This window comes from Ranitomeya imitator, chromosome 2 (genome assembly GCF_032444005.1).
Source record: "Ranitomeya imitator isolate aRanImi1 chromosome 2, aRanImi1.pri, whole genome shotgun sequence".
Taxonomy (NCBI): Eukaryota; Metazoa; Chordata; class Amphibia; order Anura; family Dendrobatidae; genus Ranitomeya; species Ranitomeya imitator.
Genome location: NC_091283.1, coordinates 91,208,502 through 91,352,680, shown reverse-complemented (window position 1 = coordinate 91,352,680; position 144,179 = coordinate 91,208,502).

Here is a 144,179-nt window from a genome sequence, read left to right as displayed (position 1 = left end):
CTGGTGGTACCAGCCTTGCACGATGCCCCAGCAGAACACTGCTGCACCACACACACACACACACTGTATACGCTGTATGCACCACAGACACACACAAACTGTATATGCTATACACAGCCTCTTGTGCTGTACAACTAGAGGAACATTATTGCAAACATGCCATCGCAGGGATCAGCCGAATGATTTGCTGACCACCGCCATATTTGTACAGGAGGAGCGCATGAGCAGTTTTAATGTGACTGCCGCTATCTGACAGCACAACGATGGCAGCAGTCTGATTTACTGCGCCTGCACGGAATTTGCACAGGTGCAGTAAATCAGACTGCTGCCATCTTTGTGCAGACAGATAGTGGCAGTCACATTAAAATTGCTCATGCGCTCCTCCTGTACAAAATAGGCAATAGTCAGCAAATCATTCGGCTGATGCCAGTGGCAGATGCACGACGTGACTACAGGCAGAGGAAGCCGGTCACATTAAAGGGGTTTTACCATGAATGAAATTTCATTTTAAAATTTGTCTGTGTCTGACCATGTACGGAGCATACCACATCTCCTGGGCAGGGTAGGAAGCAAAGCAATACTGACATTACAGCAGGGGATAACAGAGGATTTATTTTGTCAGGTAAAATATTTCACTGACTGTTTTGAAACAATATTTAACCTCACAAAATATATCCTCTGTGTTTTCCTGCTGTAATGTCAGTATTGTCTTTGAGGGGAGAACGCAGCACAGGAAGGAGAGAGACAGCAAAAAAGGGGGATAGCACATGAGGTACACAGGTCAAAGAAGAGAGCACAGATGATGGGAGAAGTCAGCACATGGAGAAAGAGAGAGTGGATAGATGAGTGAGCACATAGGGGAGAGATTCTCAATGCTGCAAAGCTTGCCCCCATCGTGACATTACTGTCCTCCCGATGTGATACTATTGGTCCTCCATCTTGTCTAATAATATTGTAGAGCAAGCGATTTTAGTAATCTTTCAAATATACCTTGTAAATTAAATCAGAATGTTTATGAAAGGCTTTCTTTCTGATTTCAATTATAAAGTATATTTGAAGGATGATTAATCCTTTCCAAATATGCGCTGCATATACTGTATATATATATATATGTATACCTTATTTTTCGGCTTATAAGACACTCAGGATTATAAGATGTACCCCAAATTTTGAGGAGAAAAATAGGAAAAAAACTGTTTTTAATTAAATGGTGGTGCTTCTTATAATCCATGCATCTTATTGCTTACCAGGGGTGGTGGCTGCTTTAAGCGGGGTCTTAGGGTTGCTGATGGAGGAGGCAAGAGTAGAGCATTGCTGCAGGCCGCAGGCTGGGATGAGGGAGTGTTCAGATGTGCGCATTGCTGCAGGTGTCCGGTGCTGCAGGTAGTGTCCGGTGCTGCAGGTGGTATCCGCTGCTGGGGGGGGCTCTGCCAACATTTTGTGAAAGTCCACAGCCCTTGCAGTTCCATAGTTTCCTATGTGGTGGACTCCAGGAAAATGGTTGCCGGGGTGGCGCATGCGCAGATAGATATCTCATTTCCTGAGATCTTGATGCCGAGATCTCCATCTGCTCATGTGCAGCCCCAGCAGCCATTTTCCCTGAGTCAGAAACCATGGAACTGCGGGGGGCTCTGGCATTTCTATCAGCAGAGCCCCCACAGGACGGGACACAACCCGCAGCACCGGACACCCGCAGTGGCTCGCCTCTCATCTGAACACCCCCTGGGGCCTGCAGCAATGCTCCACTCTTTCCACCTGATGCCGTGACCCTGGGACCCTGCTGTACCGTGGCCATTAAGGTATATCTGCATTATAAGATGCACCCTCATTTTCCCCCCAAATTTGGGGGAAAAAGTACATCTTATAATCTGAAAAATATGGTATACTAGATGGCAGCCCGATTCTAAAGAATCGGGAGTCTAGAATCCATATATACTTTATTTATTCAAATGTAAGAATAATACAATTAATAAATAATAGTAAGAAAGAACAAAAATAATAGGCAGTATATGGAGAAAACACCAAACAAAAGTTCAAAATTGGTGTGAAAATGTCACTGAACCACTTCACAACTAAATATATATAGTTTTGGTAAATGGTATTATCATTTTTTTGACGAAATTCGGCAGGAGCTTGAAGAGCAACGTCACTGGGCCCGCCTCCACGCAGTAGAAACTTGCTGTGAGGTAAAAATTCAAAAATCACACCAAAATGGCGGGCGGAGTGTGTCACAGTACGGCACGTTTCTGATTGGTCGCTCGCAGCAGGCGGCAACCAATCAGACACTGGACACTGTTGACGTCACTTATCTCCGGACATTAGCTCCGGACATTAGCTCCGGACATTAGCTCCGGACATTATCTCCGCACATTAGCTCCGGACATTAGCTCCGGACAAAGCCACGGAAGTTGGCACAAATTGCAGGAAGTAGTATTCTAGGCAATTAATCTCCGGACATTAGCTCCGGACATTAGCTCCGGACATTAGCTCCGGACATTAGCTCCGGACAAAGCCACGGAAGTTGGCACAAATTGCAGGAAGTAGTATTCTAGGCAATTATATATTAGATATGGCGCTGCGGGAGCTGCATTCCCACAAATCACATTATATATACAGCGTGATGATCGTGCTGGCTCATGCCTGGCGCTGCCGTGATCAAATGCGGATGTCAGCTCTATATGAGAGCTGACACCCTGCAGCGATGCCCATAATTAATGCTAGCACCGATCGGGGGCATTTAACCCCTCAAATGCCACTGTCAATGGTGACCGAGTTGTGCCGATCGTCTGCACGGTGACCCTGGGCAGAAAAATGGCCACGAGGTCATGCAATGATGGTGGCCTGTAAAAACAAAAAATATTAATCCTATGAATACACTTATTTATGTAAAAGTAAGAATATACAAAAAAGTACACATATTTGGCATCACCGCAACCAAAATGACCAGACTTATAAAACTGCCCCACTAGTTAACCCCCTTCAGTGAACACTGTTAAAAAATAAATAAAAAACAAGGCAAAAAACATGGTTTATCATCGAACCAAGAAACAAAAAGTGGAATAAAATACGATCAGAAAAATAAATAAAAATAAAAAAGGTATCTCTAAAAACACCATATTGTCTAGTAAAATACAAGCCATCATAAAGCTGTCAGTGGAAAAATATTTTTTTTTAGCTATAAAAAAAATTTTTTTCTATAAAATAGTTTTTATTGCATAAAAGCCAAAACATAAAAAATATATAAATTAGATATTGCTGTAATCATACTGACTCAAAAAATAAATCCGTCTCATTAATTTTACCACACGCAGAACGGCATAGAAAAAGAATCTGTCTACAGAAAAGAATGCTGTTTTTTGTTCAATCTGTCTCCCAAAATTGAAATAGAAAGTGATAAAAAAATGTAATGTGCCCAAAAATGGTATTAATAAACATGTTAACTTGTTCCACAAAAACAAGCCCTCACATGATTCTGTCAGTCGAAATATGGAAAAATTATGGCTATCTAAATATGGGGATGCAAAAACTTGTTTTTGCAATAAAGACATCTTTTAGTATGTGACAGCAGCAAAACACAAAAAAATATAAATCTGGTATAGCTGTAATAATCGCACCAGCCAAAAGAATAAAGTCGTCTAATCACTTATACCGCAAGAGGAACAGTGTGAAAAATAAATAAAAACATTTTTTACCTGCTGATGATTTTTTTCATTCTTCCTCCCAAAAATTACACTAAGGTTCAGCTCACATTTATTGCGCTCTACACTAAGCACTTACAATTGGATTTCCATGTAAAACTCTGAAATATGTGATTCAGATGGAACCTTTGGCGGAAGATTCCCTAACATGACGCAGATGGAAGTACTGTGGACATCATCTGATTTGTGATTTAATGGTGTGCATCTTTTTAGGTGTGCATAAAAGGGCGGTATGCCACTGTTTTGTGCACTTCTGAAAATAAGGTTAACACTGAACAGAGGCCAAATGGAGTCCAGAGTAACTCTGCTGCCTCATTACTGTGAATGGCTATGTCTGGAGTTTCATCTGATTATCATTACTCAAAGATTTAGATGGAAAATCCGATGTAAGTGCTCAACAAAGGGCGCTGGATAGACTCAATCCCAAATGTTATGTAAAATGTTCCCAACAAAATGTTTAATTCAATCCACAAAAAAAGCAAGACCCGGCTTAGGTAATCTTCCATGGAAATAATATAGGAGCTTCCACGTTGCCGTTAGTATAAAGGCTCTGTAAAAGCACTGGAGCTCCTCGCCCTCCCAAACGAAATTCACCAAATTCTATACTCCCAAATCCAAATGCCCCCTTACTACTGAGCCCCACAGTGTGCCTAAGCCATATTTAGAGTCCACATGTTTGGCATTTCTGTAGTGATGGACACTCTGTCTAATTTACAGATGTATGTCTCCAGAAGCATGAGCTGGGCATCTCAACGTACTGAGCTCTCTAACGTACTGGAGACTCACTCAGGTACATCCACTACTGCTTATTTATAAAAAAAAAGACCCATGAAGTCAAAATCGTCACAGCACCTGTAGATAAACTCCCAAAGGGGTGTAATTTTCAAAGTTGAGTAACTTGAGGTAGGATTTTCCTCTTCTAGCACTTAGTGGCTTTGTATGTGAAGTCCGCAAACTATTCTAGTAAAATCTGTGCTCCAGGAGGCAAATAGCGCTCCGTGTCTCCTGAGTCTTGCCGTGTGGCTAACCAGTACTGTACAGCCAGATATAGAGTATTTATACGTTAAGTAGAAATTGTGGGACACATTTTGGTGCTATTTTTGCTAATTTCCCAGAGTGAAATAGTAAAATCTGGGGTTAAAATAAAATTTAGTGGTAAAAATGTACTTATTTTTTCTTTACTGCCCAGTTGTATAAAATTGTGTGAAACACCTGTGCTGTCAATATGATCACTGGAGCCCTAGATTAATTAATTTAGAGGTGTAGTTTGTTAAATAGGGTCACTTATGGTGGGTTCTTTTGTTTTGGCACTTCAGGGGCTCTAGCAATGTGACATGGCACCTTCAAACAGTTCAGCAAAATCTAAACGACATCTAAATATGTCACTTCTTCACTTCTTAACTTTGCACTGTGCCTCAAAAGTAGTTTTTGACCACATATGGGGTATTGGTGTAGTTAGGAGAAATTGCACAACAATTTTGGGGGTAAATTTTGTCTTGTCCTTGTGAAAATAGAAAAAAATGGGACTAAAAGAACATTTTGTGGGGAATTTTTTTTGTTTTTCACTGCTTCAACATTAGAAACTTCTGTGAAGACACTAGGGGTTCACAGTGCTCACCACACATCTAGATAAATTCCTTGAGGGGTTTTGTTTCAAAAATTATGTCACTTGTGGGGGTTTCTGCTGTTAAGGAACATCAGGGGTTCACCAAACATGACAGCAGACCTGCAGAACATTAATAAAAATCTGACCTCCAAAACATCTAAGGTCTAAGTCTGCCAGACGACATAGGAGCTACGCGGTAAAACACAACTACACCTCTTCAGCATCTCTACGGCCAAACATGCCAGGGAGAAGGGAAAAACTCTGAGCTCTGTAGTCGTACATTTCCTGGAAGCTCAGAAGAACCGTCCATTAGAATAGAATCTAAATGGCTAGGAATAAGTATGAACAAACATCAGAGGAGGGGACATCGACATCAAGCTACTCGGATGTGAATCCAAATGGATCCACAACCTGCATGTTTAGCACCGCATGGACTTAATGAGGAGATACTATTTACTGGATTTTCGGTCATGATCTGCATAGTTTGTGGGATTAGGCAGTTCAGAGGTTAATCTGGACGGCCTCACTATGGGATTCTGGGAGGCTTCTTATAGCCTCATTGTTTGCTCATTCCTCGTCGCTTATACTCTGACCCTTGGCCGAGTGTGCGTGACCCTGTTGTGCCTGTGTCTGTGCTTTGTGCCTGTGCTTTGTGCCTGTGCTACTGTATACTTTTCTGGTTCTGATCTGGTTCTGTCCCTGTTTAGAGTTCTGCCTGTCCCTCTTGTGCTGCGCTGAAATCTCCGTGTATGACTCCTTGCTTACGTTCTGACTATTCTCTGCTCGCCCCTTCTGTACTGCGCTGCCCTCTCCGTGTATGACCCCTGCCTGTCTGACCTGAGTTCCCCTCTCCTCTACTTCAGGTTCCCTGTAGAATCCTGCACTCATCTCCAGCAGCAGGACGCTAAGCTCCGCCCCCTGTGGTCACATGATTGTAGGTCCTTCTGTTCTCTGTCATACTCAGCACACTGCTCAGGTCCCGTCTGCCTGTGCTTTCCCTGCGGCATCTGACCCCGGGCTCTCCCGCAGTGTGGGTCAGTCACCCTGTTCAGCCATGGCAGTGCGACGTTGCTGACAGGATTTTGATATTATAAGCGACCATACATTTTTTAGGGTTGGGGAAAGTTGTTTGTGTTTTGTTTTTCCCTGTGCAAATTAGCAGCATGGATCCCCTGCAGGCTTTGGCTGATCAGGTCAAGCATTTAGCCCAAATATTCCAAAAGCTCAATATGGAACAGCACACGATGGCCCATACCCAACAGCAGTTGGTGGACACTGTGCAGGAGGCCGTTGCGGCAGGGTCTCCTGGTTCCGGGAGTAGCGATGTATCTGTGGTATCCCCTGAATTTCCGGTCAAATTACCTGATTTCTTTTCAGGGGATAAAAAGGAGTTTAGGTCCTTCAGGGAGGGATGTAAGCTGTTTTTTTCTTTACGGCCCCGTTTCTCTGGGGACGAGTTTCAGAGGGTGGGGGTCGTTATTTCTTTACTGCGGGGTGCCCCCCAAGCCTGGGCTTTTTCTCTGTCTCCCACTGCCCCTGAGAGAATGACTGTCGATGTCTTCTTTGAAGCCTTGGGCCGCATATATGATGAGCCTGACAGAGTACGTATGGCTGAAGATATGGTCATGAGTGTGCATCAGGGTAAACACTTGGCTGAGTGGATTTGTGCAGAGTTTCAATGCTGGGCAGCAGAGGTCTTATGGAATGATGCCACCCTTCGGTGCTTATTCCATAGTGGCCTGTCCGAACACCTCCAAGATGCTCTGGCCCTTCATCCACCACTTGACACCTTGGAGGATGCTATTACTCAGGCAGTGCGCATGGACCGCAGGCTTCGGGCTAGGGGTGTCATGCAGTCTGAGACATCCCTATTTTCCAGCAGCAAAGAGACTTGTGTCTCTCCTGAACCCATGGAGATTGGCGCCACTTCGGTCAAGGAGATGGAGAGGAGATGCCACCAGGAGAAGCAGCTCTGTTTTTATTGCGGGGAGTCTGTTCATTGGAAAAAGGATTGCACCTCATGCCCATCATCCTCCAAAGCGACAGGAAACTACTAGATTTGGGTAGTGTTCAAGGAGGCTGCCTGGACCTGCAGGTACTTTCTTCCTCATGTCTTTAAGTTGACCTAAGGGTTGAACTGCTGGTAAACAATGTCCGTTTTTTCTCTACAGCACTGGTGGACAGTGGTTCATCTCTCAACCTGGTCAGCTCTGATCTCATTTCCCAATACCAGATAGGGACAGTCAGGCTTCCTACACCACTTAAAGTCGTGGCTATCGACTCATCTCCTATTACCCGAACTGGGATTATTTCTGTTTCTGAAAAATTTGTGTTGAAAATTGTTTCTTCCCATGCGGAAGAGATTGAATGTTTTGTCATGGACAAATTACCAGCAGGGCTGGTGCTGGGCATGCTGTGGCTTCGGTGCCATAACCCAGTGATTGACTGGGAATCTGGGGAGATTGTTAAGTGGGGGTCCAAGTGTGCTGACTGTTACCATAAATCAGTTTGTTGTGTGAAAATCGCTAAACCTGTTTCTGTGTCTTCTAATAGTCTGGAGGGTATTCCGGAGTACCTGAGAGACTTTGAGGACGTGTTTTCTAAGAGTGAGGCTGAGGTGTTAGCCCCTCGTAGGCCATTTAATTGTGCCATCGATCTGATTCCTGAAGCTAAATTGACCAAAGCTCGCCTGTTCAATCTGTCAGGCCCCGAGCACCTTGCTATGAAACATTATATTTCTGAAAGTCTCCGTAAGGGGCACATTAGACCCTCAGTTTCCCAGGTAGGAGCAGGGTTTTTCTTTGTAAAGAAAAAAGATGGCCTCGACTTTCTAGAACTAAATAAAATTACTGTCAAGAACACATATCCCCTACAGTTGATTCTTGATCTCTGTAACCAGCTCTCTGGCTGCAAATGGTTTTCTAAACTGGATCTGAGGGGGGGCTTACAACTTAATAAGAAAACGAGGAGGAGACAAGTGGAAACGGCTTTCTTTACGTCTGAGGGGTTGTTTGAAAATCTAGTAATGCCATTTGGGCAGTGTTTCAAAACTTTATCAATGTGGTATTTTCGGATCTCATTGGCCGTTTTGTAGTGGTATACCTAGATGATATCCTGTTACATTCTGTTGACAGAGTTTCCCATTTGTTGCATGTTAAAACAGTGCTTCAGAAGCTCAGAGAAAATCAATTGTTTGTCAAACTCGAGAAATGTTAATTTTTTGTTCAGGAATTGTCATTTCTAGGTCTTATAATTTCACCTCAGGGGTTTCGCATGGATCCTAAGAAAGTGCAAGCTATTGTGGAGTGGGTCCAGCCCCAGGACCTTAGGGGACTCCAACACTTTTTGGGATTCGCAAATTATTATTGCAAGTTTATTATAGGTTTTTCAAAGGTGACTAAGCCTCTCACGGACCTCACTTGTAAAGGGGCAGATGTCTAAAACTGGTCCTCGTTAGCTAAACAATCCTTTCTAATGCTAAAAAACTGTTTTTCATCAGCTTCTATCCTGGTCCAACCAGACCCTTCCAAACCATTCGTGGTTGAGGTGGATGCTTCTGAGGTGGGGTGGGGGCAGTTTTGTCGCAAGGACCAGCTTCTCTGACTAATCTCCGGCCCTGTGCCTATTTTTCTAAGAAATTTTCTCCGGCAGAGAAAAATTATGACGTAGGCAACAGAGAGCTTCTGGCCATTAAATTGGCGTTCGAAGAATGGAGGCACTTTTTGGAGGGGGCGGCTCATCCCATTACGGTTATCACTGACCATAAAAATTTAGAGTACATCAAATCTGCTAAAAGACTGACTCCCAGGCAAGCTCACTGGTCACTTTTCCTTTCCATATTTCAGTTTTCCATTACCTTTCGGTCAGGGTCTAAAAACTTAAAGGCTGATGCCTTATTGTGCAGTTTTGAGCCATTATCCGCCCCCGATCCACCATCCTCCATTCTTCAACCCAGTCTTGTAGTTGCCGAGGTGTCGTCAGAGTTGGAGTAAGAGATTGTGGGGATTCAATCTTTGGCTCCAAGTTCTCAACCTGTAGACAAATTGTTTGTCCCGCAGCATTTGTGCAACAAACTCCTGTGGGAGTTCCATGATTTGAAGTTGAGTGCACACCCTGGTATGGCCGCCACATTGGAAGCAGTGGCAAGGGTCTTTTGGTGGCCTAAATTGGCTTCAGATATCAAGAAACATGTTGCAGCATGTGGGATATGTGCCCGTTCTAAGAGCTCGAGTTGCTGGCCAGCCAGGGAATTGGTGCCTTTGCCAGTCCCAGGAAGGCCATGGACTCTCTTGTCCATGGACTTCATCGCCAATCTTCCACCATCCCATGGTAATGCGGTTATTTGGGTAGTGGTGGATAGATTCTCTAAATTGGTACATTTTGTACCCATGACAAGTTTACCTTCAGCAGAGACGCTGTCCAGATATTTCCTGTCCCAGATGGTATGCTTACACGTGGTCCCCATGAATATTGTGTCAGACAGAGGGACTCACTTTGTGTTTAAATTCTGGCGGGCCTTCTGCCAAAAATTGGGGATATCTCTGTCTTTTTCCTCAGCGTGTCACCTAGAAAACAATGGACAAACTGAACGCACCAACCAGTCGCTTGAACAAATTCTTTGTTGCCTGACTTCTACCCTGGTCTGATGCCTTACCATTAGCAAAATTCGCCTTCAACAACCAGGTAAACCAATCTACCGGTAGGTCACCATTTTTCATTAATTATGGGATTAACCCTCATTTTGGTGAATTTTCTCGAATAGATTCTGGTTGTCCCGGGGCAGAGGACGGGGTCAGTCGTCTCAAGGATCTTTGGACTAAGGTTCGTTTAAATATTTCTAAAGCTCAGGAGAACTATAAACGTTTTGCAGATAGGAAAAGGGATTCTGCTCAGATGCTGCTTTGTGGGGATAAAGTGTGGCTGTCCACATGAAATATAAATCTTCGATTACCCTCCACCAAATTGGGACCTAAATTTATTGGTCCCTATGAGGTCATCGAAGTGGTGAACCCAGTAACCTATTGCCTCCGTCTTTTTCCCTCCTTAAAACTTCATAATGTTTTTCATAGGTCTTTACTTAAACCGTTGGGGGCGGTGAGTGAAGATACTGAAGCTGCTCCTCCTCCAGTCTTAGTTGAGGGACATATGGAGTTTGAGGTACAACATATTGTGGATTCCAGGCGGGTTCAAGGGTCTTTGCAGTATTTGGTACATTGGAGGGAGTATGGTCCGGAAGATCGATCATGGGTACCAGTCAGATTGGTACATGCTGATCATCTGGTTCGTGCATTCCATGCCCGGCATCTTGGGAAACCTGGGGGTCAAGAGGTCCCCCGTTGAGAGGGAGGTACTGTCATGATCTGCATAGTTTGTGGGATTAGGCAGTTCAGAGGTTAATCTGGACGGCCTCACTATGGGATTCTGGGAGGCTTCTTATAGCCTCATTGTTTGCTCATTCCTCATCGCTTATACTCTGACCCTTGGCCGAGTGTGTGTGACCCTGTTGTGCCTGTGTCTGTGATTTGTGCCTGTGCTTTGTGCCTGTGCTACTTTGTGCTTGTCTGGTTCTGATCTGGTTCTGTCCCCGTTTAGAGTCCTGCCTGTCCCTCTTGTACTGCGCTGCTATCTCCGTGTATGACTCCTTGCTTACGTTCTGACTATTCTCTGCTCACCCCTTCTGTACTGCACTGCCCTCTCCAGCAGCAGGATGCTAAGCTCCGCCCCTTGTGGTCACATGATCGTAGGTCCATCTGTTCTCTGTCATACTCAGCACACTGCTCAGGTCCCATCTGCCTGAGCTTTCCCTGCGGCATCTGACCCCGGGCTCTCCCGCAGTTTGGGTGAGTCACCCTGTTCAGCCATGGCAGTGCTCCGGTGCTGACAAGATCCTGATATTTTCTAAACAAGTCTGAAATACATACCATTTTGAAAACCACCCTTATTTCTTCCCCTTCTCCTTATCCAGGTCTTGGCATAGAAACATGAAGAGGAAACCTGGCACAAAGCAACTTGCACCTGGTACCTGCCATGCCCTGGAATTTGCTCACATTAAAATTATGGGACCACTGGAACGGCACATAAAACTGAACTCGCACACAGAAACAAAACAGTTGCTCTGCAACTGAGCTCTGTCACTTGCACACAGAAATGGAACAGATGCTCTGCAACTGAGCTGTGTCACTCGCAAATAGAAATGTATGCGTATGGAGCTAGATACGACCCCTGTTAACCTCACAGGGTAACGTAGCCCGCTAACGGGGTAAGAAGCAGACAGTGGTCACACAATCAGCAAATTCACTCAACCAACTCATCTCGAGAGGTGCTGAAATTCTAATGGCTAGACGCCAGCCCTGAATTCAAACTAACATTCTCCTCTCTGGAGAACCTGAATTCTAACGGCTTACTGCTGACACTGAGGACATGCTGATAAAGACCACACTGGTGCAATGTCTCTTACACACATTTAACAAGGGTGATACTAGCACGCCCGCATGCACCTCTGAGACCCTTTCATATGTTCAGTTCATGTCCAGATGGACAGGACCTTGCTCGCGGACCAATCCGGGGCTGCCACATCATCAGAGCAGCTGACACCTGACCACCAATGAGATGCCGCCACATCACGAGCAAGCTTTGCAAAAGGTCAAATGGCTCTCCTTCCCTTCTGACCCATGACGTCTAGTGAAAGTTCTCCTGTTAATCTTGTGAAAATGTAAAATATGGGGCTAAAAACATTTTTGTTGGAAAAATGTGTCTTTTTTATTTTCACATCTCAGCGTTATAAACTTCTGTGAAGCGCCTGGGGGTTCAAGATGTTCACCACACCTCTAGGTAAGTTTCCTGAGGGGTCTAGCTTCCAAAAGAGTGTCACATGTGAACGGTTTCCACTGTTTAACCCCTTTCTGACATCGGACGTACTATCCCGTTGAGGTGGGGTGGGCACCTATGACCACCGACGGGATAGAATGTCCAGCGCGATCGGCGGCGATCACGGGGGGAGCGCGGCCGATCGCAGCCGGGTGTCAGCTGCCTATTGCAGCTGACATCCGGCACTATGTGACAGGAGCGGTCACGGACCGCCCCGGCACATTAACCCCCGGCACACCGCGACCAAACATGATCGCGATGTGCCGGCGGTGCAGGGAAGCATCGAGCAGGGAGGGGGCTCCCTGCGGGCTTCCCTGAGCCCCCCGCAGCAACACGATGTGATCGCGTTGCTGTGAGGGTCTTACCTCCCTCCCTGCCTGCTCCAGACCCGGATCCAAGATGGCCACAGATCCGGGTCCTGTAGGGAGGGAGGTGGCTTCACAGTGCCTGCTCAGAGCAGGCACTGTGAAGCCTGCAGTGTTTTAAGTCAGATCGGTGATCTGACAGAGTGCTGTGCAAACTGTCAGATCACCGATCTGTGATGTCCCCCCTGGACAAAGTAAAAAAGTAAAAAAATTTTTTTCCAAATGTGTAAAAGAAAATAAAAAAAAATATTCCTAAATAATGAAAAAAAAAATATTATTCCCATAAATACATTTCTTTATCTAAATAAAAAAAACAAAACAATAAAAGTACATATATTTGGTATCGCCGCGTCCGTAACGGCCCGACCTATAAAACTGGCCCACTAGTTAACCCCTTCAGTAAACACAGTAAGAAAAAAAAAACGAGGCAAAAAACAACGCTTTATTATCATACCACCGATCAAAAAGTGGAATAACACGCGATCAAAAAGACAGATATAAATAACCATGGTACCGCTGAAAACGTCATCTTGTCCCGAGCCGCCATACAGCATCATCAGCAAAAAAATAAAAAAGTTATAGTCCTGAGAATAAAGCGATGCAAACATAATTATTTTTTCTATAAAATAGTTTTTATCGTATAAAAGTGCCAAAACATAAAAAATGATATAAATGAGGTGTCGCTGTAATCGTACTGACCCGAAGAATAAAACTGCTTTATCAATTTTACCAAACGCGGAACGGTATAAACGCCTCCCCCAAAAGAAATTCATGAATAGCTGGTTTTTGGTCATTCTGCCTCACAAAAATCGGAATAAAAAGCGATCAAAAAATGTCACGTGCCCGAAAATGTTACCAATAAAAACGTCAACTCGTCCCGCAAAAAACAAGACCTCAAATGAATCAGTGGACCAAAATATGGAAAAATTATAGCTCTCAAAATGTGGTAACGCAAAATATATTTTTTGCAATAAAAAGCGTCTTTCAGTGTGTGACGGCTGCCAATCATAAAAATCCTCTAAAAAACCCACTATAAAAGTAAATCAAACCCCCCTTCATCACCCCCTTAGTTAGGGAAAAATTTTAAAAAATTATTTATTTCCATTTTCCCATTAGGGCTAGGGTTAGGGCTAGGGTTAGGGCTAGGGTTAGGGCTAGGGCTAGGGTTAGGGTTAGGGCTAGGGTTAGGGCTAGGGTTAGGGTTAGGGCTAGGGTTAGGGCTAGGGTTAGGGTTAGGGTTAGGGATAGGGCTAGGGTTAGGGATAGGGCTAGGGTTAGGGCTAGGGTTAGGGTTAGGGCTAGGGTTAGGGCTAGGGTTAGGGTTAGGGCTAGGGTTAGGGCTAGGGTTAGGGCTAGGGTTAGGGTTAGGGTTAGGACTACAGTTTGGGTTGGGGCTAAAGTTAGGGTTAGGGTTGGGGCTAAAGTTACAGTTAGGGTTTAGATTACATTTACAGTTGGGAATAGTGTTGGGATTAAGGTTAGGGGTGTGTCAGGGTTAGAGGTGTGGTTAGGGTTACTGTTAGGATTAGGGTTAGGGGTGTGTTTGGATTAGGGTTAGGGGTGTGTTTGGATTAGGGTTGTAGTTATAATTGGGGGTTTCCACTGTTTAGGCACATCAGGGGCTCTCCAAACGCGACATGGCATCCGATCTCAATTCCAGCCAATTCTGCGTTGAAAAAGTAAAACAGTGCTTCTTCCCTTCCGAGCTCTCCTGTGTGCCCAAACAGGGGTTTACCCCAACTTATGGTGTATCAGCGTACTCAGGACAAATAGGACAACAACTTTTGGAGTCCAATTTCTCCTGTTACCCTTGGGAAAATACAAACCTGGGGGCTAAAAATAATTTTTGTGGGAAAAAAAAGATTTTTTATTTTCACGGCTCTGCGTTATAAACTGTAGTGAAACACTTGGGGGTTCAAAGATCTCACAACACATCTAGATAAGTTCCCTGGGGGGTCTAGTTTCCAATATGGGGTCACTTGTGGGGGGTTTCTACTGTTTAGGTACATTAGGGGTTCTGCAAACGCAATGTGACGCCTGCAGACCATTCCATCTAAGTCTGCATTCCAAATGGCACTCCTTCCCTTCCGAGCCCTCCCATGCGCCCAAACGGTGGTTCCCCCCAACATATTGGGTATCAGCGTACTCAGGACAAATTGGACAACAATATTTGGGGTCGAATTTCTCCTCTTATCCTCGGGAAAATACAAAACTGGGGGCTAAAAAATAATTTTTTGGGGAAAGATTTCTTTTTAATTTTCATGGCTCTGCGTTACAAACTGTAGTGAAACACTTGGGGGTTCAAAGCTCTGAAAACACATCTAGATGAGTTCCTTAGGAGGTCTAGTTTCCAAAATGGTGTCACTTGTGGCGGGTTTCTACTGTTTAGGTGCATTAGGGGCTCTGCAAATGCAATGTGACACCTGCAGACCATTCCATCTAAGTCTGCATTCCAAATGGAGCTCCTTCCCTTCCGAGCCCTCCCATGCGCCCAGTGGTTCCCCCCCCCCCACATATGGGGTATCAGCGCACTCAGGACAAATTGGACAACAAATTTTGGGGTCCAATTTCTTCTCTTACCCTCGGGAAAATACAAAACTGGGGGCTAAAAAATTATTTCTGTGGGAAAAAATTTTGTTTTATTTTTACGGCTCTCCATTATAACCTTCTGTGAAGCCCTTGGTGGGTCAAAGCGCTCACCACACATCTAGATAAGTTCCTTAGGGGGTCTACTTTCCAAAATGGTGTCACTTGTGGGGGGTTTCTACTGTTTAGGTACATTAGAGGCTCTGCAAACGCAATGTGACACCTGCAGACCATTCCATCTAAGTCACTCCTTCCCTTCCGAGCCCTCCCATGTGCCCAAACAGTGGTTCTCACCACATATGGTGTATCTTCGCACTCAGGACAAATTGGGCAACAAATTTTGGGGTCCAATTTCTCCTGTTTCCCTCGGGAAAATACAAAACTGGGGGCTAAAAAAATAATTTTTGTGGGAAAAAATTTTTGTTTTATTTTTACGGCTCTGCATTATAAACTTCTGTGAAGCACTTGGTGGGTCAAAGTGCTCACCACACCTCTAGATAAGTTCCTTAGGGGGTCTACTTTACAAAATGGTGTCACTTGTGGGGGGTTTCAATGTTTAGGCACATCAGTGGCTCTCCAAACGCAACATGGCATCCCATCTCAATTCCTGTCAATTTTGCATTGAAAAGTCAAACGGCGCTCCTTCCCTTCCGAGCTCTCCCATCCGCCCAAACAGTGGTTTACCCCCACATATGGGTTATCAGCATACTCAGGAAAAATTGTACAACAATTTTGGGGTCCAATTTCTTCTCTTACCCTTGGGAAAATAAAAAATTGGGGGCGAAAAGATAATTTTTGTGAAAAAATATGATTTTTTATTTTTACGGTTCTGCATTATAAACTTCTGTGAAGCACTTGGAGGATCAAAGTGCTCACCACACCTCTACATAAGTTCCTTAGGGGGTATACTTTACAAAATGGTGTCACTTGTGGGGGGTTTCAATGTTTAGGCACATCAGTGGCTCTCCAAACGCAACATGGCGTCCCATCTCAATTCCTGTCAATTTTGCATTGAAAAGTCAAACGGCGCTCCTTCCCTTCCGAGCTCTCCCATCCGCCCAAACAGTGGTTTACCCCCACATATGGGTTATCAGCATACTCAGGAAAAATTGTACAACATCTTTTGAGGTCCAATTTCTTCTCTTACCCTTGGGAAAATAAAAAATTGGGGGCGAAAAGATAATTTTTGTGAAAAAATATGATTTTTTATTTTTACGGTTCTGCATTATAAACTTCTGTGAAGCACTTGGTGGGTCAAAGTGCTCACCACTCCTCTAGATAAGTTCCTTAGGGGGTCTACTTTACAAAATGGTGTCACTTGTGGGGGTTTCAATGTTTAGGCACATCAGTGGCTCTCCAAACGCAACATGGCGTCCCATCTCAATTCCTGTCAATTTTGCATTGAAAAGTCAAACGGCGCTCCTTCCCTTCTGAGCTCTCCCATCCGCCCAAACAGTGGTTTACCCCCACATATGGGTTATCAACGTACTCAGGACAAATTGTACAACAACTTTTGTGGTCAAATTTCTTCTCTTACCCTTGGGAAAATAAAAAATTGGAGGCGAAAAAATAATTTTTGTGAAAAAATATGATTTTTTATTTTTACGGTTCTGCATTATAAACTTCTGTGAAGCACTTGGTGGATCAAAGTGCTCACCACACCTCTACATAAGTTCCTTAGGGGGTCTACTTTACAAAATGGTGTCACTTGTGGGGGGTTTCAATGTTTAGGCACATCAGTGGCTCTCCAAACGCAACATGGCGTCCCATCTCAATTCCTGTCAATTTTGCATTGAAAAGTCAAACGGCGCTCCTTCCCTTCTGAGCTCTCCCATCCGCCCAAACAGTGGTATACCCCCACATATGGGGTATCAGCGTACTCAGGATAAATTGTACAACAACTTTTGAGGTTCAATTTCTTCTTTTACCCTTGGGAAAATAAAAAATTGGGGGCGAAAAAATATTTTTTGCGAAAAAATATGATTTTTTATTTTTTACGGTTCTAAATTATAAACTTCTGTGAAGCACTTGGTGGGTCAAAGTGCTCACCACACCTCTAGATAAGTTCCTTAGGGGATCTACTTTACAAAATGGTGTCACTTGTGGGGGGTTTCAATGTTTAGGCACATCAGTGGCTCTCCAAACGCAGCATGGCGTCCCATCTCAATTCCAGTCAATTTTGCATTGAAAAGTCAAATGGCGCTCCTTCACTTCCGAGCTCTGCCATGTGCCAAAACAGTGGTTTACCCCCACATGTGGGGTATTGGCGTACTCAGGACAAATTGTACAACAATGTTTGGGGTCCATTTTCTCCTGTTACCCTTGGCAAAATAAAACAAATTGGAGCTGAATTAAATTTTTTGTGAAAAAAAGTTAAATGTTCATTTTTATTTAAACATTCAAAAAATTCCTGTGAAGCACCAGAAGGGTTAATAAACTTCTTGAATATGGTTTTGAGCACCCTGAGGGGTGTAGTTTTTAGAATGGTGTCACACTTGGGTATTTCCTATCATATAGACCCCTCAAAATGACTTCAAATGAGATGTGGTCCCTAAAAAAAAAAGGTGTTGTAGAAATGAGAAATTGCTGGTCAACTTTTCACCCTTATAACTCCCTAACAAAAAAAATTTTGGTTCCAAAATTGTGCTGATGTAAAGTAGACATGTGGGAAATGTTACTTATTAAGTATTTTGTGTGACATATCTCTGTGATTTAATTGCATAAAAATTCAAAGTTGGAAAATTGCAAAATTTTCGCCAAATTTCCGTTTTTTTTCACAAATAAACGCAGGTACTATCAAAGAATTTTTACCATTGTCATGAAGTACAATACAGGTCCTTCTCAAAAAATTAGCATATAGTGTTAAATTTCATTATTTACCATAATGTAATGATTACAATTAAACTTTCATATATTATAGATTCATTATCCACCAACTGAAATTTGTCAGGTCTTTTATTGTTTTAATACTGATGATTTTGGCATACAACTCCTGATAACCCAAAAAACCTGTCTCAATAAATTAGCATATCAAGAAAAGGTTCTCTAAACGACCTATTACCCTAATCTTCTGAATCAACTAATTAACTCTAAACACATGCAAAAGATACCTGAGGCTTTTATAAACTCCCTGCCTGGTTCATTACTCAAAACCCCCATCATGGGTAAGACTAGCGACCTGACAGATGTCAAGAAGGCCATCATTGACACCCTCAAGCAAGAGGGTAAAACCCAGAAAGAAATTTCTCAACAAATAGGCTGTTCCCAGAGTGCTGTATCAAGGCACCTCAATGGTAAGTCTGTTGGAAGGAAACAATATGGCAGAAAACGCTGTACAACGAGAAGAGGAGACCGGACCCTGAGGAAGATTGTGGAGAAGGACCGATTCCAGACCTTGGGGAACCTGAGGAAGCAGTGGACTGAGTCTGGTGTGGAAACATCCAGAGCCACCGTGCACAGGCGTGTGCAGGAAATGGGCTACAGGTGCCGCATTCCCCAGGTAAAGCCACTTTTGAGCTACAGAGAAGCAGCACTGGACTGTTGCTAAGTGGTCCCAAGTACTTTTTTCTGATGAAAGCAAATTTTGCATGTCATTTGGAAATCAAGGTGCCAGAGTCTGGAGGAAGACTGGGGAGAAGGAAATGCCAAAATGCCTGAAGTCCAGTGTCAAGTACCCACAGTCAGTGATGGTGTGGGGTGCCATGTCAGCTGCTGGTGTTGGTCCACTGTGTTTCATCAAGGGCAGGGTCAATGCAGCTAGCTATCAGGAGATTTTGGAGCACTTCATGCTTCCATCGGCTGAAATGCTTTATGGAGATGAAGATTTCATTTTTCAGCACGACCTGGCACCTGCTCACAGTGCCAAAACCACTGGTAAATGGTTTACTGACCATGGTATTACTGTGCTCAATTGGCCTGCCAACTCTCCTGACCTGAACCCCATAGAGAATCTGTGGGATATTGTGAAGAGAAAGTTGAGAGACGCAAGACCCAACACTCTGGATGAGCTTAAGGCCGCTATTGAAGCATCCTGGGCCTCCATAACATCTCAGCAGTGTCACAGGCTGATTGCCTCCATGCCACGCCGCATTGAAGCAGTCATTTCTGCCAAAGGATTCCCGACCAAGTATTGAGTGCATAACTGAACATTATTATTTGTTGGTTTTTTTGTTTGTTATTAAAAAACACTTTTATTTGATTGGATGGGTGAAATATGCTAATTTATTGAGACAGGTTTTTTGGGTTATCAGGAGTTGTATGCCAAAATCATCAGTATTAAAACAATAAAAGACCTGACAAATTTCAGTTGGTGGATAATGAATCTATAATATATGAAAGTTTAATTGTAATCATTACATTATGGTAAATAATGAAATTTAACACTATATGCTAATTTTTTGAGAAGGACCTGTATGTCATGAGAAAACAATGTCAGAATCACTGGGATCCGTTGAAGCGTTCCAGAGTTATAACCTCATAAAGGGACAGTGGTCAGAATTGTAAAAATTGGCCCGGTCATTAACGTGCAAACCACCCTTGGGGGTAAAGGGGTTAAGCAAATCAGGGGCTCTGCGAACGTGACATGGCATCTGCTAATTATTCCAGCAAATTTTACATTCAAGTCAAATGACGCTCCTTCACTTACTAGCTCAGCCATCCACCCAAACAGTTGTTTTACCTCACATATTGGGCATCTGTATGTTCAGGAGAAATTACTCAACAATTTTTGGAGTCCATTTTTTCCTGTTACATTGAAAAAATAAAAAAAATTGGGTGCAAATTTAATTTTTTGTGAAAAAACTTAAATGTTTATTTTTTCTTTAACATTCCTGCGAAACACTTAAAGAGTTAATGAATTAGACCTGATGGAGAGAAAGCTGTGAAATAACAACAGGTGGGTAGGGGAGCTTACAGCTCATGAGTACACTCTAAGCAAAGTATTAAGTCCTCGCACAACTGTACAGAATATTTTTATATATAACAAAAAGATGAAATTACTATGTCTATGACTATTAAATGCTGTACTCAGAATGGAATGCAGAATGTAGTTGACAGATTCACTTGAATCTGCATACTTCAACATTTTATTATTATTATTATGATTATTGCATATCTGGAAATGAGAAATTAAGCAGAGAAAGAAAGATTGGACACCACCCTTTGAAAACCATTTGTTTGCATACATTGTATCTAATTGAGTGAAGTTCACATTATGCTGTATCCTACTGTTAATGGCTCTTCCACAGCTTACTTCTGAAGACCCAGAAAATTTGCGCTGACGAGGCCATTTACTTTTGTGTTTCCATCAGAATGCAGTCATCCCTTTCTTGGTGCTGGTCTCAAATAGGTGGATACTGCAGAAAATCATAACTGACAAAGATCACAGTGACTCCATCTGCATCACTAAAGTCCATAGCTCCATTAGGCTAGGTTCACATTGCGTTAGTGCAATCCGTTTAGCGCATACGCTAACGGAATGCGCTAACGCAATGTACAAAAAGGGATTGCGTTTAGGTATCCCGCTAGCGCATATGCCCCATCTAGGCTAGCGAGAAACGGACCTCGAATGCTGCAAGCAGCGTTTGAGGTCCATCAGAAAATAACGGGACATCGCTAACGCATGCCAAAAATGGCATACGTTAGCGATGCGTTAGATACATTGTGGTCAATGGGTGCGCTAACGGATCCGTTACATAGCGTTAATTGCGCCATGTAACGGATTCCGTCAGCGGACACCCACTAACGCAATGTGAACCCAGCCTTAGGGCAAATGTCCAAGTTCAATTTTCCAGGGCTGTAGCCGTAAGCCTCAATAGAGCCTCTGATAGTTGGTTAAAATGCAATATGAATGCCCCTAACAGTTGATTTGAGCTTATGCTTTCTAACCTAAGTTGTCAATTTTGTGACTTCCTAGTAATTAGCTTGATTTTATTCTTTATTTAATTTAAAATATATTGCAGTTATAATCAACCTTTCGTTGGGTGCTATTTTTTTAACAGGCAATGTTGTTTACTTCTTACACACAAATTTCCATTTGAAGGAAGATAATTACAAGAAATCCTGCGCATTCAGTCTTAAGGTGCTGTCAGGTATATGCCCTGATACATGGCATTACTTTCTTACACCTCTCTTTCTCTGATTATTTGAAGTTAACATTAGCATTGTGCTAGGTTGTAATTATAGTTCTCCTTTCAGGAGGCACTGCGTTCTCTATTCCAAAGAGCACATTGCGGATGTATGGATAGGCAGCGGAGTGGAAGTAATGTAACACAGAATAGAGATGTGCTGATGTATGCTGGAGTAATCTACTATATTTACAGGCTGACATATGCAAATCTAGTTGTGTGCCTGAGCTAAGCTGTAGCTTACCTGCTAAAAACTAATTATCAGGCATAGCTAGAGAGGAGGAATTCAATCTCATTCACAAAAGGTCTTTAAAGAGCAAATAGTGATGTGACTTAGACTGTCAAATTTAAAAAATACAACAAAAGGAATATGATTATCGTTATTTTTTGCTATGATTATGGCACATTCCTTTTAATTTTTTAGATACCTATTTTTATACCATTCTTCGAAAAGTAATAAAGAGATGATTGCAAATAGAAAAATATCTAGGAATCTTAATAGATAACTACATGTGAATTATCATTTAAGTGGTACTGCCAGCTGCATGAACATGCATCTTGGGTATTTTTACGTATTCATCCAGCACTAGAGATTTGCAAATCAATTTGCGGAGAATTAAGTTTTAGTCAAATTTTCTGAAATTCATAGTTTCAGGTGAATTTGATAATTTTGAGATTTGATTTGTAATTTGCAAAGAAAAAAAAACTACCCTATCACCATTCCCTATACTGCTGAAGCTTTAGTGAGTAGGTTCATGTCATTTTGCATAGCATAGCAGCGAAAATCTGATTTGGCCCCAGAGGATGTTTTTGATGAACATTTCCTGCAGATTGTATTGCTGATGCTTGCAACCTCCTCGTCTGATGATCATAACTCCTTGTGACCGCATTTTGGTTCCCAGCTTTTGACAAAATGGAATCATGATTATCATCATCATCGTCATCCATGATTTGGCTCACGGTATCAACAAGGCAAACAAATTGTGTTTAAGTTTCGGGTTTATGTTGTTTTCAGTTTGTGTGAAACTGCCATTCTCACAAATTGAATCTCAGGTTGTTTGAATTTGAGTGTATTCACAGATTTCAGGAAATTAGATTAGAATGTGGTCCTTCCTGTATCACTCCGCTGATCTCTAGAAAACTTAGTTCTAGCCATGGTAAACCAAGATCTTACTCACTTTGGAATCAACTACATTTTCTATTAACCTTTAATTAATTAAGTTCTTAAGCCACACAAGCTTTTATAGGTAGGATAAAAAAACAGGGAGCAATAATTTTGTAGAGCATCCTCTCCATAGTAGTTATAGGGATCTAGGTTTAGCAGCTTGACCTCTGTTGGGACTGAGTCACCCCAATCTTCATTAGCACCTCAGTTATTGCAGTAGTGTCAGTAGTGTTAGACAAATGTGCAGAGTCTGGGGTGCAGTCTTGTCTGCATTCACACAAATACCTATCAAAATGTATTGCTAGGGACATGTCATTGTCAAGACAGTCAAGAGGTGGGAATTGTACAAACATGTCCTTCTCTTAAAGTCCTGTACTTGGGTCCAGCACCCCCACGCACCACAGTACACCCCACCAGTGCATTGCCCTGGCTGTAGGACTGTTAATTGACTTCCATGAGAACACAATAAGATCAGGGTCATCATACAAAAGCCTCAAAAGAAGGAGTCAACTGAAGATAGTTCTGGCGAAAAAATGAATAAACCGAAGACACATGCTTTGGAATGTATTCAGAATAACTATGAGTCCCACATACTGGCTTTCAATACAGATGATTCTGAACAAGTGTGAAGCACAGCCGATAACTTTTCCTAAAGGTAAAAAAAAATAGGTAATCAGAAACGTTCTTCACCTTTGGTTCATAAGTAGGTAACGATGGTCCAGTGTCTTGGGCCTGAGCAGTTTTATAATGATAAATCTGAATTGATAAGTCCTGAAGAAACCGGATAATGCCCTGCACTTGATCTAGACCCCAAGAAGAAGGCAATAGCCCAAACATGCTAAGGGGTAGGCACCGTTACCCACCAGAGGTAATATTTGTACCTTCTTGATTATTTTTTATAGCTCTTCAAACTCTTTCAAGAGAATGCTTTCCTCTAGGATTTTTTTACTTTTTTCTTGTATGTACTACCTTGTGAAGTATGTTTTTCCATCAATTTCAATGTACAACCTCTGTATAATGTGGTGGGTGTTTGGTGCCATTTTTCAGGTTTCCCACTTTTTAATAACTTTGTCTGTTTTTTGTTGCTCTTTTATTATTATGGTTTTTTTTATTATTACTGGTTCTTGTGTACACTTTTTTCTTTCTAATTCTCTTGCATTGTACTGAGCAATATACATGTGCTTTTAGTTTGGCACTCTATTTGTATTTTTTGAAATTTTTGGACCTTGCTTATTTTAATGCCTTAATTTTTGACCCAACTTCCATTACCTTTAGTTCATAAGTAGCTAATGATGGTGCAGTGCCTTGGGTTTCCTGAATCAACCCCTTCTGCATTCTCCTAGAGCTCTCATCATGATTCGGGTGAAGCCACTGCGCCATACTGATGTGAAAACTACTGGACACCCTGCCAATGAAGGCATCTTAAATGGGTGTTACACTTAAAACTCTTGCACAGTACTGTATATATTACATTTTACATTTCACTTATGTCCTGCATATTACTTATAACATTAAGGTTTATTATGCAATTACAAGAGGATGTGCATTGCACATGTTCTGTATGCATAAATGATGGTTGAGACCATCAAAATAATTTCTATTCTCTCCAAAGAACCACGGTTAAACACTGAACCCAGATGCATAGCAAAGTGCAATCTATATATTGTTTCTAGTATAACAGTAATGCTAAGTAACAATAGTATTTTGAGAAAACATAAAAAATAAAATACTAAAATATGCGAGACACCTATTATCTTCAAATTCACTCTTATCTTCTGAAAATAACTGGATTTTAAATCAACTTTTGATATATATTTTGCACTAAGTCATATTGGCTAGCACATAAGACAAATGAAGAATAGCGACACACTCAAAACCTCCCTTTAAAAATATTAACATCAAAGATATTGCTTACCAGCAAGATAAGCTCAATAATGTATTTTCTGTATAGAGCGGGCCCTTTATTTTCAGAATGCTCATTTGGTCTGAAAAATAAAAGGCTGAAGGTTATTTCATAGGAACACACAGCAGCACAGAATATATCTCTATATTCCAAGGTTTGTCTGCTATTCTGAGTGACTACAAATGTAATGATGCATTTATTGAGTCGAATTCCCTTAGTCTAAATGTGAGATTCAGTTTGTTTTGCTGTGGATGTGAAGTGATTTAAAATGTATTTAGTTTCATTGCTCAGGGACTGCTCTGTCTCCAAGTCTGCCCAAATAAATCAAACTCAGAAGCAGCTCATTGCAAACCCGGTTTATTATCTAAAGCTTTAAATCAGCTTCCTATGATTCCTGTTTCACCAACTCTTTATAGTTGGCTAACTTCCTAACAAGTTGATTTGTTTCCATTATTTCATTCTGTTTGAGATAAAATCATGTGTAGGATTGACTCTCATAACTACATTGATTTCCAGGGCAAAGTTATATAGGTTTCAGAGCTTACTGCACCAGGGTTCTTCAGGAGATGCTCTGGTTCAAAAAAATATACTAGAATTGGTAATGGCACATAGTAATTAGGGAGCTCAGTTACCGATTTTGCACTGGAGGTTGAAGGGAAACTTACTTTAAGGGCTCTTGCGCACAACCTATCATATTGGATGAGTGCTATCCTTGGTTTTCACTGATAGCTCTCATGATATTCTATACCCATGATATTCCATGGGTTGTGCACATGTCTGACTGTTGGATCAAAATTGGCATTGCAGATCTTTGGGTCTGTGGAAAACAATCTATTCTCATGGGCTGACATAATGGAGATAGTTGAGAAACTTTGTTTTCCACCTCCAGACTCTAATCAGAGTTGGATTAATTTTTATTAGATAGACAAAAACAGTATTGTGCATCTAATGTAAAACTGCGTAGTCCAGCATTTATGCCTTTTTGATGGGATTGTAAAAAAAGGGTCCAATTATCAAATGTTTTTTTCACCAGTTTTCTTGAGTAAAACAACTTGAAATGTTGCAAAAATTTTACTAAACTAAAAGTCCTCTATAATTTATTTTATGTAGTCCTTTAAGAAAAAGTCCAATACTTGGACAACCCCTTCTCAATCACTGTAGTTCCCCCATGTAAAATAACTACAGGTATACTCACCTCCAGTGCAGGTATGATTCCAATGATGATGGTGTCTGCTCTCCCGGGGCTTGGTTGACTTAGTAGTCAGAAGTCAGCACCAAACACTCACTTCTTCCGGGTTTCATCTGAAGGGAACAAGAACCAAGCTGCTGCTGATTGGCTACAGGACTCACGTGACCCAGGAGAGCCAGAGCCAGCATCATTTGAATGACACACGCATCAGAGTTTAATATAGCTGCTACAATTTTACATGGGGAGCTATGGTTGTCACATTTGTAACTCACATGCGTTCTCACCGCTCTGCTACTCACTGGATTTCCACTCTGCCTGGTCACGGCTCTGAGCCCATGCAGCACTTCACACTATGCTGCATATCCCTGATATATCCACAAGGCTATAGGGGGCACGGCCATATCCTGCAGGAATTTCCAAGGCAATCAAAATCCAGTAGGTGCTATATTAGACAGTGCCACCCTCCTCACTTTTAACTGACTGAGCTTAGGTTCCTAGTTCCCATCAGTCTCAGCAATCAGTACTGTGTTATTTTGTCTTGTGTTATCTATTACCGACCAGGCTTGTTTAATTGTTCTGTATTACCTCTCGACGCCTGACCATGGCTTTGTATTCTGAACTTGTGTGGTCTGTCCTGACCCCGGACCATCTGACTACCCTTTTGTCTCACCTCTATTGCACCTAGTATACTGTATCTGACCTGTGAGTAAGCTGCTGCAGTCCCAAGAAATGCCATGGAGTGATATCTGGTGGCCCAGCTTATCCTCTCCATCAGAGGTTCTAGTGAAAACCCAGTAGAAACTTAGTCATGCCCCTCAAGGCTAAGTCTGGCCTCTGATGCAATGGGTCCACCCCTATCAGCGTTACAATGGTGATTAAAAAGGAGCTGTCCAAGTAATAGAAAAATATTTTAATTATATAAATGCGTACACAACATATTTTTTAGGCAGATTCCACCCAGAATTTCCCTGAAAAAGAGCTTCATATTTAGCACAAAATAAAAGCGTAATGCACTGCAATGTAACAGTGGCTTGCTTTGTGGATGTTCAGATCTTGGTACTTCTTTTAACTGCTTTAGGGTTTAGAAACCGTGAATTGGTTAAAAGTAACACTTGCATTCCTAATGCTACTTCATTTAGAAAAAACACTGGTTGTGGAGCCACTGCAAGAAATAATGGCAAAACCACCAACAAAACTGCTTCAGAAGAAAGACCAGCAGCCATTTCCTGAAAATGTTTCAAGTAGGAAAATGTTGGTAACTTCAGTGTTGAAATCATGACATAGTGCCCACATACTTTTGTAATAATAAAATATCATGATGCAGAAAGAAATCCTGACATAGAAGAATGTATTTTTACATCTAAAAATTTGAAGGCTTTGTTGTGTTAAGGGATATCTTTTTTTTTTTTTTGCTTTTAGTTGAATTTAAAGACCAGGCATAATTTGGCCTTAAATTGTGCATTTTGGGGGGTGTTCTTTTCATTGTCACATTTTTGGAGACATAACTTTTTTGTAAACGTATCTGATTGAGGTCTGATTTTCTTGTAGGATGAGCCATTGTTGTCATTGGCACAATTTTGGATACATACCACTTAATAAATACTTAACTTTTATTAACTTTTTATAGAAAAAAAATTAAAATGAAGCACCTATTCTTTTAATGCTTGTTTTGCTGCTCAAATAAGGCTTGTCTTTTGATTTCTGTGAGCTAGTACATTTATAGTTTTGACAAATGTATATAGTTTTATTTACACTTCATTAGTTTTGTGCAATAAGTATTCTCTTTGAAAAAAATATCTTATTTGTTTTTCAGTCCCCTTATGCAAAGAGTCACAAATTTAACGTTTTTCTAGGAATGGAGCTTTGTGAAGGCTTACGGTACCTTCACACATAACGATTTCGTTAACGATATCGTTGCAACGTCACGCTTTTTGTGACGTAGCAACGATCCCGCTAACGATATCTTTATGTGTGACAGCGACCAACAATCAGGCCCCTGCTGGGAGATTGTTGGTCGTGGGGAATGATCAGGACCTTTTTTTGGTCGCTGATCACCCTGCTGTCATCGCTAGATCAGCGTGTGTGACGCCGATCCAGCGATGTGTTCACCTGTAACCAGGGTAAACATCGGGTTACTAAGTGCAGGGCCGCGCTTAGTAACCCGATATTTACCCTGGTTACCATTGTAAAAGTTAAAAAAAAAACAGTACATACTCACATTCTGATGTCTGTCACGTCTCCCGCCGTCAGCTTCCCTGCACTGACTGTCAGTGCCGGCCGTAAAGCAGAGCACAGCGGTGACGTCACCACTATGCTCTGATTTACGGCCGGCACTGACACAGTCAGTGCGGGAAGGTGACGGCGGGGGACATGACAGACATTGGAATGTGAGTATGTAGTGTTTTGTTTTTTTTTACTTTTACAATGGTAACCAGGGTAAATATCGGGTTACTAAGCATGGCCCTGCACTTAGTAACCCAATGTTTACCCTGGTTACCCAGGGACTTCGGCATCGTTGAAGACAGTTTCAATGATGCCGAAGTTTTTCCTCGGATCATTGGTCGCTGGAGAGAGCTGTCTGTGTGACAGCTCCCCAGTGACCACACAACGACTTACCAACGATCACGGCCAGGTCGTATCGCTGGTCGTGATCATTGGTAAGTCGTTTAGTGTAACGGTACCTTTACTATTTGCAAGACAAGATGGGTTCCTCATTGATCCTATTTTCAAGTAAAGGATTTCACAACCTTTATTTATATGCGCATGTAGCTCTTTCAAATACAAGTCCTGGAATACCTTTATATGGGCAGTTCCCTCCTCCATTAATGAGAAAACAGGATTTTAATTTATATGAAAATTAGGCTAACATAAACATCAAGCAGTCTGGAGATGGTCTTATAGCCTTTACCTTTAAGATGTTTGTCTATATTATTGTTTCTAATCTCCTGAGATAATCCTCTCCTTAAGGTACCGTCACACTGAACGATATCGCTAGCGATCCGTGACGTTGCAGCGTCCTGGATAGCGATATCACTCAGTTTGACACACAGCAGCGATCAGAATCCTGCTGTGATGTCGTTGGTCGCTGCAGAAAGTCCAGCACTTTATTTTGTCGCTGGACTTCCTGCTGACATCGCTGAATCAGCGTGTGTGACGCCGATTCAGCGATGTCTTCGCTGGTAACCAGGGTAAACATCGGGTTACTAAGCGCAGGGCCGCGCTTAGTAATCCAATGTTTACCCTGGTTACCAGCTTAAAAGTAAAAAAAAAAAAAACACTACATACTTACCTTCTGCTGTCTGTCCCTCGGCGCTCTGCTTCTCTGCCCTGTGTAAGCACAGCGGCCGGAAAGCAGAGCGGTGACGTCACCGCTGTGCTTTCCGGCCGCTGTGCTTACACAGGGCAGAGAAGCAGAGCGCCGAGGGACAGACAGCGGAAGGTAAGTATGTAGTGTTTGTTTGTTTTTTACTTTTACGCTGGTAACCAGGGTAAACATCGGGTTACTAAGCGCGGCCCTGCGCTTAGTAACCCGATGTTTACCCTGGTTACCGGCATAGTTGGTCGCTGGAGAGCTGTCTGTGTGACAGCTCTCCAGCGACCAAACAGCGACGCTGCAGCGATCTGGATCGTTGTCGGTATCGCTGCAGCGTCGCTTAGTGTGACGGTACCTTTAGTTTTCTTTGGTCTATACTCAGTGTTGTACAGACATTGATACCAAACAACAGGATTACTACTTTTCACCCTTGAATGCACTTCTCCAGAAATTTTTGTAAATTTTAGCACTGGAGTGTGTCACTAATGTAAGTTCTCTGCTCATAGTAATATATTTAAAGGAAGGGAACTTATATTCCAGGCAGGCTAGTCAAGATGTACAGGGACATTGTCACGATTGAACTGGCAAGTAAACTGGGACCAGGGGCACCTTTCCTGGCCCTAGCTCTAGGGGGCGCCCTAACTCGCCCTGTTCCCCGGGATACCTCAGATGGCGAGGATACCGGGGCCTCCGCCCTCGCCCTGTCTCCTGACTGCTGCCCTGCGTCTGTCCCCTCCCCCACCCGGGGAAGAGAGGCGCTACCGTGTACAACAGTACAGCAACCCGACAAACAGGGGAACAAAGACAAGGGTGAAAAGAAAACTCCACTCACACAAAATATGCTCTCACAATTAACAGAGGTATCCACCAGGGTGTGAAGGACAGGGAGGGTAAATAAAGCAGGTAAGGATGAGGAGTTTTCCAAGTGTACAAACCATACAACTGTCGCACAATAAAATTCCTTCAGCTCTCCAAACACCAGCTACTCACTACACTAGGTCTATCAAGCAAGTGCTATCTCAGACAAGGATCTGACCAGAAGGCCTAGCTTTTAAAGGAGAGTGGAGTGGCTACCCGAGCACAGCTGAAAGCAGGAATTTCCACATGGCCTATTAACCCCTGTCCTGCTGAAAGAAAACAAAGCACTTTTATTACACAGGAGAAGTGCTTCTTCTCGGTGATGAAGCAGAAGCCATCAGACGCCGTGGTCTTCTGGTAATGCTCTGTCGCGGTAATTCCGTGACAGACACATTCCAAGAGAGGTTGTCATAAATAAAGTGGAAAAACAGAGGCATAGTGAGCTCACGGTCTAAAATCTAAATTCCAGGTAAGGCTACTTTCACACTTCCGTCGGTATGGGGCCGTCGCAAACCGTCGGCCCGACATACAGACGGATGTTGTGATAACTTTAGCACAATGTGGGCAGTGGATGCAGTTTTACAACGCATCCCCTGCCCATTGTGATTAGTGGGGAGGAGGGGGCGGAGTTCCAGCCGTGCATGCGTGGTCAAAAATGGCGGACACGTTGCACAAAAAAAGTTACAATGAACGTTTTTTGTGATGATGGTCCGACCAATTACCGACGCATCCAGTGCACGATGTATGGAACGTGTGTCCATACGTCGCGATGCGTCGGTAATACAAGTCTATGTGCAAAAAAACGCATCCTGCAGGCAACTTTGCAGAATGCATTTTTTGCACAGAACGACGCATTGCTACGTCTTTATAAAGACGGAAGTGTGAAAGTAGCCTAAACCAGAACAAAGGGGCAAGGCAAATGGATGGTAAAAGACAAATAGAAGGTCTGTCTACAAAAATCAGAATATAAGAATTCAGAGCACAAAGTAAATACACATCACTTGAGCTAAGCTACAACTGGCAGCAATAAGATACAGACAGACAGCTAAATAGCCAGATAATAACCAAGAACAGGTGAAACCTGTACGAAGTTCATCACACCCCGGTTCTGATTGGACAGCTGAACTGTCACTTACTAAGTTGACAGCTCAGCACGCTACAGCCTCAGATTGGACAGCTGGGCTCACCCTTCCCCCAGATTGGAAGGCTGAACTGTCACTGACTGCATCAAAGACTCAAAGAGTGGTGGAATTGTGACACTTACCAGCTACTTCACTAGTTTTTTTTCTATTGAACCACAATTCACAAGCAATGACTGATTTTCTTTGTTCAGTACATGTACATTGAAAATTACTTTTATCAATGTCATGTAATTTCAATGACCATTGTGAGTTTTCATACTTGAACAGAAGGGTATCAATAATGTTGTCCATGTGTAGTGTATCATATAAATACATATCACAATCTTAAAGTGTTTAAATAAAACTGACAAATTGTTTAAAAAATGACAATGTTTTATATAACATGCAGCTACCTTTTATATCCAGTAGTGCTCCAGACACTGCTCGAGTCCCAATCGACAGCTCTCCACAAGCTCTCAATGTAAGTCTATGAGACCCTCATTCTGGATATCATAGACTTATATTGTGAAGTGACCTATGGTTTGCCCAGCAAACATTGGAGCAATGTGGCAGGCAACAAACTGCAGAAGAGGACAGAAGTAGAGCTGGGAACAGAAGAAGACCGTAGCTGATAAGCGTATTACTAGCCCCTCCAAATAAAATAAAAAAAACAAAAGCACTGAAATAGTGTTTTAAATATGCAGACTGATAACAAGTTGGTAGACACTTGTGATGCTAATTACAGGACACACCTTAGTGTAACATATCCTTACAGTCACATTATTTTCAATCTTTTCTACGGGTACCATCATTTTGTCCATGTCATTTTCATTATTTTTTTTTGTTGAGCCACAATTTAAAAGCAATGTCTAATTTTCATTAGTTGATATTAACTGAATGCAAATTGAAAATTATTTTTAGCACTTTCATGTAATTTTAATGACCCTTGTGGGTTTTTCTTACTTTAACAGAAGGGTGCCAACAATGTTGTCCATGTGTGTAGTATATCATAAAAATAGATATACGGTACTATTCCTAAGGGGTTTAAATAAAACTAACAAACAGTTTAAAAAATCACAATGTTTGATATAACTGAGGTATCCAGTGGTGCAAACCAGGGGCGGACTGGCCCAGGTGGAAAAGGGGCATTTGCCCCCTGGGCCGGTCACTAAGCAGCTGATTAAGGCTGCCAGGGGGCCGCCTTGTTTTAGCTGTGCAGGCAGCATCACAGTGGAGGAGACACAGACGCAGGCACAGCTCCCTATGTGCGGCCTTCTGCTCTGCTGGAGTGGGGGAGCGCGGCTGTATATCTTCTTCCGGCCGGAGAGGAGCTTGTGGGCGGCTCAGACAGGAGACCTGATGGTGAGTGCTGTAGAGCTTCTGTGTGGTGAGCAGGGGACGCTGATAAGTCCAGGGCCGCTCCTGTATATAGTCAGCTGCCGCTCTGCTGATCACTGAGATTTATTGCAGGAGAGTGAACTTTCAGGGTCGCCCTGTCAGTGACAGGTTATCAGCTCCAGGATCACCAGATCTGCAGGAAAGTTCAATCTCCTGCAATAAATCTCCATCCCTGTACCTCAGAGTGACCAGAGACACAATACTGAATCCTGCCCTGGACTGATCCAGCCGGAGCCTGGTACAAAGAATAATACAGAGATCAGAGGTTATACCGTGTACACACTATCCTAGATCTGTATTATACATACAAAAATGCATATACTGTATAAGGCTAAGTTCACATTAGCGTTTGAGTCCCCTGCGTGGTGCTGCGGACTTCTTTCCTTAAGTTCCACCTACTCTGCATGCGTCCTGCGTACCTATCTTTAACATTGTGTACGCAGGGACATGCATTGTATGTGGATGCATCCGCGTGCATCATTTTGACGTCCCCTTAGAACACAAGAAAATGCAACATGTTGCATTCGGCAGGCACATCAAAACGTCGCACCGCATACAACACATGTCCCTGCGTACACAATGTTAAAGATAGGTAGACAGGACGCATGTGGAAGTAGGCAGAGCTTAAGGAAACAAGTCCACAGCACCACGCTGGGGACTCAAACACTAATGTGAACCCGGCCTAACAGTATATCAAATGCCTCTTATATGTTATGTTGTATGTGTTAGGGCCTGTGCACACGCTGCAGATTGTCGCAGATTTTTCTGCACAGATTTGTCACAAAACCTAAAGGGATTCCTAATGCCATCAAGTGACTGAGAATCCTGATGTCTCGTGCAAACATTCCTTATGTTTTTTCCTTGCAGATTTGGTAGAGATGTAAATCTTCAGCATGTCACTTTTATCAGTGCTTTTGCTGCAGATTTCACGCAGACTAAAGGTACCTTCACACTGAGCAACTTTAGAATGATAACGATAGCGATCCGTGACGTTGCAGCATCCTGGCTAGCGATCTTGTTGTGTTTGACACGCAGCAGCGATCAGGATCCTGCTGTGACATCGCTGGTCGGAGCTAGAAGTCCAGAACTTTATTTTGTCGCTGGATCACCCGCTGACATCGCTGAATCGACATGTGTGACGCCGATCCAGCGATGTGTTCACTTGTAACCAGGGTAAATATCGGATTACTAAGCGCAGGGCCGCACTTAGTAACCCGATATTTACCCTGGTTACTATTGTATATGTAAAAAAAACCCCACTACATACTTACATTCCGGTGTCTGTCGCGTCCCCCGGCGTTAGCTTCCCTGCACTGTGTCAGCGCCGGCCGGCCGTAAAGCAGAGCACAGCGGTGACGTCACCGCTCTGCTTTACGGCCGGCGCTTACACAGTGCAGGGAAGGTGACGCCGGGGGACAGACAGATACCGGAATGTAAGTATGTAGTGTTTTTTTTTACATTTACAATGGTAACCAGGGTAAACATCGGGTTACTAAGCGCAGGGCCGATATTTACCCTGGTTACAAGTGAGCACATCGCTGGATCGGCATCACACACAGGGTGGCGCAGGGCCGCGCTTAGTAACCCAATATTTACCCTGGTTACCATTGTAAATGTAAAAAGCTCTCCAGCGACCACACAACGACTAAACAGCGACGCTGCAGCGATTGGCATCGTTGTCTATATCGCTGCAGCGTCGCTTAATGTGACGGTACCTTAAGGCCGGAGTCACACTACAGTGAGATACGGCCGAGTCTCGCAGGTTAAAACCAAGCTCTGGCACCGACACTCCAGAGCGTGCGGCTCCATGTATTGCTGTGCGGCCGCATGCTCCGCTCTGGAGTGTCGGTGCCAGAGCTTGGTTTTAACCTGCGAGACTCGGCCGTAGCGCACTGTGTGTGATCCCGGCCTAATAAGTGGGGACAAATCTGCAATAAAATTGCATGTAAAAAACACCTCAAAAACTACTATATGCAGCCTTTTTCCTGCAAAGAAAGACAGAAATGGGGCAGAAATATCTGTGGACATACCCTTGGGGAATGTGCACAAAGTAAAATTTCAGCCTTTCTTTGCAGGAAACACGCAGCTACAAAACCAGTATTTTTTATCCCTGCGCTTTTAACTGATTGTGAAATCAATGGTGAAAAACGCAGGGAAGAATGCACAGAGAATTGACATGCTGCAGATTATTCTCTGCACCAAATCTGAAAGGGTAAGTTGACACTATGCGGTTTTTCTGCAGCAAAACCTGATCTCTTGGCAGGAAAGAAGCTGCAGAAAAACGTTTGTTTTTCCTGCGTTTTTTGCTGCGTTTTTAATGAGGTTTTTGCTGCGGTTTTGGCATCCTAGATTTGTCTCTTGTGCATGCTGATAAAGCTAAGTGTTGAAAAAAAAAGTCCTATTCTATAGAATCAGGGTTTTGGCACAAAAACGCAGCAAAACCTGATACCTGAGTTTTTGGTGTGTTTTGTCAGCATTTTTTCACCACCCATTCATTTCAGTGGGTAAACAAATGGTGAAAGTGACATGCTCCATTGTGCAAAAAAACATGCAAAGCACAAAATCCTGATGACAAAAAAACAGTGTGCATGAGATTTCTGAAATCTCATAGACTTTGCTGGTTCTGTAAAATGCAGCTGAAAATTTGCATAAGAAAAGCATCAACAATAACATACATTGCAAAAACGCCCTGTGTGAACTAAGTCAAGAAATACTCAACATCTGCAGGACACTTCACGTTTCTCATTCACTTTGCTGGCATCAGGTTTTGTTAACAAATCTGCGCAGAAAAAAAAACATGGCAAATATGCGCAAGTGTGAACATGGCCTTATACTTTGCGTACAGACATGAGATGTTATACAGTATGCACACTCTCATGTATACCTATCTACATACATACACATGTGTATACCGTACAACATCTGATGTTTGTATGACAATGTTTCATATGCAAGTAATATATTATCCTGTATGTGTAAGGGCATGTTTCCACGTGGCATAATACATCAGGATTTGCTGCGGATTGGACACTGTGTATATCCGCAGCGTCCAGATATTACAGCATAGTGGAGGAGATTTTATGAAATTCCATCTCCACTATGCGTGCAGGGACGCATCTGGCGGCCCTGCATTTACGCCCATGCAGCGCGTCTTTCTAGATCGCAGCATGTCTATCTTGCGGAGAAGACGCTCCGTCTCCGCAAGATAAATAACCCACTCTATGTACAGGATGCGGTGATTCCGCATGCGCATGTGCTCAATGAACACAGGCGGAATCACCACGCGTACAAAGGGGGGCAGCACTTTGGGCGGAGCGGGGTATCCGCTGCATCCAAAGAGCTACGTTTCCTGACCATGGAAACATACCCTTATACTATGTGTACAGATATCAGATGTTATATAGTAGATAATATTGTATGTGATGGTCAAACACCTGATGTCTGTACTCGTAGTATTATATACAGTATACCAGTCACATACTATCCTGTATATGACATCTGATGTTTGTAGACATATCACCCACCAGTCACATATCCTGTATACTATATGTAATATACTACGTGCACAGACATCTGATGGTATATACTGGATATGTGACTGGTGTAATATCTGATGTCTGTAGTCATTGCGTAACATACACCACTTACATATTATCCTATATACATAGTGGGTATGGAAAGTATTCAGACCCCTTTAAATTTTTCACTTTTTGTTTTATTGCAGCAATTTGGTAAATTCAAAAATCTTCATTTTTTTCTCATTAATGTGTACTCTGCACCCCATCTTGACTGAAAAAAAACAGGAAGGTAGAAATTTTTGCTAATTTAATAAAACAGAAATACTGAAATATCACATGGTCATAAGTCTTCAGACCCTTTGCTCAGACACTCATATTTAAGTCACATGCTGTCCATTTCCTAGTGATCCTCCTTGAGATGGTTCTACTCCTTCATTAGAGTCCAGCTGTGTTTAATTAAACTGATAGGACTTGATTTGGAAAGGCGCACACCTGTCTGTATAAGACCTCACAGCTCACAGTGCATGTCAGACCAAATGAGAATCATGAGGCCAAAGGAACTGGCTAAGGAGCTCAGAGACAGAATTGTGGTAAGGCACAGATCTGGCCAAGGTTACAGCAGAATTTCTGCAGTTCTCAAGGTTCCTTATAGAACAGACGCTTATAAATGGAAGAAGTTTGGGACCTCCGGAAGTCTTCCTAGACCTGGCCGTCCAGCCAAACTGAGCAATCGTGGGAGAAGAGCCTTGGTGAGAGAGGTAAAGAAGAACCCCAAGATCACTGTGGCTGAGCTCCAGAGATGCAGTAGGGAGATGGAGTCAACTATCACTGCAGCCCTCCACCAGTCGGGCCTTTATGGCAGAGTGGCCCGACAGAAGCCTCTCCTCAGTGCAAGACATAGGAAAGCCCCAATAGTTTACTAAAAAAACACATGAAGGACTCCCAGATTATGAGAAGTAAGATTCTCTGGTCTGATGAGATGAAGGTAGACCTTTTTGGTGATAATTCTAAGCGGTATGTGTGGAGAAAACCAGGCACTGCTCATCACCTGCCCAATACAATGCCAACAGCGAAATATGGTGGTGGCAGCATCATGCTATGGGGTGTTCTTCAGGTGCAAGGACAGGATGACTGGTTGTCATTGAAGGAAACATGAATGCGGCCAAGTGCAGAGATATCCTGGATAAAAACCTCTTCCAGAGTGCTGTGGGCCTCAGACTTGGCCGAAGGTTCACCTTCCAAAAAAACAATGACCCTAAGCACAAAGCAAAAATAACAAAGGAGCGACTTAAGAAAAACTGTGACCATTCTTGACTGGCCCAGCCAGAGCCCTGACCTAAACCCAATGGTCATCTTTGGAGAGACCTGAAAATGGCGTCCACCAACGTTCACCATCCAACCTGACGGAACTGGAGAGGATCTGCAAGGAAGAATGGCAGAGGATCCCCAAATTCAGGTGTGAAAAACTTGTTGCATCATTCCCAAGAAGGCTCAATACTGAGCAAAGGGTCTGAATACTTATGACCATGTGATATTTCAGTTTTTCCTTTTCAGTCAAGATGGGGTGCAGAGTGTACATTAATGTGAAAAAAATAAACTTTTTTGAATTTACCAAATGGCTGTAATGAAACAAAGAGTGAAAAATGTAAAGGGGTCTGAATACTTTCCGTACCCACTGTATACAGAGCTGGTTGGGAACCCAGAGGACATTATTTGTTATAAATAGGGAAATTAATAGTTTTCATAGGGGCACCTGAATCAGAAAAAAACGTCATCTGTAAGTTACTATATATGACTGTACTGTAATCACATGTATGTGCAGGGCTGGGATCTACCAATATACGGTTACTATAAGGTGGTATTATTGCTCTTTAGTAGCATTTTTGTTTTCTTTTTTTTATTTAGTAACAGCTTAATGTGTTTCAGTCATTATGTAGTAGAAGGTGTATAGTGGTGTCATTGGTATTTATATAAAGTGTTTTGTTATGTAGAGGTAATGGTAATATGATAATATTATGTATTCGCTGTGTAGTTGTTATGGTAGTTGACATTGTGTAGCCGTATTATTTGTCATTTTATAGCCGTAATTTTATAATATTGGTCATTGCATTGTGTGTTTTTGGTTAGCAACAGTATATACTGTAATTATACACATATAGATGCTATTTTAAATAGCTAGAGGGGGGTCGTATGGGGAGACATGCACTTTGGGGCTTGGGCCCCTGATCTTTTATGACCCTAGCAACACCCCTGCCATACTGTGTGTTTTACATGTCCGTGTTTCTGGAGTTGTATGTATGTTTGTAAATCAGCTCAGTTATAGTACCATATGTAAGCAGTAAGCTTGGTTCTGGCACTGTATCAATGTAGTAATCTAGATTCTGGTACCATATGTATGCGGTAAGCTTTTTTCTGTTCCCATATCTACGTAGGAGTCTTGGTTTTATTGCTCTATCTATGTAGTAGACTTAGTTAGCGAAAGCTTGGCTCTGCTCCCTTATCTCTGTAGTAAGCTCCGTTCTTTTCCCATAGCTTTGTAGTAAGCTTGATTCTGCTCACATATCTTTTTTGTAAGCTCATTTCAGTTCAGGTATGTATGTAGTAATCTTGGTTCCATTCTCGTGTCTATGCAGTCAGCTTTCTTCTGTTGCAGTATCTATGTAGGTAGTAAGCTTGCTTGTATTCCCATATGATATCTATTCAGCAAGCTCCGTTCTGTTCCCATATCTATATACCTTCCCATTTTTTAAAGCATGTTATTTCTGCTGCTTTAATGCAGGGACCAGAGATAAGGAGGGCAGGGGTGGTCCACCGCAACTGGTGGGCCACTGCCTTGTGATTGCCCCCCAGGCTGAAAAGTGCCAGCCAGCCCCTGGTGCAAACTCTGCGAGCTGTGGTCATCACAGCCAGTGGAAGCCCCATTAGAAACGATAGCTAATGAACACCGCCTCCAAGTCTGTTCGGGTTCAAAAATACTTTACATACAGTGTATTTCTCAAATGCGATGTAATATTTAGACAAAAAAATTGAAAATAACGCTGAAAAATAAGCTGCTAAATTGATGGCAAATTAAAATTTTATCCAAAAGGATTTGATCTAATATTTATGTCTAATTTAATTTTTTAGAGGTGATGTCTTCATTTTTAAGACATTAAAAAAGGAATGAGCAGTGTACAATATTAACAGATTCTAGTACAATGGCATCGATCTGGGGTAAAAATAATTATACAGATATAATTACGCAAGAAATAAAGGTCGACAACTGCATTTATTTTATGTAATTACTGTTATTTTATTGTCATGTAAAAAAGTTTGAAAAGCACAGCCAAAAAAAGAAAATTTGTACAGTTTAAATTACCTTTGCAACATGGCATTCTCGTCACTATTTACAACAATGTTTCTAGAAATTACGTTAAATGATGAAGAAATAACAATAATAATAATAATAACAGAAGCAAAAATCCAGAAAGACTTTCCATCCCTAATTGACTTTACTTTTGATGTAAACTTCTTGGCTTTACTCTTGGTTGCTGATAGCAAAGTGCTAAATAGTTTAAATATAAATGCCAGAAAAGAGGTGGCAATCCCACACATTTCCAGCCTGAAAAGACAATGTAACATAATATTGAATAAATGAAAGAAATTTATTTATTTCTCGTCTTATGATCCTCATTTTCACCTCCCTCTCTTTCTCCTAAACGCAGCAAATCCCTCAAAAAACAGCTGCAATTATTCTTGCTCAGGATAAGTCGGACTGCCAACTCAATGATCAATCAGATATAAGTACATGTTAAAATGTATGGAAAGAAATAGTAAGAAACATTGAGAAAAGTAGGAGAGTATGACTGTATTCTACTAGATGGTTATCTCATCTGAAAGCTTTATTCACAGCTACACAGCTCAGTACTGTTGTATTGTGTCAGCCATGTTGCTATACATGAGAGTTTGCTACATTGGGCAGACGCATATAAATCTCTTATTTTTTTTACTGTATTTTTGCCCACTAGCTAGCTAGCTTCTGCTCACTAGCTCATAGACAACTGATAATTAAAGATAGAGTCTGCAAAAGTTACAACTGCTGAAAACGAGAAATGGATGTTGTATTATGGCCAAGTATAATATTATTGCCCATGTAGAAACATCACCTGTAAAAGTATTTAGGTTATTTAACTTCTCCCAGCAACTTCCCTCCTTGAATCTGAAAAATGAAAAAAGCATAATATTATTTACAAAATAATAACAATAATAATGATAATAATCAGCACATCAGCTGCTGTTCGGTAATAAAATCACATTGTTTATTTTATGCATCATTCATTCTTTAAACACCACTTATAAGGCCGTATGTTCCTATTTATGGGATAGCAAAGAAGATACCTGCAATCCATTATCATCAATGCTTCTCATAGCTTATACTAAAAACAGCAGCAAAATGCTCATCTTCAGAAATAGATCTGTACAAACCAAAATAATGAGAAATGATATGTGAAGCATTATTTAATCCTAAATGAATCAACGTTTAACACAATATCATTATGTCAGCTATATATTGTCACAAATTTATATTGAAATTTAGAGTCCCAGTGGGTCATATTTCACTTTGATTTCACCATCATTCCAACAGCTATTGGATCGCCCCCAGACACAGGGCCACGCGTTTCGGTACCGGGCCTCTCTGGTTCGGTTCTGAGGCTGTCATGGTGGCTAGACCCAGTCCGCGACCCTGCTAAGGGGCGTCCAATAAAGGTGGTACAGTCTGTCAGGAGTTTGTGACGCCACCTGTGGTGTTCGGTCAGGTTGACCGACGCTGCTATGGGGTCCACTGGGGTGATGGAACGGCAGCTAGATGGTATACCTTCCCACAGGTGAAGTATGTCCCCAGGGCTTCCTAGTAAGGTGGACGGTAATCGTGTAGGTTGCAGGCAATAACGAGGACACAAGGTTGCAGTCTGTTTACCTCTTTACTGAAGACTTCAGGATCCTCAATCCAGAACACGTTTAACAGAGCTATCAGAGACCGGCCGGTCTGATGGGCACTTCCAGAGTTTCCCTCGCAGATGGAAATTGTTGCCCACCACTAGCGCCTGTGTGTTGTAGTCCTACCCTGCTGAGCATTCGGAATAGTCCTCACAACTGCTGTTCTCGTTCGTTCGTTCTCTACAGCTCTCTCTCTATCTTTAGTTCCAGATGTTACTAGTTTCTCGTCCCCCAGGTAAATTTTGGCAAGGACGCACCCATATGACGGGAAGGCTTGGAGGTCTTCTGGGACCCTAGAGACGCCCCTCTCCCAATGTTGCCCCCTATGTCTTCTTAGGAATTTTAAGGTAGACAGCCAACCTATAATTAACTGTCCTTCGGAGTTTGAAGTAAGGCCTGAAGTCAGTTACTCCCGCGGTGTTCCTGCCACCGGCAAAATGCCTCAGTAGGATGTTGCCTCGGTCTCACGGCACGACTCCTACTGGTACTCCTTTTTGCTTGATCTCGTTTACACTGTTCCACAATATCCTTCCCTTCTTATCTCTTTCTTAGGATACCGCCGCAAGGTAGTGCAGGCGCGGTTCCGTAACGTTCTGTTCTGTTCGCTAGGCACCTGCCAGGTTCCCACGCCTGACAGGGACCCCCCTGTGTCTTCTCCCTGCAACGACCAGATCTCTGGGGCGCTGCACTATAACATTTGGGTAGCATGAGGGTTTGTTGTTTTGCAGCATTAGCTGAAGTTTGTAATGGCACTTCTAGATTTCATTTTGAAATTCAATGTTTGTGATCAAAATTATATTTTATTAGATTAGACATGTTCTTTCATTGTTTTTGCACATTTTTTAACTAGCCCCCCTAAGGAGGCTTGTACCTGAAAAGGTTTGTACTGTACAATACACTGAAATAAAGCAATATTTTGGAAAGTGCCAGTTTATGGCATCTAAGGTCTTATACTACTGCATTTAAAACTAGCTACAATCACAGCCTGCACCCAATATGTATGGAAAAGGCTCAGTTACTAAACCTGCCCCATATATGTAATTAACAGAGGGCTGAGTGAGCATTCCATGACCAGTGGCCCTGGCCCTTGCCTTGGTTTGCAATATACTGGCACAAGACCTAATCACCAATCATAAAAGTGATATTTTATTGTCTGTCAATTGTGGCCTAATGCCTAAAATGCAGGTAAAGATGGAAATAATGAGAGTTATGGGAAAAGCCTAACTAGTATGTGGAAATAATGCTATAAACATGACCTAAATATCTTATCACAATACTCTTTTCAATTGAGATAATATTTGCCAGCATATAAAAATGGGCTTCAGACCGATTGTTATTATACTGTGCTGTGTGCAACAAAAATGGATGTTTCATGTCAAATCACTTTTACAAAAGTGACTACACTTCCTCAGGGCCGGTTTTAGGCAAAGTGGGGCCCTAGACAAAAGTATAAAATGGGGCCCCAAATGCTAACACATTGCACATCACACAGAAACATTTTGGTTGTTTTGGTTGGTTTTCTCTTTCTCATCACAACTGCCATTCCACTGAGTGAGCCACTTCAGAGCTACAGATACCTATTCACCAGTAAGGTAAATTACCTGACGTTCATCCAGTATTAAGGTGTATTTTTTGGTATGATCTTGAAGCATTGCTCTGAGTGGCTATATATCTGAAACATTGGGATTTTTTGACACTAAAGGGATATTGTTTGTGCAAATAACTATTTATTCATTTACATAATCTTTTTCAACAACTTGAGTGGTATGTTGTTCTGTTTTTTTGCAGCAAGTATCCCCAAGTCCTCCATTTTTACTTGTGCCTCCTATTATTTATTTTAATATACCATACCTGTCCGGCGTTTAGTCCCATGCCATAATCCATATCTGGGGGATATATAGCTTACAATCAGGAGCGGTGCTAATGCGACTGCCCCGACGGTAAACCACTGATGAATGAACGAGAAGCTGCTGGAAGCAGCATCAGTGACTAGCGGTGATGTCACTAATGCTGCGCACCCTCACAGATGACCTGCGCTGAACTCTGGAGCGTGAGAAAATGACAGTTCATTTTCCCACACTCAAGAGTTCACCGCGGGTCAGGCTGTGAGACCAAAATACTTATTTTTCACCATAATTTGAAAAATAAATCTTCCCAAATCAGACAAGGTGATTTTCTGGATGTGTTTTGTCAATTTTGAATCTTGTGGTCTACCTATGATGTCAATTACAGGCCTCTCTCATCTTTTTAAGTGGGAGAACTTGCACCATTGGTGGCAGACTAAATACTTGTTCCACATTGTACTTCTATCTTCTCCGGACTTAACACATCCTAACATGGTGCAGTTAAAAATAACAGAGTCTTTATAAAGCTCCTGAATAAAAATATCTACCCTTTGCTGTGGATCTGAAAAAAATAAATGTCCCTCACTGTGCTCACTGCAGAAAATATGACCCTCACACAGTCCTTCTTATAGTATAGGACCTCTACACTGTCCTCTCCTATAAGTTCACTTTAATATTAAAGCAATGAAAATAACCCTGAATAAATCAATATCACTAACTGTTCCTGGATTTTAGTCAATAATTTATAAGATTTGATATTTTAAAAAATCTAATATTTGATAAAATACACATTGGGGACCTTTGAATAATAATAATTAATAAATAATATAAAAACTTTTTAGACTTTAAATAGAAATCTTCCACTTTTTGTTCTTTGTATTGCACAGTGAAGACTTCTTTTCAAACTGTTTTATGATCTGTAAAACAGTTTTGCCAGTAAGGCCACTCTAGTATCTGCTGAATGATTTTGCAAATAAATACATAGGGATGAGAGGTGAGTTTCAGAAATAGAGTTGTCATACATCCATTGTGGTGTCAATTCCATGACTGACATTCTCCTCACTGGTAGGTTTTATAAATTATAGCTGTTCATCGATTACTAAAATAAATGCCATCCTTTATGGCTTGGACACAGCAGTGACAATCAAGCAGAGAGAGTAGGTGGACAGTAGAGATATGATTACTTATGTCAATATATAAAGTTTTTGCTCAGCTATAGACTTCAAAGTGAAGTAGTATAAAATTATACCTAACCAACATTTTTATTAATTACAGTAGCTAATTCTATAGAATTATTATTTTGACATAATTGGCAATAAATGAAGTATTATGCAAAGACAGACTTAAATTCCCTGCACACAGCATGAAGGAATGACTTGTCATTGTACTATTAGATAACTGTACTTGCTTTCTGAGAGCTTTATGTCATCTCCTGTGCCTTCTCAGCCCTATAGTTAACTTTAACCCCTTAGTGACAGAGCCAAATTGGTACTTAATGACCGAGCCAATTTTTACAATACTGACCAATGTCACTTTATGAAGTTATAGCTCTGGAATGCTTCAATGTATCCCACTGATTCTGAGATTTTTTTGTGACATATTGTACTTCATGTTATCGGTAATATTTCTACGACACAACTTGCGTTTATTTGTGAAAAAAGCAGAAATTTGGCAACAATATTGAAAATTTTGCAATTTTCAAACTTTTAATTTTTATACCCTTAAATCAGAGAGTGGTGTCACACAAAATAGTTAATAAATAACATTTCCCACATGTCAACTTTACATCAGCACAATTTTGGAAACATAACTTTTTTTTAGGTTGGACATTATAAGGTTTAAAAATTGATGAGCGATTTCTCATTTTTCAAAAAATTTTACAAAACTATTCTTTAGGGACCACCTCACGTTTGAAATGAGGAACGTAACACAAAGTACTCAAAAGTGATACCATTCTAAAAACTGAACCCCTCAAGGTGTGCAAAACCACAATCAAGAAGTTTATTAACCCGTCAGGTGCTTCATGAGAACTAAAGCAATGTGTAAGGAAAAAATTTACATTTTACTTTTTTCACAAAAAATTTTCTTTGGAAACAATTTTTTTATTTTCACGTGGGTATCAGGAGAAAACAAACCCAAAAATGTGTTGTGCAATTTCTCCTGAGTACTCTGATACCCTGATTGTGGAGGAATGCCACTGTTTGTGCACATGGCTGGGCTCAGAAGATAAGGAACACCATTTGACTTTTTGAATGCAAAATTGGCTGGAATCAATGGGCTTGCCATGCCACATTTGGAGACCCCCTAATGTGCCTAAACAGTAAAAAAAACAATTCTAACTCCAACCCTAACCCCAGCACACCCCTAACCCTAATCCCAACCCTAACCATAAACCTAACACACCCTAACCCTAATCCCAATCATAACCCTAATTCCAACCATAATGACAACCTTAACCCCAACCCTAACACTAGCCCCAACCCTAACCCTAGCCCAACCCTAACACTAGCACAACCCTAACCCTAGCCCCAACCCTATGCCTAGCGCTACCCAAACCTTAATGGGAAAATGGAAATAAAGAATTTTTTATTGTATTATTTTACCTAACTAAGGTGATAAAGGGGGTTTGATTTACTTTTTTATTATTGTTATCACTGTGATAGGACCTATCACAGCGATCAAAATGAACCAATAGGAAAAATTTCCGATTGTCGTGGGGCACTGCGCTTGCGCCCGCCATTTTATTCCCTGCTGAAGATGTCGGTGGCCGGGGGATAGCACCAAGGGAAGGCAGTAGGAAACAAGTGAGGAGGAGGAAGGGGAGGGCGAGGAAGAAAAGGAGGAAGGAGGAGGAAAGGGATTAAGAGGAAGGGGATGAAGAGCAAGGGGATGAGGAGGGAGGAGGAGGAAGAGGTGGAAGGGGAGTTACAATGGTAACCAAGGTAAATATCGGGTTACTAAGCGCGGCCCTGCACTTAGTAACCCGATGTTTACCTTGGTTACCCGGGGACTTCGGCATCGTTGAAGACAGTTTCAACGATGCCAAAGTCTTTCCCCTGATTGTTGGTCGCTGGAGAGAGCTGTCTGTGTGACAGCTCCCCAGCGACCACACAATGACTTACCAACGATCACGACCAGGTCGTATCGCTGGTCGTGATCGTTGGTAAGTCATTTAGTGTAATGGTACCTTAAGAGAACAGGTTCCTTATCTCAGGCTAGGGTGCCTAAAGTGAAGAACTAAGCTGAAGAAAGGACTCCTTATCTCCTTAACTAAGCAATTAATTATCTATACTAGATAAGAACCTAGAGTGTTGGGAGTGTTGCTATAATGGGACTCTGGTTCTCCTACTGGGAACTGTAGATGCATTGGCACAGCAAAGATCTTGTGGCCCTCATCGATTGGACTTTGTGAGTAGCAGTAAGGAGTTGTACCAAGATAGCTCAGCGAGTGAGGTCCTCAGAAACTGACATAGAGTTGACTCTAGCTGTGAGAAGCCATAGCAACATACCTTGACCCATGAAGTAGTTACATGGGAATATGGAGGTTCCCATAATGGTTTGCATGATGCATGAACATGTAATGGAAGTACTGTACCACCATGTGTAAAGTTCCTGTCTCTGAATGGTGCAGAAGATGTATTCATTAAGTTTTGTGCCTGCTCTCAGATTTATAAACTTCTCATTAAGTTGTGTAGTACATAGTTACTTTTGTACTTTGTTATCCCTAATTCATCTCGACCTCATCTGGTCCCTGCCTTCTATGTCAAGCGGCAGCATGCCATTTACAGAGGTGTATCACCAAGGTACCAGCAGCACACATATCCAGCCAGCACCTCATTTTTTGCGGCTTGGCGGTATGTAGATGATGCTCACCTCGTGCAAAACCACCACCCCTGCACATGCTACATATGTACAACAGTAATGAGAGATGTAACTCTCTCGGATTTGTAACTTTTTTTTCGGAGTACTCAAACATTTTGTAACAACCCTGCTGGCATCACTGCATGGCCTCCCATCCCCCACCTGCATTACACTCAAACTCACTCACTTCTCTGGGCCTTGTGGTAACTTCTCTGCTGCCAGCTCCATGCTTTGTGCCTCATGTCTGCAGTCTGCTATGTGCATGCTCTGTCTGTGTGCATAGGTGGGCGGCACCAGCAACTCCTGTTTCTTATAGAGAATGTGTGCACCTTGCTAAGGTGTCCCTGGCCAATCGCCATGAGGCTTCCTGTATTTAAGACATCGCCACCCATTGGTGGGGGCCTGTGCAACTTACTCCCTCAGTCAGTTCTTCGCTGCTGAGGTGCCAGGCCCTGTCTCGGTTACTCTCTCTTGTCTGCCACCCAGGTGGGCATTGTACCCTGGTCTGTGTCCTGTGTAGCCACCCAGTGGGGCTTAGTTCCCTGGCCTATGTTTTTGTGTAGCCACCCAGCGGGGCTTCGTACCCTGGCCTATGTCTGCCACCCAGAGGGGCATCGTACCCTGGCTTGTGTCCATGTCTCTGTGTCTTGTCTCATTCCTGACTCTGTCTTAGTCTAGGCCTATTCCGTTGTCTGTTTATATCTCTGTCTTGGTTTGCCTTTTCTGCTGTGCATTCTCTGTGTCTTGCTTTGCTCCGCTTTCGGCTCCGCTCTCTGCGACCTTGCTTTGCTCCTTGCTCTGCATTCTGTTACCTTGCTCTGCACTCTGTGGCTTTGCTCTCAGCTCTGCACTCTGTGTCTTGCTCTGCAATCAGCTCTGCACTCTGTGGCTTAGATCTAGCTCTGTACTCTGTGGCTTTGCTCTGCACTCTGTGGCTTTGCTCTGCACTCTGTGGCTTCGCTCTGCACTCTGTGGCTTCGCTCTGCGGCTCCGCTCTTTGCGGTTCTACCTGGCTCCGCTCTTTGCGGTTCTGCCTGGCTCCACTCTTTGCTGTTCTACTTCTCCTGCTCTTGGCTCCGCTTCCTGTGTTTCTGCACTTGGCTCCTCCTGCTTTTGGCTCCGCCTCCGGCATCTCTGTTATTGGCTCTAGCTCCTGTGCTTTCGCTCTGCATCCGCTCATGCGGTCTTCCTCTACCTTTTCTTAAGTCCTCCTGTCTGAACAGGTTCTTACCTGTTTTACATACCTGTCTGCAGACCGGTCCCTACCGGTTCTTCCAGTGTACCAGCCTTGTCCGCCTGTCCTGCCAGAGAGCCAGCCGTACCTGCCTACCAGAGAGTCAGCCGTGCCCGCCTGCCTGCCAGTGTCTCTGTTGTACCCGTCTGCCTGTGTTCCAGGTGTGCCCGCCTGTCTGCCAGAGTGCCAGCCGTGCCCGCTTGCCTGTCTATGTTCCGTTCCCTGGTGGGATCAGCAGCCACAGCCAGACACCACCCTTGACGTGGTATCTTGTAGCTTCCTATTGCACAAGTCTGACCTCACCATCAGAGGCTCCAGCGAACACCTAGGAAGCTACTTAGTTACGCCCCTTCCAGGGAAGTTTGGTCTGTGGTCCAGTGGGGCCACACACCCGCACGCCCGCGCCAACCAGTCTGGGCGCGAGCGTGACACATTTATCTTATATAAAAACATTGCTAGGGTTCAGCAATAAGCTAATTTAATAGTAATAGTTTTCTCTTGGACTGGTATTTCTAATGGGAAGCTTGATGTTTTTATAAGAATTTTAGCTGTCATTCAATTGTATACTTTCACTTATATTTATGAATGTCTGCAGTGCTATTGGTGTCATACATATCTTGATATGACTGGATTATAGTCATCATTATCATCTAGCTAGAATCAAAATTTGTGTTATTAATATTTTGTCTATTTTTCAAATGTATTTTATAATTTATTTTTTAGATATTTATCATTACATTTTATTGTGCTTTGTATTAAAATATTTTCGTCTTACAACTTGAGAGCCGACAATTAACTTTTACTCAAACATATACTCATACATATGCTTCCATTTATGCCCTGCTCCGGAAAAGCTACCCCTCTCATTAGGTGGCTGCATGCATTAAACATTTGTAGATCAACCTCTTATACTGCAAGGCCATGTAACAAAGTAGCTGTCTTCTACAGTTCCTCCCAGGCATCTCCATCATGTCTCCTGACCTCTGGTCTACCACCAGAACATAAGCTGTCTTTCAGTGATTCTCCACTACACAACAGATGGAACATCTTGCTCCTCCAGGTAACACAGGTCCTGGCCTATCCATTACTTCACAGATGTTAAACACTATAGTCAAGAATTTCACCCTAGGCATACTGAATGATTGCCATGCTTGGTTATGTACAACCGACACTAGCCCTGGGCTACCATATTGTACCCTTTTGTGATAGATAATTTTCAGATAGCTTTTTATATTAGAAATTAACTGCAATATTTACCCAACATAAATGTGTATTTATTTATTTCTATAAAACTGATATATATTTTTCCTTACATGTTAATGGCCTCAGTATAGATTTTTCTATTATCACTAAAGGACATATGAAATATATTTTTCACAGCAAGTTTATTAGTTTCGAGACAATTACTCTTGTATTTATGCATTATTTAGGCTGTAATTTATTAATTCAATTTACATGAGACATTTTTATTGTACATTGTAAAGAAAAATAAGGGAACTTGTAGAAAAGATCGTTGAATATTCTATAGAGAAAATAGGTTATGTGTAATAAATAAAAAAACTTTTAAACTAATGTCATATAGACTATCTTAACAAGATGAAACAGGAGCGGATCCAAAAACTTAAAGGACCTCTTCAATGATTTTATTTATTATTTTTTCCTTTGTTGATCATGTGTGTAAGTCTCATGAAGGCAATAGCATACTTATTGATCACCATCTTCTGGTTTTAGCCGCACTCCTGTCCATTATGGCACTAAATGTCTGCATTTGTGACCTTTTAAATTACACAGTGGTTGCTGCATGGAACAGCGGTCAGTAGACAACCTCAATATGAGTCTCATAGACGTGCATTGAGAGAGTAACTGCCTTACCACATAGTGATCCAGCAGGTTACAGATGGGTTTACATGGTGCCAAAGTGTCGCCAAAACCGGTGAGTATGTTTCTGCTTCCAATATATACACATATGATAATTAGCAAGAGCGCAACTAAAACATTTACTGGAATACTCACTTAAAGGAGTTATCCACTGCTTGGACAACCCCTTCTTTATCCCTATGTTTACCCCAAGCAAAATAGTAAAATGTACACTCTCTTCCGATGTTGACGCCACTTCAGCATTGTCAGCATTGGTTATCCCAAAGATCGGGTAGCATTGCTATGTCATACGATCCCTGCGGCCAGTTAGCACTGGCTTCACTTTTCCCTCCTTCGGACAAATCAGGACATCCGGAGGAAGTGAGATCTACTGCTTGCTCACTTACACAGGATGTCACTTACGTCAGGCCAACCACCTCGGTGACACATATCCGCCATCCAGGACCTTACCTCCTCATTTCTTACAAGAGATACAGTAAGATGTTGGCAGTTTTCTACAACAGACACCACTGGTGATGATAATGGCACAATAGAAACAATCTATTTAACACGACGTGGAAGGAAGTTGTAAAAACCCCTTAATAACTGTTCAATACTATCACTAAGAAGAAGTTGATACACAATCTCTTCAATACTTCCCAAAGGCAATCAAAAAACAATTAATTTTTACATCTAATACATATGACCTGATGCTTAACTAGTACATGAGTCATATTAAAAACCTTTTACTATTTTTAATAAGATATCATTATAGTGATAGTTTTCATTCTTTACTTTTCTACTTTGCTTTTGCATTTTTTACAGGGAGCACATATTGATTATACCTGCTCATGGAGAAGCAATGGATGCTCTCCTTTTCATCTCATTCATCTTTCCCTCTACGAATATAAAAAGCATTTTCCTTCTATTGTTTATGTATTTATTTTTTTGTTTTATTATATATTTGGACTAAGCTTATGTTGATAAAAACTTTGTGAAACATTATATTGATTTAAAAATGTTTACCAACCTGTAAAAAAATTGAAGTGTAATCGTCATATGCAGGGCCAGGGGCAAAAATAGCAAAGTCTACATTTGAATTTCCATTTTGTTCCATTGCTATCGAGAGCAGCCTCCTCTTGTTCTCTGTTTTTCTGCTGAAGTGTTAACTAGTGTTGAGCGATACCATCCGATACTTGAAAGTATCGGATAGTATCGTCCGATACCCGAAAAATATCGGATATCGCCGATACCGATATCCGATACCAATACAAGTCAATGGGACATCAAGTATCGGAAGGTATTCTCATGGTTCCCAGGGTCTGAAGGAGAGGAAACTCTCCTTCAGGCCCTGGGATCCATAGTGATGTGTAAAATAAAGAATTAAAATAAAAAATATTGATATGCTCACCTCTCCGGCGGCCCCGGGACGTCATTCGCAGGTCCTAAAGGCGCGCATTTTAAACAAAGAAGCCTCCCGGTTAGCAGCGTGATGTCCAGGGGCCGCCGGAGAGGTGAGCATATCAATATTTTTTATTTTAATTCTTTATTTTACACATCCCTATTGATCCGATACCGATACCCGATATCACAAAAGTATCGGATCTCGGTATCGGAATTCCGATACCGCAAGTATCGGCCGATACCCGATACTTGCGGTATCGGAATGCTCAACACTAGTGTTGACATGTTGTACTATCAATCAGCTACTTCAGTCGATCACTGGCTGCTGTGGTCGTCAAATGGCTCTAACAGCCAGTCATTGGCTGGAGTGGTCTTATGCGTGCTGTAGGAGGACCACTTGTCTGGATGTGCTAGTGCAGCTATGTAATAATAATAAACTTTACTTCTATCTTTACACCCGTATTGCCAGTAATAATTACATAAAATTCAGTATCATCAGCATTTGATGCCATTTAATTTATTTCGTAATGTCAGAACATGGCCTAAGCACCAGCATTCTAATAATGCAATTGAAAGCTGATGCAACTTATTGGAGGCAGCTGCATCCCATCTTCACCTGGTCAGCATCGTAGCCATGCGATGTCGTTGTTCACCTTTTTGAACTCCAGCCTCATAACACTTAATTTACTTTTTTTATCCTACCTAATGAAAAAAACAGCAGGAATCACTGAGTGTTTTGTATATGGGAGACGACATAACATCTAGTGTCCACAGCAGCTCAAAGTAAATTGAAAATTAGAGATAGAGTCTATAGAAGAGATAACTGAGCAGGATACAGGTCACACAATGATTAAGGCTAGGTTCACATTGCGTTAATGGGTGTCCGCTAGCGGACTCCATTACATGGCGCAATTGTCGCAATTAATGCTATGTAACGGATCCGTTAGCGCACCCATTGACTGCAATGTGCTAACGGAGCTCTAGCGCGTCGCTAGCGCATGCCATTTTTGACATGCGCTAGCGATGTCTCGTTAGTTTCGGACGGACCTCGGACGCTGCTTGCAGAGTCCAAGGTCCGTTCCTTGCTAGCGCAGATCGGGTATCTGCGCTAGCTGGATCGCCAAACGCAATCCCTTTTGGGGCATTACGTTAGCGCAATCCGCTAGCGTGTGCACTAAACGGATTGCCCTAACGCAATGTGAACCTAGCCAAAGGGGTATTGTTATTCCTCTTGTGGTTCAAGTTCAGATTTCATGTTACATGTTCAGTTCGCTTTAAATTACAGTAGGTTCGTCTACACCCATGGAACCCCCTGGCCTTCATGACACTCAGTAATTACCACAGAAATATAATCTCGTCTATGATATCCCTAAAGTATTTTGTCAATTACTATTAAGTCATTCACAGACATGCATTCAAAAATATTCAGTCGCTGGTTTCTGATAGCATAATTCTGTACATCACTAAGCATACTTCTAATGTTAACAAACAGATGGTGGTATATAAATCACACAGGTATTATTTTAATCTTTAAAATTAATATAAATATTATAGCTTCTGTAAAATGTTGCACACATAACTTTGCACTAAACAGGTAATATAGCTCATTTTATGTACAAAGTTAAAGGGAAACCATTGCAAACACAAAGAAAAATCAGAAGCAAGACAGCATAGAGATAAACAAGTATAAAAAAAACCTCTGTATGCAGTATCCCTCTTAACAAAGAGATGTCTCCTAAAGGACCGCAGCACAGCTATCAATAAATAAGTTCTTCCAATTGTGCGCTTGACTTCTGCAATATTTACTGCTTACAATATGTATCTCCAAATTATTATTTTAGAGATTTTCTATGCACCTTTTTCTTGCATATATTGAGATATGAAAATGGTTCACTGGAGAGCAGGAAATCTTCTGGGAATTTGAATAGCACCAAGTTGTGAAGAAATCAGCGTCTTCCAACTGAAACATTGTTGGATTCATGCCAAGTGTATTCAGTGGAGTGAGAAAAGTTGAAAGAGAATCTGTTACACCACAAAAAGCAAGTCTATGTAATAAAATAAACCCTACATTAACATACATGCTGTAGAAGACAGATTTTATTTGTATTTTTTTAATTTAATAATTTTATCACAATGGTACATGGGATGACAGACAGAAGATAGATCTTGTATAGCAATTACCATTTAGTTACAAAATTATAGTATTTAATTAACCTAATCAGCACGGGGCTTAACTGATCAAATACAACACCAAATTGTTGGCCAAATAACAACTCCACCTATAGGTGCATGACTAGCCTTAGTAGTTGTGTGCCATGCTACTGATATCACCGATCTGTGTGACACATGACTACTGAGTCTATAGAATGGCTGAATGTCGATGGCTTATAAACAAAGATCAGAAATTTTGCTTTGCATTACCAGAGGAAGAAAAGGGTGAGTATAGTTTATTTAATCACATTATTTTCTTTTGAATGGCAGAAATCTCCTTTAAAAGGGTTTTTCAGTGAAACAAGTTATCACCGCAGGATAGATGATAACTGGTGATGAGCGAGTGTGCCCGTTACTCGAAATTTCCAAGCATGCTCGGGTGTTCTCAGAGTATTTTTGGCGTGCTCGTAGATTATGTTTTTGTCTCTGCAGCTGCATGATTTGTGGCTGCTAGACAACCTGAACACATGCAGGGATTGCCTGTTTGTTAGGGAATCCCCACATGTATTCAGGCTGTCTAGCAGCCACAAATCATGCAGCTGCGGGGATTCAAACATAATCTTCGAGCACGCCCGGGCATGCTTGGAAAATTCGAGTAACGAGCACACTCGCTCATCACTAGTGATAACTTATTTATCAATGGAGAGTTTGACCACTGCAACTTGTATCAATCAGCAGAATATGGAAATTTTTTCAACGTAGGGGACTTTTATGAATTCCTTTACATACAGATTAAAAAGGCTTGTTTCACAATTACCTTCCTGTGTAAGCAGACTGATGATCAAACGGCTTCTTCATTGGATGAATTGATCTTTTGTGCAGCATAAAAGAACATTGTTCTTGGTGTTGCATTACCTTATGTAACCAGGAATCGCAGTGCTAGGAAACTATGGCAGATTATGAAAGTCTCACCCAAAGAAATACCCTTAAAAGTAAGTATTTATTAAATCATTTAACCCCTTCTTGACCCAGCCTATTTTGACCTTAATGGCACAGATGATTGGCCTCGGGGAGACCAAAACATCCAACACTGCGGAGACACCATCACGTGTTTCTCAACGCAGTGATTCCAGAACACTGCCCCCATCCCTTATGGGAAATATGCAGATGCATGAAAAGAAGCTGCAGAGACACCATCACGTGTTTCTCAATGCAAGCAGTGAATAGCCAGGCCTTTCCCCGGGAAGGAACAACCACGGGAAGGGCAGCATCCTATGAAGGAAAGCCACCTATGCCAAGCATGGTATCCATCCACAGACAGCTGTTTCGGGGTTTTTGCCCCTCATCAGTGTGGAGTAGGAATCTGGCTATTAGGAGCAGTGCCTAGTAAAAAGGCTATAAAGGCACAGATGATTGGCCTCGGGGAGACCAAAACATCCAACACTGCGGAGACACCATCACGTGTTTCTCAACGCAGTGATTCCAGAACACTGCCCCCATCCCTTATGGGAAATATGCAGATGCATGAAAAGAAGCTGCAGAGACACCATCACGTGTTTCTCAATGCAAGCAGTGAATAGCCAGGCCTTTCCCCGGGAAGGAACAACCACGGGAAGGGCAGCATCCTATGAAGGAAAGCCACCTATGCCAAGCATGGTATCCATCCACAGACAGCTGTTTCGGGGTGGATGGATACCATGCTTGGCATAGGTGGCTTTCCTTCATAGGATGCTGCCCTTCCCGTGGTTGTTCCTTCCCGGGGAAAGGCCTGGCTATTCACTGCTTGCATTGAGAAACACGTGATGGTGTCTCTGCAGCTTCTTTTCATGCATCTGCATATTTCCCATAAGGGATGGGGGCAGTGTTCTGGAATCACTGCGTTGAGAAACACGTGATGGTGTCTCCGCAGTGTTGGATGTTTTGGTCTCCCCGAGGCCAATCATCTGTGCCTTTATAGCCTTTTTACTAGGCACTGCTCCTAATAGCCAGATTCCTACTCCACACTGATGAGGGGCAAACATCCCGAAACAGCTGTCTGGAGTGAGGTTTTCTGGAGCAATCCAGACCCTTTTGCAGAGAATTCTGTTTTTTTCTGTGGTCGTTTGTACCGACAGCTTTGAAGATGAGTTATGTGAAGAACACCATCCGAGTGACGTTGGAGCCATCTATCCGGGCAAGGAACAGCGTGGTCTTTATTGTACGTGACCTTATTGAGGAAAAGGCTGGAGGAAAGCGGGAGAACATCTATAGCATCAATGAGTTCCCTAATCAAGGTAACTACGATGTTACTTTTATGTCGGAGCATTATTGCCTGAATGTCTATGAGTGGTTTCGGAATCATGCCGGAGATCCCTGTTTGAAGGGAGTCAAATGTGAACCACTGTTTGGTCTTCAGGAAAGGCAGGTGACTATCACTGTCTATAACCCCTTTACTGAACCTGCATTGTTGGAGAGCTTCCTCTCACAGTATTGTGACTTTGTTTCAAAGGGAGAGAAGCAAGTGAACTGTTTAGGAATCTTCAATTGTCGATACAAATATCGTTTAAGGTTCAGAAGAGATCCTGGCAGTGTGGGTGGGTTCAGACACCCTCCGGCGAACTTCTCTGTGGCAGGGCATAGGGGTTTCCTCACGTACCCTGGGCAGCCTCTGTTTTGCAGGAGATGTTTCTCTTTTGCACATGTCCAGTCAGACTGCCAGAAGGGGCAGTGTTGCCGAAACTGCAAGAAGGAGGGGCATATGGCTGGTGATTGCCCGATGGCTAAGACCTGTGACGTGTGTGGTAGTAGTGACCACATGTATAAGGATTGTCCGTGGAGGGCGCCTAGACGCTCAGAGAGTGAATGGAGAGAGGAGGAGGAGAGAAGGAGGAGGTTGGCGACTATCAGGAAGGAAACTGAAAGAATGGAGAGAGAGGAAAGGAGGAAGAGGGAGAGGGAAAGACGCTCTGTGACTCCAGATGACATTGTGCTAGCACCCCGTGGTACTATGAGTGATGCACAGAAGGAAGATAAGGAGTTTTGGTTGGCGGCAAAAAAAGTAGAGAAGGGGTTTAATAAGGAAGATCAGGAAGAAGATGAGGAAGAAGATGATGACTCTACTGTGCCTGAAATGTTTTCTCTTGAGGAAGCAATGGATGCAATGGAGGAAGACGTGCGTATTTCTGAAGCTGAGAGCCCTGTGCACCCCTCAGATCCTCAGAATATTGGAGGGCTTTCTTCAGATGAGGACAGGGGTGCGAATAAGTGTCAGAGGGAGAAGGATGGGGAAAGTGATGAGGCATGCACTAGTATGCCTAAGAGAAAAATTGGGCCGGCTATAAAAAAATGGAGTGAGCACGAAGGGGCTAGTGGTTCAGAGACTTGCTGTTCAGTCCGAATGGCAGAGGAGGACAATGGTGATACTGGGTAAAATGAAAGCTCAGTGGATCTGTTGTTTTTTTTTTTCTCTCCTTTCTGTGAGTCTTGACCTTTGTCAAGGGCTTTTTGTGTAATGTGTGTAGTTTTGTGGTAATTTTTGCATTGTTTTTTGTTTTTATAGTATGGGTTTTTCTATAAATTCTCAAAATGTGAGAGTTTTTAAGAAAGCAAGGAGGAGAGCAGCAATTTTGGATTTTTTAGCTATGCAGAGTGCATCTATTTTTTGTTTGCAAGAATGTGGGATTGTGGATGGTGTGAAACGGGATGAGTGGTCTTATGGTGCGTCTGTATGGTCTGGTAGTGCAAATAATAGAAATGATGGTGTGGGTATTTTAGTTAAGGGGCAGGAGGTGGTTTTGAATAATTATTTGGTGGTGGAGGTGGGGAGGTGTATCTTAGCAAATTTTGAATATAAAAATGCTAAGTTTTGTGTTATCAATATTTATGCGCCAGTAGAAAAAAATGAGCGTAAGTTATTATTTGAAAAAGTGAAGCTTTTTGTTCCAGGAAGAGTGCCTGTGGTGATTGTGGGTGATATGAATTGTGATGTGGGGGGAGTGAATGTGGATGTGTCTGGAAAAGTTTTGCTGGAGTTAGTTACTGACTTTGATTTGAGTGATATGCAGCATGTGTGTAAGGTTAACCCTTTGTTAGATACCTTTTTTTCTGATAGTGGAAGAGCACAGTCCAGGTTGGATTATTGTTTTATTTCTAAAAATATTATTCCTGTTGGATATAAGCAGGATAGGGTCGTTTTTTCGGACCATGTTTGTGTGTTGTGCGAGTTAGATATTAATGTTAGTGGTGTGTTTGGAAAGGGTTTGTGGAAATTAAATGTGAAATTGTTGGAAAATGAAGCTGTGAGGAAGGAGTATGTGAGAAAGTATGAACAGTGGTGTAAAAGTAAGGAAAGTTTTGGGAATGTTTGTGAGTGGTGGGATTGGGTTAAGAGGCAGACAAAAAAGTTTTTTAAAAGTGTGGGGTATGAATTTGCGGCAATTAAGAGGGAAAAGTTTGTTAAGTTGAATGCCCGTTTATGTTTATTGTATAAATTGAGGGAAGGAGGAATGGAGGTGGAGGAGGGGATAAAAAAGGTTAAAAAAGAAATTAATGAGTTTTTGGAGGAGAAAGGGAAGAATATTATTTTTAGGGCAAAAATTGATAGAATGGAGCAAGATGAAAGGTGTTCGAGGTTTTTCTTCAAAAAGGTTTTTGGGAAAATGCAGAGTATGAGTGTTTTGAATGCAGAGGAAGGAAGAGAGGTAAGTGGGGAGGATATGTGTGAACATGTGGCTAAGTTTTATGAGGAGCTGTATGCAGTGAAGTGGAGGGATGAGGCTTTGGAGGAGGATGTACTAAGTGTATTAGAAAATAAATTGAGTGAGATGGAGAGAGAGAGAGTGATGGGTGAGGTGACAGGTGATGAGGTATGGAAGGTAATGAATAGCATGGCGTTAAATAAGACTCCAGGAGAGGATGGACTTCCTATAGAGTTTTATAGGGTGATGTGGCATGTGATTGGTAAGGATTTTGTGGATATGTGTAAGTATATGTGGTCTAGTATGGAGGTGGCTGAGAGTATGCGTGCAGGGATGGTTGTGTTAATACCTAAAAAAGGAGATTTGAAGAGTTTAAAAAATTGGAGACCGATAACGTTGTTGAATTGCGATTATAAGATCTATGCGAAAGTAATGGCGAATAGGATGCGTGACGTGATAGAGAGTGTGATTGGGGATGAACAGTGTTGTGCAGTGCCTGGGAGACGTATACATGAGTGTGTGTGTATGTTGAGAGATTGTTTGTGGGACTGTATGAGTCGGAAGAAGAGTGTATTTGTTTTGAGTTTGGACTTTGAAAAGGCGTATGATCGGTTATCACATAGTTTTTTGTTCCGGGTATTATTGAGAATGGGGTTTCCGCCTGATTTTGTTTGGAGGGTGAGGAGCTTATATAAAGACATTTATAGTTGTGTTTTGATGAATGGTTCTGTGGGTAGAAGAGTGAATGTTTTTTTCAGGTGTGAGACAAGGTTGTCCTTTGTCTCCTGTGGTTTTTATTTGTGCGATTGAACCATTGCTTTGTATGTTGAGGAAAGATAAAGTGATTAGAGGAGTACAAGTGCCAGGAGGTGGAGGGAGGGAATGGAAGGTTAGTGCTTATATGGATGACGTGTGTGTGTTGTGTGATTCAGAGTATTCTGTGAGGCGGGTGAAGTTATTAGCGTCTATTTTTTGTGGTGCGTCAGCATTTAAGGTGAATTGGGAGAAGAGTGAGTGTAAGGTTTTTGGGGGAGGGGTTTTAAGTAAGGATGTAGGAGTGAATGAGGTGACTGGGTCTATTAAGGTTTTGGGGGTGAAATTTTCAGACAGTTTGGATGGGAAAGAAAGTTGGGATGATGCGAAAGGAAAGGTTGAGCGGAAGCTATGTTTTTGGAAGATGAGAAGTCTTTCGTTTTTTGGAAAAATCTTAGTTATTAAAAGTGTGATTTTGCCTATTTTCTTATATATTGCAGTGGTCTTTCCGCCGGGGTATATGTGTATAAGGGGGTTAAATAGGATTCTGTTTGTGTTTTTGTGGAATTCTAGAATGGAGAGGGCTAGGAGGGAGGTTTTGGTGAAACGTTTAGAAAAAGGTGGTTTGGGTTTTCCAAACCTTGAAGTGTTTTTTGGTGTAAATATTGTGGTTTTTGTGTTGAGGGTGATTAGGATGGATGGGAAGTTTTCTTGTCTGTGTAGGTTTTTGTTTGTGGCGTATTTATTTCGTTTGAAGTGGCGAGAGAGGGATCTGAGGTATCCGGTTGCTTTTGACGTGCCTAGATGGTATGTGTGGGTTTATAAATTTTTGGTGAAGTATGAGTTGTGTGATGTGGATGTTAGGTTGTTGAGTAATAAGAAGGCTGTGTATAGGATGATTGAATGTAGAGAGACAGAGTGTGGAATAAACATGGTTAGAGGGAATGATATAGAAAAAGTATGGAAGAAAGTGCGGTTGGACGGTATGACGAATAGGCAGAGTGAGATTGTGTGGCAGTCTTTGCATGGAGTGTTACCAGTTAGGGAATTTCAGAAGAATCGTGGGTTGGGGAGAAGTGATATGTGTCCGAGAGGTGGGTGTGGTGGAAGGGAAAATGTAATACATGTGTTTTGGAATTGTCATTATGCTAGGGAGGTGATTGGAAGAATGGGACCGTTGTGTAAAGAATTGTGTGGTGTGAGCTTGTTATCATTCGAGTTGTTCATGTTTGGCTTGGGAATGTGTGATGGAGTGAAGGAGAGAGTGTTGTGGTTAATAGTTGCATGTATAAAGGAAGTATTATGGGATGTGAGGAATGTGTATGTTTTTAAGAGAAAGGAAATTGTAGTAAAGAATAGTCTAAAAGTGATTTTGGGGAAGATGTATGTGTGTTTTCTATGGGATAAAAGAAGAAGGGGGGAGGTGGATGCCGAAGGGATTTGGAAGGTGAAGAAGTGGAGATACCTTGTAAATATGTCTTGATTTGTTTTTTCTGATGTTGTATTAAACTGAAATTTTCCGATGATGATGGGAACAGCTTTTGTGTTTTGGATTTGACGCAGCTGTTTGGGATTTTTCTTTGGTCTTGGATTTCTGGACCGTGGATTTTCCCATCTGAGGGAAAAAAAAAAAAAAAAAAGAAACAGCTGTCTGGAGTGAGGTTTTCTGGAGCAATCCAGACCCTTTTGCAGAGAATTCTGTTTTTTTCTGTGGTCGTTTGTACCGACAGCTTTGAAGATGAGTTATGTGAAGAACACCATCCGAGTGACGTTGGAGCCATCTATCCGGGCAAGGAACAGCGTGGTCTTTATTGTACGTGACCTTATTGAGGAAAAGGCTGGAGGAAAGCGGGAGAACATCTATAGCATCAATGAGTTCCCTAATCAAGGTAACTACGATGTTACTTTTATGTCGGAGCATTATTGCCTGAATGTCTATGAGTGGTTTCGGAATCATGCCGGAGATCCCTGTTTGAAGGGAGTCAAATGTGAACCACTGTTTGGTCTTCAGGAAAGGCAGGTGACTATCACTGTCTATAACCCCTTTACTGAACCTGCATTGTTGGAGAGCTTCCTCTCACAGTATTGTGACTTTGTTTCAAAGGGAGAGAAGCAAGTGAACTGTTTAGGAATCTTCAATTGTCGATACAAATATCGTTTAAGGTTCAGAAGAGATCCTGGCAGTGTGGGTGGGTTCAGACACCCTCCGGCGAACTTCTCTGTGGCAGGGCATAGGGGTTTCCTCACGTACCCTGGGCAGCCTCTGTTTTGCAGGAAATGTTTCTCTTTTGGACATGTCCAGTCAGACTGCCAGAAGGGGCAGTGTTGCCGAAACTGCAAGAAGGAGGGGCATATGGCTGGTGATTGCCCGATGGCTAAGACCTGTGACTTGTGTGGTAGTAGTGACCACATGTATAAGGATTGTCCGTGGAGGGCGCCTAGACGCTCAGAGAGTGAATGGAGAGAGGAGGAGGAGAGAAGGAGGAGGTTGGCGACTATCAGGAAGGAAACTGAAAGAATGGAGAGAGAGGAAAGGAGGGAGAGGGAGAGGGAAAGACGCTCTGTGACTCCAGATGACATTGTGCTAGCACCCCGTGGTACTATGAGTGATGCACAGAAGGAAGATAAGGAGTTTTGGTTGGCGGCAAAAAAAGTAGAGAAGGGGTTTAATAAGGAAGATCAGGAAGAAGATGAGGAAGAAGATGATGACTCTACTGTGCCTGAAATGTTTTCTCTTGAGGAAGCAATGGATGCAACGGAGGAAGACGTGCGCATTTCTGAAGCTGAGAGCCCTGTGCACCCCTCAGATCCTCAGAATATTAGAGGGCTTTCTTCAGATCAGGACAGGGGTGCGAATAAGTGTCAGAGGGAGGAGGATGGGGAAAGTGATGAGGCATGCAGTAGTATGCCTAAGAGGAAAATTGGGCCAGCTAAAAAAAAATGGAGTGAGCACGAAGGGGCTAGTGGTTCAGAGACTTGCTGTTCAGTCCAAATGGCAGAGGAGGACAATGGTGATACTGGGTAAAATGAAAGCTCAGTGGATCTGTTTTTTTTTTCTCTCCTTTCTGTGAGTCTTGACCTTTGTCAAGGGCTTTTTGTGTAATGTGTGTAGTTTTGTGGTAATTTTTGCATTGTTTTTTTGTTTTTATAGTATGGGTTTTTCTATAGTTTCTCAAAATGTGAAGGTTTTTAAGAAAGCGAGGAGGAGAGCAGCAATTTTGGATTTTTTAGCTATGCAGAGTGCATCTATTTTTTGTTTGCAAGAATGTGGGATTGTGGATGGTGTGAAAGGGGACGAGTGGTCTTATGGTGCGTCTGTGTGGTCTGGTAGTGCAAATAATAGAAATGATGGTGTGGGTATTTTAGTTAAGGGGCAGGAGGTGGTTTTGAATAATTATTTGGTGGTGGAGGTTGGGAGGTGTATCTTAGCAAATTTTGAATATAAAAATGCTAAGTTTTGTGTTATCAATATTTATGCGCCAGTAGAAAAAAATGAGCGTAAGTTATTATTTGAAAAAGTGAAGCTTTTTGTTCCAGGAAGAGTGCCTGTGGTGATTGTGGGTGATATGAATTGTGATGTGGGGGGAGTAAATGTGGATGTGTCTGGAAAAGTTTTGCTGGAGTTAGTTACTGACTTTGATTTGAGTGATATGCAGCGTGTGTGTAAGGTTAACCCTTTGTTAGATACCTTTTTTTCTGATAGTGGAAGAGCACAGTCCAGGTTGGATTATTGTTTTATTTCTAAAAATATTATTCCTGTTGGATATAAGCAGGATAGGGTCGTTTTTTCGGACCATGTTTGTGTGTTGTGCGAGTTAGATATTAATGTTAGTGGTGTGTTTGGAAAGGGTTTGTGGAAATTAAATGTGAAATTGTTGGAAAATGAAGCTGTGAGGAAGGAGTATGTGAGAAAGTATGAACAGTGGTGTAAAAGTAAGGAAAGTTTTGGGAATGTTTGTGAGTGGTGGGATTGGGTTAAGAGGCAGACAAAAAAGTTTTTTAAAAGTGTGGGGTATGATTTTGCGGCAATTAAGAGGGAAAAGTTTGTTAAGTTGAATGCCCGTTTATGTTTATTGTATAAATTGAGGGAAGGAGGAATGGAGGTGGAGGAGGGGATAAAAAAGGTTAAAAAAGAAATTAAAGAGTTTTTGGAAGAGAAAGGGAAGAGTATTATTTTTAGGGCAAAAATTGATAGAATGGAGCAAGATGAAAGGTGTTCGAGGTTTTTCTTTAAAAAGGTTTTTGGGAAAAAGCAGAGTATGGGTGTTTTGAATGCAGAGGATGGAAGAGAGGTAAGTGGGGAGGATATGTGTGAACATGTGGCTAAGTTTTATGAGGAGCTGTATGCAGTGAAGTGGAGGGATGAGGCTTTGGAGGAGGATGTACTAAGTGTATTAGAAAATAAATTGAGTGAGATGGAGAGAGAGAGAGTGATGGGTGAGGTGACAGGTGATGAGGTATGGAAGGTAATGAATAGCATGGCGTTAAATAAGACTCCAGGAGAGGATGGACTTCCTATAGAGTTTTATAGGGTGATGTGGCATGTGATTGGTAAGGATTTTGTGGATATGTGTAAGTATATGTGGTCTAGTATGGAGGTGGCTGAGAGTATGCGTGCAGGGATGGTTGTGTTAATACCTAAAAAAGGAGATGTGAAGAGTTTAAAAAATTGGAGACCGATAACGTTGTTGAATTGCGATTATAAGATCTATGCGAAAGTAATGGCGAATAGGATGCGTGATGTGATAGAGAGTGTGATTGGGGATGAACAGTGTTGTGCGGTGCCTGGGAGACGTATACATGAGTGTGTGTGTATGTTGAGAGATTGTTTGTGGGACTGTATGAGTCGGAAGAAGAGTGTATTTGTTTTGAGTTTGGACTTTGAAAAGGCGTATGATCGGTTATCACATAGTTTTTTGTTTCGGGTATTATTGAGAATGGGGTTTCCGCCTGATTTTGTTTGGAGGGTGAGGAGCTTATATAAAGACATTTATAGTTGTGTTTTGATGAATGGTTCTGTGGGTAGAAGAGTGAATGTTTTTTCAGGTGTGCGACAAGGTTGTCCTTTGTCTCCTGTGGTTTTTATTTGTGCGATTGAACCGTTGCTTTGTATGTTGAGGAAAGATAAAGTGATTAGAGGAGTACAAGTGCCAGGAGGTGGAGGGAGGGAATGGAAGGTTAGTGCTTATATGGATGACGTGTGTGTGTTGTGTGATTCAGAGTATTCTGTGAGGTGGGTGAAGTTATTAGCGTCTATTTTTTGTGGTGCGTCAGCATTTAAGGTGAATTGGGAGAAGAGTAAGTGTAAGGTTTTTGGGGGAGGGGTTTTAAGTAAGGATGTAGGAGTGAATGAGGTGACTGGGTCTATTAAGGTTTTGGGTGTGAAATTTTCAGAGAGTTTGGATGGGAAAGAAAGTTGGGATGATGCAAAAGGAAAGGTTGAGCGGAAGTTATGTTTTTGGAAGATGAGAAGTCTTTCGTTTTTTGGAAAAATCTTAGTTATTAAAAGTGTGATTTTTGCCTATTTTCTTATATATTACAGTGGTCTTTCCGCCGGGGTATATGTGTATGAGAGGGTTAAATAGGATTCTGTTTGTGTTTTTGTGGAATTCTAGAATGGAGAGGGCTAGGAGGGAGGTTTTGGTGAAACGTTTAGAAAAAGGTGGGTTGGGTTTTCCAAACCTTGAGGTGTTTTTTGGTGTAAATATTGTGGTTTTTGTGTTGAGGGTGATTAGGAGGGATGACAAGTTTTCTTGTCTGTGTAGGTTTTTGTTTGGGGCATATTTATTTCGTTTGAAGTGGCGAGAGAGGGATCTGAGGTATCCGGTTGCTTTTGACGTGCCTAGATGGTATGTGTGGGTTTATAAATTTTTGGTGAAGTATGAGTTATGTGATGTGGATGTTAGGCTGTTGAGTAATAAGAAGGCTGTATATAGGATGATTGAATGTAGAGAGACAGAGTGTGGAATAAACATGGTAAGAGGGAATGATATAGAAAAAGTATGGAAGAAAGTGCGGTTAGACGGTATGACGAATAGGCAGAGTGAGATTGTGTGGCAGTCTTTGCATGGAGTGTTACCAGTTAGAGAATTTCAGAAGAATCGTGGGTTGGGGAGAAATGATATGTGTCCGAGAGGTGGGTGTGGTGGAAGGGAAAGTGTAATACATGTGTTTTGGAATTGTCATTATGCTAGGGAGGTGATTGGAAGAATGGGACCGTTGTGTAAAGAATTGTGTGGTGTGAGCTTGTTATCATTCGAGTTGTTCATGTTTGGCTTGGGAATGTGTGATGGAGTGAAGGAGAGAGTGTTGTGGTTAATAGTTGCATGTATAAAAGAAGTATTATGGGATGTGAGGAATGTGTATGTTTTTAAGAGAAAGGAAATTGTAGTAAAGAATAGTCTAAAAGTGATTTTGGGGAAGATGTATGTGTGTTTTCTATGGGATAAAAGAAGAAGGGGGGAGGTGGATGCCGAAGGGATTTGGAAGGTGAAGAAGTGGAGATACCTTGTAAATATGTCTTGACTTGCTTTTTCTGATGTTGTATTAAACTGAAATTTTCCGATGATGATGGGAACAGCTTTTGTGTTTTGGATTTGACGCAGCTGTTTGGGATTTTTCTTTGGTCTTGGATTTCTGGACCGTGGATTTTCCCATCTGAGGGGAAAAAAAAAAAAAAAAGAAACAGCTGTCTGTGGATGGATACCATGCTTGGCATAGGTGGCTTTCCTTCATAGGATGCTGCCCTTCCCGTGGTTGTTCCTTCCCGGGGAAAGGCCTGGCTATTCACTGCTTGCATTGAGAAACACGTGATGGTGTCTCTGCAGCTTCTTTTCATGCATCTGCATATTTCCCATAAGGGATGGGGGCAGTGTTCTGGAATCACTGCGTTGAGAAACACGTGATGGTGTCTCCGCAGTGTTGGATGTTTTGGTCTCCCCGAGGCCAATCATCTGTGCCTTTATAGCCTTTTTACTAGGCACTGCTCCTAATAGCCAGATTCCTACTCCACACTGATGAGGGGCAAAAACCCCGAAACAGCTGTCTGTGGATGGATACCATGCTTGGCATAGGTGGCTTTCCTTCATAGGATGCTGCCCTTCCCGTGGTTGTTCCTTCCCGGGGAAAGGCCTGGCTATTCACTGCTTGCATTGAGAAACACGTGATGGTGTCTCTGCAGCTTCTTTTCATGTATTTTGACCTTAATGACCTGGCCATTTTTTGCAATTCTGACCAGTGCCCCTTTATGAAGTAATAACTTAAGAATGCTTCAACAGATCCTAGTGATTCTGAGAATGTGTATTCGATACATATTGAGCTTCATGTTAGTGGTAAATTTAGGTTGATAATTTTTGCGTTTATTTGTGAAAAAAGCGTAAATTTAGTGAAAATGTTTAAAATATTTAAATTTTCAAATTTTGAATTTTTATTCTGTTAAACCAGAGAGTTATGTGACACAAAATAGTTAATAAATAACATTTCCCACATGTCTACTTTACATCAGCATAATTTTGGAAACAAATTTTTTTATTGCTAGGAAGTTATAAGGGTTAAAATTTTACCAGCGATTTCTCATTTTTACAACAAAATTTGCAAAACCATTTTTTTAGGGACTACCTCACATTTGAAGTCAGTTTGAGGGGTCTATATGGCTGAAAATACCCAAAAGTGACACCATTCTAAAAACTGCCCCCTTCAAGGCTCTCAAAATCACAATTAGCAACATTTTTTTTATTTTCCCAAGGGTAAAAGGAGAACGTGGACCTGGAAAGTTGTTGAACAATTTGTCCTGAGTACGCCGATACCCCATATATGGGGGGGAATCACTGGGCGCACGACAGGGCTCGGAAGGGAAGGAGTGCCATTTAACTTTTTGAATGCAAAATTGGCTCCAATCTTTAGCAGACACCATGTCGCGTTGGGAGAGCCCCTGTGTGCCTAACGATTGGAGCTCCCCCACAAGTGACCCCATTTTGGAAACTAGACCCCCCCAAGGAACTTATCTTGATGCATAGTGAGCACTTTCAACCCCCAGGTACTTTACAAATCGATCCGTAAATATGAAAAAGTACTTTTTTTCACACAAAAATTCTTTTAGCCTCAATTTTTTTGTATTCACATGGGTAACAGGATAAAATGGATCCTAAAATGTTTGGGGCAATTTCTTCTAAGTACACTGATACATCACATGCGGAGATAAATCACTGTTTGGGCACACGGCAAGGCTCGGAAGGGAAGGAGCGCCATTTGACTTTTTAAATGAAAAATTAGCTCCGATCGTTAGCGGCCACCATGTCGCATTTGGAGAGCCCCTGTGTGCCTAAACATTTGAACTCCCCCACATGTGACCCCATTCTGGAAACTAGACCCCCCAAGGAACTCATCTAGATGTGTGATGAGCACTTTGAACCCCCAAGTGCTTCACAGAAATTTATAACGCAGAGCCATGAAAATAAAAAATCATTTTTCTTTCCTCAAAAATTATTTTTTAGCTCACTTTTTATTTTTACAAGGGTTACACGAGAAATTGGATCCCAAAAGATGTTGTTCAATTTGTCCTGAGTAGGGTTGAGCGACTTTTACTTTTATAGGATCGGGTCGGGTTTCACGAAACCCGACTTTTTCAAAAGTCGGGTCGAGTGAAATCGGCCGATCCTATAAAAAAGTCGATTGGGTTTCCAATGGTTCCCAGGGTGGTCTGAAGGAGAGGAAACTCTCCTTCAGGCCCTGGGATCCATATTTAGGTGTAAAATAAAGAATTAAAATACAAAATATTGCTATACTCACCCTCTGACGCGCCCTGGTACTAACCGGCAGCCTTCCTTCCTTAGAATCAGCGCGTGAAGGGCCTTAGATGACATCGCGGCTTGTGATTGGTCGCGCGACCGCCCATGTGACTGCTCGCGCGACCAATCACAAGCCGCGACATCACCGAAGGTCCTTCAAGCGCTGATTCTTAGGAAGGAAGGCTGCCGGAAAGAAGCAGGGCGCATCCGAGGGTGAGTATATTCCTATTAGGTATATACTAATATTCCTATTAGGTATATACTCACCCTCGGACGCGCCCTGCTTCTTTCCGGCAGCCTTCCTTCCTAAGAATCAGCGCTTGAAGGATCTTTGGTGACGTCGCGGCTTGTGATTGGTCACGCGAGCGGTCACATGGGCGGTCGCGCGACCAATCACAAGCCGCGACGTCATCTAAGGCCCTTCACGCGCTGATTCTAAGGAAGGAAGGCTGCCGGTTAGTACCAGGGCACGTCAGAGGGTGAGTATAGCAATATTTTTTATTTTAATTGTTTATTTTACACTTAAATATGGATTCCGATACCGATTTCCGATATTGCAAACAAAAGTCGGCGACTTCTGAAAATGGCCGACCCGTTTCGCTCAACCCTAGTCCTGAGTATGCTGATACCCCGTATGTGGGGGTAAACCACTGTTTGGGTGCTTGGCAGGGCTTGGAAGGGAAGTAGTGACGTTTTGAAATGCAGACTTTCATGGAATGGTCTGCGGGCATCACATTGCGTTTGCAGAGCCCCTGATGTACATAAACAGCAGAAACGACACAATATTTCTGTCATCATGCAGCATTATTTTATCGGCAGCACATCCTATGTTTATACAAGGTGATATAATAATAATAATCTTTATTTTTAAATAGCACTAACATATTCTGCAGCCCATTACAGTTTGCACACATTCTCATTGTACTGCCAATACCAATTTTTTTTAGCATACTCACATGAATCTTCTAATACATCTGATACAGAATTGATATATGACTTTTAGTACAAAAGTCCAATTTACATTTTTTCCAGTGTAGGACTTCTGTAAGCTAAGCGTTTTCACAATTTATTACATCGACTAAATGTGACGTATAAAAAACCTTGACTCTGTTTACACTAAGCATGAATGTCAGCAATATATCAAATAATCTCTACATCATCCTGACTCTAGTGATGCAAATTGTATAAGATGTAGTGCTACACTAGCTTTACCTTCATAGTATAGTACTTGCTTTGCATTTGCTATGGCATTTCGATGTGTTGTATTACCATATATTGCCATTATTATTTGATATCCCTTGCTCCTAAGAGATGCTGAAGTATGAAATGGAAATAAGATTTGCTGCAAAGCAGAAATTAAAATCTAACAGCTAGAGATGTTTTCCTTTATCAGGAATAAACTCCACTTTTCTATTCTTATTGTCTCCAGTAAATACAGAATAACCCAAGTAACCTGTAGTTTATTTTTGTTCTAATTTTTAACCACTCAGTCAAAAGTTGAGGTGAAACTGCAGCCAAGCTATAAATACAGTGGGGCAAAAAAGTATTTAGTCAGTCAGCAATAGTGCAAGCTCCACCACTTAAAAAGATGAGAGGCGTCTGTAATTTACATCATAGGTAGACCTCAACTATGGGAGACAAACTGGGAAAAAAAAATCCAGAAAATCACATTGTCTGTTTTTTTAACAATTTATTTGCATATTATGGTGGAAAATAAGTATTTGGTCAGAAACAAACAATCAAGATTTCTGGCTCTCACAGACCTGTAACTTCTTCTTTAAGAGTCTCCTCTTTCCTCCACTCATTACCTGTAGTAATGGCACCTGTTTAAACTTGTTATCAGTATAAAAAGACATCTGTGCACATCCTCAAACAGTCTGACTCCAAACTCCACTATGGTGAAGACCAAAGAGCTGTCAAAGGACACCAGAAACAAAATTGTAGCCCTGCACCAGGCTGGGAAGACTGAATCTGCAATACCCAACCAGCTTTGAGTGAAGAAATCAACAGTGGGAGCAATAATTAGAAAATGGAAGACATACAAGACCACTGATAATCTCCCTCGATCTGGGGCTCCACGCAAAATCCCACCCCGTGGGGTCAGAATGATCACAAGAACGGTGAGCAAAAATCCCAGAACCACGCAGGGGGACCTAGTGAATGAACTGCAGAGAGCTGGAACCAATGTAACAAGGCCTACCATAAGTAACACACTACGCCACCATGGACTCAGATCCTGCAGTGCCAGACGTGTCCCACTGCTTAAGCCAGTACATGTCCGGGCCCATCTGAAGTTTGCTAGAGAGCATTTGGATGATCCAGAGGAGTTTTGGGAGAATGTCCTATGGTCTGATGAAACCAAACTGGAACTGTTTGGTAGAAACACAACTTGTCGTGTTTGGAGGAAAAAGAATACTAAGTTGCATCCATCAAACACCATACCTACTGTAAATCATGGTGGTGGAAACATCATGCTTTGGGGCTGTTTCTCTGCAAAGGGGCCAGGACGACTGATCCGGGTACATGAAAGAATGAATGGGGCCATGTATCGTGAGATTTTGAGTGCAAACCTCCTTCCATCAGCAAGGGCATTGAAGATGAAACGTGGCTGGGTCTTTCAACATGACAATGATCCAAAGCACACCGCCAGGGCAACGAAGGAGTGGCTTCGTAAGAAGCATTTCAAGGTCCTGGAGTGGCCTAGCCAGTCTCCAGATCTCAACCCTATAGAAAACCTTTGGAGGGAGTTGAAAGTCTGTGTTGCCAAGCGAAAAGCCAAAAACATCACTGCTCTAGAGGAGATCTGCATGGAGGAATGGGCCAACATACCAACAACAGTGTGTGGCAACCTTGTGAAGACTTACAGAAAACGTTTGACCTCTGTCATTGCCAACAAAGGATATATTACAAAGTATTGAGATTAAATTTTGTTTCTGACCAAATACTTATTTTCCACCATAATATGCAAATAAATTGTTAAAAAAACAGACAATGTGATTTTCTGGATTTTTTTTTCTCAGTTTGTCTCCCATAGTTGAGATCTACCTATGATGTAAATTACAGACGCCTCTCATCTTTTTAAGTGGTGGAACTTGCACTATTGCTGACTGACTAAATACTTTTTTGCCCCACTGTATATTTTGCTGTGTCAGCATATTATGTGAAGAGTAATGTTCTTAGTTTCATCTGTCCGTTAGCACAGATATAAAGGAGGCTGAACTGTCTCTCAAAAAAATATCATGATCGACATATAGTAAATAATATTGTCAATAAGAAAATATATGACCAGTGTATTGTGTAGATCTCAGACACAAGCCTCCCCAAGGATTTCTACCATTTGTTACCATGACCCCATTTTCACTCCAAACCCCCATTCCATTTAATAAACACATGTACACACTGCATGAGTGTGGAATTATAGCCTACAGCAGCCGCCTTAATTAATAACCATATATTTGACATACAAGCCTAGTTTAAACCTTTTATGCCTAAATAATTAAACAATACATGAGATGACATGAGAGGGTTGATAGCTGTATTGCAGAATACTTTCTTTGCAGCTTGTTTCCTGGGCCCACCTTCAACTCTCAAAACTACAAGCCATAACCAAGTGATCCGTACCTCCAATTGGCCCAAATACCCATTAATAAGAGCTATTCAAGACTTCCTCAACATCAATACAAGCAGGACTCATTGTGCTTAAGAGTTCCACCACAATTTCACTGACTTTTCAAAACTCTCATGCAATCCCAAATTCCATACAGTCATGGCTAAAATTGTTTACACCCTTAAAATTGTTCCAAAACAATTACACATGCAATTACATATGTTTTGTTATACACATTTTTTCTTTGTGTGTATTGGAACAATAAAAAAGGCAATTTAGACATCATTTCAGACAAATCCCCAAAATAGGCCAGACAAAATTCTTAGAACTCTCAACTTAATATTTGGCTGCACATCCTTTGGAATAAATAACTGCAATCAATCACGTCCAATAACCATCGACAAGCTTCTTACACCTTTCAACTGTAATAATAATAATAATAATCTTTATTTTTATATAGCGCTAACATATTCTGCAGCGCTTTACAGTTTGCACACATTATCATTACTGTCCCCGATGGGGCTCACAATCTAAATTCCCTATCAGTATTTCTTTGGAATGTGGGAGGAAACCGGAGTACCCGGAGCAAACCCATGCAAACACGGAAAGAACATACAAACATACAATCCACCTCTCGTGTCTCCCCTTTTCCCCATAGTTTGTAAGCTTGCGAGCAGGGCCCTCATTCCTCCTGGTATCTGTTTTGAACTGTATTTCTGTTATGCTGTAATGTCTATTGTCTGTACAAGTCCCCTCTATAACTTGTAAAGCGATGCGGAATATGTTGGCGCTATATAAATAAAAATTATTATTATTATTATTATTATTAACTCTTTGCAGATGTTGTCCAGGGTGGGATTAGCACCCAGGACTCCAGCGCTGCAAGGCTACAGTGCTAACCACTGCGCCACCGTGATTTTGGACCACTCTTCTTTTGCAAACTACTCCAGATCTCATATTTGAAGAGTGCCTTCTCCCAGCAGCAATTTTAGGATTTCTCCATTGGTATTCAATGGGATGTAGATCAGGACTCATTACTGGCTGCTTCAGAACTATCCAGTGCTTTGTTTCCATCCATTTCTAGGTGCTTCTTGAAGTATGTCTGGGGTAATTGTCCAGCTTGAAGACCCATGACATGACCTTTAACGCAAACCCAGCTTTTAATATTTGGAACTACATTGAAATCTAAAATCCCTTGGTAATCTTCAGATTTCATGACGCCGGGGCAGCACGGTGGTGCAGTGGTGCAGCCTTGCAGTGCTGGAGTCCTGGGTTCAAGCCCCACTAAGGACAACATATGCAAAGAGTTTGTATGTTCTCTCTGTGTTTGCGTGGGTTTCCTCCAGGTACTCCAGTTTCCTTCCACATTCCAAAGACATACTGATAGGGAATTTAGATTGTGAGCCCCAACGGGGACAGCGATGATAATGTGTGCAAAATGTAAAGTGCTGCGTAATATGTTAGCGCTATATAAAAATAAAAACATCTTTAAAGATCCACCATATTTGATTGTGTGTACTGATTTTTTTCTTTGTAGGCCTTATTTCATTTTTGTTAAACAATAGAATGATGTGCTTTACTAAAACCTCTATCTTGGTCTCATCAGTCTATAAGACTCTTTCCAAAAAGGATTTTGGCTTATTCACATACATTTTGGCAATCTAGATTTTTATGTCTCTGTTTCAGCAGTGGGGTCCTTTTGGGTCTCCTGCCATAGCATTTAATTTTATTCAAATGTTGTCGAATAGTTTGTGCAGACCCTAATGCATCCTGAGCTTGCACGATAGCTTAAATTTCTTTGAAACTTGATTGGGGATGCTTATCTACCATCCAGATTATCCTGCATTGCACCCTTTCATCATTTTTTCTCTGCCATACATGAATAGGGAGAATAGCTAAAATGCCGTGTGTTTTAAACGTCTTCATTTTGTTTCACACCATGGGCAAAGAAACAGCAAGGTCTCTGGAGATAGACTTGTAACCTCGAGATTGCTGTTATTTTTCAACAGTTTTGGTTCTTGAGTCATCTCTTTGTTCTCTATGCTTAGTTTGGCACAAACTGACACACAATGCACTCATTGAGCCAGCTTCTCCCCTTTTTATTTGGTTCTTGGTGTGATTTTCATATTGTCCACACCTGTTACTTGTTACAATTGAGAATGAATGGGCATCATATACTTGAAACAAAGTTGTTTACTGACAATTTTGGAAAGGTGACAACAATTTTGTCCTTCCCATTTTTGAGGTATTTGTGAGAAATTATGTCCAATTTGACTTTTTTCCTCACTTTTTTTGTATTGTTCCAAAACACACAGATGAAATAAACATGTACAGCATAACATGTGCAATTGCAATTTTCCAGCAAGAAATACTTCATTTTCTGGAACAATTTCAAGGGTGCCAACACTTTCGACCATGACTGTATGTGTCATCACCAAGTTTCGGAAAGTCTCAACTATCAAAATATATTAACCTGATTGGTAAACTCAGTAAACAAAAAAAATCAAAAATGCCAAAGTTACGTATTTTTTGGAGATGCAATTCCATAAAAAATGCTGTAACAAGCGATTAGAGCATCACATCTGTCCCAAAATAGTATAAAAAAAAATGTCTTGTTCCACAAAAATAAGTTGTCACACATCTCAATCGGCCAAAAAATAAAGACGTTACCTAAATTGTAATAAGATGACACAATCCAAAATATTATTTTTTGCCAACTTCTGATTTTTTTACTACTAAAATAATATAAAAAAACTGAACATTGCCGTAATCATAGTGAAGAACAGAATCATATTACATTAGAATTTTTACCAAAAAATGCACACAGTAAAAACTATTTTCAAAAACAATTTCAATGTTGTGTTTTTTTTCAAAATGTTCAACTTTTTTCTGTTTATAATACACAATGTGGGTAAAATGAATAGTGTAAATCAAAAATACAACTCATCCCACAAAAAACAAGCCTTCGTATGTTTATGTGGACAGAAAAATAAAAGTATAATCTTTCTGCGAAAAAGGGGAAGAAAAAACTAAAACGTCTTGAAGGGATAAATAGTGACCATTCTCATCATTTTATGTACAAAACTTCTATGTGACACTCAATATGAAATATCCTTTAAAATTCCAGACTGGACAACCAATGCCATGATTCAGTCTGGAACTTATCTTCTTATATCAGATTAGTTTGAATGGATAGATCCCTATAGATGTTGGGTTATTAGATTATTTTTATTGAGATACTCTTGGACATGATCGCTTAGAAAACCTTCAAAGAATTTACCCAAAACAGAGGTTTAAATTACAGGCTTATAGCTTAGAAACTCAGTTTTTGTTCCATTTTTGAATATTGTCACCACATATTATTTGCCGCAGTCCAGTCATGCAGATCTTGTTATTATGGAATCCTTGACTATTAGAAAAAATGGTTTATCTATCAAAGAGGTGTATGCCATCTGGGTTCAGCGATTTGTTTATTTTAGTGGTTTTGAGACAATGCCATACTTCCTGCTGGGCTAAGAATGTGATACACTGTACATCGGATGACACTGTACAGGATAACAAATGTAGCATGTTTTACTAATGCGGATTCCACGAACAAAAGAACACATACAAAAATGCAAACAGTAAATAGCAAATTTCTCTCTTCTAAAGACTTTGAATTTAAATTCATTAAGTGTCATGTCACATTTTTAAGACAAACCATACTTTAGGCAAAATACTTACAAGTTAACGCAATACCTTCTTCAGATGCTTTACATTTATACTTTCCAGCCTGCAACTCATTGCAATGTTTGACTTCTAAACTGCATCATTTATTCTAGGTGCACTTACGCAAAGTCAGGGATTTTGTAGGTATATGAGTAATCAATTATATCAAACAGGTAATAATGATCATCACTTTAATATATAGTTGGAAACAGTCATTAGCTGAAACAGAATCAGCCTTTTAGGTGGCTTAACACCGTGTGAACAACAGTCAGATTGTGGTATAAAAGTGACGTTATGGAAGCCAGTTTTATTTGACATGTAGTGATGGGCGGATCATTGGATGTTTGTTCGAACAGTTAAAAAAAGTTATCATCGGATATCAGAACAATGCCTGAATCAAAACCCGAAACCAGACCCCATTCAATTGAATGGGGGTCCCGAACCTTCAGTGTTTGCCTTGCTGTAATGTGCATGACAGCGCAGCAAACACTGCCTCTGATCGGCGGTAAGATGATCACTGCCAGTCAGAGAGCCGCTGCTCCCACTCTGTCAAATGACAATGTGAGCCAGAAGCTGTGACCAGAGGTAAAAAGTTTAAACTAATAATCATTTAAAAGCAGATTCTTCATTTCTTCAACATGAAGAAGGTTAGATACATCATACATCTTACTAACCATTTCACCAGAGAATTTGAAACAAGAGAGAAAGACAAAGTACGTGTTGGGGCGCAATGTGCCTTAGAGGTCACCCTCTTTTTTTCTAAGAAAACCCTACTTATTTCCACAAACTTTTGCATTATTCATTCATAAAATAGGCTAAATAAACAATTGTGATAAAGAAAAAGAGAAAATACTAATCTTCAAATGTGAGTCGGGTTCAGGCGCACTGAGCCTGGGAAGCCACAAAGGTGAGAACTGTTTTTCAGATGGTCTGATGTAACACTTTGAGATCAGGATTCAAAGAGAATGTAAAGACAGGAAATAACTGGGAGGTGGGAGATTTTCTGGCAGTTTAGAGAAAAAAGGGAAGCAAAACGAATTGAGCTGTGCCTGACAGATCAGCAGTGCCTCATGGAGGCTTAATATTGTTTTTAAGTATGGATTTTTAAGCCAGAAAAATCCATGGAAAAATTATGTGCAAAAAATCCATTATAATATGTCTTAATCAGACTATATACAGTATATATCTTCTGTAAACGTGTCATTAGTTGCTATTCTGAATAAACTATATTTAGAGTAAAGGTGGACTCTGATAAACTATGTTGTTGAGCTATGGTAAAAGAATAGTATTTAATAAATACTACTCAAATTTGTATTAAATTCTTCCTTTAAATGCTATTGCAGACCATTTCTGAATATTGAATTTGAAAAACCTTTATCTATAAGACATCATTTACTGTTGAAGGATGCAGGACAGATAACTATAGTAGGAGTTTAATCAATATCAAGAATTCTTCAATAGAATAATTATTCAAATGTAAATACAATTCTTAATATAATTATTGTGGAAAATTGAGTATTAATTTTTCGAAAATCAATTTTCACTGCTGCACATATTTTGATAATTTAATAATGTCTCATGTTGTATTTTTGTCAAGTCCCTTCCGTAAACACATGATTTCATAATTTGTGTTGTAGTATCCATTCTTTTTATTTCTAGTCTCCCTATGTCTTTTTTTATTTGCTTTAACCTTAGGGAATATATTTTCCTGGAAAAATTGCTTCATTTTTTAAAACAGTAATTATTTGGATACCAAGAGATCTCATGTCTATCAATCATCTATCTATGATCCATCTATGTATGTATCTATCTTTTTTCTCTTATGATGATTTTCTTTTAATCTTCTATTACATACCGTCCAGTATACTGTAAATCCTGTCTCTGGTCTGCATTCTCCTGGTTGGCCAATATTTTAACGCCTACAGGCGGTATAATAAACAACATTGTACTGGGCAAGAGGTCAAACTCTGAAGCTATCAAGTTGAAGCCTTGGGAAAAATGTTAAAAAGTATTAAATCTCCCCAGGCATATTAGATGTTGCATAGAATAGACATGGAATAGGAGCATAAACAAATACAGTACACATTATTCAGCACCAGTGCTTTTCTGGAGAAGAATTTTGCTATTAAAATAATAAATAATGAAAAAATACTGACCTTTCTATTCGGATTTTCGATGTTCCAACAAATTCAATTTACAAAATCTGTCATCCATTTGGGAAGCATTTTTTATGTTTACCTGTCTAAAATGGAACTTAAAATAGCCTTTTAGGCAATTAATGTTTTAGGCTTAGAATATGTAATAATAATGCTGTAATAAATGTATTTTGCTGGCTATAAAATGCATTAATTTCTCACAAATTTGGAAGGAAAATAGGGGTGCGTCTTAAAGTCCAAAAGTAGCTTACTCGGGAGGAGGCGGCAGCGGTGGACACAGGAGGCAGGGTAGTACAATTAAAAGGGTCTGCACAATTGATTTCCTGGAGGTGTGCTTCAGGAAAATGGCTATATCCAGTGGCATATGCGCACATTGTGATCTCGGCATGTCATTGAACCAAAATCTTAATCTGCACATGCACTGCCTTCGGTGGCCATATTCCTGAAGCCCACCACCGGGAAATCAATGATGTAGAGCGGAGACTCCATTCCTGCCTCACACTGACATTTTCTTGAAGTGCTGGGCCTGCAGAATTGCACCATCAGGACCCGCAGCATCTCCCCACTCCTGCCACCGCCACCTTCCTGCAGCAGTGGCCCTGCTTCCTGTGACCCTGGTCCACAACCCCCCTAAAAAACCATATTCATACTTCAAGATGGACCCCCATTTTAATATCAAAGATTTTTCTTTTCCTCCTCAAAATCTGGGTTGTGTCACATGGTCTGGTGAGTCTAATTTTCCATAAAATACGGTATTTATACAAAGATTAAAAAAACTGAAAATATATATTTTTTCAAAAGTAATGTACTGCAATAAAATGTTTGTAATCATATCACTAATGCGTAAACTTAAATACTTGTTTTCTTACCTTGAAAAAATTGCTTGTCCACCTGCCGAAACTTGTTGATATGAATAAAAAAAAACTTTGCTCATACTCTCCAGATCTCATCCTTTCCTTGAGCACAGCATGCACAATTCAATAATGTCCATTTAGCAAAACTAAGAATCAAAGAGATAAAAACGCACAGTCCAGGGGCTGATGTGCAACCCTGGCTCTGACAACCCAGACGTCTTGTGCTGAGTTCCCGCCAGAGTCTATTAGGCAAATCTCAGTAACATCTGCATTATTTGCCACTAGAGTTGAGCGACCTTGACCTTTTTAGAGTCGAGCCGGGTTTCGCGAAACCCGACTATCTCAAAAGTCGGGTCGAGTGAAATCGGCCGATTATGACGTAAAGTCGGGATCGACCGAAACACGAAACCCAATGCAAGTCAATGGGGCAGCATAGTCGGCAGTGAGTGGGGGCCAGGAAAACACCTAGAGTGCCCATTTTAATGTCAAAACCATCCATTCTTCTTAATGAAGCTTGTCAAGCGTAATTTACCTTATAATAATTGTAAGGCATTTGAAATTGGGGGTCATTTGGCTAAAGTTGTGGTGGGTAGGGCTGGTTCAAGTAATTAGTGGGCCCAGGAAATCTGGACCACGTCACGGCAGTGGAGCAGGGAGAGGTAAGTATTTCAACTTTGCAAGTGCTGTGAACCTGAGCAAGCAGGGGGGGCCCACTCGTTGGCATTGGCACTGGCACAGGGCCCCTCAAAGTACAGCGGTGTGTTTGCACGGCGGGGGCGCCTCCCACCGGCAGCAACACTTTTGCGCACTATGAGAGGCCCTGTGCCAGTGACGTCGCCAACTAGTATTCCTCCCCCCACCTGATGAAGGAACCTGCACTTTCATCTGCACCTTCCTCTTTGTCCCCGTGTAAGGTGGTATGGTATGCGGGAAGAGCAACCTGACTTTCAGCAGGGTCACAATGTTGTTGTGTAGCGTGCACGGGGAATGTTGCGTTATGGGTCAATGTACCAGCAGACTCATCTATCACTGGCTAGGCAATGGGCAGGATGAGGAGGAAACACAGATATAGGCCCAAAGAATAAAGTTGGCTAAATGCAGTTCAAAATTGGTAACACAGGAATAACCAGGGGGCATTGCAGTGGAGGACAACTGGAATGAGAGGCTGACACAGAGAGTAGGCCCAAATCAGTAAGTAGTCGAAATGCAGTTCAAAATTGGCAACCGTAGTAAACAGGCGGCATAGCTTTGTTCAGTGGAGGAGAACAGCAAGGAGTGGCAGACACCGATAGTAGGCCCCAACCCAACTAGTAGGCCAAATGCAGTCTAACATTAACAACTACTTAACGAGCGCCTGAAAACGGAATTTCAGGACAGGAAACCAGGAGAACAGCAAGGAGTGGCAGACACCGATAGTAGGCCCCAAACCAACTAGTACGCCAAATGCAGTTGTTCCGTTTAACCACAATTTAATGAGAGCCTGAAGATAGAAGTTCAGGAAAGGCAACCTGGAGAACACCTTGGAGTGGAACACACCATCTCTCTACACCCCATACCCAATTTGTAGGCCTAATGCAGTGTAGTTTCCAAGAACTACTAAACGAGAGCCGGAAGATCGAAGCTCAGGAAAGGCAACCTGGAGAACACCTTGGAGTGGAACACACCATCTCTCTACACCCCATACCCAATTTGTAGGCCTAATGCAGCGTAGTTTCCAACAACTACTAAACGAGAGCATGAAGATCGAAGCATTGGCGAGGAAACCTGGGGAACACCTTGGAGTGGAACACACCATCTCTCTACACCCCATACCCAATTTGTAGGCCTAATGCAGCGTAGTTTCCAACAACTACTAAACGAGAGCCGGAAGATCGAAGCTCAGGAAAGGCAACCTGGAGAACACCTTGGAGTGGAACACACCATCTCTCTACACCCCATACCCAATTTGTAGGCCTAATGCAGTGTAGTTTCCAAGAACTACTAAACGAGAGCCGGAAGATCGAAGCTCAGGAAAGGCAACCTGGAGAACACCTTGGAGTGGAACACACCATCTCTCTACACCCCATACCCAATTTGTAGGCCTAATGCAGTGTAGTTTCCAACAACTACTAAACGAGAGCCGGAAGATCGAAGCTCAGGAAAGGCAACCTGGAGAACACCTTGGAGTGGAACACACCATCTCTCTACACCCCATACCCAATTTGTAGGCCTAATGCAGTGTAGTTTCCAAGAACTACTAAACGAGAGCCGGAAGATCGAAGCTCAGGAAAGGCAACCTGGAGAACACCTTGGAGTGGAACACACCATCTCTCTACACCCCATACCCAATTTGTAGGCCTAATGCAGCGTAGTTTCCAACAACTACTAAACGAGAGCATGAAGATCGAAGCATTGGCGAGGAAACCTGGGGAACACCTTGGAGTGGAACACACCATCTCTCTACACCCCATACCCAATTTGTAGGCCTAATGCAGCGTAGTTTCCAACAACTACTAAACGAGAGCCGGAAGATCGAAGCTCAGGAAAGGCAACCTGGAGAACACCTTGGAGTGGAACACACCATCTCTCTACACCCCATACCCAATTTGTAGGCCTAATGCAGTGTAGTTTCCAAGAACTACTAAACGAGAGCCGGAAGATCGAAGCTCAGGAAAGGCAACCTGGAGAACACCTTGGAGTGGAACACACCATCTCTCTACACCCCATACCCAATTTGTAGGCCTAATGCAGTGTAGTTTCCAACAACTACTAAACGAGAGCCGGAAGATCGAAGCTCAGGAAAGGCAACCTGGAGAACACCTTGGAGTGGAACACACCATCTCTACACACCCCATACCCAATTTGTAGGCCTAATGCAGTGTAGTTTCCAAGAACTACTAAACGAGAGCCGGAAGATCGAAGCTCAGGAAAGGCAACCTGGAGAACACCTTGGAGTGGAACACACCATCTCTCTACACCCCATACCCAATTTGTAGGCCTAATGCAGCGTAGTTTCCAACAACTACTAAACGAGAGCATGAAGATCGAAGCATTGGCGAGGAAACCTGGGGAACACCTTGGAGTGGAACACACCATCTCTCTACACCCCATACCCAATTTGTAGGCCTAATGCAGCGTAGTTTCCAACAACTACTAAACGAGAGCCGGAAGATCGAAGCTCAGGAAAGGCAACATGGAGAACACCTTGGAGTGGAACACACCATCTCTCTACACCCCATACCCAATTTGTAGGCCTAATGCAGTGTAGTTTCCAAGAACTACTAAACGAGAGCCGGAAGATCGAAGCTCAGGAAAGGCAACCTGGAGAACACCTTGGAGTGGAACACACCATCTCTCTACACCCCATACCCAATTTGTAGGCCTAATGCAGTGTAGTTTCCAACAACTACTAAACGAGAGCCGGAAGATCGAAGCTCAGGAAAGGCAACCTGGAGAACACCTTGGAGTGGAACACACTATCTCTACACACCCCATACCCAATTTGTAGGCCTAATGCAGTGTAGTTTCCAAGAACTACTAAACGAGAGCCGGAAGATCGAAGCTCAGGAAAGGCAACCTGGAGAACACCTTGGAGTGGAACACACCATCTCTCTACACCCCATACCCAATTTGTAGGCCTAATGCAGCGTAGTTTCCAACAACTACTAAACGAGAGCATGAAGATCGAAGCATTGGCGAGGAAACCTGGGGAACACCTTGGAGTGGAACACACCATCTCTCTACACCCCATACCCAATTTGTAGGCCTAATGCAGCGTAGTTTCCAACAACTACTAAACGAGAGCCGGAAGATCGAAGCTCAGGAAAGGCAACCTGGAGAACACCTTGGAGTGGAACACACCATCTCTCTACACCCCATACCCAATTTGTAGGCCTAATGCAGTGTAGTTTCCAAGAACTACTAAACGAGAGCCGGAAGATCGAAGCTCAGGAAAGGCAACCTGGAGAACACCTTGGAGTGGAACACACCATCTCTCTACACCCCATACCCAATTTGTAGGCCTAATGCAGTGTAGTTTCCAACAACTACTAAACGAGAGCCGGAAGATCGAAGCTCAGGAAAGGCAACCTGGAGAACACCTTGGAGTGGAACACACCATCTCTCTACACCCCATACCCAATTTGTAGGCCTAATGCAGTGTAGTTTCCAAGAACTACTAAACGAGAGCCGGAAGATCGAAGCTCAGGAAAGGCAACCTGGAGAACACCTTGGAGTGGAACACACCATCTCTCTACACCCCATACCCAATTTGTAGGCCTAATGCAGTGTAGTTTCCAACAACTACTAAACGAGAGCATGAAGATCGAAGCATTGGCGAGGAAACCTGGGGAACACCTTGGAGTGGAACACACCATCTCTCTACACCCCATACCCAATTTGTAGGCCTAATGCAGCGTAGTTTCCAACAACTACTAAATGAGAGCCGGAAGATCGAAGCTCAGGAAAGGCAACCTGGGGAACACCTTGGAGTGGAACACACCATCTCTCTACACCCCATACCCAATTTGTAGGCCTAATGCAGCGTAGTTTCCAAGAACTACTAAACGAGAGCCGGAAGATCGAAGCTCAGGAAAGGCAACCTGGAGAACACCTTGGAGTGGAACACACCATCTCTCTACACCCCATACCCAATTTGTAGGCCTAATGCAGCATAGTTTCCAACAACTACTAAACGAGAGCATGAAGATCGAAGCATTGGCGAGGAAACCTGGGGAACACCTTGGAGTGGAACACACCATCTCTCTACACCCCATACCCAATTTGTAGGCCTAATGCAGCGTAGTTTCCAACAACTACTAAACGAGAGCCGGAAGATCGAAGCTCAGGAAAGGCAACCTGGAGAACACCTTGGAGTGGAACACACCATCTCTCTACACCCCATACCCAATTTGTAGGCCTAATGCAGTGTAGTTTCCAACAACTACTAAACGAGAGCCGGAAGATCGAAGCTCAGGAAAGGCAACCTGGGGAACACCTTGGAGTGGAACACACCATCTCTCTACACCCCATACCCAATTTGTAGGCCTAATGCAGCGTAGTTTCCAACAACTACTAAACGAGAGCCAGAAGATCGAAGCTCAGGAAAGGCAACCTGGAGAACACCTTGGAGTGGAACACACCATCTCTCTACAACCCATACCCAATTTGTAGGCCTAATGCAGGGTAGTTTCCAAGAACTACTAAACGAGAGCCGGAAGATCGAAGCTCAGGAAAGGCAACCTGGAGAACACCTTGGAGTGGAACACACCATCTCTCTACACCCCATACCCAATTTGTAGGCCTAATGCAGCGTAGTTTCCAACAACTACTAAACGAGAGCATGAAGATCGAAGCATTGGCGAGGAAACCTGGGGAACACCTTGGAGTGGAACACACCATCTCTCTACACCCCATACCCAATTTGTAGTCCTAATGCAGCGTAGTTTCCAACAACTACTAAACGAGAGCCGGAAGATCGAAGCTCAGGAAAGGCAACCTGGAGAACACCTTGGAGTGGAACACACCATCTCTCTACACCCCATACCCAATTTGTAGTCCTAATGCAGCGTAGTTTCCAACAACTACTAAACGAGAGCCGGAAGATCGAAGCTCAGGAAAGGCAACCTGGAGAACACCTTGGAGTGGAACACACCATCTCTCTACACCCCATACCCATTTTATAGGCCTAATGCAGTGTAGTTTCCAACAACTACTAAGCGAGAGCCGGAAGATCGAAGCTCAGGAAAGGCAACCTGGGGAACACCTTGGAGTGTAACACACCATCTCTCTCCACCCGATACCCATTTTGTAGGCCTAATGCAGTGTAGTTTTCTACAACTACTAAACGAGAGTCGGAAGACCGAAGCAATGGCAAGGAAACCTGGGGAACACCTTGGAGTGTAACACACCATCTCTCTCCACCCCATACCCAATTTGTAGGCCTAATGCAGCCTACTTTCCGACAACTACTAAACGAGAGCATGAAGATCGAAGCTCAGGAAAGGCAACCTGGGGAACACCTTGGAGTGTAACACACCCTCTCTCTACACCACGGAAGGGCTGATTCTTAGGAAGGAAGGCTTTCGGAAAGAAGCAGGGCACGTCCGAGGGTGATTATATTCTTATTAGGTATATACTCACCCTCGGACGCGCCCTGCTTCTTTATTTGTAATGAATGTTTATTTGCAATGTGGTTTTGACTTACTCTATTTTTTTGGTAAATAATGATTTTATTATTTTCATTGTTTTGCATCTTCTTGGCAATAATATAAAGAAGACGCGACAGGACAACACACGGTGGATGCCATATCTGTGTTTTAAATTGAAAAAAACTTTCAGTTAACTACTTGCAGGAGAAAGTTATTGTAGCTGGTGGCCATTTTTAGTACTGTACCAGATTTTTGTTGTATGTGTTTGTTTTTAATGTTAAAATGTCTGCATTTGATATCTCTCCAGTATTTTCTTTTTTATAAGCAAAATACTTATTTTTATATTTTCTGATGTTGGTTCAAGGGGTACACGGGCAGCAGTAGACAGGTCAGTGGAGGCCTAGTGGAAGGAGGGACCGCAGACAGGCGTGGAAGCCCTAACATAATAAATTGGGCTGGCTGTAGGCAATTTAAAATTGGTTCCAGGGGAACACGGGCAGCAGTAGACAGGTCAGTGGAGGCCTAGTGGAAGGAGGGACCGCAGACAGGCTTCGAAGCCCTAACATAATAAATTGGGCTGGCTGTAGGCAATTTAAAATTGGTTCCAGGGGAACACGGGCAGCAGTAGACAGGTCAGTGGAGGCCTAGTGGAAGGAGGGACCGCAGACAGGCTTCAAAGCCCTAACATAATAAATTGGGCTGGCTGTAGGCAATTTAAAATTGGTTCCAGGGGAACACGGGCGGCAGTAGACAAGTCAGTGGAGGCCTAGTGGAAGGAGGGACCGCAGACAGGCTTCGAAGCCCTAACATAAAAAATTGGGCTGGCTGTAGGCAATTTAAAATTGGTTCCAGGGGAACACGGGCGGCAGTAGACAGGTCAGTGGAGGCCTAGTGGAAGGAGGGACCGCAGACAGGCTTCGAAGGCCTAACATAAGAAAAATGTCAATACAATGGTATTAACAGTGCCAGGCATTGAAGGATGTCAGCACATAGACTAAACATTGGTGGAGCTGTGAGAGAAAATTTTGCAAGTCGTAGAGCACTGTTTGACCTGGGGGGGGTCTGTCTTGTGGCCGGCGGTACAGGCCCAGGGCCCCTCATGTTACAACGGTGTGTCTGACGTTGGGTGCGCACCACCACCGCCAGACACTTTATTGTACTATGAGGGACCTAGTGGCAGTGCCGTCGACCAAAAGCGGGCACACCCACCTCTTCAGACAAACAGTACTCTCACGGGTGCTGGCGCCAAGTGGCGATACCACGGCCCCGTGTGGGGACTTTGGCCATTTAGGGAGGTGTTAACATGTCGGATGCTGGACAATCAGGTGCTGCAAATTACGAGATTGGAAAAGTCGTTCAGAATAGTCCACAGGCAAGACCTTTACATAGGAAAGCTAGGTGTCAGCCGGGCAAGGTGGGGCAAAAGATTTCGAAATCCAGTTGTGGTTCATTTTAATGAAGGTTAGATCATCTACATTTTGGGTAGCCAGACGAGTCCTTTTTTCTGTTAGTATTGAACCTGCAGCACTGAATACTCTTTCTGATAGGACACTAGCTGCCGGGCAAGCAAGCTCCTGCAATGCATATTCTGCCAATTCTGGCCAGGTGTCTAATTTTGATGCCCAGTAATCAAATGGGAATGACGGTTGAGGGAGAACATCGATAAGGGATGAAAAATAGTTTGTAACCATACTGGACAAATGTTGTCTCCTGTCACTTTGAATTGATGCTGCAGTACCTGTCCTGTCTGCGGTCATAGCAAAATCACTCCACAACCTGGTCAGAAAACCCCTCTGGCCAACGCCACTTCTGATTTCTGCCCCTCTAACTCCTCTGGTCTGCTGGCCCCTGCAGCTCGTGTGAGAACGATCACGGGCGCTGTGTGCAGGGAATGCCAGAAGCAAACGGTCAACAAGAGTTGATTGTTTGGTTGCTAATATTAGTTCCAAGTTCTCATGTGGCATTATATTTTGCAATTTGCCTTTATAGCGAGGATCAAGGAGGCAGGCCAACCAGTAATCGTCATCGTTCATCATTTTAGTTATGCGTGTGTCCCTTTTGAGGATACGTAAGGCATAATCCGCCATGTGGGCCAAAGTTCCAGTTCTCAAATCTCCGGTTGTGCTTGGTTGAGGGGCAGTTTCAGGCAAATCCACGTCACTTGTGTCCCTCCAAAAACCAGAACCCGGCCTTGCCGCGCCACCAATTTCCAGTGGCCCCGGAAAAGCTTCCTCATTACAAATACTGTATAATCATCCCCATCATCTTCCTCGTCCTCCTCCTCCTCTTCGCCCGCTAACTCATCCTGTACACTGCCCTGGCCAGACAATGGCTGACTGTCATCAAGGCTTTCCTCTTCCTCAGCTGCAGACGCCTGATCCTTTATGTGCGTCAAAGTTTGCATCAGCAGACGCATTAGGGGGATGCTCATGCTTATTATGGCGTTGTCTGCACTAACCAGCCGTGTGCATTCCTCAAAACACTGAAGTACTTGACACATGTCTTGAATCTTCGACCACTGCACACCTGACAACTCCATGTCTGCCATCCTACTGCCTGCCCGTGTATGTGTATCCTCCCACAAAAACATAACAGCCCGCCTCTGTTCGCACAGTCTCTGAAGCATGTGCAGTGTTGAGTTCCACCTTGTTGCAACGTCTATGATTAGGCGATGCTGGGGAAGGTTCAAAGAACGCTGATAGGTCTGCATACGGCTGGAGTGTACGGGCGAACGGCGGATATGTGAGCAAAGTCCACGCACTTTGAGGAGCAGGTCGGATAACCCCGGATAACTTTTCAGGAAGCACTGCACCACCAGGTTTAAGGTGTGAGCAAGGCAAGGAATGTGTTTCAGTTGGGAAAGGGAGATGGCAGCCATGAAATTCCTTCCGTTATCACTCACTACCTTGCCTGCCTCAAGATCTACAGTGCCCAGCCACGACTGCGTTTCTTTCTGCAAGAACTCGGACAGAACTTCCGCGGTGTGTCTGTTGTCGCCCAAACACTTCATAGCCAATACAGCCTGCTGACGTTTGCCAGTAGCTGCCCCATAATGGGAGACCTGGTGTGCAACAGTGGCAGCTGCGGATGGAGTGGTTGTGCGACTGCGGTCTGTGGACGAGCTCTCGCTTCTGCAGGAGGACGAAGAGGAGGAGGAGGGGGTGCGAACGGCTACAGCCAACTGTTTCCTAGACCGTGGGCTAGGCAGAACTGTCCCAAACTTGCTGTCCCCTGTGGACCCTGCATCCACCACATTTACCCAGTGTGCCGTGATGGACACGTAACGTCCCTGGCCATGCCTACTGGTCCATGCATCTGTTGTCAGGTGCACCTTTGTGCTCACAGATTGCCTGAGTGCATGGACAATGCGCTCTTTAACATGCTGGTGGAGGGCTGGGATGGCTTTTCTGGAAAAAAAAGTGTCGACTGGGTAGCTCGTAGCGTGGTACAGCGTAGTCCATCAGGGCTTTGAAAGCTTCGCTTTCAACTAACCGGTAGGGCATCATCTCTAATGAGATTAGTCTAGCTATGTGGGCGTTCAAACCCTGTGTACGCGGATGCGAGGCTAAGTACTTCCTTTTTCTAACCATAGTCTCATGTAGGGTGAGCTGGACTGGAGAGCTGGAGATCGTGGAACTAGCGGGGGTGCCGGTGGACATGGCAGACTGAGAGACGGTGGGAGATGGTATTGTTGCCGCCGGTGTCCTAGATGCAGTGTTTCCTACTACGAAACTGGTGATTCCCTGACCCTGACTGCTTTGGCCTGGCAAAGAAACCTGCACAGATACTGCAGGTGGTGCGGAAAATGGTGGCCCTACACTGCCGGAAGGGATGTTGCGTTGCTGACTAGCTTCATTGGCCGAGGGTGCTACAACCTTAAGGGACGTTTGGTAGTTAGTCCAGGCTTGCAAATGCATGGTGGTTAAACGTCTATGCATGCAACTTGTATTGAGACTTTTCAGATTCTGTCCTCTGCTTAAGGTAGTTGAACATTTTTGACAGATGACTTTGCGCTGATCAATTGGATGTTGTTTAAAAAAATGCCAGACTGCACTCTTTCTAGCATCGGATACCTTTTCAGGCATTGCAGACTGAGCTTTAACCGGATGGCCACGCTGTCCTCCAACAGGTTTTGGCTTTGCCACGCGTTTTGGGCAAGATACGGGCCCGGCAGATGGAACCTGTTGCGATGTTGATGCCTGCTGCGGCCCCTCCTCCTCCGCTTCAGAACTGCTGCCGCCTGCACCCTGTTCCCCCAATGGCTGCCAATCGGGGTCAAGAACTGGGTCATCTATTACCTCTTCTTGTAGCTCGTGTGCAACTTCGTCTGTGTCACCGTGTCGGTCGGTGGTATAGAGTTCGTGATGGGGCAACATAGTCTCATCAGGGTCTGATTCTTGATCATTACCCTGCGAGGGCAATGTTGTGGTCTGAGTCAAAGGACCAACATAGTAGTCTGGCTGTGGCTGTGCATCAGTGCACTCCATGTCAGATTCAACTTGTAATGGGCATGGACTGTTAACTGCTTCACTTTCTAAGCCAGGGACGGTATGTGTAAAGAGCTCCATGGAGTAACCCGTTGTGTCGCCTGCTGCATTCTTCTCTGTTGTTGTTTTTGCTGAAGAGGACAAGGAAGCGACTTGTCCCTGACCGTGAACATCCACTAACGACGCGCTGCTTTGACATTTACCAGTTTCACGAGAGGAGGCAAAAGAGCTAGAGGCTGAGTCAGCAAGATAAGCCAAAACTTGCTCTTGCTGCTCCGGCTTTAAAAGCGGTTTTCCTACTCCCAGAAAAGGGAGCGTTCGAGGCCTTGTGTAGCCAGACGACGAACCTGGCTCCACAGCTCCAGACTTAGGTGCAATATTTTTTTTCCCACGACCAGCTGATGCTCCACCACTACCACTACCCTCATTACCAGCTGACAATGAACGCCCCCGGCCACGACCTCTTCCACCAGACTTCCTCATTGTTTTAAAAACGTAAACAAACTAACGGTATTTGTTGCTGTCACACAAATTACACGGTGAGCTATAACTTCAGTATGATTTAGCTACCCCTTTACAGGTGAGTGAGACCACAACGAAAATCAGGCACAATGTTACACACTCTGTTGTTGGTGGCAACAAATGAGAGAGATGCCACACACGCAGGACTGTCACTGAAGCACAAATGTAAATATTAATCTCCCACTGATTTGATTTTTTTTTTTTTTCAGGGAGACTTTAGGAAAAAAAAATAATAGAATAAAATGATTTTTTCAGGAAGAATTTAGAAACCAAATAAAATAAAATGATTTTTTCAGGGAGAATTTAGAAAACAAATAAAACAAAAAAAGGCTTTCTATGGCCCACTGAGTGAGAAATGACGCACACAGGAGTCAGGAGTGGCACACAAGCCCAGAGGCCAATATTTATCTCCCACTGATTGATGTAGTGATTTTTTCAGGTAGATTTTGGAACCCAAATCAAGCTAAAAAAATAATAGGCTTTCTATGGCCCACAATTGGAGAGAGAGAGAGAGATGGCACACCCAGGAGTCAAGACTGGCACACAAGCAGAAAGGGCAATATTAATCTCCCACTGATTTGTTTTTTTTTTTTTTTTCAGGGAGACTTTAGGAAAAAAAATAATAGAATAAAATGATTTTTTCAGGAAGAATTTAGAAACCAAATAAAATAAAATGATTTTTTCAGGGAGAATTTAGAAAACACATAAAACAAAAAAAGGCTTTCTATGGCCCACTGAGTGAGAGATGACGCACACAGGAGTCAGGAGTGGCACACAAGCCCAGAGGCCAATATTTATCTCCCACTGATTGATGTAGTGATTTTTTCAGGTAGATTTTGGAACCCAAATCAAGCTAAAAAAATAATAGGCTTTCCATGGCCCACAATTGGAGAGAGAGAGAGAGATGGCACACCCAGGAGTCAAGACTGGCATACAAGCAGAAAGGGCAATATTAATCTGCCACTGATTTTTTTTTTTTTTTTTTTCAGGGAGACTTTAGGAAAAAAAAATAATAGAATAAAATGATTTTTTCAGGAAGAATTTAGAAACCAAATAAAATAAAATGATTTTTTCAGGGAGAATTTAGAAAACACATAAAACAAAAAAAGGCTTTCTATGGCCCACTGAGTGAGAGATGACGCACACAGGAGTCAGGAGTGGCACACAAGCCCAGGGGCCAATATTTATCTCCCACTTTTTTTTTTTTGTTCCAGGGAAAATTTATAAACCCAATAAAAAAAATAATAAATAGGCTTTCTATGGCCCACTATCTGAGAGAGAGAGAGAGATGGCACGCTTAGGACTGGCACACAAGCCCAAAGGCCAATATTAATCTCCCTTTTTTTTTTCAGGGAGAATTTATAAAACCAAAAAAAAATAAATAAATAGGCTTTCAATGGCCCACTATTTGTGAGAGAGATGGCACGCTCAGGACTGGCACACAAGCCCAGAGGCCAATATTAATCTCCCACTTTTTTTTTTTTGTTCCAGGGAAAATTTATAAACCCAATAAAAAAAATAATAAATAGGCTTTCTATGGCCCACTATCTGAGAGAGAGAGAGAGATGGCACGCTTAGGACTGGCACACAAGCCCAAAGGCCAATATTAATCTCCCACTGATTGATTTATTGATTTTTTCAGGTAGAATTTAGAACCCAAATAAAGCAAAAAAAAAAAAATGGGCTTTCTATGGCCCACTGAGTGAGTGATGATGCACACAGGAGTCAGGAGTGGCACACAAGCCCTGAGGCCAATATTTTTCTCCCACTGATTGATGTAGTGATTTTTTCAGGTAGATTTTAGAACCCAAATCAAGCAAAAAAATAAATAGGCTTTCTATGGCCCACTATTTGTGAGAGAGATGGCACGCTCAGGACTGGCACACAAGCCCAGAGGCCAATATTAATCTCCCACTTTTTTTTTTTTTTGTTCCAGGGAAAATTTATAAACCCAATAAAAAAAATAATAAATAGGCTTTCTATGTCCCACTATCTGAGAGAGAGAGATGGCACGCTTAGGACTGGCACACAAGCCCAAAGGCCAATATTAATCTCCCACTGATTGATTTATTGATTTTTTTCAGGTTGAATTTAGAACCCAAATAAAGCAAAAAAAAAGGGCTTTCTATGGCCCACTGACTGAGAGATGGCACACACAGGAGTCAAGAGTGGCACACAAGCCCTGAGGCCAATATTTTTCTCCCACTGATTGATGTTGTGATTTTTTCAGGTAGATTTTATAACCCAAATCAAGCAAAAAAATAAATAGGCTTTCTATGGCCCACTGAGTGAGAGATGGCACACACAGGGATGGCACTCTAGCAGAAATGTCAATCTTAATCTCCCACAAAAAAAAACAAAACAAAACAGGGAGTGTCCTTCAATTACTATCTCCCTGCAGTAATCTCAGCCAGGTATGGCAGGCAGCAATAAGGAGTGGACTGATGCACAAATTAAATAAAAGTGTGTACAAACAAAAAAGATAGCTGTGCAGAAAGGAAGGAACAAGAGGATTTGTGCTTTGAAAAAAGCAGTTGGTTTGCACAGCGGCGTACACACAGCAATTCAGCTATCAGGGAGCCTTCTAGGGCAGCCCAATGAGCTACAGCGCTGAGGGGAAAAAAAAAAAAAATGTAGCTTCCACTGTCCCTGCACACCGAAGGTGGTGTTGGGCAGTGGAAATCGCTACAGCACAAGCGGTTTTGTGGTTAATGGACCCTGCCTAACGCTATCCCTGCTTCTGACGAAGCGGCAGCAACCTCTCCCTAAGCTCAGATCAGCAGCAGTAACATGGCGGTCGGCGGGAACGCCCCTTTATAGCCCCTGTGACGCCGCAGACAGCAAGCCAATCACTGCAATGCCCTTCTCTAAGATGGTGGGGACCAGGACCTATGTCATCACGCTGCCCACACTCTGCGTTTACCTTCATTGGCTGAGAAATGGCGCTTTTCGCGTCATTGAAACGCGACTTTGGCGCGAAAGTCGCGTACCGCATGGCCGACCTCGCACAGGGGTCGGATCGGGTTTCATGAAACCCGACTTTGCCAAAAGTCGGCGATTTTTGAAAATGAACGACCCGTTTCGCTCAACCCTATTTGCCACAAAGAATGTTATTATAAAATTATAAAAATTCTGTTTAACAATACATTTTTTTTAGTTTCTTCATCCTGCCAAAAGAGACAAATAAAACAATATTTTGTTACCTAAACATGAGCTAAATAAGAGAGCTGGAAGAAATCATCGACCAGACCAAGCAAAAAAAAAAGAAAAATCAATATGTTAACTTGAGGCACATGTTTGCAGTAGATGTATTAGGTTGGTGGACAGTAACAAATAAAAACAGAAAACACAGTACCACTTTATAAAGTGAGAATATACAGTGAAAAAAGGAATGTTTTTTTAAGGAAATCAAATCAAATCATGTTATTCAGGTTTAACATTCTAATGGTCACCTTCAGAAAGAACAAAAAAGGAAATATGGAAGCCGATGATCGATTTTTTTTTGTTCTTATTTAAGGTAACAATGAACCTGGCTTTTTGAAGCAGATGAATCTCATAATCAAGTTATTTTATCTTTGCTATTCCTGAATGACTTCCTCTGAAAGGCTGTAATAAAAGTCAGTACCAAAATAAATGCCATCTTAGAACAATATTGCATAACAGTAAGTCTATAAATAACCATCGCTGAGATTTATATTTCTTACATTTCTCAGCTAAGCAGCACATGAATTTTAAACATCTAAAACCAATGTCTGTACATGGAGTCAGTGATATATAAAGATTGCACTCTAGAAACACGCCAACAATGAGAATAGAATAAATAATTGGCCTAGAAGTACTTAAACTCCCAACATACTACAAAATCTATTGGAAAAAAAAGTCTGATCATAAACAAAGCCTGTCCAATGTGACTTTGTATCACTTTGTGAAGATCATAAATATGGTAAGAATTCCGAGAAATAAAATTCAAGATTTTAAGATTCCCGGCAGTAAAACAGATGAGAAAATGAAAAATAGAATGCACAGATGACTCACTGTAAAGAGCAATTCGCAGTGAATATAAAGAACTTTGTGGATTTATAATTTTGCAAAAATAAATAAAAAGACAAACATATCAACACATCAACAATAAAACATGAAAGAAAATATAATGGTTTGTCTATATAGCTCCAGCCATTTAAGAATAGATTTCTCAAAATACGCCATACAATGGTAACATCTAGTTGAAAATTTATTAACATTTTACTAATATATTTAATGTCATTTAATGGAAATGTCACACTATATTGCACAGTACTGCATTTGGATTGCAAATTTAGATATACATTATTTTTTGGGGATACTTTAGCAATACAATCAACATTTGAGAAAACTTCATCAACATGGATCCTTCTGCTCCTTTAATTTTTATCAAAAGACAGTAGCTTCTGAATACAAATAAATATGAGTGTACTGCAACTTATAATTTTACAGATATGAGCAAAGGAAAAAGAAAAACGATCAAACAGTCCAAAGTGATGTAAAATATAAACACTTTATTAACATTACAAAAAAGAAACAGGTTAGGAAGGGGAGAAGACAGAAAGTGCATACGTGCAGTTACAAAGTGCAGGATGCACTGTGTACGCTGAAGGTCAACAGAATTCAATAGTTATATTTGGTAACAAGCCATTAAATTATAAAGCAGATAATCAAGACCTAATGCCCAAAATATATGTCACAGTGGTATGGTAGTCATAGACAGATGAAGTATGCACAGGTAGTACTAGGGCATTCAACACATAGAGAGATACGCAAAGTATATACGTTGGAATTCTAGAAAGCATACCTAGAATAGATACCATACATAGGAAGGCACAGCAGCACATGCATCCTCCTCAATGCGCATTTCGGCCTTGACTTCGTAAACCTGCTAAAATAAAGTTTCTAAAGATAATATTCATTCAATTATCAGCAGCGCCTCTAGTGAGACATCACCCAGATTTGTTCTTTCTCTAAGGATATGTTCACATTTGCATTGCTGGGCGCAGGGTCATCGACGCATACCGACGCATGCGTCATGCGCCCCTATCTTTAACATGGGGGTGCATGGACATGCGCCGGTATGTGTTGTATTGCATTTTATGACGCTTGCGTCATATTGATGGACAGACAGGGCTCAGAGGACGTTACTTGTAGCCTTTTCCCTGCTCCGAAATTCCTACTCTGTACGATCTTATGACAACGAATACGTCGCAGCACGCTGCGTTGTGTACATGCGTTGTTGGTTGCGTTGCCGACGCTGCGCCCAGCAACGCAAATGTGAACGTTACCTAAGTCCTTTGGTCTCGTGTCTTGCAGCAGCTGGTATATGCATTTATTACATGTTGCTTTGTTGCAAGACCACTAGGTGAGCAGATCCATGTTGTTTTATGTGTTGTTTTAAAATTTAAAACCCTATTATGCGCTCTTCCGTTTCCTAGTTTGCCTTATTACCAATTTACGGGGTAAAATCTCTGGAACACTTGAATGGATACGACTGATTCTGAGAATGTTTTTTTGTGACATATTGTATGTCATTACAGTGGTAATATTTGTTTGATAAGATTTGTGTTTATTTGTGAAAATATAGGAAATTTGGCAAACATTTAGAAAATTTTGTAATTATGCTAATTTTTTAGTTTTATGTCCTTAAACCAGAGATTTATCTCAAGCAAAATAGCTCATAAGTAACATTTCCCACATGTTTACTTTACATCAGTAACATTTTTCAAACATTTATTTTTGTTAGGAAGTTAGAAGGGTTTAAAATTTACAAGTGATTTCTCATTTTTGCAGCAAAATTTACAAAACCATGTTTTTAGGGACCACATCACATTTGAAGTGACTTTGAGGGCCCTATATGACAGAAAATACCCCAAATTAACACCATTCTAAAAATTCCACCCTTAAGATACTCAAAACTACACAAAAGAAGTTTATTAACCCTTCAGGTGCTTCAAAGGAATTTATGCAATGTGAAAGGGGAAAAAAATGAACATTTAACTTTTTTCACAGGGATTTCAATTTAGAACCAAATTTCTTTATTTCCCAAAGGTAAAGAGAAAATTGATCTTACAATTTGTTGTGCAATTTCTCCTGAGTGCGGTGATATACCATATCTGGGGGAAAAGTACTGTTTGAGAGCACAGCAGGGCTCAGATGGGAAAGAGCACCATTTGACTTTTTTAGCACAAAATTGGCTAGAATCGAGAGAGGACGTCATGTCAAGTTTAAAATTGCATTTTTGCATTTTAATTCAAGCCCTTTTCTTCTATTGAGGTGTGCTTTTATGTGTCAAACTGACAGATGGGACAGCGTTTCTAAGCTTGCCTGAACCAGGACCACAACTGGTGAACTATGGGGGCAGCTGTGAGGTAAAGGAGCTTGCACCATTGTGCACACTGTTGTCCCATTTTAAAGATGGAGAGATAACCTTATATGGCATTGCCATCATGATGGCATTGAAGCTGTGAGAAATTTTTTATCCATGACTAATTTGGATCCAGAGTTGATTTCTTTTTTACTTATTCTCTTAGATTTTGCTTTAACCCCTTCGCGCCATGCGCCGTACTAGTAATGCGCTGCCGGCACTGCATTTGTGCCAGCAGCAGTACTAGTACGGCGCACCGATTACCGTGGTCTCGCGCTGAGCGCCGTGGTGATCGGGTGCGGGTGTCAGCTGTATATGACAGCTGACACCCCGCAGCAATGCCCACGATCGGCGTTATCGCCGATCGCGGGCATTTACCCCCTCTGATGCCGCTGTCAGTAGTGACAGCGACATAGAGGGGGATCGCGCAGGGACGGGGGCTCCCTGCGCTCTCCCACCGGAGAAACACGATGAGATCGCGTTGCTCCTGTGACCCGGAAGGAGTCCCCGGATCCATGCTGAGAGTTGCTGAGAGCAGGCGCCGGAAAGCCAGCTAAATTGCCTGTCAGATCGTTGATCTGACAGAGTGCTATGCACAGTGTCAGATCAGCAATCTGATCTAATACAGAGATGTCCCACCCTGGGACAATGGTAGAAAGTTAAAAAAAAAAAAATAGAATGTATAAAAAAAAAAAAAATCCCCAAATAAAAAAAAACAAAAACATTTCCCAGTAAATCCATTTATTTATGTAAATTGAAAAAAAACAATAAAAGTACACATATTTGGTATCGCCGCGTCCATAACAACCCGCTCTATAAAACTATCCCACTAGTTAACCCCTTCAGTGAACACCACAAAAATAAAAAATAAAAAACAAGGCAAAAAACATTGCTTTATTATCATACAGGCGAACAAAAAGTGGAAGAACACGCGATCAAAACGACGGATATAAATAACCATGGTACCGCTGAAAACGTCATCTTGTCCCGCAAAAAAAAAGCCGCCATACAGCATCATCAGCCGAAAAATAAAAAAGTTATAGCTCTCAGAATAAAGCGATGCAAAAACAATTATTTTTTTGTATAAAATAGTTTTTATTGTGTAAAAGCACCAAAACATAAAATAATTACATAAATGATGTATCACTGTAATCGTACTGACCTGAAGAATAAAACTGCTTTATCCATTTTACCACACGTGGAACGGTATAAACGCCCCCCCTAAAAGAAATTCAGGAATTGCTGGTTTTTGTTCATTCCGCCTCCCAAAAATCGGAATAAAAAGCGATCAAAAAATGTAATCTGCCCGAAAATGTTACCAATAAAAACGTCAACTCGTCCCGCAAAAAACAAGATCTCACATGACTCTGTGGGCCAAAATATAGATAACTTATAGCTCTCAAAATGTGGTGATGCAAAAACTATTTTTTGCAATAAAAAGCGTCTTTTAGTGTGTGACAGCTGCCAACCCTAAAAATCCGCCAAAAAAATGCTATAAAAGTAAATCAAACCCCCCTTCATCACCCCCTTAGTTAGGGAAAAATAATAAAATGTAAAAAAATGTATTTATTTCCATTTTCCCATTAGGGTTAGGGCTAGGGTTAGGGCTAGGGTTAGGGCTAGGGTTAGGGCTAGGGTTAGGGTTGGGGTTGGGGTTGGGGCTAGGATTAGGGTTGGGGTTAGGGTTTCAGTTAGAATTGGGGGTTTCCACTGTTTAGGCACATCAGGGGCTCTCCAAACGCGACATGGCGTCCGATCTCAATTCCAGCCAATTCTGCTTTGAAAAAGTAAAACAGTGCTCCTTCCCTTCCGAGTTCTCCTGTACGCCCAAACAGTGGTTCCCCCCAACATATGGGGTATCAGCGTTCTTAGGACAAGTTGGACAACAACTTTTGGGGTCCAATTTGTCCTGTTACCCTTGGGAAAATAAAAACGTGGGGGCTAAAATATCATTTTCGTGGAAAAAAAATATTTTTTATTTTCACGGCTCTGCGTTATAAACTGTAGTGAAACACTTGTTGGTTCAAAGGTCTCCCAACACATCTAGATAAGTTCCTTGGGGGGTCTAGTTTCCAATATGGGGTCACTTGTGGTGGGTTTCTACTGTTTAGGTACATCAGGGGCTCTGCAAATGCAACATGACACCTGCAGACCATTCCATCTAAGTCTGCATTTCAAACGGTGCTCCTTCCCTTCCGAGCTCTGCCATGCACTCAAACGGTGGTTCCCCCCCACATATGGGGTATCAGCGTACTCAGGACAAATTGGACAATAACATTTGTGGTCCAATTTCTCCTGTTACCCTTGGGAAAAAAAATTGCGGGCTAAAACATCATTTTGTGGAAAGAAAAAATGATTTTTTAATTTTCACAATGCTACATTCTAAACTTTAGTGAAACAATTGGGGGTTAAAAGTGCTCACCACACATCTAGATAAGTTCCTTAGGGGGTCTTCTTTCCAAAATGGGGTCACTTGTGGGGGGTTTCCACTGTTAAGGCACGTCAGGGGCTCTCCAAATGCGACATGGCGTCCGATCTCAATTCCAGCCAATTTTGCATTGAAAAGTCAAATGGCACTCCTTCCCTTCCGAGCTCTGCCATGCGCTCAAACAGTGGTTTATCCCCATATATGAAGTATCAGCGTACTCAGGACAAATTGCACAACAACTTTTGGGGTCCAATTTATCCTGTTACCCTTGGGAAAATAAAAAATTGGGGGCAAAAAGATCATTTTTTTGTGAAAATTAATATGACATTTTTTTTACGGCTCTACATTATAAACTTCTGTGAAGCACTTGGAGGTTCAAAGTGCTCACCACACATCTAGATTAGTTCCTTAGGGGGTTTACTTTCCAAAATGGTGTCACTTGTGGGGGTTTCAACTGTTTAGGCACGTCAGGGGCTCTCCAATCGTGACATGGGCTCCAATCTCAATTCCAGCAAATCTTGCATTGAAAAGTCAAATGGCACTCCTTCCCTTCCGAGCTCTGCCATGTGCCCAAACAGTGGTTTACCCCCACATATGGGGTATCGGCGTACTCAGGACAAATTGTACAACGACTTTTGTGGTCCAATTTCTCCTGTTACCCTTGGTAAAATGAAACAAATTGGACCTGAATTAAAAATTTTGTGAAAAAAAAGTTAAATGTTCAATTTTTTTAAACATTCAAAAAATTCCTGTGAAGCACCTGAAGGGTTAATAAACTTTTTGAATGTGGTTTTGAGTACCTTGAGGGGTGCAGTTTTTAGAATGGTGTCACTTTTGGGCATTTTCTGTCATATAGACCCCTCAAAGTCACTTCAAGTGTGAGGTTGTCCGTAAAAAAAATGGTTTTGCAAATTTTGTTGCAAAAATGAGAAATCGCTGGTCAACTTTTAACCCTTACAACTCCCTAACAAAAAAAAATTATGTTTCCAAAATTGTGCTGATGTAAAGCAGACATGTGGGAAATGTTGTTTATTAACTATATTGTGTGATATAGCTCTCTAATTTAAGGGCATAAAAACTAAGCGTTTGAAAATTGCTAAATTTTCATAATTTCCGACAAATTTTTGTTTTTTTCACAAATAAATGCAAGTCATAGCGAAGAAGTTTTACCACTATCATGAAGTACAATATGTCACGAGAAAACAGTGTCAGAATCACCAGGATCCGTTGAAGCGTTTCAGAGTTATGACCTCATAAAATGACAGTGGTCAGAATTGTAAAAATTGGCCCTGTCACTTAGGTGAAAACAGGCTTTGGGATGAAGGAGTTAAAGCATAATTATTTTTTGTTTAAAGATGTTCCATACCTGCAACTCCAGGGGACTTCTATTGGGGTGGGTTTTGTCCCTTTCTATGCAAATGTCTTCCTGGGGTTGTGGGAGAAGATCATCTTTTTCACAAATCCAATAGCCCAGATTGAGATTGTTTTGGGTTAGGTATATTAACAATATACTACTTGTTTGGCAAGGCACTGAGGACAACTTGTAAGAATTTACACAAACTCATAATGCAAATGAACTCAATATCAAAATTACGCATAAAATGAGTCAGAGTTCGATTGATTTCTTGGATTGATTACCACTCAAGTGTTTAGGAAAACAACAGCTGTAAATTCCTTATCACATGCCTTTTCTTCACATTCATCCCCCTTACTGAGAACATACCAACAGGACAGTTCTTGAGAACTCGTAGGATTTGCTCTAATGATGACTCTTTCCATACACAGGCACAAGAGCTGTCTTTGAGATTTAAAGAAAGAGGATACTCTAACAGATGCATTAAAAGAGGGTTAAAGAGAGCTATTGATTCCAATAGGACTGTCCTCCTTCAATCAAAAGAGAAGAAACCATCAACTGAATCTAAAGTGAGATTTATATCAACTTATAACAACAGATAGCGCCAACTTAAATATGCATTTCAGAGGTATTGGCCAATATTGAAAAATGACCGTACTCTTGCAAATTCCATTATGGAAATTCCATCAGTTACCTATAGGAGATCTCCAAATTTGCGAGATCTCCTAGTCCATAGTAACTACAGTGGACCAAAGATTGAAATAGCATTTTGTTCAAAAGGCCCCAAGTGGGGGTTCTTTCCTTGCCAAAACTGTATTGCCTGTCCAAATATGTTGCGTGCAGTTGATTTTACATCTAGTGATAGCCAGAGGAAGTATGTAATTACACAACATGTTGCATGCAATACAATTGGCGTAATTTATTACACTATATGTCCTTGTAAACTTGTTTATATAGGTCTCACATCATGAAAATTAAAGATTAGAGTGTTCAAGACATAAGAAAATCTGTTGACATTACTGATGTCACTACATTAAAACCGATCCCAAACATTTCAAGAATGTCCACAATTGTGATGCAAGCCTTCTCAAGGTTATTGGTATTGATCGGATCCATATTGACAGTCATGGAGGTAACTGGAAGAAGAACTTAGCTCAAATAGAGACAAGATGGATTTTTAAGTTGGATACGATGAAACCCAAAGGCTTAAATGAAGTTATTAGTTTTGCTCCCTTTTTTTAATTTCCTTTTTCTTTCCTTTTAGGTGTGTCGTTTGTTTTATCATGATTATAATACTTTTTTTATTTTTTCAGATTCAAGTACCTTGTGGGATCGTGGTTTTGTGTTATTCCATTTGCTTTAAGAAACTCTGATGCTGATTTCTGCATAATACTGATATATAATGTTATATGTATTTTAGTCTTTTCATATTTTTTTAATCTATGCGCTCCTGATTTGGCTTATTGCACAATATTCATTTCCTTATTTATATATTGATTTGTATTGTTCTCTAGCACTAGTCACGTTGTTGAATCTATATTTTCCCATAATAATATGAAATTCATTTTTAAACACTGTTCATCATATGATGAAAAATATTGGTTCACATATTTAATTGCACTTATTACTTCATTGTTTTTATTTTATTTATATATTAAATTTTTTTCATTTTCTCTGTAACACGTTAATATGCATATATATTTAATGAATTATATTCACACTTGTTCCCATTTTTTTCTATTTAAATATGCATTAAGTTCACATTTTTGTTTTTTCTTTTTCTCATTCTTATTTAACCTTCTTTTCACTTTTATTCATTGTTAGTTATTGTTTATATTCTTTTTTAGATGGTTGTTACAGTTCTATTTTTATCAGTGTTTATTTGTGAGAGTGTCCATGGCATTTACATAGCACACCCATTTTCATCTGGTATGCTGCACGCTCCCCATGGTGAGGCTTTGCTGGATTTCTTTCGTGACGCGTCTCTCCTGGCTCTTGCTTCCCTGCCTCCATCGTGACACATCTGGTGTGGGCGGTGACGCTTGTTGTCAGACGCCGCAGCCTGGACTTCCGGCTTTGTGTCTCAACGATCGTGAGCACCGCTTAATGCTACCATTGGCGGTTTGATATATAAATAGCCCAGATTTCCTGTTTGACACATAGTATTCCCCCTATTGAAGAAGCTATACGCGAAACGCGCGTTGGGGTCCTGGACTGTCGTGTGTGACTACCCATTCAGGTGAGTGTGTGCACTTGCACCTTTTGTATACATTATGCCTATCCTGTTATTTTAGGCTTAACAGCTAGACCATTTATGCACAGCTCTTGCACCTTATTCATTTATATTTACTTGTTCATTTATATGATGGTCTAGTATTTAATATCTTATCTGTTGAACACAAGCACCTCTATTTTGTCTAAATCATTTGAGATTTACTAGAGAAGTATTTTTTATTGCCATCCTTTCTATGGTGCATATCATTTCTTGGTATATGTGTATATATATATATATATATATATATATATATATATATATATATATTACTATGATTATATTCTTTAATATACCTTATTGCACAGCACTTTATTATTCAATCATGTACATGTCCATTTAATAATAATATTTTTCACTTAATTATATTTATTAATATATTTGGACACTGCACATTATGTATTGATTAATTGCTGATGTATAGTCTGGATTTATTTACCTGTTTAGTTTCACACTGGCAGCTACTCTTGTCTTTCATCTCCATTGTTCTTAATAATTTTTTTTTAATTCTTTGTTTATTATCAATAAAAAAATAAATATAAACTTTACTTTGGGCTCAGCACTGTTCAGCACTCAGCACAGGAATCGAGTTCCCACCTCTGCACAGGGGGAATCTCGAGCCATCTCTACTGTGATCTCCCATTCCTCTCCAGCCGCAGTAGAGCCTGCTCAGCAGAGACATCGGTCCCAGTGTCTAGCTCAGCCTGATACTGTGCGGATGGTTTCTGCTGCTTTCCCAGGCTCAGCCATTGTGGCCAGTACTAGTAAGCGGCGAGCAGACGTCTCTGGGTCTAAGTCCTGCTTTTTCCCTTCTGAGCATGCCCAAGGAAAGACCTCTCATTGGAGGTCAGAGCTCACATGTAGGGTTGAGCGACTTTTACTTTTTTAGGGTCGAGTCGGGTTTCGCGAAACCCGACTATCTCAAAAGTCGAGTCGAGTGAAATCGGCCGATTATAGCGAAAAGTCAGGGATCGACCGAAACACGAAACCTAATGGTAGGGGTCGAGTTCCCGCCTCTGCACAGGGGGAATCTCGGGCCATCTCCGCTGTGGTCTCCCATTCCTCTCCTGCCGCAGTTGTGCCTGCTCAGCGGAGACGTCAGTCCAAGCGTCTTGCTCAGTCCCACTCTGTACAAAGAGTTACTGCTGCCTTTCCTGCTTCTGCCATTGAAGTCAGTGCTGGGCAGCGGCGAGCAGATGCTTTTGCGACTAAGTCCTGCTTTTCTCATTCTGAGCATGCCCTGAGTAAGATCTCTCAGTGGAGATCGAGGGTCACATGGTAGGAAGGTCCTATTGCTGCTAGGACTAACTCCTGCTTTTCACACACTGAGCATGCCCAGGGTAGGATCTCTTAGTGGAGATCTAGGGTCACATGCTCAGTTATGGCAGTCTCTCATTGGTCCTTCTAGGAAGGTCTTTTTCTTGCTGCAGCTATATAAGGCTCGCATGGCCGCACGGCCATGCGCTAGTATCAATGCATGACTTGAGTTTTGCGCCACTGTGGTCACGCTTGTGTGTATTCAGGGACCCGGCTGAAATAAGCCACTAGAATACCGGCACCTCCGGTGAGGAGATTGTGTGTTTGGTTACAGGGCCCCGGCTGAAATAAGCCACTAGAATACCGGCTCCACCGGTGAGGAGATTGTATGTTTGCCTCCTGGACTGCGTGACCACAAGCTGCTATCTGCTCAGCAGTTACTGTGTATTCCTGTGGAGTTTCCGTATAGCGACTCTGTGAAGCAACAGAGTTCGCTTCTACCGCCATATCGTGCCGCTGTTTGCCAGCAGCAGGTTCTATTCCTGCACGGTGGACCCCGGGCTGCGAACGCACCAAATAACATCTCTATATTTACTCGGTGCGTTCCGCCAGCCCTAACACCCAATGCAAAGTCAATGGGAATTTTTTTTTTCTCTCTCTCTCTCTCTCTCTCTCTCTCTCTCTCTCTCTCTCTCCCCCCTCCGTCCCTGAACAGAAAAGCTGGTGTTACACATTGCAAATTGCTACAGCGCACAAGCGACAAGATGGCGATAGGCGTCCACGCCCCTAAGACCTATGTCATCACTCTGCCCACGCTCCTTCATTGGCTGAAAAAATGGCGCCAAGCGCGTCATACGAAACGCGACTTTGGTGCGAAAGTCGCGTACCGCATGGTCGACCCCACACAGGGGTCGGGTCAGGTTTCATGAAACCCGACTTTGCCAAAAAGTCGGCGACTTTTGAAAATGAACGATCCGTTTCGCTCAACCCTACTCACATGCTCAGGTACTGCTGCAGCTCCCATTGGTCCTCTAGGAAGGTCCTGAAGTTGCTATGGTATTGTAGCAGCTTCTATTGTTCCTCTATGAAGGTCCTGAAGCTGCTGCAGCTATAAAAGGTTTGCATGCCCGCACGGCCATGCGCTAGTATCACTACATGTTATGAGCTTGCCAATTGTGGTCGTGCCTGTATGATTGTATTCAGGGACCCGGCTGAAATAAGCCCCTAGAATACCGGCACCTCTGGTGAGGAGTTTGTATGTTTGTATTCAGGGAACCGGCTGAAATAAGCCCCTAGAATACCGGCACCTCCGGTGAGGAGTTTTTGTGTGCTTCACTGTGTGCGTGACCACTGACTGCCATCAGCTCAGCAGTTAGCTTTGTTCCCCTGTAACGCTAACAGGGCACAGCGTGTTCTTTTCTGTGTGACTCAGTGAAGTAACTGAGTTCACTTATACCGCCATATAGTGCAGTCATTTTCTAGCAGCAGGTTGTCTCCTGCACGGTGGATCCCAGGCTGCGACCGCACCAATTATAACATCCATATTAACTCGGTGTGTTCCGCCAGTCCTCACAAGCACTTCTATTTGTCTTGTATGTGTTTTTTGATTTTTTTGAAGTTTGCTCACATATTTGTAGCCTCCCTTTTTCTATCTAGGAATTATTATATGGCATTGCATCTGACCAATTGATGTGATGTTGGCCAAAACTTTGGATGTAAATTGTTAAATTTTTTGTCGTGAGTGACATGAATTACATGGTATGCCAGTGTGAGGAGGCTTATTAGCCCTGCAATGCTCCTGGTGATTTTTGGTGTCTTATGACTCTGTTCTTACAATTATGTGTAAAATTGCATTCCCTCTGAATTTCAGCTATCAACCTTGTGGATTAGATGTCCAGATGCACTCTTTAAATACACTTTCATCCCGTTTTCTAATTTGGTGCTTTTCATCTAAAAAAGTCAGCCACTTTACCCAGCACGTCTTAGTTTGTTTTGCATGAATATGCACTCAATAAAACTGACCTTTTCATCACATAATTCAGAATTACGTACAGTGGGGGAAATAATTATTTGATCCCTTGCTGATTTTGTAAGTTTGCCCACTGACAAAGACATGAACAGTCTATAATTTTAAGAGTAGGTTAATTTTAACATTGAGAGATAGAATATCAAAAATAAAATCCAAAAACTCACATTGTATAAATTATATAAATTTATTTGCATTTTGCAATGAGAAATAAGTATTTGATTCCTCTAGCAAACAAGACTTACTGGTAATACATGGTGGGAAAACCCTTGTTGGCAAGCACAGCAGTCTGATATTTTTTGTAGTTGATGATGAGGTTTGCGCACATGTCAGGAGTAGTGTTGAGCATTCCGATACTGCAAGTATCGGGTATTGGTCGATATTTGCTGTATCGGAATTCCGATACCGAGTTCCAATATTTTTGCGATATCTGAATCGGCGTGTGTGGTGCGTATGGTTCCAAGGGTCTGGAGGAGCGGAGACTCTCCTTCAGGCCCTGAGATCCATATTCATGTAAAAAATAAAGAATGAAGTGAGTGAAGGACCTTCGATGACATCACGGTCACATGAGCGGTCAGGTGACCGGTCACCTGACCGCGACGTCATCGAAGGTCCTTCACTCACTGCATTCTTAGGGATGGAGGCAGACGCTCGCAGCGGTGACAGCCAGGGTCCTTCGGAGGGGTGAGTATATTCATATTTTTTATTTTTATTCTTTATTTTTTACATGAATATGGATTCCAGGGCCTGAAGGAGCGTTTCCTTTCCTTCAGACCCTGGGAACCATCCAGGATACCTTCCGATATTTGTGTCCCATTGACTTACATTGGTATCGGTATCGGCTATATCCGATATTTTTTGGATATCGGCCGATACCATTCGATACCAATACCTTTGAATATCGGAAGGTATCGCTCAACACTAGTCAGGAGTAATTTTGGTCCACTCCTCTTTGGAGATCTTCTCTAAATCATTAAGATTTTAAGGCTGTCGCTTGGCAACTTGGAGCTTTATATAATTTATGCAATTATTTTCTGGATTTTATTTTTGATATTCTATCTCTCAATGTTAAAATTAACCTGCCTTTAAAATTATAGACTGCTCAAGTCTTTGCTAGTGAGCAAGCTTGCAAAATCAGCAAGGGGTCAAATACTTATTTACCCCCCTATTAACCTTAAATTGCACATTGTCAACTCCAGGCAAAATACCAGTTTTGCAGCTTATGCACAAGATAAACCGTAAGCAACACTGTTATTTTTACATTCTACTATTTGCGAAAAATAAAGGAATATTGTAAATGCAAAGCAACATTTATATAACTAGGTAGACCTTCTTACTTATTACAGAGTCAAACATTTTTTAAAACTGATACTTGCAAAGTGTTTAATGATTTATTGTATATTTCTTATAACTGATAATAATCTAATTATTCATTGTTTTCACAGATTTCCTGGAATTACATTATTTTAACTTTTATTTGCAAAAATTGTGCTTTCAAAAACCAAATGATCCTTTGGCTATCATCAACTGAAGTAACAACTTGCTTAGCAGTTACACCGTTTTCATACTAACGTTTAATATTAATAATTAAACGTGTTGATATTTTTGTAATTGTTTTCATTAGTAAATATTGTACATTGGTTTTTTGCAATATAGAGAAAAAAAAGTCAACATAGATGTATGGCTATAAATATGAAGAGTGCAGGGATTTTTTTTCTCTAATTTAACACTTAGTTTCTACTTGACTTTATAGCATATTCCATCATGAATATGTGCAAGATTTTCACATTCTGATTATAATTATTGTATGTTTCTTCCACATGGTGTTAGGAGTCGAGTTTCCTCTGCTGCACAGGGGGAATCTCGATCCGTCTCCGCTGCGGTCTCCCATTCTCCTCCAGCCGCAGAGGAGCCTGCTCAGCAGGGTCGTCGATCCCAGCGTCTCGCTCAGTCTGACTCTGTGCGAAGAGTTACTGCTGCTTTTCCTGCTTCTGCCATTGAAGCCAGTGCTGAGCAGTGGCGAGTGGACGTTTCTGGATCTAAGTCCTTATTTGCACACACTGAGCATGCCCAGGGCAAGATTTCCTGTTGGAGATCGAGGGTCACATGCTCAGGTACTGCAGCACATCCCATTGGTCCTTTTGGCAGGTCCTGAAAGGGCAAAACTTCTGTAGCTGTTTCCTGTGCTGCAGCTATATAAACTGCGCATGACCGCACAGCCATGCGCTAGTATTGTCTTGTAAATATGTGTGTGTGTAGATGGATGTATGTCGAAGGATGAAAGGTCCTAAATATCCCTCCCTAGTGTTGTTGACTGTTTGCGGATGATGGTAGCTATCTAGCGCCCGACTACCCATCAGCACAATACACACATAACAGCGTCTAGTTGCTGTGACCGCCTGTACGGCGCCGTGCGCTTTTCTTACCCAAGCCTGGGTGGTTAGCGGCGTCCGTTTGTGCGGCACCGCACGCACTCTTGTGCCTTAATATTATTATTTAGTTTCCTTACACACCCTGTTGCGGTGTTGTGCCAGCAAGGGTCTAATCGGACTTCAATCCTAGTTGGGCTTGAGTTCGCTGACTCCTTGCTCGCGCTCTATGTGTGGTACCGCGGTCCTGTGACGCAACAGGATCGCTTCCTTCACGCAGGGTGTAGTTAACCCGTGCGTGTATACTTGCAGTACCGCCATATAGTCCATCTTACTAGCAGCAGGGTTTTTCCTGCACGGTGGACCTCGGACTGCGAACGCACCTAGTTCCTTTTCATCTTGTACTTGGTGCGTTCCGCCAGTCCATAACAAGCTGTATACTTTTAACATTATTACATCATGCTGCAAGCTACCATTTGGCTGTTCATTTCTAAGATTTACCCCTAACTCTTCCTTCATCCATGTCCTATACCTTTATCTATCAAGCTTTTCTCATCCATAATGTGTCACGACCTTCACAGACAGCAAGTTCCTGTGCTGCACAAGCAAATATGAGGAACAAATGAAAAAAGTGGCATCTCACTTCAGCTACATGTAAATGTACAAAAAGGAAATGGTTAACAGATGGAGTATTGTTTGAAACCAAATAACATTAGCCCTTTGGGCTTTTAAGAATTAATTTTTCTTCCCCTTGCAGGACACAATCCAGACATCAGTGGGTTAAATATAAAAGATTGGAAACACACAGGATTATGTTCAGTCTTTTGGAGAATAATGTCAAATGGCCATAAGTAATCCAATTAATTAAAGTAGAATCTGAGAATGGAAATCTGTACTTAATATGAAAACAGAGGCTGCGGGCACTGATACTTCATGAAGTATGATATTTTCAATTGAATGGCAAAATCAAGTCTTTACACAACTATATTTAGAAGCATATATGATCTGTGATCCCTCCGAGAAAGAAGTTTACAGATCTTTTTTTTATCTGTCCTTAACCCTGCAGTTCTGTTAGGTCAAAAATGACCGTTTTTGAAATTCTATCATGTTATAAAAATTCAGCGTGTGATTCTGAGACTTGAGGCTTCCTGACTTTTCGTCATTAGGGGGGTACTCTCTGTGGGAATTTTTGTTTTTTTTAATTTTTGTTTACTTTATTTGGTACAATTTTTTTTACACTTGTACTGTTCGGTCAAAAATGACCGATAGGCCTTTATTCAGCTCTCCAGACAATTTTTGACAAAAATAAAGGTGCTATCACCTCATTTTGAACTATATATTGCATCTACTACTATTTATCAATGTATCTGACTACTTTTGGTCAGAAAAGATTTACACATACCAACATTTTCAAGTTGCGATACAGCCGACGGATTCGCTTCCAGTATAGCTATGCGCAATTTATTTCACTGGTTTTTATTTACCCTGCTGTTCATATAGATCTAGTTCCATTCAGTTGTCAACATTTCATATTGTAAATCATGATTTTCTGATTTTCCATGTGTTTGCTGGTTGTACAGTATTACACTGTGCAATGCTGTCCTAAGCAGAATTCACCTAAAGTGTTGTACTGTGAGCTTTTTCCTGCTGCAGGGTGGTGTCTGCTCTGATCTTATCTGTAGACAGATAACATAGCAGTGTAGAGTTTCAGTTCAGCTGGAGACAACACAGAGTGAGCAGAGGTTCAGACGTCAGAGCTCTGAAGTCCCATTTTTACAGGTATGTTACAGATAAATTATTCTTTTATTCTAAAATTATTCAATATTCTCACTGCTGTGATAAAATGGATGATAGGGGGTTAGCATTAGGGTTGTGTAGACTCAATGTCTGCTTATGAGTACATATTCTCACTGCTGTGATAGAATGGATGATAGGGGGTTAGCATTAGGGTTGTGTAGACTCAATGTCTGCTTATGAGTACATATTCTCACTGCTGTGATAGAATGAGTGCATGCCTCATTTTTGTTTGCGACGCTCCAGCACCACAATCACAGGGCATATCTCAATGTGTGACGGGACGTTATTGTGTGTATTGTTGCGAAATTGTTTTGATTTTTTTTTTCATTCATTGTTTATGGATATATTTTATTTTTTCATTCAACAGTGATGCCTTACAGCATGAGAAGAAGACACTTCACCCAAGCTGAATTGGAGGAGTTTATAAACGACTCCGATACAGACTAGGATGTCCCACCTGAAAATGTCTCCGAAGAGGAGGACAACATTAGTGAGGATGAAGATATTGCCGAGAACTCGGATTCTGAGGGTGAATCTGATGTGGAAACCCCGACAACCGGTCTGACGCAAGAAATCAATTCAAAAAACAAAGATGTCGTTTGGAAATTGCAGCCTCCTGCTCCGACTGGTAGAAGGTCTTCATCAAATGTCATCACAGATACTCCAGGTCCCACTAGATATGCAATTGCTAGAATTGATGACATTCAATCGGCATTCCTATTATTCATAAATATAGCCATGCAAAATATACTTATCCAAATGACAAACATTGAGGGAAAAAAGGTTTATGGCGATAAATGGAAGAACTTCGATGTGACGGCTATGAATGCTTACATCGGGTTACTTCTATTAGCTGGAGTATACAAATCATATGGAGAGTCCACTAAAAGTTTGTGGAATTCGGAAACGGGGCGCCATATATTTAGGGCCACCATGTCTTTAGAAAGATTCCACGAAATTTCCAGAGTTCTACGGTTTGATGACAAAACGGATAGATCTGAAAGAAGAAGCACAGATAAACTTGCCCCAATTAGGGATTTGTGGAGTAAATGGGTCGAGATACTCCCAAAATGTTATAATACCATAGAAAATGTCACTGTTGATGAGCAGCTGGTGTCATTTAGAGGCAGGTGCCCATTCAGGCAATACATTCCAAGTAAACCAGCAAAATACGGTATAAAAATCTGGACTCTGTGTGACAGTAAAACATCATATGCTGCAAATGTTCAAGTATATATTGGAAAAAACCCTCTAGAAAGACCTGAAAAAAACCAAGGCATGAGGGTAGTTTTGGACTTGACCCATGGACTCAAAGGGAGAAACGTTACCTGTGACAATTTCTTCACATCCTACCAATTTGGGCAGATGGTACAAAAAAACAATATAACTATGCTGGGTACTGTACGAAAAAATAAACCTGAACTTCCACAGGGTATCCTCAATAAGAGAGACGTACACAGTTCAATGTTTTATTTTACAAAGGACACTACGGTAGTGTCGTACGTTCCCAAAAAAAATAAACAAGTTATCCTCATGAGCACCATGCACCATGATGCAAAAATAAGTGAGAGAGATGACAGAAAGCCAGACATGATTCTTCACTATAACGCCACTAAAGGTGCTGTTGACACATTAGACCAGCTTGTAGGCACGTATACATGTAAAAGAAAAACAAATAGGTGGCCTATGATTCTCTTTTACAACCTGATCGATGTATCTGCCTATAATGCCTTTGTATTGTGGCGGGAAATAAACCCCAAATGGCAAGAAAAAAAATTACACAAACGACGGCTTTTTATTGAGGAATTGGGGAAGTCTCTCACTAATCCATATGTAAAAACACGGCCACGAAATCCAAGAAATGAGAGTGCAGAAAAAGTGGCCCGACTAATTCGAGAGCATGGTGGAGACGGCGAGCCAACAGCTTCAACCACCACTGATACTGAAACGGCTTCCACCATCGCAACCAGCTGCAAGCGAAAAAGATGCTCATTCTGTCCAACGTCCAGTAACCATAAATCTAATATTATGTGTTGCAAATGTGCAAAATACTTGTGCAAGCGTCATGTAAATTATACATGTGATCAATGCAAGTAATACATTGATCGCATTTATCATTTGTTTTTGACAAAAAACCTTTTTTTTTAAAAAAAGTTTGTATATAGTTTAGAATAAAGAAAAGTTTTTATGTGCAATATGAAGCAAATATTGCAAAAAATGTTAATTTATTTGATTCAAAAAATAAAAGTTTTTGATTTAATTTTTCATCTGATTATTGAAAACCATGTTCACATACAGTAAAACAATGCAACAGGTAATCAAATAACACTTGAATTAGGTACAAATCACAACTTTGTTAGGTCCGGTCAAAAATGACCGGGAACAGTATAAGTGTATAAAAAAACAACGTTTTTTGCCATTTTATAGAGAAAAAAGCTTTTTTTTTTTTTTTTGCCTTTGAAAAAAGTATATCTACATAATGTTTGATATTATTACTTATAGTTAACATTTAGATCAATATTTTTTTTTTATCTGCAAAAATAATCAATTTTTACAAAAATCGAAAAAATACCATGTTCCCTTTTGGATATAAAAAAAATATAAAACAAGCTTTGTATTTATTTTTTTTCTGGTATTTGATCAACCATCTTCACAAGCAATATAATAGTGCAAAAACTGTTTAAAAAAACCACTTAGATTAGCTAAAAATGATTATTTTATAAGGACGGTCAAAAATGACTGGGAACAGTACAAGTGTATGTGAAATCTAAACAGAACAGCAGGGTTAAACAAGATGTTAAATATCTTTCAATTTTGGAGTTATAAAGGAGTTGTCTCATCATAGACTTCTATCCTAACATGAAAGCTGCATCAATGATTATCTGATTACTGAAATTTGATCACCCAAGACCATCTACTGCTCATTTAATGTGTGGCAGCTTCTATTAGAAAAAAATAGTATGACATGCTCTTCCCATTAATCATTCATCCATGTAATATTAGGAGTGCAGTAGATGAAAGAAAATATGTCAGCAGTTTATTGCTATGTAATCTGAAGACAGCAGAAGATAGGGGCAGAAATACCGATTTTAAGGATGTGTCACTTTTTTGGATGTGTGCTGTTCTTTACTTACAATGAAGGTTTTATCACCCAGGAATTAACACTCCCAGGACTGGTGCTTATGTGAGCAGTGGTTCGACTCCACCTCTTTCTCTGATAAGCAGCTTACTGTCAATAGACAATGCACACAGACAGCTGTGGCGTGTGTGGGGTTGGCTTTTGAGCTGTGCTTCAGGGCAGTCTCACACGTCCAGATATTTCCGGTACCAGAAAAATCGGTACCGGAATTATCCATGTCTGTGTGCCAGTGCGTTTCTGTGGCACATCAGTGTGGTACATGTGCGGCACACGTGTGCCGCCCATGTAACCACTGGGTACCACACGCACCATGCCGGAGACAGCACTAAAGTTTAGCGATGTCCCCGGCAACGTGCTGAAGCCCCATTCATATCTTCCCTGCAGCAGCGTTTGCTGTAGAGAAGATATGAATATTAGTGTGTAAAATCAATATCCAGGTCGCTGCGAGGGATCCGGAAGCTGGGTGAGTATTTTAATCACAGCGGAGGGGGGGGTGCACAGGGAGTGGGAGGGGGGTGGGGACCTGGATATTGATTTTACACACTAATATTCATATCTTCTCTACAGCAAATGCTGCTGCAGGGAACATATGAATGGGGCTTCAGCACCAGTGGGGGGGACAGCGCTTAATGTAGCGCTGTCTCCTACATGGCACACGGACTGCACACGGACAACATCCGTGTGCGGTACGTGTTTTACACGGACCCATTGACTTTAATGGGTCCATGTAATACGTGTGCTCCCACGAACACTGACATGTCTCCGTATTTGGCACACGGAGACACAGTCCGCAAAAAATCAATGACATCTGAAAAGATGCATTGATTTTAATGTGTCTACGTGTGTCAGTGGCTCCGGTACGTGAGGAAACTGTCACCTCACGTACCGGAGCCACTGACGTGTGAAACCGGCCTCATGCTGTATCTAAGAACTCTAATTGTGTCACAACTTCTGCACCCTGTAAACTAATTGATATATCATTGGAATCTTGGAATCAGGCGCACTTGTTGTTAGGGATAGCAGAACGCACCAAATAGTTAGAGAGAAGGTATGATGTGCGTTCGCAGCCCGGGGTCCACCGTGCAGAGATGGAACCTGCTGCTGAGTAATGATGGACTATATGGCGGTGCAATGTGGATACACATGTGAGTTAACTTCACCCTGTATGAAGGAAGCGAACCCTGTTGCATCACAGGGCCACGGTACCGCACAAAGAGCGCAAGCAAGGAATCACAGAACTCTATCCCGCTCTGGCGGTCACAGCAATTTGACGCTGTTTCGTGTGTTTCTTGTGCTGATAGATCAGCCGGGCACTAAATAGCAGACATCCACCTTACGCGAGCAGTCATACACAAGGGAGGGGATGATTAAAGAACGACTTGCACTCATCAACACACACATTTTCAAATGTACACTAGCGCATGGCCGAGCGGCCATGTGAACCTTTTATAGCGGCAGAGGTACAACACCTTCCACATGGACCAATAGGAGCCGCAACAGGACCTGAGCATGTGACCCCTGACCTCCAATGGGAGGTAGTCCCGTGGGCATTCTCAGTATGGGAAAAGCAGGACTTAGTCCCAGAAAGACCTGCTCGCTGATAAACATTGCTGGCTACAAGGACAAAGCCTGGAAATGTAGTAGTAACCAGTCGTCCTGTATCAGCCTGAGCTAGACACTGGGACCGATGTCTCATCTGAGCAGACTCCACTTTGGCTGGAGAAGAATGGGAGACAACAGTGGAGATGGTTCAAGATTCCCACTGTGCAGAGGCGGGAACTCGACACCTAGCATTTGTCCTATATTATGCTACTCTCAGATTAAATTGCCAAAACCTAATGACAGATTCCCTGTATGCAACATATTTGTAGGAGCTGTCTATTGTGGATCATGAAGAGGGGTAGTGAGTAGAACACTCCTTAATTATTTGCATATATCTTCAAAAGAAAATACAGAAATAAATTTTCCCCTTTAACTTGCTTTATATAATGCATCTGCTTCAAAGTGTAGCATGAAAACCTTGCCTCCAATTTGAAATTTTAATTGTGCCCATATAAACCATGCACTTTTCATAAAATAGGTGGTTTACACAGTAAAGAAATGTGTGGGCCTCCTAATGATCATCATAGAGAGCAATTTTTTAAAATTCAAATTCTTCAGTTTTTGTCAAATTTAGAAAAAAAATTTGATTCACAGGTAATCAATTAACCACACATTTAAACTACTGCAAAGCCTCAAATTGCTTAGAAAAGACATGTATGATTCTCTAAGGTCTTCTACTTTGTATTCAACCTCCTTCAAGCTAAACAAACACAGTCTAATGTCAACGATGTTAGGTGTCGAGTTCCCGCCTCTGCACAGGGGGAATCTCTAACTATCTCTGCTGCGGTCTCCCATTCTTCTCCAGCCGCAGTGGAGTCTGCTCAGTGGAGACGTCAGTCCCAGCGTCTTGCTCAGTCTCACTCAGTCTGTACATAGGGTTGCTGCTGCTTTTCCAGCTTCTGCCATTGAAGCCAGTGCTGGGCAGCGGCGAGCAGATGCTTCTGAGACTAAGTCCTACTGAGTCTATGTCTGGATGTGCCGGTCAGGTTTTTGAAATGTATTCTCTAGCCTTCTGATCGTGCACTCCGCCTCCTAGCCACAGGTGTTTTAATTACAGCAGGTCCAATACCCCTCCACAGAGAGAGAGAATTTTAGTCTAAGAAGAGGTTTCACATGTACCCATTCAGATGGAGACGTTTATTCTCAGCGAGGTAAGGCAAGTGTAGGACCTGGTATAAGAGAGATGCCGTAAAGAGGCTACCAGGTACACATAAAATTGGCCATTTTTATGCGCTAAACGCTCTCATTTTTCATATTTCTAGTGCAGTAATGCAGTTCAAATTTCGTTTTTCAAGTTTGTATGTTCTAGCGCTGCAGTGTGCTGCCTTATTTACTTAACTATATGCGAGTTGGCGACTCTAGGTTCAGCACCTGTTCACACTGAGTCTATGTCTGGATGTGCCGGTCAGGTTTTTGAAATAAGTCCTACTTTGCACACACTGAGCATGCCCAGGGCAAGATCTCTCAGTGGAGATCTGGGGTCACATGCTCAGGTACTGCAGCAACTTCCATTGGTCCTTCTCACGGAAGGTCCTGTAGGTACTCGGACTAAGTTCTTCTTTGCACACAGAGCATGCCCAGGGCAAGATCTCTCAGTGGAGATCTAGGGTCACATGCTCAGGTACTGCAGCAATTCCATTGGTCCTTCTTTGAAAGGTCCTATACATGCTGCAGCTATTTAAGGCTCGCATGGCCACACGGCCATGCGCTAGTGTACATTTGTAAACGTGTGTGTGTTATGAGTGAAGGTCGCTCTTTAAATAACCCTCCCTATTGGATGACTGTTCGCGGAAGGTGTATGATTGCTATATAGCGCCCGACTTATCCAACAGCACGTTACACACTATTACAGCGTCTAGTTCCTGTGTCCGCCAGTGTGGCGCCGTGCGCTTTCACAGCGCTTTCCTGACCCAAGCCTGGATGGTTAGTGGCGTCCGCCAGTGCGGCACCGCACGCACTCTCGTGCATTCTTTTGTTATTATTTTGGTTATGCTGACACCCCAGTTGCGGTGTCGACCGCAAGTAGTCTACACAGACTCAGATCCCAAGTCTTAGGACTGAGCTCGGAGACTCCTTGCTTGTGCTCTTGTGTGTGGAACCGTGGCCCTGTGACTTAACAGGGTTCGCTTCCTTCACACAGGGTGAAGTTAACCCGTGTGTATTCACATTGTACCGCCATATAGTCCGTCATTACTTGGCAGCAGGTTCCATGTCTGCACAGTGGACCCCGGGCTGTGAACGCACCTTATTCTACCTATCTTATTATTTGATACGTTCCGCTAGCCCTAACAAACGTGACCTTAATATACATTATAGGCTGTGAGTAAATGATTGATTGCTGTTCTTCACTGCTGAGTTGTCACACAGGCTATCTATACAGTTTGCTTAGTGTCTTATGGCTTTCTCTGCCCATCGGTTAGGTTAAATTGTTCACTATGACATCCTTTCATTATCAAAATTTACCACAACGTGACTGCTGCATTCCCTCCTTCAGCTTTTATTTAGGCTGTGATGGTTCCTCTTTAGTGGCTGCACCATAACATGTGAAGTGATAGCTGCAATGATTTATGTGGAAGTCCATTTGGCTGTGCTTGAAGTCATGTGAACCATCTTTGGCTGCAGCAGTCTTCTGCATGTTTACAATGAAGGTGTGCAATTTAGGTCATTCTACTCAAGCAAATTGCAAACTGCTGATTTTAATAAGTTCAGTGAATTACTAAAAATGTGGCACAAGTTTGATTTTCATCAAATTGATTTACTCCTCTCTAGCTCGTGTCCTAGTAAAACTGCTAATTCAGCACCGACAATGCAAAACCTATCTTTTTCGAGTCAGTAACTTTTCCAGTTATAGCAGCCATGATCTGCTGGAAATTGAATAATACTTGCATGCCAATACAGTCATCATTTGAAAACTCTGTCAGGCAATCAGAAAACAATTTTTTATTGTTTGTAACATCTTTTCTTTAATAGAATCCAACATAAAGAAACCTTTGTTCTCTTATGTGCAGCATTGCTTCCAGCCAGGATCTGAGCACTGAACACTCAGTGCTTAGAAACTGCAAACATATATTCTCTTATTGTTCCACTGTTTCTGATCTTTCAGTTAAATAGGTAGTGTAATTGAATTTTTCTTAATAACAAAGCATTTTTTTCTAGTATACAAACCCTGTTTTCATTTCCTTTTGAAACATGTATATAAATTTTGAGGAATTTAGTCTAGGCATGAATGCCAACTATAGTTACAGCAGAATTACTAACTCTGGGGAGTAGATATTGCCTTTAGGTAATGAATTTGAACTGTAAAGTCAAGTGCAAATTTAACTTTTTTTGTTGTACATTTTGACAGTTATGTAAAACAAATACATTTTTTTCTAGACATTATAAATCCACCAAAAATGATGTCTCTAGACTTGAGAGCCCCGTGAAATGCAGCATTTGAGTGATAAGTCTGAATTTCAGCAGACAGATAAGAGACCTTGAATTGTCCTTTTCTGCTTTCTATTCATCAATTTATTAATTTATTAGTTCACATGGCCTTACTGATTTAGGCCCTGTCTAGCTATTGCATTACCATGACAGAATCTTAAATAGTACTAACACTGTGTTAGGGCTAGCGGAATGCACCGAGTAAATATAGATGTTTTATTGAAATTGATGCGTTCGCAGCTCGGGGTCCACCGTGCAGGAGAACCTGCTGCTAGCAAACGGCGGAACTATATGGCGGTATGAAATAACTCTGTTATTTCACAGAGTAGCTGTGAAAGCAAAGCACTGCACCCTGTTAGACTTCACAGAGGCACAGGCTAACTACCCAACTGAGAGTAGTCAGTGGTCATGCATGCACACAAAACTCCTCGCCAGAGGTGCCAGCATTCTAGAGGCTTATTTCAGCCACGTCCCTGAATACATACACACACAATCTCCTCGCCAGAGATGCCAGCATTCTAGGGGCTTATTTCAGCCGGGTCCCTGTACACAAACTTACATGACCACACTGGCGCAAAGTACATAACATAGAAAGATACTAGCGCATGGCCGTGCGGCCATGCGAGCCTTAAATAGTTGCAGCACGTACAGGACCTTCCTAGAAGGACCAATGAGAGGCTGCCACAGAGCCTGAGCACCTACAGGACCTTCCTGAAGGGCCAATGGCTTTAGCTGCAGTATCTGAACATGTGACCCTCGATCTCCACTGAGAGATCTTACTCTGGGCATGCTCAGAATGAGAAAACCAGGACTTAGTCCCAGAAGCATCTGCTCGCCGCTGCCGAGCACTGACTTCAATGGCAGAAGCAGGAAAAGCAGCAGTAACTCTTTGTACAGAGTGAGACTGAGCGAGACGCTGGGACTGACGTCTCTGTTGAGCAGGCTCCACTGCGACAGGAGAAGAATGGGAGACCGCAGCGGAGATGGCCCGAGATTCCCCCTGTACAGAGGTGGGAACTCGACCCCTAACACACTGGCTTTCATAGCCAAATCTATCTAGACACTTAACCCCTTTACCCCCAAGGGTGGTTTGCACGTTAATGACCGGGCCAATTTTTACAATTCTGACCACTGTCCCTTTGTGAGGTTATAACTCTGGAACGCTTCAACGGATCCCAGTGATTCTGACACTGTTTTCTCGTGACATATTGTACTTCATGACAATGGTAAACATTCTTTGATAGTACCTGCGTTTATTTGTGAAAAAAATGGAAATTTGGCGACAATTATGAAAATTTTGCAATTTTCCAACTTTGAATTTTTATGCAATTAAATCACAGAGATATGTCACACAAAATACTTAATAAGTAACATTTCCCACATGTCTACTTTACATCAGCACAATTTTGGAACCCAAATTTTTTTTTGTTAGGGAGTTATAAGGGTTAAAAGTTGACCAGCAATTTCTCATTTCTACAACACCATTTTTTTTTAGGGACCACATCTCATTTGATGTCATTTTGAGGGGTCTATATGATAGAAAATACCCAAGTGTGACACCATTCTAAAAACTACACCCCTCAAGGTGCTCAAAACCATATTCAAGAAGTTTATTAACCCTTCTGGTGCTTCACAGCAATTTTTTGAATGTTTAAATAAAAATGAACATTTAACTTTTTTTCACAAAAAATGTAATTCAGCTCTAATTTGTTTTATTTTACCAAGGGTAACAGGAGAAAATGGACCGCAAACATTGTTGTACAATTTGTCCTGAATACGACAATACCCCACATGTGGGGGTAAACCACTGTTTGGGCGCATGGCAGAGCTCGGAAGCGAAGGAGTGCCATTTGACTTTTCAATGCAAAATTGACTGGAATTGAGATGGGACGCCATGTTTCGTTTGGAGAGCCCCTGATGTGCCTAAACATTGAAACCCCCACAAGTGACACCATTTTGGAAAGTAGACCCCCTAAGGAACTTATCTAGAGGTGTGGTGAGCACTTTGACCCACCAAGTGCTTCACAGAAGTTTATAATGCAGAGCCGTAAAAATAAAACAAAGAATTTTTCCCACAAAAATTATTTTTTTAGCCCCAGTTTTGTATTTTCCCGAGGGTAACAGGAGAAATTGGACCCCTAAATTTGTTGTGCAATTTGTCCTGAGTGCGCTGATACCCCATATGTGGGGGGGAACCACTGTTTGGGCGCATGGGAGGGCTCGGAAGGGAAGGAGCTCCATTTGGAATGCAGGCTTAGATGGAATGGTCTGCAGGTGTCACATTGCATTTGCAGAGCCCCTAATGTACCGAAACAGTAGAAACCCCCCACAAGTGACACCATTTTGGAAACTAGACCCCCTAAGTAACTCATCTAGATGTGTTGTGAGAGCTTTGAACCCCCAAGTGTTTCACTACAGTTTGTAACGCAGAGCTAAGAAAAGTAAAAAAAAAATCTTTCCCCAAAAATTATTTTTAGCCCCCAGTTTTGTATTTTCCCGAGGGTAAGAGGAGAAATTTGACCCCAAAAGTTGTTGTCCAATTTGTCCTGAGTACGCTGATACCCCATATGTTGGGAAGAACCACCGTTTGGGTGCATGGGAGGGCTCGGAAGGGAAGGAGTGCCATTTGGAATGCAGACTTAGATGGAATGGTCTGCAGGCGTCACATTGCGTTTGCAGAACCCCTAATGTGCCTAAACAGTAGAAATCCCCTACAAGTGACCCCATATTGGAAACTAGACCCCCCATGGAACTTATCTAGATGTGTTGTGAGAACTTTGAACCCCCAAGTGTTTCACTACAGTTTATAACGCAGAGCCGTGAAAATAAAAAATCTTTTTTTCCCACAAAAATTATTTTTTAGCCCCCAGTTTTGTATTTTACCAAGGGTAACAGGAGAAATTGGACCCCAAAAGTTGTTGTCCTATTTGTCCTGAGTACACTGATACCCCATATGTTGGGGTAAACCCCTGTTTGGGCACACTGGAGAGCTCGGAAGGGAAGAAGCAATGTTTTACTTTTTCAACGCAGAATTGGCTGGAATTGAGATCGGACGCCATGTCGCGTTTGGAGAGCCCCTGATGTGCCTAAACAGTGGAAACCCCCCAATTATAACTGAAACCCTAAACCAAACACACCCCTAACCCTAATCCCAACAGTAACCCTAACCACACCTCTAACCCTGACACACCCCTAACCCTAATCCCAACCCTATTCCCAACTGTAAATGCAATCTAAACCCTAACTGTAACTTTAGCCCCAAACCTAACCCTAGCCCTAACCCTAGCCCTAACCCTAACCCTAGCCCTAACCCTAGCCCTAGCCCTAACCCTAACCCTAGCCCTAACCCTAACCCTAGCCCTAACCCTAGCCGTAACCCTAGCCCTAACCCTAGCCCTAACCCTAGCCCTAACCCTAGCCCTAGCCCTAACCCTAGCCCTAACCCTAGCCCTAACCCTAATGGAAAAATGGAAATAAATACATTTTTTTAATTTTTCCCTAACTAAGGGGGTAATGAAGGGGGGTTTGATTTACTTTTATAGCGGGTTTTTTAGCGGATTTTTATGATTAGCAGCCGTCACACACTGAAAGACGCTATTTATTGCAAAAAATATTTTTTGCGTTACCACATTTTGAGAGCTATAATTTTTCCATATTTGGTTCACAGAGTCATGTGAGGTCTTGTTTTTTGCGGGACGAGTTGACGTTTTTATTGGTAACATTTTCGGGCACGTTACATTTTTTGATCGCTTTTTATTCCGATTTTTGTGAGGCAGAATGACCAAAAACCAGCTATTCATGAATTTCTTTTGGGGGAGGCGTTTATACCGTTCCGCGTTTGGTAAAATTGATAAAGCAGTTTTATTCTTCGGGTCAGTACGATTACAGCGACACCTCATTTATATCATTTTTTTATGTTTTGGCGCTTTTATATGATAAAAACTATTTTATAGAAAAAATAATTATTTTTGCATCGCTTTATTCTCAGGACTATAACTTTTTTTTTTTTTTGCTGATGATGCTGTATGGCGGCTCGTTTTTTGCGGGACAAGATGACGCTTTCAGCGGTACCATGGTTATTTATATCTGTCTTTTTGATCGCGTGTTATTCCACTTTTTGTTCGGCGGTATGATAATAAAGCGTTGTTTTTTGCCTCGTTTTTTTTTTTTTTCTTACGGTGTTTACTGAAGGGGTTAACTAGTGGGCCAGTTTTATAGGTCGCGCCGTTACGGACGCGGCGATACTAAATATGTGTACTTTTATTGGTTTTTTTTTATTTAGATAAAGAAATGTATTTAGGGGAATAATATATATATATTTTTTTTCATTATTTAGGAATATTTTTTTTATTTTTTTTTACACATTTTGAAAAAATTTTTTTTTACTTTTTTACATTGTCCCGGGGGGGGGACATCACAGATCAGCGATCTGACAGTGTGCACAGCACTCTGTCAGATCACCGATCTGAGAGCAGTGCAGGCTGCTTCACAGTGCCTGCTCTGAGCAGGCTCTGTGAAGCCACCTCCCTCCCTGCAGGACCCGGATCCGTGGCCATCTTGGATCCAGGCCTGGAACAAGCAGGGAGGGAGGTAAGACCCTTGCAGCAACGCGATCACATCGCGTTGCTGCGGGGGGCTCAGGGAAGCCCGCAGGGAGCCCCCTCCCTGCGCGATGCTTCCTGTTGTGAATTCTGTGGCTGAATTCACTCCTGTGGTCACAAGTGGTACTGCAGCTTCTGAGCTTCCTCCCTCAGGTGTTCTGGTGAGCTCGTTAACTGCTTCATTACTTAACTCCGCCTGATGCTGCTATCCTTGCTCCTTGTCAATGTTTCAGTGTTGGATCTGAGCTTCTCCTGATTGTTCCTGTGACCTGCTGCTCTGTATAGCTAAGTGCTTTTTGCTTTTATGTTGCTTTTTTTCTGTCCAGCTTGTCTTTTGTTTTGCTGGAAGCTCTGAGACGCAAAGGGTGTACCGCCGTGCCGTTAGTTCGGCACGGTGGGTTTTTTTTGCCCCCTTTGCGTGGTTTTGCTTTAGGGTTTTTTGTAGACTGCAAAGTTCGCTTTACTGTCCTCGCTCTGTCCTAGAATATCGGGCCCCACTTTGCTGAATCTATTTCATCCCTACGTTTTGTCTTTTCATCTTACTCACAGTCATTATATGTGGGGGGCTGCCTTTTCCTTTGGGGAATTTCTCTGGGGCAAGTCAGGCCTATTTTTCTATCTTCAGGCTAGCTAGTTTCTTAGGCTGTGCCGAGTTGCCTAGGTAGTTGTTAGGCGCAATCCACAGCCGCTTTTAGTTGTGTTTAGGATAGGATCAGGTGTGCAGTCTACAGAGTTTCCACGTCTCAGAGCTCGTTCTTGTATTTTTGGGTATTTGTCAGATCACTGTGTGCGCTCTGATCGCTAAGCACACTGTGTTTCTGGATTGCCTTCATAACACCTGTCATTAGCAAACATAACAGTACAAGGAGCCAAACTAATGATTCTCAATAGAGGGAAAGAGAAAGTTCTGACATCATTTTTTTTTTTTTTTCTCAGCTCTGTGTTCACTTTTTTTTTTTCCCCTAGACATTTGGGTGATTCTGGACACAGGTGTGGACATGGATATTCAGGGTCTGTGCTCTTCAATGGATAATCTCGTTATAAATGTACAAAAAATTCAAGACACTATTGATCAGAAATCTATGTTAGAACCAAGAATTCCTATTCCTGATTTGTTTTTTGGAGATAGAACTAAGTTTCTAAGTTTCAAAAATAATTGTAAGCTATTTCTGGCCTTGAAACCTCATTCTTCTGGTAATCCTATTCAACAGGTTTTGATTATTATTTCTTTTTTGCGCGGCGACCCTCAAGACTGGGCATTTTCTCTTGCGCCAGGAGACCCTGCATTGAGTAGTGTCGATGCGTTTTTCCTGGCGCTCGGATTGCTGTACGATGAGCCTAATTCAGTGGATCAGGCTGAGAAAAATTTGCTGGCTTTGTGCCAGGGTCAGGATGATATAGAAGTATATTGTCAGAAATTTAGGAAATGGTCAGTACTCACTCAGTGGAATGAATCTGCGCTGGCAGCTTTGTTCAGAAAGGGTCTCTCTGAGGCTCTTAAGGATGTCATGGTGGGATTTCCTATGCCTGCTGGTTTGAATGAGTCTTTGTCTTTGGCCATTCAGATCGGTCGACGCTTGCGTGAGCGTAAATCTGTGCACCATTTGGCGGTACTGCCTGAGGTTAAACCTGAGCCTATGCAGTGCGATAGGACTATGACTAGAGTTGAACGGCAGGAATACAGACGTCTGAATGGTCTGTGTTTCTACTGTGGTGATTCCACTCATGCTATTTCTGATTGTCCTAAGCGCACTAAGCGGTCCGCTAGGTCTGCCGTCATTGGTACTGTACAGTCCAAATTCCTTCTGTCCATTACCTTGATAAGCTCTTTGTCGTCGTTTTCTGTCATGGCGTTTGTGGATTCGGGCGCTGCCCTGAATCTGATGGATTTGGATTATGCTAAACGTTGTGGGTTTTTCTTGGAGCCTTTGCGGTGTCCTATTCCATTGAGAGGAATTGATGCTACACCTTTGGCCAAGAATAAACCTCAATACTGGGCCCAGCTGACCATGTGCATGGCTCCTGCACATCAGGAAGTTATTCGCTTTCTGGTGTTGCATAATCTGCATGATGTGGTCGTGTTGGGGTTGCCATGGCTACAAACCCATAATCCAGTATTGGATTGGAATTCCATGTCGGTATCCAGCTGGGGTTGTCAGGGGGTACATGGTGATGTTCCATTTTTGTCGATTTCGTCATCCACTCCTTCTGAGGTCCCAGAGTTCTTGTCTGATTATCAGGATGTATTTGAAGAGCCCAAGTCCGATGCTCTACCTCCGCATAGGGATTGTGATTGTGCTATCAATTTGATTCCTGGTAGTAAATTCCCTAAAGGTCGATTATTTAGTTTATCCGTGCCCGAACACGCCGCTATGCGCAGTTATGTGAAGGAATCCCTGGAGAAGGGACATATTCGCCCATCGTCTTCACCACTGGGAGCAGGGTTCTTCTTTGTAGCCAAGAAGGATGGTTCGCTGAGACCGTGTATTGATTACCGCCTTCTTAATAAGATCACTGTTAAATTTCAGTATCCCTTGCCATTGTTATCTGACTTGTTTGCTCGGATTAAGGGGGCTAGTTGGTTCACTAAGATAGATCTTCGTGGTGCGTATAATCTGGTGAGAATCAGGCAAGGAGATGAATGGAAAACTGCATTCAATACGCCCGAGGGTCATTTTGAGTATCTAGTGATGCCGTTCGGACAAGCCAATGCTCCATCTGTGTTTCAGTCTTTTATGCATGACATCTTCCGTGAGTATCTGGATAAATTCCTGATTGTTTACTTGGATGACATTTTGATCTTCTCAGATGATTGGGAGTCTCATGTGAAGCAGGTCAGAATGGTTTTTCAGGTCCTGCGTGCTAACTCTTTGTTTGTGAAGGGATCAAAGTGTCTCTTCGGTGTGCAGAAAGTTTCATTTTTGGGGTTCATCTTAACCCCTTCTACTATCGAGATGGATCCAGTTAAGGTCCAAGCCATCCAGGATTGGATTCAGCCTACATCTCTGAAAAGTCTGCAAAAGTTCCTGGGCTTTGCTAATTTTTATCGTCGCTTCATCTGTAATTTTTCTAGCATTGCCAAACCATTGACCGATTTGACCAAGAAGGGTGCTGATTTGGTTAATTGGTCTTCTGCTGCTGTGGAAGCTTTTCAGGAGTTGAAGCGTCGTTTTTGTTCTGCCCCTGTGTTGTGTCAGCCAGATGTTTCTCTTCCGTTCCAGGTCGAGGTTGATGCTTCTGAGATTGGAGCAGGGGCGGTTTTGTCACAGAGAGGTTCTGATTGCTCAGTGATGAAACCATGTGCTTTCTTTTCCAGGAAGTTTTCGCCCGCTGAGCGTAATTATGATGTGGGCAATCGAGAGTTGCTGGCCATGAAGTGGGCATTCGAGGAGTGGCGTCATTGGCTTGAAGGAGCTAAGCATCGCGTGGTGGTATTGACTGATCATAAGAACTTGACTTATCTCGAGTCTGCCAAGCGCTTGAATCCTAGACAGGCCCGTTGGTCGTTATTTTTTGCCCGCTTCGACTTTGTGATCTCGTACCTTCCGGGCTCTAAAAATGTGAAGGCGGATGCTCTGTCTAGGAGTTTTGTGCCCGACTCTCCGGGTTTATCTGAGCCAGCGGGTATCCTCAAGGAAGGAGTCATTGTGTCTGCCATCTCCCCTGATTTGCGGCGGGTGCTGTAAAAATTTCAGGCGAATAAACCTGATCGTTGTCCAGCAGAGAAACTGTTCGTCCCTGATAGGTGGACTAATAAACTTATCTTTGAACTTCATTATTCGGTGTTGGCTGGTCATCCTGGAATCTTTGGTACCAGAGAGTTAGTGGCTAGATCCTTCTGGTGGCCATCTCTGTCACGGGATGTACGTACTTTTGTGCAGTCATGTGGGATTTGTGCTAGGGCTAAGCCCTGCTGTTCTCGTGCCAGTGGGTTGCTTTTGCCCTTGCCGGTCCCAAAGAGGCCTTGGACACATATTTCGATGGATTTCATTTCTGACCTTCCCGTTTCTCAAAAGATGTCAGTCATTTGGGTGGTCTGTGATCGCTTTTCTAAAATGGTCCATCTGGTGCCCTTGGCTAAATTGCCTTCCTCCTCTGATTTGGTACCTTTGTTCTTTCAGCATGTGGTTCAGTTGCATGGCATTCCTGAGAATATTGTTTCTGACAGAGGTTCCCAGTTTGTTTCAAGGTTTTGGCGAGCCTTTTGTGGTAGGATGGGCATTGACCTATCCTTGTCCTCGGCTTTCCATCCTCAGACTAATGGCCAGACCGAACGAACCAATCAGACCTTGGAAACATATCTGAGATGTTTTGTTTCTGCAGACTAGGATGATTGGGTGTCCTTTTTGCCGTTGGCTGAGTTCGCCCTTAATAATCGGGCCAGCTCGGCTACCTTGGTTTCTCCATTTTTTTGCAATTCTGGGTTCCATCCTCGTTTCTCTTCAGGACAGGTTGAGTCTTCGGACTGTCCTGGTGTGGATTCTGTGGTGGATAGGTTGCAGCAGATCTGGACTCAGGTAGTGGACAATTTGATCTTGTCCCAGGAGAAAGCTCAACTTTTCGCTAATCGCAGACGCCGTGTGGGTCCCCGGCTTCGTGTTGGGGATCTGGTTTGGTTATCTTCTCGTCATATTCCTATGAAGGTTTCCTCTCCTAAATTTAAACCTCGTTTTATTGGTCCGTATAGGATTTCTGAGGTTCTCAATCCTGTGTCTTTTCGTTTGACCCTCCCAGACTCCTTTTCCATACATAATGTATTCCATAGGTCGTTGTTGCGGAGATACGTGGCACCTATGGTTCCATCTGTTGAGCCTCCTGCCCCGGTTTTGGTGGAGGGGGAATTGGAGTATATTGTGGAGAAGATTTTGGATTCTCGTGTTTCTAGACGGAAACTCCAGTATCTGGTTAAATGGAAGGGTTATGCTCAGGAAGATAATTCCTGGGTTTTTGCCTCTGATGTTCATGCTTCCGATCTTGTTCGTGCCTTTCATGCGGCTCGTCCTGGTCGGCCTGGGGGCTCTGGTTGGGGTTCGGTGGCCCCTCCTCAAGGGGGGGGTACTGTTGTGAATTCTGTGGCTGAATTCACTCCTGTGGTCACAAGTGGTACTGCAGCTTCTGAGCTTCCTCCCTCAGGTGTTCTGGTGAGCTCGTTAACTGCTTCATTACTTAACTCCGCCTGATGCTGCTATCCTTGCTCCTTGTCAATGTTTCAGTGTTGGATCTGAGCTTCTCCTGATTGTTCCTGTGACCTGCTGCTCTGTATAGCTAAGTGCTTTTTGCTTTTTTGTTGCTTTTTTTCTGTCCAGCTTGTCTTTTGTTTTGCTGGAAGCTCTGAGACGCAAAGGGTGTACCGCCGTGCCGTTAGTTCGGCACGGTGGGTTTTTTTTGCCCCCTTTGCGTGGTTTTGCTTTAGGGTTTTTTGTAGACTGCAAAGTTCGCTTTACTGTCCTCGCTCTGTCCTAGAATATCGGGCCCCACTTTGCTGAATCTATTTCATCCCTACGTTTTGTCTTTTCATCTTACTCACAGTCATTATATGTGGGGGGCTGCCTTTTCCTTTGGGGAATTTCTCTGGGGCAAGTCAGGCCTATTTTTCTATCTTCAGGCTAGCTAGTTTCTTAGGCTGTGCCGAGTTGCCTAGGTAGTTGTTAGGTGCAATCCACAGCCGCTTTTAGTTGTGTTTAGGATAGGATCAGGTGTGCAGTCTACAGAGTTTCCACGTCTCAGAGCTCGTTCTTGTATTTTTGGGTATTTGTCAGATCACTGTGTGCGCTCTGATCGCTAAGCACACTGTGTTTCTGGATTGCCTTCATAACACCTGTCATTAGCAAACATAACAGCTTCCCTGCACCACCGGCACATCGCGATCATGTTTGATCGCGGTGTGCCGGGGGTTAATGTGCCGGGAGCGGTCCGTGACCACTCCTGGCACATAGTGCCGGATGTCAGCTGCGATTGGCAGCTGACACCCGGCCGCGATCGGCCGCGCTCCCCCCTTGAGCGCCGCCGATCGCGCTGGACGTACTATCCCGTCCGTGGTCAGGGGGGCCCACCCCACCTCGACGGGATAGTACATCCGATGTCAGAAAGGGGTTAAAGTGTATCCGTCTTTTTAATTTTTATTTCATAAATCAATACTACATGTGAAAATAAACAACTTTGTATTGCATCTTTTAAGAGAAATCAGCTTCTTTCACCTCCTGGACTGATTATTTGTTCTCAAAATTCTCAATTCACGGTTAAATCTGTATTCAGTGAAGGCAGATTTTTACATTACTGAGATAAGAAGTGACAATTGCTACTGATAAGGTTCTATGTAGAAGAGGTGGAAGGAGCTAGAAGCAGAACGCTTCCCCAACCATCTACATAGAATCTTATCAGAAGCAGCTATCATCTATCTCAGAAACATAAAAATGTGCCTTCAATGAATACAGATTTTACCCTTGAATTGAGAATTGTGGAAATTAAAGATCAGTCCAGGAGGAGAAAGTAGCAGATTTCTCTTATGAGATATACTACAAGGTTGCCCATTTTTACACGTACTATTGATTTGCAAGATAAAAATTATAACAACGGTTACACTTTAAGGATATGCTCACAAACATTGTATATGTAGTATGTTTATTTAACTGATTTTACTAAAATCTGTAGTTTATTAGAAAAGTCTGTAAGGAATCGCACAAAAGCTATCGTTTGGTGGAGATTTTACTTTCAAAGCATATAAATTCATATTCATACTTATCAAGAGAAATAAGTTCAAGGCAAATATAAAACCACATCTCTATTTATAAATCTAAATGAAAATACATTGACCGAGCTAGTATAGAGACAAATCAAAAGGTTGATTTCTGCCTTGTTCTCAAATTTTCTTCTCAAAAGGACTGATAACAATAGCAAACAACTAGTGCATCGGAAACACATTGATGTACTCATCTATGGATTAATGATGCATCTAAAGATGGTTTAATAATACACAAATAAAGCTGAAGATTTTCTACTGATGAGATGGATTTCTCCTACTATATTCTGATCATGAATGTCGGTGGCAGCGAGATTCATTTTGTGCTCCAGAGAGACTAGAATTGAGGTGAGCTGGCTTTTCTTCTTTTTCCAGTTTACAATGCGCAGTAATACCATCAAAGTGATATGGTCTAGAACATGAGGTAGCCAGGGACTCACAACACCTGAAGCATGTTTTTCTTGGAAACCTTACCTTGATTGCAGATCCAAGTACTATTTTTGTTTGTGAGCGTACAGTATATATACAACTCCAATTCCAACGCCTGAAATATATATATACCCCGATACGGTAACAGTCGGGGTATATATAAAAATAAACTAAAAAAAGAACCACTAGCTGCCACCACCAATCTTTTATACAGGCTGAATATGGCTTCAGGGGTGCAGTTTACAGAGTGAGAGGAGCAGAGCTATTTAGATTTATATATTTAATACAGAAATATAGGCAGTGTTTATAAAAAATATACAATTGTACAAAATGGAAACAAATTAATATGATATTTACAATTACTTTAAATAAGCAGCTCATGTGTGAGCTGGCTGACCATGTACTTGGTCTTTCAGAATTTTACGAGATCCCCAATTTACAGGATATCTTCACACCTGAATGTCTTATTTGATAGATATTGTTGTTATGTTTCCTATTGCGATTTTATGTTTTTATGTAGATTAAACATGACCTGGATAGCATCATCCATCAGACCGTTATTAAGTTGGAGAGGTTGGAATGGCCTTACAGTGGTGTGAGTGAATGTATTCTGTTTGTCTTTTTGATAGGACACCGAAAATATATCTCCCATGAATATCAGATTGATGCAATCCGCTATATTCTTCAATGATCACTGGCAACGGCTGGGCTGAGGAGATCCTTTGATCAGCTGAAGCTTAGGTCTCTGTGTAAATATATTTCCAATTTGGTATCTGATTACCTGGTCACTCCAGGGGCCACTACTTCAATGGATATGAAAATGCTAGTGTGCTTTCTCACTTCCCAATGTGTTCAATGTGAGGGGATATATATCCTCTCCATGGAGATATCTGCATGGTTTTTAATAATAATCTTTATTTTTATATAGCGCTAACATATTCCGCAGCGCTTTACAGTTTTGCACACATTATCATCGCTGTCCCCAATGGGGCTCACAATCTAAATTCCCTATCAGTATGTCTTTAGAATGTGGGAGGAAACCGGAGTGCCCGGAGGAAACCCACGCAAGCACGGAGAGAACATACAAACTCTTTGCAGATGTTGTTCTGGGTGGGATTAGAACCCAGGACGCCAGCGCTGCAAGACTGCTGTGCTAACCACTGCGCCACCGTGCTGCCCATAATCTTTCTCTATGGAAAAATAGCAAAAAGGGCAGGAGATGCTCACCTGCCTGGGCCTCCAAACAAATGCACTATCAGGATGCAGTGGACCATGTGAACAGACACCACAGTTTACAAGACAGAATGGGCCCAACTGCACCCCGAAAAAATGCAAAAAACACATATATAAAAAAATATGTAAGGTATTAGTTAATATTCTGGCCAAAATATGTAAGCTCATAATTCACGTCACAGGTCCCCACGCTTACGAGTCCTACTCTAACCAATGCTAGCACAAAAAGAGGATTCAGAGGTCCTCCAAAAATTCAGAAAAATAGCAAAAAGGGCAGGAGATGCATACCTGCCTGGGCCTCCAAACACATGCACTATCAGGATGCAGTGGACCCATGTGTTTAAGATGGCGGCAACACAGGTGCAGAAATACCAATGAGGCAGCCACTCTCAACCTACCAAACTAATGGAGGGGATGACTGCTTGGCATATGACTGCACATTAGAGACTTGTATGTGGCGCTGTTCACACAATGGGAATGCACAGCATCCAGGTTAACAGACTATTAGTGATGCCCTTCTATTAGCTCAGGCAGGCTGCCCAGTGCTATTAAAATATCCAATAGGTTAGAGCTGTTTTGAATAGATGACATGTGCCCGCAATAGCGGTGGGTGAAATCGCGATTCACCAGCTGCTATTAACTAGTTAAATGCCGCTGTCAAATGCTGACAGCAGCATTTAACCGCGCTTCCGGCCATCCAGCCGGAAATGAGCGCATCGATGACCCTGTCACATCATCGGGGTCAGCGATGCATCAGAATGGTAACCATAGAGGTCCTTGAGACCTCTATGGTTACTGATGCCAGCCTGCTGTGAGCGCCACCCTGTGGTCAGCGCTCATAGCACACCTGCAATTCAGTTACATAGCAGCGATCTGATGATCGCTGCTATGTAGCAGAGTCGATTGAGTTGTGCCAGCTTCTAGCCTCCTATGGAGGCTATTGAAGCATGGCAAAAGTAAAAAAAGTTTTAAAAAATGTGAAAAAAATAAAAAATATAAAAGCTTAAATCACCCCCCTTTTGCCCCATTCAAAATAAATCAATACAAAAAATCAAACCTACACATATTTGGTATCGCCGTGTTCAGAATCGCCGGTTCTATAAAAAAAGCATTAACCTGATCACTAAACGGTGTAGCGAGAAACAAATTTGAAACGCCAGAATTACATTTTTTTGGTTGCCACGACATTGCATTAAAATGCAATAACGGGTGATCAAAAGAATGTATCTGCACCAAAATGGTATCATTAAAAACGCCAGCTCGCCACGCAAAAAATAAGCCCTCACCTGACCCGAGATCACGAAAAATGGAGACGCTACGGGTATCGGAAAATGGCACAATTTTTTTTTTTTTTAGCAAAGTTTGGAATTGTTTTTCACCACTTAGATAAAAAATAACCTAGACATGTAATTGTCTATGAACTCATAATGACCTAGAGAATCATAATGGCAGTTTTAGCATTTAGTGAACCTAGCAAAAAAGCCAAACAAAAACAAGTGTGGGATTGCACTTTTTTTGCAATTTCACGGCACTTGGAATTTTTTTCCCATTTTCTAGTACGCGACATGAAACCAATGATGTCATTCAAAAGTACAACTTGTTTCGCAAAAAAAATAAGCCCTCACATGGCCATATTGACGAAAAAATAAAAAATGTATTGCTCTGGGAATTAGGGAGCGAAAAACGAACACGGAAAAGCGGAAAATCACAAGGTCATGAAGGGGCTAATTGCTGCTCTCTGCTGCATCTGGTGTTTTGGACAAATACATATATACATAAAAATCAAGCAAACATGCACACATATAGTGGGTGAAATATGTATTGAATGCGTCACCAAGTTTTTAAGTAAATATATTTCTAAAGTTGCTATTGACATGAAATTCTTGCTAGAGTCGGTAACAACCCATCCAATCCACACAAGCAAAGAAATCAAACCATACATGTCTATAAATTAAATTATGTGCAATATTGAGAAATGACACAAGGAAAAAGTATTGAACACAAGGAAGAAAGAGGTGCAAAAAGCCATGGAAAGTCATAACACCAGTTGACGTCTGTTCTAGAATGCTTGAATGAAGGTTCATTTTAGTACTAGGAGCAGTGGCTTGTACAGACAGACCACGGTGCTAGGATAAAGATTTAAGAAACTCCCTCATCTTAGGTCAGACCCCTAACAATTGCTGTACATATTTATGGTCTAGCCTTAACATAGCCATCAAATTCCCGTGTAACCTCAGCCAAAAAAGCAGTCTTCATAGGAAGCACTGTTCACTCAGTAATAGAAAGCTGTTTGACATTCCTTATAAAACGTTGTGTCTAATACTAGCTAGTGTATTCTTAGCAACAAATCTATCTCACATCACTCATCTCTGCAACTCAGTGCTGCATTGGCAACAGGGAAGATAAGATCAGCCTGACAATAGTGAGATCATCCAAATCCCCATCTCAGCTTGAGCTAGTCAACAAAAAATAATGTTTTCTCTACGCTGTTGTAGACTCTCTATTTCTTAACAATTTTATATTTATTGTAACTTTCTCATACTTCAAGATATTGCTACATAAAATTAAGTAGCTACAAAATTACACATATACTGCATTAGGTATATTCAAATTGTTAACAGGTCAGCACCATTAATACTGTTATCTTTCTAGTTAGCAGAACAGTATTTGGGCTTTCTAGGGCACCTGGGTCCAGATGTCACAGTTACTATACCTCTGGATTCTTTTTTCTTACAGAATTTAATTTTTGTTCAATCAGGTTATTGTCTCTTAGATGCGTTATATTATTATCATTAAAGATGAGCAGTGCTTTTGAAATTTGAATTTGCAGGAGTCACCAAATTTTGCTTTCTATAGAAGAGAGACTTACCTAGTGACTTGGTAGATGGAAACGACTCTGCCATATAATCTGTGATCTCCTTAGAACCACTGATCTGCGATGGCCCAGGTATTTACCACCAATTAACAAGGTATGATAATATGCTAGATGTCATAGCTGTAGCTCATTATAAGGACCAAATTTATGAAAGTCTGTGACTATATTAGACGTATTTATGTCATATGTTTGTTCTTTGTTAAAAACAATGGGGGAAATAAGTCTTTGGTGTCTTGCTGATTTTGTAAGTTTGCCCACTGAAAAAACACATGAACAGTCTATAAATTTAAGGGTAGGTTAATATTAACATTGAGAGACAGACTATCAAAAATAAAACACAGAAAATCACATTGTATAAATTATATAAATTTATTTGCATTTTGCAGTGAGAAATAAGTATTTGATCCCTCTGGCAAACAAGACTTAATACTTGGTGGAAATACCATTGTTGGCAAGCACAGCAGTCAAACTTTTTTTGTAGTTGATGATGAGGTTTGCGAACATGTCAGGAGGAATTTTGGTCCTTTCCTCTTTGCAGATCATCTCTAAATCATTAAGATTTTGAGACTGTTGCTTGGCAGCTCGGAGCTTCAACTCCCTCCATAAGTTTTCTATAGGATTAAGGTCTGGAGACTGGCTAGGCCGCTCCATGACCTTAATGTGCTTCTTTTTGTGCCATGACTTTGTTGCCTGGGCTGTATATTTTGGGCCATTGTCTTGCTGAAAGATCCATCTATGACCCATTTTTAATGTCCTGGCGGAGTGAAGGAAGTTGTCACTCAGGATTTTATGGTACATGGCTACGTTCATTCTCCCATTGATGCTGTGAAGTAGTCCTGTGCCCTTAGCAGACAAAACACCCCAAAACATAATGTTTACACCTTCATGCTTGACAGTGGGGACTGTGTTCTTTTGGTCATAGGCAGCATTTCTCTTCTTCCAAACACGGCAAGTTGAGTTAATGCCAAAGACCGCAATTTTTGTCTCATCTGACCACAGAACCATCTATCAATCACTCACAGAATCTTCCAGGTGTTCATTGGCAATCTTGAGAGGGGCATGCTCATATGCCTTGCTGAGCAGGGGGACATTGCAGGCACTGCAGGATTCTGATCCTTTGCGGCATAATATGTTACCAATGGTTTTCTTGGTGACTGTGGTCCCAGTTGCTTTAACATCATTAATAAGTTCCCTCCCGTGTAAATTTAGGCTTATATCTCACCTTCCTCATTGTTACAGAACCCCCCAGCACCAAGAATGTTATTCAGTATATGTATGTATAATAGTTCCCATGTGAAATGCATCAGTCCACAGGCTGCGCCCCTGGACAAGATATTCTCTTTCTGACCTCCCCCCACCTTTGTAGTTCCCACAGTAAATAACGGCAGGCTCCGGCCCCCTGCGGCTATTGTAATGTATGTCTGGCCAGCTGTTTTCCTATTGGCCTGCCCTGTGTATCTGTGTTATATATTCTGTGTGTTGTAAATAAAGGTTGTTCTTAGACTGGAAATACGTGGGGTAGCAGTCAGCTTTTATATGCTCTCATGTAATCAAGAAATTTCTGCCAGCGTCCTTCATTCAGAATCTAGCAAAAGCAGATTGGACCTCCTGAAACACGGGGTGGTACTGAAAGAGGTACCCCAACTTGGTAGACCCCGTTACACTGGTGGCAGACAGCGGGATTTGATATCCCTTCTACAGGAGGAAAGGAATGAATGGAAGACAACTACCAGAAGTTAAAGAGGACTACATTAAAAGATCTGGTGGAAGCCCGAGGGTTAATCGCCAGCAACAAAACAAAAGCGGATTTGATAGCAGTCATCATGAAACACGACAGTGCAGCGCCCCCCAATGTGAACGTGGAGGAGACTGAATTCCAGAGGGAGGTAAAGAACAGACTGGCTGTTGTGAATTCTGTGGCAGAGTTCACTCCTGTGGTCACAAGTGGTACTTCGGCTGATTCTCTCTGGGAGCTTCCGTTTGTGGAGGAAAGTGGTACTGCAGCTTCTGAGTTTCCTCCCTCAGGTGATCTGGTGAGGTCGTTAGCTGCTTCTCTACTTAACTCCACCTAATGCTTTGATTCATGCTTCCTGTCAATGTTCCAGTGTTGGACTTGTGTTTCTCTGGATCTTTCCTGTGGCCTGCTGCTCTGCATAGCTAAGTGCTTCATTGCTATTTGTTGCTATTTTTTCTGTCCAGCTTGTCTATTTGTTTTGCTGGAAGCTCTGGGACGCAAAGGGTGTACCTCCGTGCCGTTAGTTCGGTACGGAGGGTCTTTTTGCCCCCTTTGCGTGGTTTTCTTTAGGGTTTTGTGTAGACCGCAAAGTTATCTTTCCTATCCTCGTTCTGTCTAGAATATCGGGCCTCACTTTGCTGAATCTATTTCATCCCTACGTTTGTCTTTTCATCTTACTCACAGTCATTATATGTGGGGGGCTGCCTTTTCCTTTGGGGTATTTCTCTGAGGCAAGGTAGGCTTATTTTTCTATCTTCAGGCTAGTTAGTTTCTCAGGCTGTGCCGAGTTGCATAGGGAGCGTTAGGCGCAATCCACAGCTGCCTCTAGTTGTGTTTGGAGAGGATTAGGAATTGCGGTCTACAGAGTTCCCACGTCTCAGAGCTCGTTCCGTTATTTTGGGTTGTTGTCAGATCACTGTGTGTGCTCTGATCGCTATGTACATTGTGTTCCTGAATTGCCTAACACAACAACTGGCGTACTATGTCCCAAACCCTGCAGTAGAGATCATACGAGAGGTGATGGCTGATGTGCGTACTGATCTGAAGGAAGAGATGGCCGAGCGGACCAGGATAGAGCTAACCAAGATGGAGATGGCAGAGCAGACCAAAGTGGAGCTGGCCAAGATGGAGATGGCAGAGCGGAGAGAGGAGAGTCAGCGAGCAAGGGGAGCTCTGGCCTCCGCCCAGGTACCTTCAACCGTAAGCCACAAAAAGATCCAGTATAATGCCTTCCGACAGTTGGGGGAGGCAGAGGAAGACATTGATGGCTTTCTGCAGGACTTTGAGCGACAGTGTGCCCTTCATCAAGTGAAGCCGGAGGAACGGGTTCAGATTCTGGCCAGCAAGCTGACAGGCCGGGCAGCGAACGCCTATCGCACGGTACCCGATGAGGACTGTATGGACTATGAGCAGATCAAAGAAGTGATCTTGGCCCGGTATGCGCTGACACCAGAGGCATACCGCCAAAAGTTCCGTGGACTTATAAAACGAGTAACCGATACCCACGCTGAATGGGCCTGTAAATTACGGTGGTCACTGCTACAGTGGGTACAAGGGAGCCAAGCAACCACTAAGGAGGACGTCCTCCAGCTCTTCTTGTTAGAACGATTCTTTAATGGACTAAACCCCGAGACACAGGAATGGCTTTGGGACAGGCGGCCAATGACTCTTGAGGAAGCCGCTCGTCTGGCCGATGAACATCATGACGCCAGGAGGCCTCAGTTGTCCGGATCAAAGATGGTCACGAGGGGTTCGCCCATGGACCTGGAGGGCCGCAAACCACCGAAGATTGTAGGGGGACCAGCTAGAAACCCGGCCTACCACAGTTCCCCTGGGGCACGATGCCACACCTGCCATCAGCTGGGCCACCTGCAAAGACAATGTCCCAACCGGACTCAGCATACCCAGTGGCCAAAGGCAGGAACAGCTACCTTCCGCCGGGCTGCTGTACACTGCTACCAAGGCGAAGCGGACCCGGCATTGGGGGCTACAACTAACCAAGAGGTGGAAGACATGGAGGAAGTGCTGCATGAAGTAGACCCCATGCAGGCAGCCCGGGCAGATAATCGACAACAGCATCGACAGGTCGTGTGGGTTAATGGGAAACGCATGCAGGGACTAAGAGATTCCGGAGCAACTTTGACCCTTGTGAAGCCTCATCTCGTCCGGGACCAAGAGAAGAGGGACCGGACAGTGGCAGTCCGTGTAGCAGGGGAGCCATACATCGACTGCCCACTGCCAGGATTCACCTGAACTGGGGAGTTGGGGATGGCCTTGTTGAGGTCGACTTGATGGAGGATTTGCCTGCAGACGTTTTGCTGGGAAATGACTTGGGGCCCATGTTGTCTGCCTTTTCGGTTGCCCATCTGGCTGAGACATAGCCTGTGGCCACCTGGAGACAAGCTCGAGCTGCGGAGGCGGAATCACACTCAGAGGAGGCCCAGGTAAGACATCCCAGCCCTACACGTATTCCCATAGCCAGACACATTTCTTGGGCCACCCCAGATAAATTTAAGAGGCAGTTACTTGAGGATCCTTCATTGGAGGGATATCGTGGGAAGGCACAGGAGGGGAGATGGGTACTGGAAGGGGAACAGTTTATATGGTAGCAGGGACTCCTCTACCGGATCACAGAGCAGCACCACACAGGGACGAGCCCCACTATAAAACGACAGCTGGTAGTTCCCAAGAAGTATAGGCAGGAGTTACTGCGAATCTCTCATGACATACCCTTGGCCAGGCACTTCAGCATCAGTCGCACCAGGCATCATCTGACACAAAACTTCTTTTGGCCGGGGGTAACCTATGATGTTCGTCAATACTGCCAGACCTGTGACAGTTGCCAGCGCATTGGCAAGAGGGGAGATCGATGCAAGGCCAAATTACGTCCCCTCCCCATTGTGGAGGAACCATTTAGCCGAGTAGCGGTCGATCTGATAGGGCCGTTAGCCAAACCCAGTCCGTCAGGGAAAAGGTATATATTGACAGTGGTAGATTATGCCACACGGTATCCAGAGGCGGTTGCGTTACCTAACATACTGGCAGAGACGGTGGCGGCTGCCTTGCACCAGGTTTTCTCACGGGTTGGATTTCCCCGGGAGATTATCTCAGACCAAGGTACCCAGTTTACAGAAGAGGTGACCAACCAACTGTGGATGCTGTGCGGTGTAAAGTCCATTGAAAGCGCCCTGTACCACCCAAAAACCAATGGGTTGTGTGAGCGCTTTAATGGGACGTTAAAACCACTCATTGGGACTTTTACCACGACCTACAGGGACTGGGAGAAATTCTTGCCTCACCTCCTGTTTGCCTATCGAGAGGTGCCCCAAGAATCCATGGGGTTCTCCCCATTCTAACTGGTATACGGGAGACGGATAAGGGGACCTCTAGACTTAGTGCTAGAACACTGGGAAGGGGAGGGCACCATAGAAGGGGTACCTATTGTACCCTATGTGCTGGAATTCCGGGACCGCCTACAGGAGCTGACCCAGGCTGTACGTTGGAACATGCAGATGGCCCAGCAGCGCCAGCGCGTATGGTACAATCGGAGGGCCAGAGAGCGCACCTTGGAAATAGGGCAGAAGGTCCTGGTGTTAGAGCCCACTAGGCAGAACAAGTTCCAAGCTGCATGGCAGGGGCCCTACCAGGTAGTGGGGAAAATAGCCGACACCACCTATAATGTTGCCGATTGTGACAACCCCAGGGTTATCCGCATGTTCCACGTGAATATGCGGAAGCCCTATCGGGAGCGCCCTGAAGAGGTAGTGGCCATCTGTGCACCTGAAGCAGAGGATTTAGCCGGACTTCCCTTGCCTTATGTCTTAGGGGAGAGGACTCAGTCTAAAACATGGGACCAGGTACACTGGGGTGAAGACTTAGGTCCCCGGGAGAGACAGAAGGTGGAGGAGTTATTGAGGCAGTGACAGAGGATGTTTTCGGGGAAACCTGGGTACACTCACCTGGCACAACACAAGGTTGAGACCCAGGATCAGACCCCCCTGCGACAACCCCCCTTCCGCGTCCCTGAGTCTGTATGAGAAGGGATGCGACAAGAGATACAAGAGATGTTGCGTTTAGGGGTCATTGAAGAGTCAGATAGTCCCTGGGCATCCCCCGTAGTGTTAGTACCCAAGAAGGATGGGACTACACGGTTTTGTGTAGACTATCGTAAGCTCAATGAGAAAACAGTGACGGATGCATATCCCATGCCGCGTGTGGATGACTTGTTAGACCGGCTGGCAGGGGCAAAGTATTTGACCACCATCGATCTATGCAAAGGCTACTGGCAGATTCCCCTTAGTCCTGATGCTATTCCCAAGTTGGCATTTGTCACCCCGTTTGGCTTATTCCAGTTTTGAGTTATGCCATTCGGGATGAAGACTGCCCCGGCGACCTTCCAGAGGCTTGCTGACCGGCTTCTGGATGGTCTCCAGGACTATGCGTGTGCCTACCTGGATGACATCGCCATCTACAGCGCGACATGGGAAGAGCATCTAAATCACCTAGAGACAGTATTAGACAGGATCCACAAGGCCGGAATCACCCTGAACCCAAACAAGTGTCACGTGGGCAAAGCAGAGGTTCAGTATTTAGGGCATTGGGTGGGAAGTGGGAAACAGAGACCAGAACCAGCCAAGATTGAGACCATAGCCAAATGGCCCACCCCACGCACTAAAACCCAGGTCATGGCGTTTCTAGGGACAGCGGGGTATTACAGGAAATTCGTTCCCAATTACAGCAGCGTAGCCAAGCCCCTCACTGATCTGACCCATAAGAACCAACCCCACCAGGTAACCTGGACCCCAGAGTGTGAGGAAGCCTTCCGCCAGCTAAAGGACGCCCTCACAAATACCCCTGTATTGGCCGCACCCGATCCAACTAAACGTTTCCTTGTCCACACAGACGCTTCTATGTTTGGATTGGGGGCAGTACTGAGCCAAGTCGGGCCGGACGGTGTTGTGAATTCTGTTGTCAAGCTCCCTCCTGTGGTCGTGAATGGTACTTCGGCGAGTTCTGTCTATGGGCTCCCTCTGGTGGCTATGAGTGAAGCTGCGGCTTCTGAGGTTCCTTACACAGGTGACGTGGTTTATCCTTTGGTTGGCTGCTCTATTTAACTCCTCTCAGATCGTTACTCCATGCCAGCTGTCAATGTTTTTGCATTTGTTCAGTTCGCTCCTGGATCTCTCTGGTGACCTGCCTTCTCCTGCAGAAGCTAAGTTCCTGATAGTCATTATTTGTTCTTTGTTTTCTTGTCCAGCTGGTTATCATGATTTTGTCTTGCTAGCTGGAGCTCTGGGATGCAGAGTGGTCCCTCCGCACCGTGAGTCGGTGCGGAGGTCTTTTTTTGCACACTCTGCGTGGTCTTTTGTAGGTTTTTGTGCTGATCGCAAAGTTACCTTTCCTATCCTCTGTCTATTTAGTAAGTCTGGCCTCACTTTGCTGAAACCTGTTTCATTTCTGTGTTTGTGACTTTCATCTTTACTCACAGTCAATATATGTGGGGGGCTTCCTTTACCTTTGGGGATTTTCTCTGAGGCAAGGTAGGCTTTATTTTCCATCTCTAGGGCTAGATAGTTCTTAGGCTGTGACGAGGCGCCTAGGTCTGGTCAGGTGCGCACCACGGCTATTTCTATTGTGTGATAGGATTAGGGCTTGCGGTCAGCAGGGTTCCCACATCCCAGAGCTCGTCCTGTATGAGGTTTAACTATCAGGTCATTCCGGGTGCTCCTAACAACCAGGTCATAACAGTACAGCTGGCCCAAAGTATTAATGCATCTCAATAGAGGGATAAGAGAACTTCTGAGACCATTTTTTTTCTTTGCACTGTGTTTTGTTTCTCTTTTCCCCTAGACCTTTGGGTGGTTCAGGACACAGGTGTAGGTATGGACATTCAAGGTCTGTCCTCTTGTGTGGATCGTCTCACTACAAGGGTAAAAAACATTCAAGATTTTGTGGTTCAGAATCCTATGTTAGAGCCTAGAATTCCTATTCCTGACTTATTTTCTGGGGATAGATCTAGGTTCTTGAATTTCAAAAATAATTGTAAACTGTTTCTAGCTTTGAAACCCCGCTCCTCTGGTGACCCCGCTCAACAAGTAAAAATCATTATTTCTTTGTTGCGTGGTGACCCTCAAGACTGGGCATTTTCCCTTGCGCCAGGAGATCCTGAATTGCGTGATGTTGATGCGTTTTTTCTGGCGCTTGGATTGCTTTATGATGAACCAAATTCAGTGGATCAGGCAGAGAAAATCTTGCTGGCTTTGTGTCAGGGTCAGGATGAAGCGGAGGTGTACTGTCAGAAGTTTAGAAAGTGGTCTGTGCTTACTCAGTGGAATGAATGTGCCCTGGCAGCAATTTTCAGAAAGGGTCTTTCTGAAGCCCTTAAGGATGTCATGGTGGGATTTCCCACGCCTGCTGGTCTGAATGAGTCTATGTCTTTGGGCATTCAGATCGAATGGCGCATGTGTAAGCGCAAAGCTGTGCACCATTTGGCGGTGTTCTCTGAGAATAGGCCTGAGCCTATGCAGTGTGATAGGACTTTGACCAGAGCTGAAAGGCAAGAACACAGACGTCGGAATGGGCTGTGTTTTTACTGTGGTGAATCCACTCATGCTATCACCGATTGTCCTAAGCGCACTAAGTGGTTCACTAGGTCTGTCACCATTGGTACGGTACAGTCTAAATTTCTTTTGTCCGTTACTCTGATTTGCTCTCTGTCGTCCTATTCTGTAATGGCATTTGTGGATTCAGGTGCTGCCCTGAATTTGATGGACCTGGAGTTTGCCAGGCGCTGTGGTTTTTTCTTGGAGCCCTTGCAGTATCCTATTCCATTGAGAGGAATTGATGCTACGCCTTTGGCCAAGAACAAGGCTCAGTACTGGACTCAATTGACCATGTGCATGGCTCCTGCACATCAGGAGGATATTCGCTTTTTGGTGTTGCATAATCTGCATGATGTGGTCGTTTTGTGGTTGCCATGGCTACAGGTCCATAATCCAGTGTTGGATTGGAAATCTATGTCTGTGTCCAGCTGGGGTTGTCAGGGGGTACATGGTGATGTTCCATTGCTGTCTATTTCGCATTCCACTCCTTCTGAAGTCCCTGAGTTTTTATCAGATTACCGGGATGTATTTGAAGAGCCCAAATCCGGTGCCCTACCCCCTTATAGGGATTGCGACTGTGCTATTAATTTGATTCCTGGTAGTAAGTTTCCTAAGGGCCGTCTGTTTAATTTATCTGTGCCAGAGCACGCCGCTATGCGGAGTTATATAAAGGAATCCTTGGAGAAGGGTCATATTCGTCCATCGTCGTCACCATTGGGAGCAGGATTCTTTTTTGTGGCCAAGAAGGATGGTTCTTTGAGACCCTGTATTGATTACCGCCTTCTTAATAAGATCACAGTCAAATTTCAGTATCCTTTGCCGCTGCTGTCTGATTTATTTGCTCGGATTAAGGGGGCTAGTTCGTTCACCAAGATAGATCTTCGTGGTGCGTATAATCTTGTGCGAATTAAACAGGGTGATGAATGGAAAACGGCATTTAATACGCCCGAGGGCCATTTTGAGTACCTGGTTATGCCATTCGGGCTTTCTAATGCTCCATCTGTGTTTCAGTCCTTTATGCATGACATCTTCCGAGAGTACCTGAATAGATTCATGATTGTATATTTGGATGACATTTTGGTCTTTTCGGATGATTGGGAGTCTCATGTGAAGCAGGTCAGAATGGTGTTCCAGGTCCTTCGTGCAAATTCCTTGTTTGTGAAGGGGTCAAAGTGTCTCTTTGGTGTTCAGAAGGTTTCATTTTTGGGTTTCATTTTTTCCCCTTCTACTATCGAGATGGACCCTGTTAAAGTTCAGGCTATTAACGATTGGACTCAGCCTACATCTGTGAAGAGCTTGCAGAAGTTCCTGGGCTTTGCTAATTTTTATCGTCGCTTCATCGCTAATTTTTCCAGTATTGCTAAACCATTGACTGATTTGACCAAGAAAGGTGCTGATGTGGTCAATTGGTCCTCTGCGGCTGTAGAGGCTTTTCAGGAGTTGAAGCGACGTTTTGCTTCTGCCCCTGTGTTGTGCCAGCCAGATGTTTTGCTCCCTTTTCAGGTTGAGGTTGATGCTTCTGAAATTGGAGCAGGGGCTGTTTTGTCGCAAAGAAGTTCTGATGGCTCGGTGATGAAACCCTGTGCCTTCTTTTCTAGAAAATTCTCACCTGCTGAGCGCAATTATGATGTGGGCAATCGAGAGTTGTTGGCCATGAAGTGGGTATTTGAAGAGTGGCAACATTGGCTTGAAGGAGCTAAACATCGAGTGGTGGTCTTGACGGATCACAAGAATTTAACTTATCTCGAGTCTGCCAAACGGTTGAATCCTAGACAGGCTCAATGGTCGCTCTTTTTCTCCCGTTTTGATTTTGTGGTTTCATACCTTCCGGGATCTAAGAATGTGAAGGCTGACGCCCTGTCAAGGAGTTTTGTGCCTGACTCTCCGGGTGTTCCGGAGCCGGCGGGTATTCTTAAAGAAGGGGTAATTTTGTCTGCCATTTCCCCTGATTTGCGGAGTGTGCTGCAAAAGTTTCAGGCTGATAGACCTGACCGTTGTCCTACGGAAAAACTGTTTGTCCCTCATAGATGGACTAGTAGAGTTATCTCTGAGATTCATTGTTCAGTGTTGGCTGGTCATCCTGGAATCTTTGGTACCAGAGATTTGGTGGCTAGATCCTTTTGGTGGCCTTCTTTGTCACGGGATGTGCGTTTTTTTGTGCAGTCCTGTGGGACTTGTGCTCAGGCTAAGCCCTGCTGTTCTCGTGCCAGTGGGTTGCTTTTGCGCTTGCCGATCCCGAAGAGGCCCTGGACGCATATTTCCATGGATTTTATTTCAGATCTCCCTGTTTCTCAAAGGATGTCGGTCATTTGGGTGGTTTGTGATCGCTTCTCTAAGATGGTCCATTTGGTACCCTTATCTAAATTGCCTTCCTCCTCTGATTTGGTGCCATTGTTTTTCCAGCTTGTGGTTCGTTTGCATGGCATTCCAGAGAACATCGTCTCGCACAGAGGTTCCCAGTTTGTTTCGAGGTTTTGGTGGTCCTTTTGCGCTAAGATGGGCATTGATTTGTCTTTTTCTTCGGCTTTCCATCCTCAGACTAATGGCCAAACCGAACAAACTAATCAGACTTTGGAGACATATCTGAGATGCTTTGTTTCTGCTGATCAGGATGATTGGGTGTCCTTCTTGCCTTTGGCTGAGTTCGCCCTCAACAATCGGGCCAGCTCGGCTACTTTAGTTTCTCCTTTTTTCTGTAATTCTGGTTTCCATCCTCGTTTCTCTTCAGGGCAGGTTGAGCCTTCGGACTGTCCTGGTGTGGTTGCGGTGGTGGACAGGTTGCAGCAGATTTGGACTCATGTGGTGGACAATTTGACATTGTCCCAGGAGAAGGCTCAACGTTTCGCTAACCGCCGGCGTTGTGTTGGTCCCCGACTTTGTGTTGGGGATTTGGTTTGGTTGTCATCTCGTCACGTTTCTATGAAGGTTTCCTCTCCTAAGTTTAAGCCTCGTTTCATTGGGCCTTATAAGATTCCTGAAGTTCTTAATCCTGTGTCATTTCGTTTGGACCTTCCAGCTTCTTTTGCCATACATAATGTGTTCCATAGGTCGTTGTTGCGGAGATACGTGGCACCTATGGTTCCCTCCGTTGATCCCCCTGCCCCGGTGATGGTTGAGGGGGAGTTGGAGTATGTGGTGGAGAAGATTTTGGATTCTCGTGTTTTGAGACGGAAACTTCAGTACCTGG